The 123,773-nt window shown below is 45.8% G+C and overlaps 3 protein-coding genes and 2 long non-coding RNA genes across 5 annotated transcripts; 2 read left to right on the plus strand and 3 right to left on the minus strand.

Moving 5' to 3' along the window:
* The first annotated feature begins 8,257 nt into the window (after positions 1–8,257).
* LOC126531512 (F-box/LRR-repeat protein 7-like) lies at positions 8,258–48,266 on the plus strand. The gene is made up of 7 exons (XM_050179057.2): positions 8,258–9,157; positions 17,635–17,719; positions 19,800–20,186; positions 20,840–21,073; positions 30,833–31,122; positions 32,970–33,200; positions 38,143–48,266. The coding sequence occupies exons 3-7, from the start codon at positions 19,856–19,858 to the stop codon at positions 38,377–38,379; spliced, it is 1,323 nt and encodes a 440-aa protein (XP_050035014.1). The 5' UTR covers positions 8,258–9,157; positions 17,635–17,719; positions 19,800–19,855; the 3' UTR covers positions 38,380–48,266.
* Positions 48,267–55,536: 7,270 nt separating this feature from the next.
* Positions 55,537–83,060, minus strand: LOC126531507 (uncharacterized). Its single transcript, XM_050179052.3, has 4 exons — positions 82,454–83,060; positions 60,403–60,758; positions 58,529–58,734; positions 55,537–56,536 (listed from the first exon to the last, which is right to left on the minus strand). The coding sequence occupies exons 1-4, from the start codon at positions 82,604–82,606 to the stop codon at positions 55,791–55,793; spliced, it is 1,461 nt and encodes a 486-aa protein (XP_050035009.1). The 5' UTR covers positions 82,607–83,060; the 3' UTR covers positions 55,537–55,790.
* Positions 83,061–83,576: 516 nt separating this feature from the next.
* On the plus strand, positions 83,577–106,938 carry LOC129385126 (uncharacterized). The gene is made up of 3 exons (XR_008612707.2): positions 83,577–84,059; positions 97,691–97,863; positions 106,631–106,938. It is a non-coding gene; the product is annotated as an uncharacterized lncRNA (long non-coding RNA).
* LOC140218623 (uncharacterized) lies at positions 97,047–99,895 on the minus strand. Its single transcript, XR_011894830.1, has 2 exons — positions 99,832–99,895; positions 97,047–97,195 (listed from the first exon to the last, which is right to left on the minus strand). It is a non-coding gene; the product is annotated as an uncharacterized lncRNA (long non-coding RNA).
* Positions 103,683–119,605, minus strand: LOC126531515 (uncharacterized). Its single transcript, XM_050179058.3, has 2 exons — positions 116,234–119,605; positions 103,683–112,611 (listed from the first exon to the last, which is right to left on the minus strand). Exons 1-2 carry the CDS (start codon positions 117,568–117,570, stop codon positions 111,657–111,659), a joined length of 2,292 nt encoding a protein of 763 aa, XP_050035015.1. The 5' UTR covers positions 117,571–119,605; the 3' UTR covers positions 103,683–111,656.
* Positions 119,606–123,773: the final 4,168 nt, after the last annotated feature.

The following is a 123,773-nucleotide window of genomic DNA, read 5'->3' on the forward strand; positions in this document are numbered from 1 at the left end:
GCTTTGTATGTGTGCAACGTTGAAAAAGCTACTACTGGCGTCGACACAATGAAGTAGTAAGGACGGGAGGAAGGCGGTTGGCCTTTTAACCCCCCGACCTCTTCAGGCTTCGCGAGGACAGAGGTGAAGACAGATAGTCGGCGATGCAGTTTATTATCAAGTAAGTGACCCCAGAATTTTCCGGCGCCAGGTTTTTCCTCTTGCTGTGAGACACCAGTGGCAATCACAGCGTCATGTGGAACTGAAACGTGGCGTCTTGCAAGATGTCTTCAAGAATTTTACGCGATAAAACTTAGCACTCTTGAAGTATGTGTCATCGAACTCTGCAACAAAATTAAGGAATGGAGTTTGAAGATATATATGTAGACGGAATAAGCACATTGAATGTGCATGTACCGTGTTAAAGCGCATATAGAGCTATTTTCGTTATAACTGCGGCGATAATATATATGTCAGCTGAATGTATAATACGCTGTTGAAGGAAACACAAATTAGTATTTCGTTTTGACACAATTAAATGACTCGCCAATAATTTTTTTACCAATACATAGGGCGTCATACACCACACTTTGGTTTGAATGCTACTTAGATAATAGGCGCCTTCTACGGAGGGGGGGGGGGGGGGGGGGGGGCGCTCGGTGGCCGGAGCTCCCTCCGATGTTACCGGGGGTGAGGCAGAGCCTCTCCCTCCCCCCCCCCCCCAAAGTGTCAACCAGAGTTCTATTACCCACATCATTTGGGGTTTCTTTTGAGTTGCCTCTACTTTTTCAGCTAAAACTTTATTGTGGCTGAAAGGTTACTGCATCATGGTTGGCGCGGACGTGCACGGCTTTCAATTCATACTTTCGCTTTATTTCTGCAAATCCTGGCAATAGGGCAAGCGCATTAAAAGCACCATCGGTGGATACCTCTTCGGTATATTACAGCGAAGCTATGTGCCTCTAGTTGGCCCGAATTTTTCGTGGCGTGCTCACCTAAAGACAAACGGCAGCTGGAAGGCCTTGTTTTTTAGTTTCCGCCTAACAGAATTATGTTCTCTCGTATATATTCGAAATAAAATCTGATGCTGTCATCTCTGCAGGTTGTGTGTAATTCGTACTTTACGAATTTTCTGACGCATCTCACTTTGAGAAATTCATTTAGTTCAATAACGCAGTTGCGCTAGGCGGAGGGCCTACAAGAATGAGGATTTATTGATTGATGGATGCTATGAACGTCGCCTTTGAAACAGGACGGTGGGTTACGCCACCAGCTCGTGTTATTATTTTTCCTAATGTCCTACCTATGTTTAAAAAAACCCAAAGAATTCTGCTGTGCTAACGGTATCGTTACCCAGCGGCCGTGGCCATTCAGACAGACCTCAAAATGCAGCTGGAAAATGGTTTTGTCTTTCAGTTTCCGCGTAACACATTTATGCTTTCTCGCATATTCGAATAACAATCCGAAGCTATCATGTCTGCAGCTTGTGTGTAAGTCGTACTTCACGCGTTTTCTGAGACAATTTACTTTTAAACATTCTTTTAGTTGAATAATGCACTTGCGCTTGGCGGAGGACCTAGAAGAATGATGATGTATGCTGCACCTCCGCACACGTGCGTAAGCGCGTGACATACGTCGCTTGTGGTGGTGGTACCGTGGGTGGTGGCGCTTGCGTAACGACGGCAACAGCTTCGCTATATTCCGCTTTCACAGACAGGAATGGAGGTGGATTTTCTTTAGAGGGCGCCGGCGTCCCTTGATGTAACCGAGCGAACGAACATAGGGTTGAAGAGCGAACGCGGGTCGCCAGCAGGGGTGGACGGTGATAGCGAAGAGAGCGCGAGAAGGAAAGCGTAGGAGGAGAATACAATGAAAGCATGAGGAGGAAAGCGAAGGAGGAGAGTATGGCGAAAGGGTGAGACGGAAAGCAGAGTGCCGCACGAGACTACAAGATGGCGCCATAGTATTAGAGCGCAGTAACCATAGTAACCGCGCGAACGCGCTCGTGCCACTGCCCGCGCGTTGGTCGTCGTCGTCTTGCACGGCTGGCTCCGATGCCGCCCATCATGCGAGCGTTCTATATTGCCCCTCCCTCTGCGAAGGTGCTGACGGCACTGGACCACTGCCAGTCGGTGCGGTGATTTCGGTCTCAAATTCTTTGCCTCAATATATCGAGAAATAAAAGCACAGCTGCACTCAAATTTCGCATTATATGAGTATCGTAAACGTCGGAATGGGCGCCTACGGACTGGAGTCGTTACGAGAGGTGGAGCTCCGGGACTGTGTGTACGGCTCCGAATAGCAGTTGCCGTGGGGTTGCAGGCTCCAGCACCTCCACCAGTGTCGCAACGTCAAAAACAGGAGTCATAGAGCACTATTCAGGAGGCAGAGCGGCAGGTCGCCTTGTTGTTGTTGTTGCCTCAAAACATGGCTCGTACCCACGAGGGGGGACTGGCCACACTTCTAATACTGAGCGCAACCGCGACTACTTCTTCACTGCGTCTTGATAAAAATTGGCAGTGGCTTAGCTCGGCTATGCCAGGATATACGTAGCGAAAGCTAAGGCATAGCATGGTTAGCCTTGGTTAATCTTGATTGCAAGTCCAGCAGGTTAGTCTGGTTATCTAGCTATGTTGCGGCGTTTAGCCAGTCGTTCGGCGCGCTGTTCGTCTATTTCCTGGGCGATTCGTTTCCTCTTCATCTCGTTCCGATGTCGATTCCAGGCCTCCTCCTGCTTATCAGAATTGTCGCCGTCCATACTGCCGCCTCAACTGTGGTTGCGGCGCACGCGAGCTCTCCTTTTCAATCCTCCGACATGTTATCAGGCATGCGACGCAGCTGGCGAGGCGAGCGGAGGCGAGCGCAACGACGAGGAGCGCGGTGTTACGTCATACCAAACGGCGGCAGCGAAAAGGCGCGGCGCTGAGCAGCGGCGGGACACCTGTGGCTCGGTGCTACTAGTGGCGCATGCGCAGTAGTGACAACGGAGCGAGAGAGAAAGAGAGAGAAATATCCGCGGCGAGGCGCGCGTTGTGACGGCATGTGCCTCCTCGGAGCACCGCCACGGCGAAATCGCAAGTTCGTGGCCAGTAAAGCTTTCGCTTTAAAAAGCTCATGCCTAGGGCAGGATAGGATATCCTTCCTCGATGGCGTGTACCCACTGCGCGGGATTGGCCAAGATTTGGATAGTATTAAGAAGGTGTTGCTATTAAATAAATGGTAAATGTGCCATGTTGAAACAGGTAAAAATAACGTATGAAGAACTTAAGAGAATCGTCTTGAAACAACTGTGAATTCCTTCACGGCTGAGCAGACATCCCTGTGGTAGTTTCCAAGAGAGGAGGCTCCTATAGAGAAAGGATATTTAGAATGGAAAATTTCAAGCCAAGTTGCGTGAATGTTGGTTCTAAAATCTATTTTCCTTAAAGAAGAAAAACGGCGGCAGAATAAGAAAAAATGACATATGGTCTCATCTACTGCACAGAATGGGCACAGAGGGGATGGTGCCAGACCAGCCCTGTGGCGATAAAAGTTTAATAATGCATATTCGCGTTGTCCTTTTATTCATCGGAGTACAGGCACGCCAATATGTAAAGTACTGGCAGTGCCAAGCAAAAATGCTAGTTGCTTTGTGAACGCCGCCAGTTCCGCAGCCTGAACATCATTCCACAACCTATTTCGAACAATGATGTAGCTCGAGGTGTAGTTTTTCATGAATTTTATACCTCCTGCATAGAAATTGACACAACCGATTTAATATCAATCGCAATAAAGTAATCAATGAAAGGCTCACACACACAAAAAAAGACACATATGCGTATATCCGAATCTATTCCTGGAGTGTTGTTTATTAGACGAGTCGTACGCACATAAACTTGTTTATTGTGACGTCAGAAAATAAGAAATATATATGTGTGTGTGTGCGTGTGCGTGTGTGCGTGCGTGTGTGTGTGTGTGTGTGTGTGTGTGTGTGTGTGTGTGTGTGTGTGTGTGTGTGTGTGTGCGCGCCGGGGAGGGAGAGAGGATGTTGGAAAAACTCGTCGGATCCCAGCCTCCTACGGAAAATGAAACCTCTCCCCCTGTGCACTAATGTACCTAATATAGCATTAACTTAAGGAAGTATTTCACAAATGTTGACTAGGGACTGGCACGCACGCACGCACGCACGCACGCACACACGCACGCACACGCACGCACACACACACACACACACACACACACACACACACACACACACACACACACACACACACAAGAAGAAACTATAACAACATATTAATGTCAATTGAGATTTACTGACTTTCGAGAGCAGACCAATAAGTTAGCAAGTTTGCAGTATGTATGCAGATGTATTCGCATGCATATTTACATGTACTATAGCTGTAAATACCGGGGACTTCAGGGTGGTTATTAAAAAGAACCGACATGTAAAACGCAATACAAAGCGCGAACGCACAAAACGCAATAATAATAATAATAATAATAATAATAATAATAATAATAATAATAATAATAAAGGAAGTTTTAGTACCCCGTCTGGCAGCCTTTCGTGTGAAGTTGCAGCAATACATGTTCTCCTTAAAATGTATAACAACATCCGTTCATCCTGCTTTTGTTACACGTGCCGGTTGTTAGTGAATATTATTTTTTAATGCTGTAATGCATTGATGCTTGCGTTTCTTCTTTTTTGTCTCGTTTGTTTCGCCTTGTTCAGTGTGTACTGTGTTGTCTTGATGCTCCAGTACTGTTATAGTATTGTAAATCTCCTTACTCGATGCTCCCCCCGCGATACGGGTAAGGTACTATAAAACGAAACAAACAAACAAGCTCTGCGCAACACTTCGCGCACGTTATATGTGTTCGCGATGGAAATCCCGAAACACAAACAAAGAACTCCGCTTCGCTTAGAACGTTGCTTACCCATTGCCGGCACGGCGGCATGAGCTTACAATCGCGCTCCAGCGGACGAGCGAGCGAACCAGCGAGTAATCACGTTTCGTGACCACATCGGCCCCGATCTTCGGCGATAGGCCGCGTCGAGTAGTGGAGTCTCTCCTCCGGCGGCCCCTTTTCCCTTCCGGTCGCGGTGGAGCGAGACGAAGGCACGCGCATGTTGGTCGTTCCGAGCGGCCGCCGCAGAGATCACTGTTGATGTAATTCGCTTCACGCGAGCCGATTTTGCACGCCACGACGCATGTAACATTAGAGGGACAATGAAATGGAAGGTGTGTTTAGCTGTATTAGTAAACGCGCTTCTACCGTGCCACACAAAAATGAATAATTATAATGCCGCGCGGTGAGAAGAGATGAGTAAGCCAGAAAAGAGGCGCAAGCACGAAACGCGGGCGGCGACGCCACCTCGAGGTTCCCGCACCAGCCCGCCGTGACGTCGTGAATTTCGACGCGTCTGCTCAAGCCCTATAGTTTACTTTTTATTGGTGGCGGTGGGCTTCATTGTAACCTGAAAGAGACCGAGTACTGAACTGAGAAATTTCAACTGCACCGTGCTCGACACACCAAATACGGAAAAAAATTATATTAACGCGACAGTCGTTAAGGGCCCCGCGTCGCAACAAATCCGGCGTCGGACGTCGTCGCGTGAAAAATCATTCCGGACCACAACCGCGCAGGCCCTCCGCGTGGCGCAGAGGCATTACTGAACTAATTGAATTTCTCAAAATAAAATGCGTCAGAAAAATTGTAAAGTTCTACCTAAACACCACCTACGGACATGATAGCGTCGGATTGTAATTTGAATGTGCCAGAAAACATAATTCTGTTCCGCGGAAACTCAAACACAAACCCTTTTTTTCCAGCGTTTCTACCATTCATGGAGTGGCGCGGCCCGCTCGGTTCCTTGCAACAACGCCATCTAGATGGCGCTCGCCTCCGCGCATCCGCAAGAAAGCTGCGGTTGCCGGGAAGCGCGACAAGTCGGAGATCTTTGAATGCCATCGCGTTCCACTCTTAAAGCGAAGCTTGAGCGTCCTCCAGATTTTCTTTTGATATCCGTGCACGCCACGTCATCGTGACAATTGGCCTGCCTCTTCGATAATCTGTGCCTGACCGCTCCCGGACTGCCGGAGGCGGTGCTTTCAGCCAATGAGCGTAACACATGCCGCTTCTCGGATAGCTCCTGGCTCAGGACAGTGCGGTACGACAAATTGAAGAGGCCCGCCTGAGGCTGTGGATTCGGCGCTAAATTCGAAAAATGGAAGTTTGGCCTTCTCTTCCAGCGATCAGCCCCGTTCCCAGAAAGGAATGAAACTAAAGCTTCTGACGAATACTTCATCAATATAAGCTGACTTTGTGTTCCTCTGTAGTGTCCCTTTAACGACCGCGGCTAGAGCGTTTGCAGAAGGGCCCGGTCAAAGGAGTATCTGAACATTTCATTGCTTCTTCGATCTCGGTCGCCCAAACGAGGAAAAAAAGAAAGTGACGCTGGCGATCTCAAGGACGTCGAAGGCTGACTAAAACACACTTTGAGGACGCGCTCATGTTCACACTCATGCAAACGTGATCCCACACTCCACCGCATTCGACAGTTCAGTACATTATGGCTTCTTGATGGGCTAGTCCTGGGTCATGGTGAATGTTTAAAGGTCATGACGTGCGTGTCGCCTTCTTGTACTTCGTCCGGATAGTACAACATAAGAGTTCTTAACACGGGGCGTCCTTGCTCGCGACCGATTTGCGTAAATTAGCTTGCTTTCAGCTAGGCGTGCATCTCATGAACATGGAGCGAGAAAGAGCGAAAGCAGACAAAAGGGCATGGAAGAGGGAAGGAGCAGCAGGGGCTGCACTTCCGGCGCAGGTGCGGAAAACTCCGTACGAGCGTGTCCTCCCAGCGTTACATTAGTGGTCATAGCGAACTGCAGTAATTACTTAACTGCTCATACTTTTTTTTTAAATTTATGTATACCCTCCCGCTTTTTTTTTCCTAATTTTAGTTCTAGGATTTTGTAATGTTACTTTGTGCGCTTAGAATCTGAAGCAGTGCCTCAGTTGCCGAATAAGCGAATGTGCCGGACTTTCTTAATTTTATTATAGGCAAGTCTGCTGGTATCTGCACGGGAGTGCACCTGAGTGCACCTGACAAGACCTGCGACCTTTTGTAGGGCGCGCTGCGGGCACGGACGTCGTAGGACGTCGTAGGGACGAAGTATCCGCTGACTGGTTTGATATGGTGCTGTACACGTTGCCATTAAAGGGAGGGCGACGTACACTCGGCTCTGTTGGCCTCTGCGGTGGTATTCGACATTATACCGTAACGACCGCACTGAGGATGTTTTCGCCGGCCGAGTATACCACGAGTTGCAAAAGGAAGGAGGGGGGGGGGGGCGCAGGACTTCCGGAGTGGTGCGCTTCTCTGGCCGCCAAGCCGGCCAGCCCGTCGGCATGCCGGCATATCCCATAGAGTTCGCACTGAGACGTGGCCTTGCGTCATCGCCGCTACGGCTGCTTCGCCGCTCTTTTAGCTATACAACAGGCTCACTGAGCCCCGCTTATCTCTCTCCAGACCCCGCTCGCCTTCTCCGTCCCAAGATAAATGCTAGTCTGCCTGCACGGGCCGCTGCAATTTGCCGCCGCGCCTCACCCGAAGGTAATCAGTGAGGTGGGCGGAATGCGAGTTCGCCGCGCTGCCACAGCGCGCATACAACCGCGGTCGCGCCGTAGTGTACGTTCGTGCCCTTTTAAAAGTGTGTGTGTGCGAGCGCGCTGATTTATGCGCACGCGAGTGCATCCCGGGCCGTGTGTGTCGGTGTGCATGGCTCAGCCATGTGGGGGTGGGGAGTAGGGTTGTGGCTGAGGTTAACCTTAGCGTGTGCCGTCCCTTTTGTCTGCAACGCTTTTTTTTTTTTTTTGCTTATCTCAGTGCGCGTGCGCACGAACTTTTGTTCCTCCCTCTAGCTTTTCGAACGTCACACGCTGGTAGCTTTGGTGGTACTCGAGTCCTTACGTCCGCGCTGCGCGAAGTGTGACGCCGATAATGCCATTTACGCTGACGGCTGCACGCCATAGCTGCTCTATTTGTAGCAGATTTCTCCTGATCAGCTGGCTGCCTGTAGACTGTTTCACAATGCCATTTCGCATGCGTCCGACAACCCCCTCCCTCTTTTCTTCGTCCCCCTTCTGAGGTTGAGATCGCGCGTAGAACGCGGTCGGCGCTGCCCCAAAGCACGACTCTGCAAGAGGTTGTGAGTAAAAAAAAAAAAAAAAGCATTAATAAAAAGTTGGAGCCAAGGCTGTGGCAACCTCGTTTTTCGGTGACTGAACAGGCGGGGCGTCAACGCGGCGCCGGACAGACGCTAGCGCGCACATGCGCGCGTCTCTAGTGGAAGTCGTCTGCTACTGGATGAAGCAGACGACGCACGAGACGCGCTGCTGTTGCTTCGATGCAGCGCGACAGCTTGTGAAATGGCGATGAGACCGCGGTTCTCTTTGCGAGGTGGCAGTACGATTGGTCCTGTTTTGTGCCTACATTCCGATCTCGTGGAGTGTTCCTTAATAATTTCTCCGTTAAGGAAAAGATGCCGGAGTACGCGTACGGCGCTTGGGGGCATGCCTGAAACCGGTAGTGCCGAAACGCAGGCCGCTCGCTCTTGCGCATGGGGAAGGAGGCGAGGAGGTTTCACCGCTAGCAACCTTGCGGGGAGCAGCAGTGCTTCTGAGCGGTGTGCTTCCGCTCGCCAATGTACCGTTGGATTGAAATACACTGACATGTTGCTGCTAATCTGCCGGAGCTTCACATGCATGCGTGTTGTGTGTGTACACTTGCGTAATTCATAACACAAGCAGATAACACTAGATGCAAACAAGTAACATCTTCCAACATGCGTCAAATTAGAACTGTTTGTTTATATGTTGATTTATACTTGCGATTATGGCTTATGTATTTCGTTCTCGTCGTACTTTATGAGAAGTATGTCACTGAAGCGGCTATGTGCGGATGATATGACTGCCACCCTGCCGAGCGGTATGCTCCTCAACTTCAGAGCGGGGAGAGGGTAGAGAGGGCGCCACCGCTGTGTCGGTGCGCCAGCGGAATGTTTTGCATCTGAAGTTTGTTGTGGCTGTGTGGGGCTGCGGGCGCATTTCTCTGCGTGTGTGTGTGTGAATCGCGAGTGCTCTTTGGGATGTGAGCAACAAGTTACTTCGGAACCGCTCATTGTCTGGGGTGAGTAAGCTTTTATATTTGGTGAGCGGAACGACCGTACGGTATCTTCTCGGGCTGCCGCCGCCGCTTGCCGAGCATTGGCCGAGAAATGTCTCGCATTCTTCGGAGAACCTGCCAAGGAGGAGAAGGGGAGGTCTAGGCCTAATAACCTGTCGCTTTGGAAGTGGTTCGTGCTCTTGACGTTGACATTTTTGTGGTGTTCAGCGAAACATCGTTGCCTGAGTCTTGGATACAACGTGTCTTTTATGTTTAAGTGGAAATCAAACTTTACCCAACGCGGTACGTGCCCTGTGTTGTGCGGTGTCGCGGACGAGCTGTCAAACTGTGACATCATTGCAAATCCGAGGGAGCATTACCTGTTTCTGACTGGCCGTTCGTGCTTTTCGCCCCCCGAATCGCTTGTTTGATATTTATGCACACACACGCTTAGTTGCAGTACTTTTGCGATAGGCGTTATTACGTCTTTTGATACGTTCTATCTGATACAACAAAAACTCGGTTGCAGCCTTTACAACTGCGGGCCAGAATACATTGTAGTACAAGACCCAACCTTGTTTGCAATGCGAAGTATCCTGTACGAGTTCTAATTTCCTGAATACATATGTACAGCATTTCTTTCTTTATGCCACAAGGCATTGTTGAACGTGCGTGTTGCACTGTGTTACGTTGCATGAGGTACGAACTTGGAACGGGAGTACGACTGCCGCTGTCGACCTAATGACGAGGACGGTTTCAGGTGCTTTACGCTGTTGTGGAAGCCTGCCATTTCCTGCCCTTTCGATATACGCAGTTTTTCTAACCCCATTAGTGACGCATTATCAGATTCATAGCTTTGTTTAGAATATTGCAGCCGTGTACTAGTTGCCTAAGTGCGCTTCGTGTTTGTTTTGCCGATAGAAATGAAGATATTTGGACATACAGTAGTCGGCGACATCCTAAGAATTACAAAAACAAGCTCCATCCACCAAAATGTTGTGCATCTGTCGTTTACATATGAAAGAGAGCCGAGTCAGCTGGAGTCCACTCACTGCTTAGTGACTTCGCTTTTCTAATGTAAATGCTGGGCTGATGGGATAATAAAAGCCCGTTGTTTCAAGCTAAAATAATAACTATGGTGATGATAATTACGGGGGATATCAGGATCACCCATAAAATTTGCCCTAGATATTCGTTTCCCCCTGAAGCCAGTGAAAGACCGACTGTACGGGGAGAGAAATAAAAATAATTATGAAGCTGTTTAAACATGCAATATCGCTTAACACTAGGGAACTAGGCAAACCTTTTTGGCTGTATACAGGGTGTTTCAGCGAACACTTTCAAATTTTTTTTATAGGTTGCCTGTGGCAGATAGCTCAATTCTAGTTTATGAGCCAGTCTACTCGAAGTGGCAACTTTTAAAGATTTTTGAAAGTGTTCGCTGAAACACGCTGTATAATTTGTATATAATTGTGAATGGACCCCAGTAATCTTGGCTCTCTCTGAGGGGAAGGGCAAGTGCACTGTGCTTTTGCGATTGGAGCTTGTTTGTAATTCTTAGGTTGTCACCAACTATAGACGAATTTCTTGTAAAATGAAAATGAAGACCTCTTCTTATGTTTGCGTTGGACTCTTCTATAAAGTATTTGTTTTATTGTAGTTCTGGTTTCTTATAAGCAAGCAAACATTTTCACAGCTCTTGAACTGTACTGCAGCTTGCAGTGTTTCAACATTTGCAGTATGATCAGAAGGAACAGTTCTTGCATGACAACTTGGGGCGACTTGTTGCTTTTGCGTGCAGTGTCAGTCTCCTCTCTTGCATGTAATCATACCTAGCTTGGAGTTAGGTTCATTCTCCAGTTGACAATAAGTTTTCGTCAACCTTCTGCATAATGATATAGTCACAGTCAATTCTTTAATTCATTGACTTTTTACTCTCTACACATTTTATATGGGGTGTAGCTGAATGTGTTCACCTTTCTGTTCATTGGCAGCAGCGACATAAACCAGCTTCGGTTGCTGGTTTATTGTATGGGCACTTCCTGTCAGCTTAACAAAATAAGTTTAAAAGCAGAAGAACGTGTGGAGGACTGATAAATAGAAGTGGAATAAACTATAAATGGTGACCCGTGTAAAACTAATGCTACCAGGTCGAAAGAGAACGGCTTTTCTTGTTCAGTTTACTACTCAAAGCTAGTTTCTGTGTTTGAGACAGGCACTGAGAACCAGGCAAAGCAAATTGTAGTTTTTATCAGTGTTTTGATGACCTTTTTCTAGCCATGAAAATTTCATAAGGTAGCTGAATATAGCGTCTAAGTTGCTGCTATGCTATGTGCCATCATGTAGAAACCATAAAGCATCTATCAGGACGGTAACATGTGCCTGTTCATACAAGCTTTCCCTACTGCATTGTTATAGAAGGCAGCATACAAAGTTGAGCGCTTTAGATTGAAAAGCACTAGAAGTGCAGTAATTGTGAAGAATATTCATTTACTATTTATAATGACCAAACATAGTAGAGCATGTCTTGTTCTTTAGAAGACTTAGTTACTGAAATATGTGAAAAATTCATCTGATGCAGCTGTTACTGTAAGTTCCAAATGAATTGAAATAGCCGCAATAAATGCTGTAGTGATTTCGGCTATAAAGACCTGTGCTTGTTGAAGTTTCATTCACTCTCCTACTATGATACTGCAATCGAAAGAAAAAAAAAACATAGCTATGTGTAATTACCTGCTCTAACCAATGGCTAGTGCCTTTGAAGTGATGTGGTGCTGCATCGTGGCTGCTTTGAGTAGCAAGTTTATGACCAGAAAGGGAAAGAGAGTTTGTAGGTCTATGCTTTTACTTTTGCCTCCTCTTTCATGATGTTACTGATAGTGATAATTAGCGAACTGCTTCGCTATTCAAACACCCCCAAGTTTAACCAGATTTCATTTGGTTAAACCTGCATGCTTACGTAATGCTATGGCCTCATTTACTTATCAATGATAGCCAAGTTACTCACACTAGTACAACTTAAGTTGTCCAGGTATTTTTCTTGAGGTTTTGGAATGAACGGTAAGGTTGCTGTGTCATTCAAATAGATCTCTGAATCCTTCTTGTACAAGGGATAACTCAGTTGCAGTGCACTTACCCAAAGCTCTCTCTCTCTCTCAAACACACACAAAAACATACACTTCTTATTTATTTTATTTATTTTTTGTGTAGTACCCACCAACACCACTATTTATTTTATTTATTTATTTTTTGTGTAATACCCACCAACACTAGTGTTCAGTGGCAAAGAGTCTCATTTCTTATACGCTGCAATGATTGAAATGAAGCTGCTGTGATTCACCAATTGTGAGGTAAAAGCAGAAGCATTCTGTTGTCGAGGGATTTCCAAACTTCTGGCCTTGTGGAGCCCCACCTATATTCCCAGTGTGTGGTGAGACCCCTGCACACCCCCTTCTTTCTCCCACCAATGTGCTAATCCACTGCCTCACAATGGTTGTTGTGATGAATCACTCTTTCTCACCAAGACTATCGAAGTGCAGATCTGGTGGTTTAATTGTTAAATGCAAGCTCTAATGTAAAAATCCATCCAAGGAGGGTGGGGTTGCATTCGTTTTGGTCGCTTACATATTCCTAAAATGCCATTCATGGAACTCCAGTTTTCTGTTGAACCCAGTTTGGGACTCTCTGCTCTAGCACATGCATGTTTGTTGATCATCTATGCAGACAAGGGCTAGTGGGTGCTTTTGTCCCTGTGTATGATAATGTGAGTGTGTCTGCATAGCTGGCATGCTTCAATCTTTTTTGATGATGACATCTGTGTTTGCTTGCTAGGTTCCATGCATAAACATTTGAGTGGCAGGGATATGGTTGCAGCAGCTTGGAATGTACCATGATCATGGCTGATTTAAGCAGTGGGACAGGACGAGGACAAAGAAGGAAACAGACAGGACATGTGGTGTGCATCCATTTCCTTTGTTATTGTCCTGTTTAGCTGCCTCAATTAGCTTCCTTTTGTATTATAATCAACACCAGTCTGGCAGCAGTCAGTGACCTTGAAATTTCATCACAGTTTTCTAGGGGTGTGCGGATATTAAAAATTCGAGTACAACTGGGATAGTCTCTGCTATTGGATTCGATTTGAGAATTCATTGTTTGAAATGGCTGAATGTTTGTTTCATTAGAATTAAAGGGATAAGAGCACTTATTGGAGTCTCAGGGAAGAAACAAAAAATGGAATTGAGCACTGTTCCAAATTACTCTGCTCCATAGAGGCACCATAACATAGGTGAACGCACATGGCAAAACAACTTCTGCCTATTAAATTCTAGTCATTCAGAAACAATTGCCCGCTTTTAGGCATCCTTTTCTAATTTGTTGCCGTTAAATCAATTTAAAAAAAAGAAATTAAGATGTGGAGTTATGCGTGCCAGAACCATGATCTTATTGAGGCACACTGTAATGGGGGACTTAAAATTCATTTTGACGCCTGTGGTTCCTTCACGTGCACCAAATGCGCAATACACAAACGTTCTTGCATTTCACCCCCATCGAAATGCAGCAGCTGGGGCCAGGATTCGATCCTGTCACCTTGTGCTTAGCAGCACGATGCCATAGCTGCTAAGCCACCATGGTGGGTATTTGGTTTCACCACGTTTGCATGCTTTTAAAACACAGCCTACTTTTTCTCCTTTAATGAACACAACAGTCTAGGTGCATTTGGTGACATGCTGTTTCCTTGTTTCATTACTGCCATTTCTATGGTGCTCTAGATAACTTAAAGCACTTTTTCTCATTTACAAACTCCTTAATTGTCTAGACGTCCAATTGCAAATGCTATTACACACATTGTCAATGTATATAATCCAAATTTTTTTTACAAGATGGAATCTGGTTAATCCATTTCATTTTGTTTAGAAATGATATGTTCTATATTTCGTTGAATATTCGTAGATCATTTTTCTCGAATATTCACATTCAATTCTAATAGGACCTTTCACTATTTGGATATCCCTTATTTACTTATCTGCAGCTTGACTCGTGCTCTTATTTTTACTTACTTTGTCTCCATGTGGTCCAGTTGATGTACTGAATGTGACAGCAGAAGTTTTCATTACTTGAAAGCTGTGGAAAGCTGTGTATCCCAGCAGTTTGAACATAAGCTTGAAATTGATAGGTCAGTAGGAGACAGTCACATGTGCACTGCAATCCTTGAGGTTACTGTGAGCATCAAATTTCATATTTTTTTACTTCATCCATCTTGTGGAATTCCGCAGAACTGATTTGCCATATCCATATTCATTGTCCTTGTGGTTCGAATGGTCAATTAATTCGTCCTTGCTCTGCGATCAGCTAGCCTTCTAGTTAGCTCAGATGGTAGAGTGACTGCCATGGAAAGGTGTGGGTTTTTCTTCAACTACGAAGCTTTGTTTCTGAGAAACCTGTGTGGGTTTTCTTTGTAGCTTCGTGCTACACTCGAACAGATTTCAATTTTTGCTTTAATCAAATTTTTAATGTTCTCTGTTACTACTGTGCATACCTACTTATTATTTGAAACAAGTCTCTTGGCCAAAATGCTTGCGGCAAGATCACATATAAACCTCCAAGGTGACTGTGGGGATTTTTATTGGTGCGCTGATTTGATAGTAACAGGTGTTTATGGTTTTATGGGCCAAAAAGTATACACACAAAAGAGGCACAGCCTCTGCAGCCCAGAGTCGGCAGACATTTTTAGCAGAGCATTTACGAACCGCTTATCTCAGACTGGCATATTCTAACAGTTTGCACCAAGATGCTCAGCGGAAGCACTAGTTCATGTGCACACAGTGCTCATACTGGCAGCGGAACATAGAAGGCTGCTCGTATTCCGCTATGAAGCCAATTAAGCTGAACACGAGGGTGCATCGATTAGGTTTCCTTGTCATTTTAGAGATAAGCTGACTGCGCATAGTGTTTCTGGGAGATGCGCTCATTAAGAAAAGGGTAATCAATGTAGCTCTCTGCAGCCACCTGTGCACGTGGAATGTCTACGGAGTGAAATGTTAAGCTGCTCTAGTGGCAGCAACCAAACTGCATGAAGTGCCAACATCAGTGGTGAGAGCCTACTCATAGATGTGGAAGATGCTTGGATATCATTCTTGTTGGACTCGTCCTGCATGCTGCAACAGATATGGCCTTTGCTTCACTTTTGATAAGCACGAGTATAGTTCAGCGCAGCTATTCAGTGAGACTTCTTTCTCGGCCTCCATCAAGTGATGCAATTGCCTAGGCTGTTTGTCTTGAAACCTAGGCTTAAAAGCTGGCATACGTGTTCTTGCTTACAAGGTATGGCATTTACCCACAACTGGTGGGATTAGCCAGGAAGTAGCCTTGAGCATGCCATCGTAAAATCTTCAGGGCCCAAGAAATTACCTCTGATATGAGCTTGCATTAACGGCAGTCAGAGGGCATTTTGTTGTTGTAACAGTGCATTTGAGGGTGATGTAAATTTAGGAAATGAAATAAATTGCTGCTGTTAATGACACGGTTTAGGAGCAATGGCATTTACCCACTACAGCAAATGAATTAAACACAACGCACCTTTGAGCGCTTACTTGGATAATTTTAATCTTTAATTTTGATCACAAAATGATGAATTTTGAATCCCCAGTCTCCATATTTAATGTGACCTGTTAAAGCAATTTTAGGAACTCTGGGAGGAAGCCTGTAAATCAACTTTAGCCAATTGCACATGTAATGCAGTTGTGGATTTGAATTGGACAAACTTTAATAAAGGTCCTGCAGGACGCACGTCAGCGCGCAGTGGGTGTCTCCCGCACAGGGACCGACAGGGAGTACCTGGCAGCCGCTGCGCGAGCCTGCTGGACGGCCCATTGCTGGTCTTGTAGGAGCAAGCTTCGTAGGGTCTTCTCCCACTTGTCGGAGGTAGAGTCGGGCGGAGTGTTTCTGCACACCCAGAGCACGTGTGCGAGTGTCGCCGTGACCCCACACGATGGGCACACATCGTCGGGGTAGACGTCCGGGTAGATGATGTGTAAGGTGGAGTTGTGGAGTTGAGGAGTCTGAATTCTTTCCAATATCTGATACCATACAGTGACATACCGTTTGATAAATTTTTGCTAACAGGGCTGCATAGCTTGTGAAAAACTTATGCAAGACAAAAATGCAGGAAGAATAGCTGCTTCAGAAGTAATTTCAGTCGAACGATTATGCACCTGTAAGACAAATAGGATCAAGATGATTGTCATCGAGATTAGTGTGCACTTTACTTAGCTGTTTAACTTCTCCTTTCTAGTTTTTAGTGTGCTAGAGGGTTTCTTTGTGAAATGTTAGCTTTCTTTGCATGCACTGCTTGCTTTCCTCTCTGGTTATGATGTTAAAAAAAACACGTTGAGCAGATGGGTAAGTGCATAGATGTTAGATTGAGAGAACTCGCTAACTATATCATCAAAGAAGCCAGAAGCCACTTGGCTGATCATTGTGTGAGCTGTGGCTACTTTCCTTTGTTTAACAATGCAAGTATATCTTGTTCCAGCACAGTGTTTAGATTATGTGAAGTTATGGAGGCATACCATATCTTGAAGAATGCAGATGATTGTGTCAGCGGCTCTTTGGTTGCACTGTCCAGCTTTGTTGTCTGCATCTTCTTCATTTCTTGCCTGAGCTTTTGTGCATGTGTGAATTGGGTGAGGGTTGTTTATAAGTATTTGTGTGGTTTTAATGAAGTACTTCATTTGCAACTACTACAATTCTGTCCTCTTCTTCTTGCGTTCTACTTGGTGCCTAAGACACTGCGTACTTCTAGCTTACTGTTCTGGGCGTGGGATGACTACTTGGCGACTTCTTTAAGGTGGAATGGTCGCTGTTTTGTCTGTGCCTCATTTATGGTGCTAAAGCAGATAAAATAATTTCATTCTTTCACAGTGCTGCCTAACTAGCTCCTAGTGGAAGTTTTGCCTTTTGCAAGAGAACTGCTGGCGAGATATGGTAGTCATAAGCATAATGTATAAACCCTGCTGCATATTGGTTTTGGGTAATTTTTTTTCTAGTTTGTTAATGTTTGTGCATGTGGGTCCGCAACGGCAGGCACAGCAGGTGTTGTTCTAGTTAGTTTCATAGGCAATGACTCCGTGCACAGCTTTTCCCATTGTTATTCCAAGTGTCCAATTTTTCTAATCTTTTGATAACTTCATCACCGCCACAGTATGTGCAATATGCTCATCTTGTCTCAAATCAGGCTCTAATTAGATTCAAGTTTTGTTTCACCCAGTGAACATTAGAACTTTAAAAATATAGCCAATGTATCAGCAAGTATTAGAATGATTTCTGCTTTGGTTTTGTTTTGTTTGAAATATTGCATGTAGCCATGAATGGATGTACACCTTCATTTATAAAACTGTAGTACACTGGAGATCTATTTGTTGTAGTGTGAAATCATGTTCTTCTTGTAGCGTCTATTAACAGATCCTTGTCAGGTGTATTCACATGCTTTCCTTATCTTGCAGATGGGCATGTTGAGGAGTTTAAGCCATGACAGAACCATTGCTGCAATGGGCAGCCATGGCAAAGTGCAGTTCTCCTCTAGTCTGTGTAAGTCGGAAATATTTTCTTCACATTTAACCTCTTCTCTCCTGCTGTCATGATTTTGTGACCGTTACTTTCTAAGCTTCTAAATCGGGATAGAACACGTTTAAAGGGCCTCTTGCCAGGCCCCATTGGAAATTTTTGTTGTACTCTAGAACTTCTGAAGGGCTGTTCATAGAGCATTCTACTGCAATATTTGTAAAGAAGGAGTTTGGTAGCTGAGATAGAAGCAAAAAAAAAACAATGCCATAAAGCAGTGATGCCAGGAGGCAAGGTACCTTTCCTGCACAGAGACTCTCTCCTGTTGCCTTGACCAGGGCCTGCAAGTGACATCCTCTCCTGCCTTCTCTCATATAGGAGCTGAGGGCCCATGTTCTATTAAAATGAATAGCTTTCTTTAGCTCTTTTGCCTGTTATTGGGGTTGTCGGTGGTGGCCGGACTTTCATCGCCAATACAAAGGCACCGATGCAAAATGCGTGTACTCGATCAACTCAATTCCTGTGGCATCGGGGCAGAAAAAATAGCATTCGAAATATGTTGGGGTCTGTGTTGGCATCTTAGCGACAAGGCTGCTAAATTTAGCAAGCTTTTAGTCGCCTTAACAACAAGTTTACCTTTTTGGAGTCTCAGTAAACTTTAGTAGCGACATGAATAAAAAACAGCCAGTAAATTTGTGCCCAGGTAAAATTTCTCCAGAAACTTTGACCAAGTTCAATGTCTCACGCCGATTTTAATGTAAGAGGTATATATGCACCTTCATTTGTCACTGCTTCTAAAGACATACCAAAGAGCTTATTAACCACTTCTGTGCCATGGACGATCTGGGCTTTTCTGCAAATTTCTGGCAAAACTACCAATGATGAGCTCAGCTCATTTGCAATACTTTTCTTTCTTGCAATTATTTTGTATAATGCTCTTAAGCTTCAGTTTTACAATAAATAATTCAGATTTTGTGTAACTATACGCTTATCTTGACTAAATTGTTTTTCATCAATAAGAAAATGGCCATTTTTGGTCAGAATTCAGGATAATAGCATGGTACAGCAGGGATTAATAAGTGAGCCGTCTGGATACATGAAAGCTGCCTTTCTAGACAAAGTACAATCTTTAGATTTGTTGCTGTTTCAGAAAATTGGGGGTTGCTTTCTTTCTTTCACATTCCAAGCATTGACTTGTCACTGAGAAAGGCAGTTTAAAGCTGTAGTTTATAAAAAAATGAAAGACAACATAAAACAATTAAAACATAAAAAGGCTAAAATTTTAAGCAAATCATTAACATTGTCACTTATGTACTTTTCACAATAATTTATTCTTTGGGGCTGCAACCTGGCAATATTGTTTAAAAAGGTTACCAACACTGATTGCTACATTGTTTGATATGAGAGAGAGTGGTTGGAATGTTGACCCAAAATGACGGTCTTGGGAGATGGTTACAGAATACCATTGCTTTTCATCACATGCCAACTACTCTGTGCATCAAACAGGACAGCTCTGGGGCCACCAGACAAGTTGAAAGGGGAAATAAAACATGAAGTTTGTACATCATTCAAAGTTCTGGTTGACATCACTTATTTTATGTGAAGCAGTCTGGGCTCCTTCACAGAATGACCTTGTTTCTGATTCACTCTCTATCTGCGTTTAAATGTTTAGCTTATGCACCCAACTTCCAATCAGGAAATTGTGAACTGCAAGTTCTCCAAACCACTAACTAGAATCTGCCATCACTAGTTGCTAAAATAAATGTGCCAGCACTTCAGGATTAAACATTCCACTGCATATGGCAGGTTCCGGACTTAAAATAGATGGTAAAACATTTAAGTGAGCAGATTAGTTGTGCAGAAATGCACAAAGCGAAATGTGCTTCATGAGAGGGAATGTTGGCATTTACTGGAAAAGTAGCATCAAGAATATGCTATTTGTCTTCCTCGTTTACTAAACTAATTAAGAGAAATTCTTGATTGAACAAGTTGTAAAAGACAAATTGGTTATTATTAGTTTGTCTAGCAGATATGTCGTAGAGGAGCTTTATAATTTGAAATTTATATTAAAGTGCGGCGTTATATCTCGCTAATGTTGTCGCAACAGGGGTTCCTGGAGCATCCTGGGGACCCCTCTGCAGCAGTTGTCGGGGCAGCTGAGCCATGGAGTGCGTGGCAGGAGGGTCAGGTCTTGGCGGTGCCCTCCCCAAGGTTCGTAGCAGCTCACCTGGCGACTTGGGCTACCACACCCTGTTGCCCGCACCGGGATGGCCGACCACAGCCACAAGCAACAGTCACCACCAGCGACCATCGGCAAAGAGCTGCCTCTTTGACCGACTGCCAGATGACCTGCTGCTTCGTGTGCTCGCCTGCCTTTCGAGCGACGAGCTGTGTCGGTGCGCACGCGTCTGTCGGCGATGGTACTTCCTTGCCTGGGAGCCTCGCTTGTGGACCAGCATTGTGTTGGCATCTGAGCACCTGCCCGTCGACCAGGGTCAGTGTCGTCTGATGGAGACTGAGAGCCCTTTTGTCCTGTGCCATCTTGCTGAGTGCTGCTGAGGACATATTCATGGGTTCGATTCCCAGCTGAAGTGGCGGCATTCAGAAGGGTGCAGAACGTAAAAACACACATGTACTTAACCTTAAGGGCACATTAAGAACCGCAAGTGGTCAAAAATAATTTGGAGCCACTTTCCTCACGTTATGGCATTTTTCAAAGCTCATGTGGTCGCTTATGCATGTTAAGCTTATAATATGATTTAATAATGATAATATATAATATAATATGATATGATTTTGAATGCTTGACCTAGCAGCTTGAGCATTGTGTAATGTATAACGAACATGCTGACTCGTGGAAGTGCCGTGCTGAACGGGCAATTAGACAATTGGGGCACTGCTTCATTGGGCAATGAAAGGGCAATTAGGCAATGTTTTATTTAATGACATTGCCTTATCAGCTAGCTCAGATTCAGACCTTAGTGGTAATTGGGAGTATGTTCTATAGTCGTTGGCACTCTTAAGCGCCATGAGGGCTGAGGGTCTCCTGTCAGATTCTAGTGATGCTTTGTCTGATGTTTGTTTCATAAGAACCTCCCTTGAGTTACCACAAGATACTTTGTTTCATTGTACATTTTGCCACTGCAGGCTTGCGCACCATTTTCCGGTTGCTGAGCCGGGATACTCCTGGTGTGTGTTCTGCTGTAGAGCGCATCTGCCTGAGTGGCTGCCTGTGCCTAACCGACAGTGGCCTAAGTGCGGCGGCTCGGAGGTGTCCCCAGCTGCGGACGCTAGAAGTGCGCGGTTGTTCCCAAGTCACGGATGTGGGTGTTTCAGAAGTGGTCACACGCTGCCTCAACTTGTCACGCCTCGATGTCACTGGTGAGCTGTAGGCTGATGCTGCCTTATGTTACAATTCACTGAGAAAAACACAAAAATAATATCAGTAATTCGAGGCAGAATCAAAATTGCCCAATAGACTGACGTGCTTCATATATTCTTTGGCCTTCATGAAAAAGCTGCTTGCAGATGCTGCTGCCTGCAGGGAAATGTCAGGTGAAGACAGTCGAAAACTTTTGCCCCTTCTGAATAGGTAATATTTGTTACCAGACACCAGTGAAATCAAAGAAGCTTGTTCTTTGAATTCTCAGTGTTTCTATATACATATATAAGCAGCTATCGTTTCACAGGGATAGGAGAAAAGCATCATATTGCCAACAGAAACACATTGAAGAACTTGTCAGTGACAGCCTAGACTAAAAGAGGCGCCCATTCACAAATTTTGAGGGGGAAGAGAGTGTTTGGCAGGGAGCAGCAACTTGTTTACATAGATCCAACAAGTAGCTGCAAATATCATGTACAGTCGCCGACCGTTTATTCGGACCTCACGGGGACTGCGAAAATGTCCGAATAAACAGCTGTCCGACAAAGAAGATTAAGAAAAAAAAATTAAAACCTTTATTTCCACGCACTTATTCGGGCTCGGCAGTAAGCTTGAAGAAATCATGAATGCGCCGTTGCATGCTGCTCCGTTTACGCGCAATCAGATACTGAATCTCGGAGAGGGTCGTACGGTTGAAAGCACAGTCACTGCTTGTACACGCTCCGCGTGCGACGGCAGTGTAGCACATGGTGCATCATCTTCCGACTCGGTCATCGTCCGGCGGTGCAGCAGAAACCTGACGAATGATCTCGCCGTCGTCGAGTTCTGCGCATGTCAGTACAGCAGTGTCAGCACCTGTGAAACTGTCAAATGAGACGGTGTCCAGAATAGCAATGCAACCACTGCACAGGTCTCGGCAAAACATTTTCCGCGTCAGTAGGGAGCACATCAGAAGGCGACAAATCTTAGGCCTCCCGGCACCTGCTTGCCGGCATTCCCCAGCGCAGTCTGCGTGGGCACTGTCGGCGCCATTAGACACTTGACGCGATATTTCCGTACGCCGCGTTGGATCACCGGAATCTCGACACAGCACACAAAGCAAACACCACCATGCCGACACCAGTCGCACAAACGAAAAACGTGGCCTACTCGCCGTGTCGTGCGCGAAGAAACAAAACGGCTGCTGGATTGTCTTGACATGGCTTACTAAGCTCTATCGAACCAGGGAGAAATCATGATGATGAGCGGGGATTTGCAGTAGCGCCACTTCGTGGGGCAGCAAGGAGGCTCCGTTCAAAACAAAAACGGCGTTCAGCAAGTCGAACCATGCACCGGTCAGAGTCGGAGCATGGTGCTCTCGATAGTTGGCTCAAGGAGCGTTCGAAAAATCAGACGAGAGGTTGCAAGGTGTCCGAACTTTCAGCAGTTATACATTATGGTCTATGGGGAGAATGGCAGTGCCGTGAAGCAGACCGAATAATTGAGCATGTCCGAATTTTTGGAGTCCAGAAAATCAGTCGGCGACTGTAGTTTGTGTTGATCTAAGTTTTTGAAAGAAAAGGGCCTTCTGAAGAAAGACCTTTGTAGTGATCAGCCGGGCCACAGACACCGTGAATATTAGTTTGACGGTCCATGGCTTCTGTGGTGGCGGACAGATGTAACCCGATAACTGCTAGCATCTGGTCTCCAGAATGCTAGCTGGATGCTAGTTTCTGGCTAGCCTCCAGTGGCGGCTCCTCTTCCTGAGAGGGGGACCCTTTGACTTCTAAAGTTTCCTTTCAAACCTTGAACAGTAAAGAAGTTTTCTTTCCTGCCAGCAGAGTGAATATATGACAAAAGTGGCAACTCTTGCGCTTTCTACTGAGCAGCAGCCATGACTGACTCAAAAGAGACTGTCAGCTCACTGAGTGTGGTTTAGTCAACTTGAGGCCAGATTTCAAATGCGACGCATCACATCCAAGGCATCAAAGTACCTCCACATTGTAGCCATGCTGACCCCCAACATCACTGATGCCATAGAAGACGTGCTGTCGTCTGCCCCATTGGAAAATGTGTTCGGTGAGCTGAGGAGCACTGTCCTCAAACGATTTGAGGTGTAAGAGCATAGCTGACTCCAGCTACTCCTTTACAGGAAAGAGCTCAAAGATCACTGGCCATTGCAATTGCTTCAACAAATGTGTCAGCTGCTGGGAGAGCAAGCTTCCGAAGAGTGCCAGCTCCCATTGCTTTGCAAGCTGTTCCTTTAGTGACTGCCACAGTCAACACAAATTATCCTCGCTGGCTCTGATGACGTGGCTCTCGGAACGCCATGGCTCAGCTCGTTGACCGCATCGCACACTGCTGTGCTCCATCACATTTGCCCATTGGCGGTGCAGGAACATCGAAAAAGGCAGACTGCTCGTCTCGCTTGGAGGCGAAAGTGGATCAACTTGCTATGGCCATGGAGAAGCTTGCCTTATCCGCTAACCCCACCCAAATTCTATGTGCACCCATTCTTCGTTCCATGGTGGAAACCTGCAATCCTGCAGCCATTCAAGTGAAGCAGACAAAGTTGTTTGCTGGTGTCACCGCCGTTTCTGCCAGCAAATTACACGCTGCACACAACCTTTCTCGTGGGTGGGGAACACTCTGGCCAGTCGTTAACGGTGCCAAGCCGCCTTTTGGTTTTCGACTGTATCGCCAGCACCCGCCTAGTAGTTGACGATTGAGCCAAGTTGTCGATCATCCCTGCAATGGATAGAGATCGCCAGCACACGTCTGTTTCAAGATTGCTTGCAGTTAATAATACTGCTATTACAACATACAGTGGAACCTCATTCATACGTATTGGGAAAAAACTGCGGGAAAAATGTACTAACTCAGAAAACGTACGACCCAAAGTAACTAAGAAAAATCTGACTCAACTATTGTTCTCATCTATGTAATGCGAAGCGGTGCGTGGATCGTTGCGGCACAAGATGCCGACGTGTGTGTAGCTGGTGGTGCTCTGGCGGCCCAAGAAGCGTTTTGTTGTTCTCCTTTACAACGGTGTTTTAAGAAGGCGGCGGTAAACCGAAACGAAATCGAGCTGGTGAACGATGCGCCGGATGCCACCGAATCAAAACATGATTGCTACATCACACCGCCTGCAGCAGGGTATGGCGGTGCATTTGGATTATCACCTTCCAAAAGTGTGCAGTACATTACCAATGGAACTGCGCACCACGCACTGTAAAACAGATAGGTGAAGATGCTTATCGCAATAGGTTTGGCGGCGATAGCTGTGAATGTGGCATGCGGTGACCTGTGCGGAGATTTGCTGGTACCGAAATGAGAGACGTGAGTGCGCGTCAGCGTTTTCACGTGAGACGGGCGGGTGAGTATCGCAGTGAAGCTACCGCAGCGGCCAGCTATATACTGTTGTCGATCACATGCATCTCTTTTTTGCTTACATGGGATCTTGCAGCTGGCAAACTTATCATACGATCACAGTTTGGCGATGTGCTGAACGTTGGTGCCGAAAAATCCGAGAACGTATGAAGCAGTAAAAAATGAGCGAAACTCTTTTGGGTCACTTCTTGTGTTCTCGATTGTGAATGTTGGCACCAGGAAAACGTGTGTAACGGCAATGTATCAACGAGGTTATACTGTATCTACTTCGGTCAGTGATGATTGATGTTGAACTCTGGAGCCTGTTCAGATGGACATTCATCGAGGCTAATGCATACCTGCCAAACCTCCAGATTCACCCTGGAGACTCCAGATTTTTTACTGAACTTTACGATTGTACGATCACTGTCTTACATCTCCCGAAAAGTGGTCTCTGTTCGCGCAATAATGGTTTTTGCGAAACCGTTACCACGGAATCTACAGCCATATCGTAATCGTCAGCATCACCAACAATGGCTCCACTAGCGCCATCGGTATCATCGACTAAGAAGCTGACTACGGTGCCTAGTAAGCCAACCAAAGCCAGAGACAATGTAGCTCTTGCATTTCATGCATGCCTTCTTCCTTAGTGCGTTGTTACTGCTGCTTGTGTGTATGATTAGTGTTGGCTAGGCCGTGTGTGTGCGGTGCACCATGTAAAGTTAGAAACCTCGTGTGCTTGATGCCATGGCGCTATCAAAGCCCAAGAAAAGGCATTTGCAGAAGTTTTTGCGATCTTACACTTCTGAATTTTCGTGCTTTTTTACATCAAGAAAAGGAGACCATTTTGCATTTTGCACAACGTGTGGATGCGACGTCAACGTGCCTCACGGTGGCAAAGGCGACTTCAAACTGCACATTTCTACGGCGAAGCATCAAAGCTATGTTGGCACCGCTGAGCAGCAAGACAACATAGTAAACTTTTTCCGGAACAGCTGCGACAGCAGTGTCATACGTGTGAAGTGCCTGTTTACGGGATTCCTCTCCGAACACAACCTACTCCTTAGTGTCAGCGACTACGGTGGGCCTTTTCTGCGGAAAATGTTTCCGAAATGCGATGAGGCGAAGCGTTATAAATGTGGACGCAACTCTAAAGAATGCGTAGGTGGCCAACTTGAAATTTATTTCACAGGCATCGCTTTCGAGTCTTCGTTTCTTTATTCAGAGTTTCCCTCAGCTGCTGCCCTGAGATTCCTAGTGAATCTCCTGAAGACACTTTAGATTCTCTCAAAGCTGAGTTTGCCACTCTACAGGCATACAGTCTTCCAGAGGACATTCTGAATGAAGAAAGGTGGGATGTGCAGTGGTCTATGGTTGGAAAAATGAAAAACACTGATGGAAAATATGTTTCACCGAGTTGCTAAGGGGATGCTGGATTTACTCGTGATACCGCATAGCTACGCAGTGTGTGAGAGTATTTTTTGCACGGCGCGAGAAACTAGGACTGAATTCCGCTCATTGGTGTGCAACACAACCCTCCAACACCTGCTGTTAGTGAAGGGCCGTCAGTCTGGACCATGTTTTGAGCAAAGCTGCTCCGACAAATTTTTGAAGTGAGCAAAGTCTGCTACTGCAAGGTCCCTGTAAAATAACTCGCTGAACGCTGCCTGAAAGTTTGAACGAGCCCCCCCCACCCCCCCCCCCCCACCCCCCCTCCTCTTTGGCGCGGATAAAAGGTCTCCCGAATTTTTATCTCGCCAGGTTGGCAGGTATGCCAATGTCACTTTTGTCATCCTGGGAGTGGACTTCTTGAGCCACTTCAATCCTTATGTAAGCGTTCGTGGCCGCCGTTTTAAGGACGTCACGTCGCTTGTTGTCCTGGTATTGAAATCCTACCTGTCCTCTTCTGGCATCTGCACTTTCCATCCCGAGTCAACTTTTCCGCTGCCATGCACCACGACTGTGATGACAAGTAGCATTAAAAAAAAAAAAAAATCCTCAACCCTTCGATTCTCTCTCGTTCCAACGTGTGGTGTTTGACAGCCTCCACAGCTTCAACCAGCCAGGAATCTGCATGACTCGTCACTGGCTGCTTTTTATGGCCTGGAGTTAAGGAGGGTGTTCAAAAATGGGTGAAAACCTGCCAAACATATCAAGCCGTCGAAGTGACTCGCCATCATGTGCACAGAACTTCAGCCATTTAGCCACCAGAGTATCGTTTCACTCACGTTCACTCATTCCTGGTAGGACCTTTTCCTCCATGACAGGGATACAATTACTTTCTCACATGTGTCAATCAATACTCAAGGTGGCCCGAGACAATTTCCCTTCAGCACAGGTGTTTGTGTCTGTCTGACATCCACACATGTTTCTGCACAGGACGAATTTGACTCCTGCCTTTAATGAACCTTATCGTGTGCTCTTGTGATCGGACAAAATGCCAACCATGTTTATTCATGACAAAGAGAAAGATATTTCTCTTGATCACATGAATCTGGCTCGCTTTGAAATCTAGCCTCCCCGTTTTTCGTTCTTGTCACGTTTTTCTTTTTTTTTTAATGTATACTTGCTCTATGGTCTAGTGGGGACGAGCCCTTTTAGCGATAGGCCTTGCGCTGACCACAGAGGCCGCACATGTTGGTTAGACTGTCTCTGGCTTTGAAGAACTCTTGCGGTGATGACACCTGCAGGTGTAGCGTGATACCGCTAGCATCAGCCTCTTGTCTCTGCCATGGCTCAGGCGTCTAGGCATGCAACCAGCGTTCTTGTCTCCGCAAGAGGGGAGACCCTTTCTCTTCTGAAATAGTCTGCCTTCAAGCCTCGTATAGTTTAGACGTTTTCTTTCCTCCCAAGGGAGCCATTGCTCTCAGTGTCCGATTTTTCGGACTCGCTAGGGTCCGCAAAAACATCCGAAAAATTGGGATGTCTGAAAAAATGAATGTGTGCCTTCTACTGCCCCCAAGGGCTCAAATTGCCGCAGGTACGTCCTAAATAGCTCTAAAGCCCTGCCAGTACACTTATTAGGCTTATCGCTTCTTGTATTGTGATGGAAGACGGTGGGTGCACGCGTGTATAATTAAGAAATACCACGACCACTTGATAGAAAAGAAAGAAAAAAGGTGTGGCCTGCCGCGTGTATTGAAAACGATGTCCTCCGCCACGGCGCCACCATTCGGGACTGTTTGTCTGAGATCTGCATAGAAAGTGCGTCGGGAACGTGCTTGGAACGTCGTTGCCCGACACGTCCTGTCCTCCGCAGCTAGTGCCATTCGGCCCAGCCAAGCGGCCGAGAATGCAACTACGGCTGTCATGTTCGCTTCCATTGCAGCCTGCCTGGTGCGACAGGCCGCACTTTTTTTTTATCTAGCAGCCGTGGGAATACAAACTGTGTCGCTTCGAACTGTATCGCTTCGAAGCCGTTGGCGAGGATTACAAAGGGGGAGCCGGCGCTATTTCTAACAGCGGCGAATTTTGTCAATGAAAAACGCTGCACTGAACAGCAAGAAGCTTGGTAGCGAACATCGAAGTCGCTAGGCTTAGTCATTGCCGCAGTGATGGCTACAGCTGCCAGTGGATCTGCATGCGAAGAGGACCAGTTAGAGGCGGCGAGATGATCAAAATTGTGGCAGCGTTAGCTTCGATTAATGCCGTTTCAGTCCTGCGGCCATGGTAAAAAGTCCGAAAAATCAGATGGCGAAGGTTTTTGCGTCCGAAATTGCAGAAATTTCCAGGATCGTGGGAATCCATAGCAAAAAATATGAACTTTGTTTTTGAGAAAGTGTTCAGTGTGCACTGTTGCGCAGAAGGCTCAACCTCCTGTTGGCGCAGTTGGTCGTAAATGACAGTGCCAGCCTCAGAAAGCAAGTAATCAGTTTTTATATTACGGCGAAGCTTTTTATGGATAGGTTCTGGCAGATCTAGTTTCCGTGGACATAGACCAAGTATTTTTCATGCGTCAGCCGATCCCGAAGATAGTGCAATACCGGGCCAACCCACGGTGGAGATGAAGCAGGTTTTAAGCACTCCCCATACATGAGCTGATCCCGAAGATTGCGCAATGCCGGGCATACCCAGGGCGGATGTGAAGCAGATGTTAAGCACTCCCCATACATGGGCCGATCCCAAAGATAGTGCAATGCCAGGCTGACCTGCTGCCCACATTCACAGCTTTGCTGATCCTCCTTCTTCATGGAGTGGAATGGCACCAAATTTTTTTTTCGATAGGACTCGTGTATTGCATCCATATTAAATGTAGTGTCTTTTAAAGGCCTAAATGTAGTCTGACGTAGCGTGAACACGTGCACAAGTTAAATCACGCTGGCGAGAACAACAGCGTCTATAGGTTCGAGGCACTGGCGGACATGGCCAACGCACTCCAACTTGCCCGGCTTCTAACGACGCTTGCTTGCTCGTGTACGTAGGCATTTCCTAGTAATAAAAGCCCTGATGTGACACGCTTGCTTGCTCATGTACGTAGGCATTTCCTAGTAATAAAAGCCCTGATGTGACACGCATTGCTACGTTCCCAAAGCGGTTGCATGCAGCATACATATTGTCATGGCGCAATACTAAAACTTTAATTGACTGTGGTGTATGTGGCAGTGCCGCAAGGGCGTCCAAATTATCGGGCATGCATGAAAAATCGGCCGTCCGGAAAATCGGTCGTTGACTGTGTGCAAGTTAATCGAGCATTCATCACACCAGTCGTATTTCTTGTATAGTAGGTCAGTGTTCATAATTGCAAAAGCTGTGGTCATGGCCACATTCCTATATGGACAGAATGCAAAAATTTTCATGTTCTGAGGTTTTGGGTGCAGGTTAAAGAAACTCCAGACAATTGGAATGAACCCATAGCCTCTCTTTATGGCATTTCTCATGCCTTTAGGCATCTTTAGATATTACGGTTTCTTGTTGACATCTGTTTTGGGCTTCCATGTTTGCATAAAGGACGATGCACAAGGCAGTCTTCTTAATCATGTATGGGCAACAGCTTGAGATGACAGTACTGTAACAGGTGTTTCACTGTATGAAATGAGGCTGAGAGAGGATGACATTTCATGTTCTTTTTTTTTTAAGCGCTACTACAGAGAAAACTGGTTTCACCTGTATTGGTAAATTGCCCTTCTATAACGCTAATAAAGCCATTCTTACCATGAGAAGCTTGGTAAGCTGGGAAAGCCGCATGAACGAAAGACAGGTGGCAACACCACCTTCAAGTTCTTGCACCAGTTTGCTGCGACAGTCGCAGATCTGGACACTGTCTGCTAAGACCTCGTCAATTGTTTATCAGTAAAAAATGGACTACATTGCATCACAAAGGCCATAAAGATTGAACTTGTCAAGTTTCACGAACCTTTACCGAGGCGACGAGGTGTATATACGAAACTTCGAAATCTGTGGTCACAATGACATACCGTTGCAGAGGTTTTGACAAAAAATGCAAAAACGTGAACACTGACCTTCATTTTTTTCTCCTAATAATAAACATCGCAAAATGAGTGAAAATAGTTATCAAAGAATGCTTTGTCAGTCTGAACTGATTTAGTGCTTTTCTTTAGTGCCCACTTAAAGGAACGTTCGAACTCTCAAACACCTTGTGTGAAATACTGGCAAGTGTCAGAGCTTCCTGAATAATTTAATGTAATGATTATTAATAATACAATATAATAAATCAATGTAATAATATATTGTAATAATACAATCTAATAATCAGTATTGCTTTTGGTGCCCAGGTGGTGTATGCATCATGATGGCACGATACGTTGGCTTGCTTTATTCCGGAAATTGCTGCGGCTGCTGCATGCACACAAGTGCAGCCAGAAGAAATATGTACCGCAGAAAATAATGTTGCTGAGCAAGATTTCAAGCACATTTTTATTCTCTTTCTTTATTGGAAAAAATTTATTTTGCAGGTTGGATATTGCTGTTCTAGAAAATCAGAGGTTTTCAGGCACAGTTGGGGAGTGCGTACGTAAAACTTGACATATGAAGTCCAAATAACAGGGCCCATTGCTTTGCATGGCCCCGAGAAATTGGTCTTTGTTAGTTATTATAGCTGGAGTTCGGTGTTTTTGTATCTTAATAAAATCTGGAAAGCACTATCTGCTAAATAAATTTGAAGATGTTGACTTATCCGAAACAACTTCGAATTTCAGCACCTTGAGGGCGATCATGCTAAAAAAGGCCAAGAAACTCGATTTTTGTGTGAAAATTAAACTACAAGAGCACAGAATCTTACTAATAGCACGGTGGTACTATAGTGCTGGCCATCCCAGATTATGTTGAGATTGTTTACGCGGAGCTTTAACTCTGTGGCACAATGAGGAATTCAGCAGCCCAAACTCGAACAGAAATTTTCCTGTGTAGGCCACATGAATTCTATCATACCGTTGGCCTTGCTGCGTGTGCAGGCTGCTACCAGGTGACAAGTATACGTCCGAGGCATGGGGCGAACTTGGAAATGAATGAGTCCCTCGGTGGCCTGGCTCCCTCGGGCGGAAACCAATTGTACCTGCAGTACATCGACCTTACTGACTGTCAAGCCTTGGAGGACTCTGGGCTGAAAGCCCTCGCCAGAGCATGCCCGCAGCTCACACATCTCTTCCTGCGGCGCTGTGTGCGGCTGACTGATGCTGCACTAAAGTGTGTGGCCAGCTACTGTGTTGTGCTGAGGGAGCTCAGCATCAGTGACTGCGTCCAGGCAAGGCACACATTCTGTGTTGCACTCTCTAGTGTTTTATCTGGTGCAGAGAAACTAACACGAGTTTTTTTTTTTTTTTTTTTTTGCATAACATGTGCCATAAATTTCAATTTCAACTGAAAAGGGGGAGTGCAAATTATACATGAACTGTACCTTTCAGTAGGACTTTACGGCATTACCATTCAGCTTATGTGGCAGCAGGTCACCCATGAAAAAACAACATAGATACAGGCTGCTTTCTCTTGCTTTATTTACGATAATCTTAATGTTGGTTGTTCAACTTCACATTACAAGGGACCTTCGTTAATTTGACCTTGGCGGGATATTGTGTTATTTGGTACATACAGTAGAACCCTGCTGATGAGTTTTTTAAAGGACCTTGGGAAAAAAGCAACAGCTGGGAAAATGTAACAGTGTCATCATCATCATCATCAGCCTGGTTACGCCCACTGCAATGCAAAGGCCTCTCCCATACTTTTCCAACAACCCTGGTCGTTTACTAATTGTGGCCATGTCGTCCCTGCAAACTTCTTAATCTCATCCGCCCACCTAACTTTCTACAGCCCCCTGGTACGCTTCCCTTCTTCTGAAATCCAGTCCGTTACCCTTAATGACCATTGGTTATCTTCCCTCCTCATTACATGCCCTGTCCATGCCCATTTATTTTTCTTAATTTCAACTGAGATGTCATTAACTCGCGTTTGTTCCCTCTCCCAATCTGCTCTTTTCTTAACCCTTAACGTTACACCCATAATTCTTTCCATAGCTCGTTGCGTCGTCCTCAATTTAAGTAGAACCCTCTTAGTTAGCCTCCGGGTTTCTGCCCCGTACGTGAGTACTGGTAAGACGCAGCTGTTATACACTTTTCTCTTGAGGGATAATGGCATCCTGCTGTTCATGATCTGAAAATGCCTGCCAAACGCACCCCAGCCCATTCTTATTCTTCTGATTATTTCAGTCTCATGATCCGGATCTGCGGTCACAGTGTGGAAGGCCCCGAAGTGCTAACAGCACCAGCAGAAACAGTTGTGAATGGTTGCCAGTACAGTTACTACATATCTTAGTGCTCGTGCTGTGACTGGAGGCAGCGCTTAGGCATGGGTATAATTTTTCATTTACTACAGCCGTTTTTATACAGCCCCACGGAGTGCAAGCAGTACTGTGCTGCATGTCCAACACAGGCTCCGCTGGACGGTTGTACCATTTTCACGGTCCCGAAATGTGTCGCCAAGCTGCCTGAACAGTGTGATACTGGTTTGGCGAAGCTTCATAAGCATTCCTGGCAACCACATATGTCGGTGTTCATTTTCGAGAACAATAAATCGCAGCCGGTGCACCTGTCGCCGTAGCAACAGCCAGTCGTAAGGCACTTCTCTGCATGCCAGCCCACTGAGCCAACAGGAGAGCTGCACATTGGGAACTTCGTCAAACCAGCCCCCAAATTTTTTATTTTCGCTTCTCCTATGTGATTATCATAGTAGAGGAGGGTGGGAACGGAAAGGCAATACATTGAACTTTGTCTGTTTGCTGTATAAGGTGTTTTCAAGTGAACTCGGGTGGAAGTCTTTGTCAGCGTGTTTTCTTTGTGTCCCAGTTATCAACTCTGTTAGCCATCAACTCTATTGTCACATATATTTGAGGGAATGAACAGCATATATATATTTTTATCTTCACTCTTTGTGTTTCTATTTCTACTTTCAAAAACGGCAGAAATATGCTGTATACAATTCGGTAATTTTCGATCCTATCAAATATTTTTACTTTTTAAACACGCCATGACTGTTCGGTGATTGCTGAGGGGCTGTGCTGCAAATATATATATTTTTTTTGTCAATCATTCATTCTAGGTAACAGACTTTGGCCTGTACGAGCTTGCCAAATTGGGTCCGCACCTACGCTATCTGAGCGTGGCCAAGTGTGAGAGGGTGTCAGATGCTGGGCTGAAGCAGGTGTGCCGGCACTGCTACCGGTTACGCTACCTCAATGCTCGAGGCTGTGAGGCAGTCTCGGATGCCACTCTGGAAGTCCTGGCTCGCTCGTGTCCAAGGCTTCGAGCCCTTGATGTTGGCAAATGCGAGGTGAGCTGAACAGCCTTAGGTCAAGGAAAGAGTTGAAGTGCCTACATTATTAGGATTATTTAAGCTTTAACATTCGACGTTGATAATACATTAATTGATATACTTTTTGTTTGGTGGTGGGGCATTAAGAAGGTGCCAAATAATGCCCAAAAGCATTATTTCTTACTTGAAATGATTATTTTTTCTTCTCTGAAAGCTTCTCTGTAGTCTGTAATGTTATTCAGTCGAACCCGGTTATGTCGAACTTGCAAAAAAACGCCTATTAGTTCAATACAGGGCATAATTCGATATAAGCCTGCTATAGAATTGGACGTCATAAAAGCACATACCATTTATAAAAGCACTTTATTGATGAAACTAGCTTAGTTTCGTGTGAAATAGTCTTTTGTCTTCTTCTGCTTGGGCAACTGTGTGGCTTGCGACAGCACACACTTCTCTACATTGTCTAAACAGTCGGAGCAGCTGAGGCCGCAACCTCCCACTTTCACACATAAGCGCCGGACTAGTGCGAGTGTACCAATCACCTTAGAGGATGTGGGCGAAAAATTGTCATTGCTTTCCTCATTGTGCCCACTTTCACTTGGGCACGGTACGGTGTCGGCAATGTAGTCTTTGTTTTCGGGCTCTCCCGTGGTCGCGACACCATCATCCGCACTCACAAACTCGTCGACCATTGGTCTGTCAATGGCTTCCGGAAATTCTGACACCTCGCACCAAACTTTGGCAACCCTGGCAATGGCTTTGTCAAAACAGAATTTTCAGAGTTGTCACCAGGCATGCAGAAGCCGGCACGTCTGAAGCAGTTTCGGATGAACCACTTGTACATGACTACTTCGAAGTCTTATGCACGGCCATGCATATGCATCGGGCACCACGGGCACTGAGTCGTTTGTCCGCTTTAGTCCTGAGCTCCCCCTTGTTCTTCAAAATCATGCTGAGTGTGCACATTGGAATTTTGTATGCTGCAGCGACATCCGACTTCTTACCGTGTTAGACTCGATTTATGATTTCGAGCTTCACAGCGAAAGGGAAATTCTGCCGCTTCACGCTAGCCATCACGGCAGCAATGCGGGAGAAGGACCACAAGGCACAAACACGCGGGAGAAGGCCCACAAGGCACAAACACAATGAATGAAAAAGCAGCGAGGCAACTCGGACTTGCACCATCTTGCACGACGAGGGCACAAGAGCCTCTGATTGGCTGTCCGAGCAAGCACTGCAGGCAGGCCAGGATCATTTTTTGCAGGAGGGTGTCAGCCGTTCACCCGACGCGGCACGGTCACTGTAGGGAGAGCGGATGGATGGAGCTGCGCCGCGCTGCCGTGCTCAACCACTTTTGGGATGCCATGGCAGGTTTACCCGCTGCTGTGAGGAAAAGCGAACTTATGGGGGCACTTTTGCTCAGGGTTCGTGCGGGTCCTTGAAACCCTTGAAAACCCTTGAATTTGAAAACATCGTTTTCAAGGCCTTGAAAGTCCTAAAATTTTCAGCGATCCTTGAAAATCCTTGAATTTCCTAGATTTTTATTTTTAATAAACTTCCAGTGATTGTATTCGAGAAAATTTCAACCCTCCTGAATTCCCGCTGCGATTTTGTTAAAAAAAAAGGGAATTCTCAGTCATTTTGAATTGTCTTGTAAAACTCGGGGAAAACGCAGGGAATTTGGGCTTCAATCAGGGAAAATTGGTTGTCATTTTATTGAAAGGGAACGAAAGTCGCGACCTACTGCTGGCTCGAGTAAAAGAGAGGACTCGTTACGAATTGTCTTTGACGCCGTGTCGTTGGTTGGAGGAGTTGCTTGTGTACTGTCAACAAACGATTTTTCGGACGCCCGATTTTAGTGAATTGCCCGATAGCGCGGACGGCTTTGAGGCTCCACCACGCGTCCCATGGAGTCGATGTATAAGAACATCTGCAATTTCAGACACAAGAACCCTTCGCTGTGCGATTTTTTGTCGTTTTTGCCGCTACCGCAGGTCCCAAATGGCATTAATCAAAGCCATCACCGCCGTTTTGATTATCTCGCCGCCTCGAATTAACCAGCGCTCTTGCACGCCGATCCGCTGGCAGCCGTAGCTACCACCGCGGAAACACTAGGCTTCGCTGCTTCGACGTTCGCTATTTAGGTTCTTGCCGTTCGGTGCCGTGTTTTTCATTGAAAGAATTCACTGCTGTCAGTAATCGCACCAACTCCGCATCTGTAATCCTCGCGTATAGCTTCAAAGCTTAGAAAGCATGGTGCGTTGCATGATGCTGGTTCCCGAAAGGCAGCTGCGCCTCAGCACAGCGATGTTACGCGGTGAAGCGCACGTGAGGTATTGCGGTGAAGCTTAACAAGCGTGGGAAGGGGCAATTGTCACGGGACACAGTACGTATTCCATAATTATACACGCATGTATAATTATGGCCCTGCATGTGGTCCTTGAAAATCCACACACAGGACCTTGAAAGTCCTTACAAACCCTTGAATTTTTGTCATACACACCAGCATGAACCCTGTTAGCTCTTTTGCACTTTGTTCGATATATCAGGAGTCGCTATTTTTGTTTTATGATTTTTGCTATATGTACAGTAGAACCTTGATGATACATTCCTGTTACGTACGTTTTCCCGGTGCCAACGTTTGCAATCAAGAACACAAAAAGGGACCCAACAGAGTTACGCTCATTTTTTACAAGTTCATACGTTCCCAGAAAACACAATTTTTCGGGAGCAACGGTGAGTATGTTGTCAAACTGTAACTCTTTGATATGTTTCCCGGCTGCTAGATCCCTCGTAAACAAGAAAATGCGCGAGGCGTGCGTGATTGAGAACAGTACATAGCTGCCCGCCACGGCAGCTTCACCGCATTGCTCGCCCGGCCATCTCACGTGAAAACGCTGGTGCGCATTCAATTTCTCGTTTCGGTACCAGCAAATCTTCTCCAGGGTTGTTGCACGCCGCATTCACAGCTATCACCGCCAATTCTGTTGCAATAAGCATCTTCGCCCATCTGCTTCACAGAGCGTGGTGCCGTCAAAAGCGTAGCGCATGCTTTTAATAGGCTATAACCGAAACGCGCTGCCGTCCCCTGCTGCAGACTGCGATTGTATATCTTTTCCGGCTGCTAGATCCCACGTGAACAAGAAAAAGTCGCAGCTTCGCCCAAAAGCCGAAGCACCGATTGCAATAGCAAATTACGACATAGGTATATGAAGTAAGAATACTAGTTTTATTGGCCTTATAAACTTGTAGACATTCGCTAACTAACTACATGAACAATGATGTAATGTGTATATGCGACTGAACAAGGACACAGAAAGAAACACGCAGAAACAGTGATGTCTCTGTGTTTCTTTTTAAGTCCTCGTTCAGTCACGCTTACACATTATATCATAGATTCAAACCAACTAGCCAGCCAACGTGTTTTAACTAAAATAACAAGCACGGTGTCACGAGCGCACAGGTAAACATGAACACATCTCACTCTATGAGCACGGAAACTCGCTGTCAAAGTGCTGGAGTGCGGAATCGCAGCAGCAGCAGCGATCGAATTGACCTTTGTGCATCTCTCGCTTCAACGTGAACGAAGCGTCGAAAGCACTGCGCATACATAGTTACCGGCACTACGCACACTCTGCACATATCACAGGTTGCTTTGAAGATGTCTGCGTGGGCGCTCACTTTGGCCACGTCGCAGATTGCTTTTAAGATACGGCGCCCACACAGCTGTGGTGAGAGCAGCAGCTACTGGAGAAGAACACCGTCTCCCTTGCCTCACCTCCGTTCCTCGCTTGCGACAGGAGAGGGCGTGCTTCCAGCCCACCTTTGTCACTTGCGCACACGAGATTGAGCCTATTGAGCCACGTTCGCCAGCTCACCCTCACACACTTTTGCTTGGACTTTATACAGAATCTCCTGGCGACGTCGACGCTGGCAGCTGAAATGTGCCTGGAGTGTCCATATAATTGCTATCGGAATAAAAGGCATGAGGCACATGGGATCAAGAGCAGTACATGGCCGCTCGTCTCGCGTTGAAATGATGGCGCCCACAGTTTCTTATTCTGGTACCAGCAAATCTCCACCCGGGTCGTAGCACGCTGTATTCACAGCTATCGCTGCCAAACCTATTGTGATAAGCATCTTCACCTATCTGTTTTACAGCGCAAGGTACGTAGTGCCATTGGTAGTGTACTGGACTCTTTTAGTAAGCGATAATCCAAACGCGCCGCTGTTCCCTGCATCAGGTGGCGCTATGTGGGCATCACGTTCCGTTTCGAGGGCATCCGGCGTCGCCCACCAACTCTATTTCTCTTCGGTTTCCCGTCGGCCTTTTAAAACACCACGCAATAGAAAAACAACAAAACGTGTCTTGGGCTGCTGGAGCACCACCAGCTCGATGCGCGTCGATGTCTTATATCACAACGATCCAAGCGACAATTTGCATTACATCGATGTCAACAGTAGTTGAGTCTCAAATTTTTTTAGTTAGTTTGAATCGTACGTTTTCCTGGTTAATATGCTTCGTCTCGCCTCTTTTTTTTTTTCATAAAGTATGAACGAGGTTGTGCTGTACTTTTTGTAACTATACTGTGTTCAGAAATTCAATGTACAGAATAATTTGATGTAAATGGGTTCGATATAGTCAGGTACGACCGTACCTGCCAAGGTGGCTCAGTGGCTATGGCCTACTGCTGCTGCTTAACATAAGGTCACAGCTACGATTCCCGGCCCCAGCTGCTGCATCTCGGTGTGGACAAAATTCAAACACATCCATGCACTTATATTTAAGTGCGCAACAAAAGGCCACACCTGGCCAAAATAATCTTTAGCCCTCCACTACAAGGTCTCTCATAGCCCCAGTGTTACTTTAGGATGTTAAGCCCCCATGAATCAATCAGTTTCTAATGTTGCCTTCATCACCAATGCACAACTTTGATGTGACATTCATAAACTGTGGCAGGTTGGAGACCGAGGCCTGGCGTTCTTAGCCCGCCACTGCCTGAACTTGCGCAAGCTGAGCCTCAAGTCATGTGACCTGGTCACCGACCGAGGCCTGCAGGCCCTGGCCTACTTCTGCCGGGGCCTGCAGCAGCTCAGCCTGCAGGACTGCGCGGGGGTGACCGTGGACGGCTACCGCATTGTGCGCAAGTACTGCCGTCGCTGCATCATCGAGCACACCAACCCGGGCTTCCACTGAACAGCACTTCTTGGCCAGGTAGTGAGAATGGATGGAAGGAGGGCTGGAGAGCCATACCTTGGCACGACGAAGTAGTAGCACTGGCACTCGGAACATCGGAAGCAGGTTCACCCGATGAATTCTGGCAATTGAGTTGTTACAACTTGCTACGTGAATTCAATTCCAAAATTGGAATTTTGGCCTGCATTTCCTCTTCTAGCAAACAACCTCTTACCATGAAATCAACAAGAACAGAGTTTTGAAAGAATATTTTAGCACTCTGAAACGGCGTGGTGTCCAAAACACGACTGCTGTTTGAACACACATGCTGGGGCCAGCAGGGAGCCTTTCCTTCCGTCCATTCTCTTTGCCCTCGGCCAATGACAAGTGTTGTCTCGTGCTTGTGCTTGGACACTCGTCACTGGGCTTCCAAGAACTTCATCTAAAGCCTGCCTCGTGTGGAGCATTTACTGCACGTGAAATTGCACTGTGTGTGCCATGGACACTGCGTCATAGTCATATGCAACACCTGCGTGCAACAAATGGTGCCAAGGCTGATTTAGTAATCAAAAGTAATCTTGACAAAAGAAAAGCACTTTAATGATCAAGGTAGCTTATCTCTTCAAGAATACCACCTGAGCTTATTGCTCAGGTTTCAGTTAAAGGGGCACTGCAACACTTTTTGAATATTGTAAGAAAATGTTTGCCATCTGTAGACAATGCTTCCACCAACATGCGAACCAAATGTTATGCTGCATGTATCAGGGAGCACTCATTTGCCCTTTTATGCAGATAAGTACAGTTACTGATGAATTTTTCATGGAAGGGGCCGCAAGATTTTCCAAGTTACCGGGCAATCGGAAGCAAATCGGAATGAGAAAAATATATATTTTGTTGAATTTGTGGGTCGATGACGAGAAAGATACGGCTTCATGCCTTGTCGATAATATCCTCGCATCAGTGGTACGAAACACAGCCAGCCAGACATTTGCATCCACTGCGTCCCTCCAGGCGATAGTGTAGCCAGCAGTGAGATGACACTGTTATGAAAAGCGCTGGCAGCAGGGAGCAAATGCTTCGTCTGCCTCTTGCTTCAACGCGCATCTGAAAGTTGACGTTATGCAACCTCCAGTATTAAACTCCTGGGATGACAGCGCACATGATACCACACCATCTCGGCATGTCCACTCCTTGCCCACGTGACACATTATCTCTGAGCAGGGCGTGCGGGCTGCGTATGTGCTCAGCTCCACTGACAGCCACTGCGCAGCCATGGCCCCACTAGAAAAGGAGACGCGTGCCTACGTGCCCCTCTCCTTTTTTACGGGAAGACTGCGCTCATCAAGACGCATCAAAATTCTCAGCTCACCCTGGCACGCTTGTACTTGCACCTGAAGCATGCAATATGCAAGGTGCGACAGGATTTTATCATACTTGGACTTTATCCGGAACATGACGCTGCTCCGCTTTGGCGGTCACTCTCGGTCACACGTTGAGGGGTGCGTTTGCAAGCAGCCGCTTGTAATTCAGCCATTTGGATTTGTTATCTCGGTATTTATTATTGCAGCGAAATATCATTATATGAGAATGGAGTATAAACACGCTTCGTTACGTTGAGGTTCTAAATACATGGTGTTCTATGGACAGGTTATAGAAACCTAAATATGTTATTAAATCAAGAATTTTGTTATATTGGAGTTTGCTGTATCGAGGTTTAACTGTAGATCGATTGCTCTCTCCTGCAGCTTTCGAGGCTCTGTTTTGCCACTGCCAGTGATGTAGAACACCCGCACAACAGCCCATAGATGCCAACCATTGGGCAACTGTTCATGAATTACTCCTGAGCCAACACTCGCACATGCATGCACAGCCTTCCTCTCTTCAGTCAAGCGAGCTGGGGAATGATGGCTGTTGATGCGTCCCACCCACCCTGCCACCACCCATTTGTCATTCTCGAATAACTTTGTCAGATGCTAACCATAAAGGGTCATCTTATGTATACTGCGAAATGAAGAAAAAGGACGAAGCAATAGGCACAGCATTGTTGTTGCTGCCACCACAGCTGAGAGAAAACGCATTGAAAGGGAATATGAAAACTAAACATTTCTCTCTTTATGTGTTTGTTCTTATTAGGTCCTTTTGAAGATTTCTACACAAATAGTATATTCAGTGAAGGGCATTGGACTTATTTCATTGTGTTGTCAAATCAAGAAAAAATCTGTTGCAGGGCCCCTTTGAAAGGTACCACAGATTATTTGCCTCCATGCTATGCCTAACCATGTTGCACTCGGGTGGTCTCGCTGTGGCATACCTTGCTTTAGATTGATTTGTTCGAGTGATCCGCATGCAGCATAGATTCATGATAGCTTCAATGCACATAGTTAGCGCGGTGTTTTTTGGCTTGGCGAGAATCCATGAAAACGTCTTGGTTGGCATGTCAAATCTCTCCTGACTAGCACTTATGCAGTCTCTTCACGTGCAAAATGTGCCATGCTGGTCATCCTTATTAAGGCCAGGCAAGAGACTATGCTGGGAACAACCATCTTCCATATTGGAAGAGTGAGCTTTGGAACAAAGGTTACGGCACTAAGCAGACGACTCTGCTTAGTGCCATAACCTTTGTTTTTAAGTCATGAACCAACTAGCTCAGCCACAAGTTTTGTTAAATCGTTTGAGCTTGGGAGTTGGGCTGTCACGGATGAAGCTCCTTTCAGTCATTTATTTACCAATTGTGAGCCACCTTGTAAGATAAGAAAAGGAACACACTCGGTTCTATTTTTGTACAGTTACCCTGCGGGACTTGTAAAAAGGTTCTACTGATGATCACGGTTGCATTTTTTGCTGCCGGTTTGTAGAGATATATGGCTAACTGTGGTTGAGTACAGCGTACGTTTGCATGTAAATTGTACACAGGTTTCTAATGTGTAGCGTACACCAGAAAGCGGGTAGGGCTTAAAAGTATCCCTGCAATGAAGTGCGGGTCCGTCATGCACATTTCATCCTTTCTGTACTCAGTGTGAAGAAATTCACTGCCAAATGTAGTAACTAGATGGATTACATTTTAATCAATGTGACACTGCCTTGATTCTCGTGTACATTCACACTTGAAGAATTTCAGGACAGAGACCTGTTCTTGGTTGTAATGTGTGCATTTACTGTCATTGGCAAGAGGAAATCAAGGCCCTTTCCTCATTGAACTTAATCCCTTTAGGTGCTTTACTCTGTGTTAATATGCACTGACACGTGCAAAATGTGTGTTTTACTTGACAGGAAGGCATGACACGAGGGGCTCAGAAGAGTGCCTCGTCTTTCTATTTTTTATATTTGATTTTTCACTTTGTGATTCTTCATGGAAACCGAGTGCAATATGTGTGCCTTGTAAAAAAGGCTTAGTTGCCATGAACGAATGTACCTGTGCAGATGGAGAAGTGATTAGGTGGTTTACTAACCAAAACATAGTGATTGTGAGGCCTTAACTAATGGAGAATGTCTTCCTTCAAGCACTGTTGTGCTGTGGTGTAATCTTGACCCCTGTGAAGGCAGTGACAAATATTCAGAGAAAGGCTGAAATTGTAGTGGTGGAAACAGTTTCATGAGCTGAAGCTCTGTTTTTACGTTTTGTATGTAACAAGAACTGACGGTCGCTGCAGATGTATCTGACATCATTGTGGCTAGAAGTCGATTTGCTTTTCATTTTGTGTTAGTGGTTTTCAAATGCTAGACATATCAAGCCTTCTATTTCATTCATTATTTCTTCACATATTTTTAAACCTTACGTGGTAGTTTACAACAACATTCAAGGCAAGCATAGGCATGCCTAGCTGTTTGTTTGATTGCTGTCAAGCTTGACAATGGGCCTGGTGCTGAACTCGAACAGGTGTGTTTTGTCTGCTGCATGGTTCTTCTTAGCCCCTGCCCCTTATTCTTACTTTGATATAAGAAATGTGTTCATGTACAGAGAAATACAAACTTTCACAACTTTCAGCTTCCTTCAGAGTGTAGAATGAAAAAATGCAAGTGCATGTTATCTGCAAGTAATCAAAATTAATCAAGGTCCTTCACTACAGCAGCTCTTGAGTGCCACTGTGCGCATAAACTTAGTAATTGCTGTGTTTATGGAAATGCACTCCAGCTGTTTTGTCAGCACTACCATACAGCATTGCTACAGCAACGGGAAGGACACAGCATGCAACGACGGTGCTTACTTTGCAAATGCTATAGAAGATGCAGCATGAGTGGAGCAGTAGACGAAGGCAAGCAAGAAATTGCCACTTGAAAACACTCTTGTATGTATGTCTAAGTGATGAACAATGCAATATTTTCTGCATTTCGGGTTTACTCTGACATGACCAGTGCATACTTTCCAACTATCCTGAATTTTCCTTAACATTTACGAAGGGGGGGAGGGGGGTCTAAGATTTTATTAATTTTGTGTCAGAAGTTTGCCAAAACATTAATTCTGTCTACAAAAAAAATTACGCGTGGCTCTGCTATCGCAAACACCAGATACTAGTGGAGCTGGGTGAAGGCCAGTAAAGTAGTGCCAAACCACATGCACAAGACACACAAGCACCGGTGGACGCCAGCGCTGGCGTCCGCAGCTCGCGTGGCCAATGCCGTCGTAGACACCGCAGTTGTCTCCACTCTGTACAGAGCAATGGGTGAGGAGGGCATCGAGGCACCCTAGCAGCCACCAGAGAACGCCCTTCCTCTCTCACCTGACCCCCCCCCCCCCCCCCCCCCGTACCTCATGTGCCGCTTCTTCTCCCCCACTAGGCTTCACCCATCTTCGCCTCGTCGCTATGCTGCGCGATGCTGTTATTATACTCTGCTTTCACTCTCAGCTCTCTCTCCGCCAGCATGGTGAAGCTGCGTATGTCAAGAGAAACCTGGCAAGCTTCTAACAGCTCCGCTGTAAAAATTTTCACTCATTGGTTCCTGTCTATGCACTTTGAAGTCGGTGAAAAAACATTGCTGCTTTAAGCAAGTTTTTTCAGACAAGTTCTTGAAGCAGGCCAAATCTGCAACAGAAAAGCAGCTGAAAAATGCACTGTGATCTAAAAACAGCACATTGCTATTGAGTCTTTGATGTTCTAAGTTTGCTGCTGCTTGTGTGTTGCTTCTAAAGGTAAATCGCTGTTAAAAAGCGCATCTGTATCCCCCAGAAGTTGGGTATGCGAACAAAACTGATAACATATGTGCTGACCCCCCCTCCCCCCCTCCCCCCCATTTTCGTTGTCGTGTCTGCAAAATGTTTACATATTTTGACGTTCATATGTTGGCAGGTATACCAGTATGTCTTTTTTTTTTAATGGTATTTGCACTCGCCTGACTTGTCCTTTGCTCTGCCAAATTCTTCCAGATCAAGAATATTTTATACCATTCACTAAGTATGAAGGCCTGCTGTGGCCAGGACTGAATGGCTTATCAAAATTTCTGAGTCAAAAAGTGTCAAATTAACAACCCTGTGTTGTATTTGGTGATTACTTATTATTGTTTTAATTGTGGTGGCAGTACACCGACTGAGCACGCTTAGACTGGTACCAAGCCATAATCTTATTATGAAACTTAGAGCTACCCTGTTCTCAAACTCTCATTTTCAATGTGCTGCTTTATTTATTACATTGATATGCTTAGTGGGAGTTGTTGTGGTTTGTTCTTGTGATGCCTTATTACGGCAATATGTTTTTTTTTTTGCATGCTGGTCATGTACTTTGAGGTGACAAATGCATTTGCGTGCTCGATCAATTGCATGCCAGAGTAATTTCGGAAGCTGTCGGGCCGAGCAGAGATACGGGCAGCTGTCTGGCAGGAATTCTCATTTCATCAAATGTCCCCAGTAATAAAAAAAGGTTCAATTGTGACATAAGCTACAATTTCCTAACTGATAATTGAGGAGAAAGAGTATCCGTACCCAACACATGAGCATATATGTGCACTCTTTTTGTAGTGCACAAAGTCTGGAATGCATATTGTCACAACCCCCTTCTACATTATTGGCAAAAGAGTTTAGGAAATAAATACTAGTGGTTAAAGCTGGTGAAACATGCTAAGAATGGAATGGCCATTTCTGAGAAATAAAGCAGATAACTATCTGCGCTAGCCTGAACCACTCTTGATTCTAAACTATTGCAAGTAGGGCGGCAATTGGGCCTGGTTATTATACATTGTCTTGAATAAACGCACTGTTTATATAAACGCAACTTTAAAACTGGATGGAACACACGCCATACAGAGTTCACGCTCTATATCTTGTTGCCTTTCTTAACTGCTGCTCGGGAATGAACTTAGAAATACTTATTATTATTTATTCTGCTGCTAGCATTCTCCTCGTGCTGGTCGTGAGGAGCTATTGAATTCTCATTGCATGGCATGCTCAGATTTCTGTTTCTTATTGTACCTGTGTTATACGTGCTGCTTCAGAACTTTGCTATCAAGTTGTTTCGCATGAAGGCATTTGCATTGCAGTGGTTTTTCTCAGTGGCACTCTTGCCTATGATGTCATCTTACTCGGACATGTTAAGACTTGTTTTGTTATAGAAATTATCTCTGCGCTGGCTCAGCTCATTTTAAAGCAAATAGCTTTCTTTGGCTCTTTCAGACGTTTCTGCGGTTGGTTGATGGTCGGATTCTGCAAGGAATACATGTTTTTTTTTTTGTGTGGCCTGTTTGCTTGCTTTGGACATTGTTGATGGTTTCTCGTTTTTTTTTTTTTTTACTTTTTAGTGAACCTTTAATGTTTGCCTAACAGTACAGGCCACACTTTTGCTTTACAATATAAGTGTAGGTCAAGTGGAAGATCCATTTAAATTGTTGTGTGCCCAGTGGGAACAACTGATATATTTAGACTCCAAAACCATATAAGAAAGCCTGGAGGCTAATCTTTCATCACTCGACATTCACCTAACCCATCGCTGACAATTACATTGAAGTGAGGAAATCTTAAACCTTATGTCAGCTTGAGTACCAATGAAGTGTTTACTGTAGGAGTGGATACTGCTGCACATTTCCTACCATTCCATGCATTTGAGGTTTAGTTGTTACAAGTATCTGTGCTGTTGACACTGATTCAGGCTGAGATTTTTTTTTTTTCTCCCTCTTGTAGTCTTACGCATGTGCATTTATTTTCTTGAAGGACCATTCAAATAAGGCTTTTCATGGGGTAGAAATGAACTTGGACGCAAGTTTCATGGTAGCTTGGGCTTAAAAAAGATTATGCGATTACTTTGTAGGCCTACGTCTCCACATGGTCCAGAACTACTCATTCATCATCACTTCAATATGCCTAATACATTGTTACTGGTGCTTCCAAGCACTGAATGATTTATGATGTACTGGGATCCATCTGTTTACAAAATAGGTAACGTCACTAGTAGCAGAGAGTTGTTACTTGTGTTGTTTGATACTTGTGAGCTGTAATGTCTTCATTCCAGAAGTGCGCAGACCGTTTCTAAAGATCTTCTAATGGACAGAGCTGTATGCTGCTTGAACTCTTGCCTACCTCTTCTTTTTCTTACGTATTATGTGGTGTGTTGCTGGAACGAGGAAGGAATGAAAATGTCAATAATATAGTTGAATGTCTGGCAAGCTGTTTCCGTCATGCAGAATGTCAATAGACACTTTGAAGGTTAAAGAAAGAAAAAAAACGAAACACTTGGCCAGTTGACTTTTTTGCACAATGAAAACTTCACGTCAGTGGTGTGTGAACCAGCTGCAAGGGATGAATTAGGTTCTATGCTGGCTTCTAGTGCAGGGCAGGTAGTGTTGGTATCTATGTGAGCCTGTTAGTGGCATGCCAGTAGTGGAACGACCACGTGACTCCTGCCCAAAACATGCCAAAACGAGATCACAGGAAGCATATTTCATTGAGGAGTCTATTTTTACTTTGTTTCAGTCATCTGTGATTTTGATGCAATTGTTTTGAACACTGAAGGAAACAGACCAGGATGTGCTCGTCGTCATCAACTTCAACATTATTTTGCACTGAGCAGCGGTGGTTGCGTTTCAGAGTGAATATAATGTGCAATCATTGTCAAATATTGACTGTGCAAAAAATTCAAGCAGAAGCCCTTCTGGGAGTTATCTAAGTATGTGTAAGCACTGCGCCACTTGCTCATCTCCATGCAGCCAGTTGTCATCATCAATGTTATGAAACTGAATCCGACCAGTATAAACCCTTATCAGTCTGTGTCAACCTTAGCAGACTTGATCCAACCCTTATCGGTGCTTATTGACCTTATCAGAATTGTTTTGACCTTTATAAGCCCTTATCGCTCTTTAGCACCTTATCCATCCCCATTAAACCATTATCAACCTTGATGACACCCATATAACCCCTCATCACTCCTTATCATTCTTATCAACTCATTGACTGCTTATGTCTGCATAGCCCCAGGTGAAGTGAATGAGCCCTTAGATTGGTGGCTTTTTGGACGGTGAAGGAATGCCACAACGAAAGGCGTACCCTGCGACCACCGAAACTCATTGGGAATATGGCATGTTTGGCATTAAATTTTTGCAAAATCAGAATTTTCCTGATGTCTACAGTGCTCCAAGTCAGCTCTACATGTGGGCCTAGAGATGACTTTTATTCTATGATCACCAAATCTTTTGACACAGCCTTCATAGAAACTGTTCTCATTTGACATTTGTTTTGTACCACTGATACAACACATTCATATGGCTCAAATATATTAACCTTATGCAAGCATGGGTGTTTAGCCCACTGGTGGGGTAAGACACTCGGCTTCTGATCGTGGGGTTGTAGCTTCGAAACTCACCACCACCAGTGTTCTTCCTTTCGAATTTATTTTGTTTTATACATTAATTATATATAGCGATTCGTCTTACATGACGGACAGAAGGATAGGTTTCGTCGTTGGGTAGGCACAGAAATGCTTACGCATTTCAGAAAGAATTGTGAAGGAGTAGTAATATCCCATGCAGTTTTTTTAAAACAGAAAGCCACGAATGCCCGGCATTCTCCTTGCACTTTACTGTCTCACCATGCATGTTAAAAAGCACTGGCGGTGCATGTAGGGACCACATTCATGTCTGTCGTGATCTTGAAGGCACCAATGCTGAGGATTTGGCCTCAAGATCTCCTACCACAATGTCTCTGCATGAGCTTACGTTTTTCATTTCTGCATGGATGCGATTCATTACTCTTGCATCATTTTTCAAATGTATAATTAAGTAAAGGTACTGAATTATGAGAATGCATGTGGAAATTTGTTGGCTGTGACAAGTCTAAATTGCCATAGCAAAGGAGTTCATTGTCAGTTAAGCAGGGTTGATGGTTCTATGCAGTAAGCTACAACAGTTATCGAAGTGTTATATAGACACCTATGCATTTTTCTAGCACTATTTCTCAAGACATTGCCACTTTGACTACGATTTTCTCAAGCCACGTGCCAGTTACTTTAAGTGCAGTTACAGTATTTCTCAATAGTGTGCCATTTTGACTGCGATTTCTCCTAACCCACAGCACCAGTTTCTGCCCATCTACTTTTATATGCAGTGGTGAAGCATGTTAATCTTAAAGCATGTTATGATGGCAGGTGACGCAAGACTGCTTCTTGTGCTATTTTGAAATTTTTTTGTGAGATATACAATGTTGGAGTAATGTTTCTGTGAGATGAAAGGTGCTATTGCTGTAATTTATAGGAGTTTGGTGTTTGTATCCAGTGACAATGCTTCTATCGTGAAGACTAGGAAGAAGCCTTTTTTTTTCTTTAATTCTTACATGAGGCAGGAAAGATAAGTAGATTTTCTATATCTCAAAGAGAACCTGCATCGGAATTCTGTTCTTTCATTCACATAGAAGTGTGCCTTATTGCAGAACTTGTGCAAGTGCCTTCGAGCAGTCATCGCTATGGTCAAAGGAAATAAAATTGTTACAAAGTGTGTGCTCTGCTTGCACCCTACTGATTCTATTCTTGCACCAACTTCAACATGTGTGGAAACTGGACTTGCTGTTCCATCGTGGTTTTAACCCATTAGTGCCCAGCGTACTTTCAAAAGTACAGCAGCATTTCCATTTGTAAATAATTGAAGACAAAACACAGTGTTCCTTGTTAGGCCATTTTGCTAAGAAGGGTCCTGCGAAGACTACCACATTGTAGTTTTTTTTTTTCAGCTGCATGATGTGTTCGATCTATCCATCGCCAAACTTGGAAAAGTGCTGGACATAGCAGGTGCTGCTCTACATACAGCTCCTTTATTTTTATTGCGAAAGCAATACTGCTCGCACTTTCGGCCCATCGGTGGTCGTGGCGCCTCCTTACACAGCTGCGAGTCACGTGACCGTGTGACGTCACGCCAGACCGAGAGACGGGACCCCAGCTCGGCGGCATCGATGGTGCAGGCGAAGCCTTGCGCGCCGCTGCTGCGGCGCTACCAAGAGAGGGCGCTCGCTGGTGTGACGTCACGCTAGGAGGATAAATGGGGCTACAGCTCGGCTACTCGCAGTGGTCGGCGCACTGCCTTGCGCTATGTCGGATGATGTATAGCCATAAGTTTAACAAAGGGCAACCATGTTCACACCATCAGCCAAACCAAGGCGCAGCCAAGGGTATTGCTTTCGCAATCTTCCAGGCTTAACCAAGCTAAGCCTTCAGCCAATTTTTTGTAAAGCATAGCGTATGCTTCTCGAAGCTGAAGTTTTTGGGTAAGCTTTAGAAAAGAAGGGTGTAAGCGAACACATGACATTCCATATACAATACATATTTGTACCGTCGCAAGAAAATGAATGCAGGTTTACTTTGTCAAGTACGCTGGGCCTGTGCATGCTGTAGGGGTGTGCTTGATGAAAGAATAAAGCGCCACTCACAAATATATTTACAGTATGAGAAGATCTTCCAACATGAAAAATCAACAAAGTGCAACTGGTAGATTCTTTTCGGCCTTAATGGGTTAAAAACCAGCAGGACTGGGCGCCGCCCGCAGTGCCAAAGTACTGTAGGTTGTAGCACCCAAAACGATTTTGTTTAAGAAGTTTTTGTTGAGTTAATAATATGATTGAGTCTTCAATGAATTGAAGTGCTACCTCTATAAGTACTAATTGCGGGATTATTAAAGATGTTATTACGTATCTGCCATATTTTTCGCGCTACCGAGTTCCTAGTAATCACAAAAAGACATAACTTCATAGAATTTCGATCGGAAAATATCCTTACAAAATTCACCTTTCTTTTTTATAAAATTCTGTGCAGCTGATCCAGACACTGTACTTATGACATGAAGTCACACAAGTTTTCTGAAACTTTCGAGGGTAAGAAGGAAAGCGTGAAACATAACGGCAGGTTTCGCAGCGGCTTCTCGGAGCGAGCGGGAGAGGGGAAGTAAAAGCGAGCCGGACATCGCGGCGGGCCCGCGACTACAGCCTGTCGAATCATACGCCGCCAAACTCTTCGGCCGAACCGAGTCTGAAGACTATCCAGAGAATCCCATTTGCGACTTTTGACGGCCCCACTTATGCAACGTCGCTCTCAACAAACGCTTCGCCGTAAACGCGTGCGCCGGGCGCGCTGGTTGAACGCCCTCTTACTGCTGTCTTTGTTCGTCTTCGCTGCGCGTTCTGAACGGAAGAGGGAGGGTCCCAAGAGCCCCAACGCCTTACAACGCCTCACTGTATGTTTAGCGACTCCTGCTCCCAGCATGAACGCACGGCACGAGCGCACCCCACGTGAAACATTCCGCTAAGGCGAGTAGTTTAGCGACCATTTCGCGAATTAAATTTTTTAGCCCGCACATTCGCGCAATTATTTCGTGGGTGCTGATAGAGCTGCAGCCGACAATTCTGCGGCGCAACGCATCGGGTGCATGAGCTCGGGCTACTGGATACCGGAGCATTCTTTGCAATTTGCGCCCAGTCAAGCCGGCGGAAAGAGGGGTGTCTTATATGACACGCCCCCCCCCCCCCCCCCCCACCCTCCACTGGTCCCTTGCACCCGGGGCCCACGGCCCCCCGCCCCCTGTTGCTACGCCACTGCTAATGTCTTGCCCACTGTGGCCTTGCCTATGGATGGATGGATGGAAGGTAGGAGCGTCCCCTTTGAAACGGGGCGATGGCAGTTGCCACCGTGCTCAGATTTTTGTTTTGCCTTTTATTTTTATCTTTATCTGTGTTGTGTGTTATTGAATTTCTCGATTTTCTTTAAATACGTCTTCCTACCCTTTTAACCTCATGTCACCTCTCTGCTTTTGAGCCACCAATCCTCCAATCGCCTTTTGCTAATTTCCACCGCATGTTTATTTACATGACTATTATTATCTCTGAACCCTAGGGCCTCAGGAAGGGTGACTGTGGCCGCATCGACATCGGGCTTGATACCATCACATTTTAGTATGAGGTGTTCCATTGTTTCTGCATATTTACCACACACAGTACATGTGTCTTCTTCTTCGTTAAATTTCTTTTTATAGCTCCGCGTTCTAAGACATCCTGATCTAGCTTCAAAGAGTAGGGCACTATCTCTTGAGTTATCATAAAACGCTTCCTTCCTAATCTGCTGTTTCCAGTATCGATATAGTTCCACACTATGCTTCTTTTCCATTGAATTTATCCAATTTTTACCTTCCGCGTTTTTAACCTGTCGTTTAATGCTCTGTCTTTCTTCGTCCTCGTGTCTGGCATACTTGCTGGTTAGCTTCCTAGTTCTTTTCCGCCATTGTGAGTCAACGCTCTTTCTGTTTAGGTATTTAAACACCTTAGCTGCCCACCTGTTATCGTCCAATTTCCTCAGATGTTTTTCGTATAGGATTTTACTCTGAGCTTCCCGTGCTTCGAACGATGCCCAGCCCATATCCCCCTGTACTGCTTCGTTTGTGGTTTTCTCGTGGGCACCTAGTGCTATCTTCCAACAGCTCTCTGATTTACTTCTAGTCTCGACTGAACCTCTGCCCTTAAACAGAGGACCGCACTCTCGAAAGTAAGCCCCGGCCACCATATTACTCCCTTCCAAATACCTCTCAGTACCTCATACCTGTTGTACCCCCACAATGCCCTATGTTTCATTATCCCGGCATCTCTTCGCCCTTTTGCTATGAGAGACTGTTCGTGCTTTTCCGCGTACATCTGCCCTTTGTTTATCCATATCCCGAGATATTTGTATTCGGCCACTCGGGGTATTTCATGGCCTTGTATTGTAAGCTCCTGATCAGTGGTATCGTTGAAAACATCCCACCGGACTTACCCCTGTCAAGCGGGCAAGTTAAGTGCACTTACGGGGAGCGCACTTCGGGACCTTGAGTCACACTTTAGGCAACGCGCTTCTTAACGGGAAAACAGAGTGCACTCGCAGTAAAAAAAAGATTGCGACAGACTAAGAGCGCGTTCTTAAAGATGTAAATTAACTAGAGAAAGCTGCTAAAAAGCGATTGTTTTAAGTAGAATTACATATAAAAACAAACTTCATCTATTTGTCTCAACAAAAAACGCAGATGTTTTATTATAATGTGTTGCAAGTAAATGCCGGCCAAGACGAATGCCTAGCCAATCCAAAACAACACGGCGGCGTACGGCAGTTGATCCTGCTCATGATCCTGCTAGAACAGAATATGAGCGAGAGCAAAGACGGCGAGTTCAATATTTAGCTACACTGCAAAATGCCACGCACACGGCTCAAAGCACGAGTAGCGTGGTCAGCACGATTTCACACCAAAATAAACACGAACTGAATGAACATGGCGGCGCCGCAGTGCCGCATCATTCTGGCGCCGTTAGTTGTGTACATGATAAATTCGTTTCCTTATTGTGCTGTTTCGCTTCCCGCTAAACACAAATTATATTGTTAAAAGCTGTTCAATAACTTCAATGAACTTTTGTGTCCTTTTTCTATGCATTACATTTTGCGTCGTTGAAAGCGTTGGTGGCGAGGCTAGGCACTCCTTCAAACCGTTGGCGGCGAGGCTACGCACTCGGCCAGCAAAGTGCGTTCCGTGAACGTACTCCGACTTGAGTGCACTCATCTGAGAGTACACTCCGCTGCGACGTTAAGATTTGGGAAAGTGCACTTAAAAACCGAGTGCACTCGCCGTAAGTGCACTTAACTTGCCCGCTTGACAGGGGTATTAGCTGCATTAAAACGGAAACCTAAACTGTCTCCTTCGTCTCCACAGTAATTAACCATACTTTGCAAATCTTCCTGGTTATCTGCTAACAGTACAATATCGTCCGCATACATTAAACCCGGTAGTCGTTGCTCAACAACCTTTTCGCCTAATCTGTACGACAGATCATACCTTAGATTGCTTCGTTGTAATCTTCTTTCCATGCTTATCATATAAAGCATGAACAGCAGCGCTGATAGAGGACAACCTTGCCTTAATCCTTTGTGAACCTCGACAGTTGTCGTACTCTTAGTTCCTTCCCATGTTATCTCAACATTATTTTCTCGATATAGTTCCTGTAGAAGATCAATTACCTCATGACCGATACCTTCAGCTTTTAATATGTTCCACAGGAGTGCCATCTGGCGTGTACTCGTCGAATGACTGCAGTTGCCTCCGAGTTTTCGGTGCACACTTTGGAGTCTCCCCCTCCTTCTTTTGTAAATTATTTTTCATGATTAAAGACATGACCCACGAGAAGCTTCAGATACGGTGCCGTAGTCCATTAATTTGTGCATGCTGTGTGTAACTTGCTATCCCAATAAAAAGCAATATTGAGTGCATTTGTCCCTCGGAGATCAGCCGCGCCCATCGCCACCTATGCTATTAATGTCTCTACAGTGCTGATAAATGTCTGCAGGAACTCTCCGTATTTTGCCAGAGACTCTATTGTCGACACGCATGGCGGCTGCACGGCCGCCCACACGGAGGAAGGAAACTAAGGAGAGGCCCTACCCCCTCCGCGCGCTAGGAGAAAAATGTGGCGGAAATGACGTAGAAGGTTCTCATTTTTTTTGCTGCTTTTTTATTTTATTTTTTTGTTGTATGGCCACGCCTTTTGGGCCACAATGGCGGCGTTGTTATGGTTTTGAGCGCTCACGCGTGTTGCTCTGGTAGGTTTCGGGCCGTGGCAAAGGCGCTGAGTGGGCGGGTTTGCGTTAGTCACTGTGTCTTGTTGCGCTGTGTTACTTGCACCGTGCTCTGCCAGATGTTGCGCGAGCGCGCGCGCGACACCGCGCGCAGCGCGGCGTGGTTTCGCGAAAGATGTAAACAAGAGAGGAGGGTGGCCCAAAAGGCGGAGCATCGCCATGAGCAACGCCAAATTCCGGCTTCACTTTTGCTTCACAAAGAGTGACGTCAGGGCCTCTCCTTAGTTTCCTTCCTCCGTGGCCGCCCATATGAAACTGTGGCCGCCATTGTCCGCCATGTTGACTCTGATTGGCTGTCGAGAACTCACGTGCCTTGAAATTTGTGCCCGGAAACGGAAGTTTTGCAAAATGCAATTTTGCGTTTTCATCAAGATGACTAAACGTGACGTGGGCCTGCAAATTTTATCGACTAATGCGTATTTTTGGTCCTTTGGAGCTATATGGTGACGTTAGCGCTTCAGAAAGAAAGTGGTAGCGTACAGAAGCCAATGCAATGCACCTACAATTTCGTGAATACAGAAGCCAATGCAATGCACCTACAATTTCGCGAATATGTGGTAGCGATCCAAGATAGGCACCATGTCAGCTTGCTATTTGGCTGAAGGATTATGCCGTGGCGAGCGTCACAGGAAGGGCCGTTTCGTAAACGTCAATCAGACGTTGCGTGACGTTGCGCTGGGCCGCCATTACAGAGATCTTCCGCCATAATTTGTGGTGCGACGAGCCGAGCCGCACGAATTATGCTAATGAGCAGCCGTATGTAATGGCGGCCGAGAGGAATGCGTATCGCCACATTTTCCCCGTCGTTTGGGGCAATGAAAATCTTTTGTTCATAACGCGTGCTCATAGTATTTGCATCGCTCTTGGGTGGTGTTAGTATTTGTGTTTTGGGCCATCATATTTTGAAAGAACACGTTTATATGAAATAATGTTGGTTGAACATAGCAAACTTTCTGCAGCGTTGTCCACTTTTCACTGCTGCGTTTGTATTGTAATCAAGATTGATGCCTTTTCACACAGAAGTTATGACAACGGCGTCGTTTTAATTTATAAAAAGGAATGTGAATGTACGTAATGCGGCGCCCTGAAGTTTCCAGGCCGTTTCTCAGTCAGCCGAGTCGGGCTGAGTCACTTGCGTTTCGCGAGATATCGATAACACGGCCTAGAACGTGCGCTCATCACCACTGGTAGGTCGCGTATGTTGTCTCAAGGTAGAAAACAAGCGCGTTGGCACAAACGTACGATGACTCATTCCGTTTTCCGGGTACACGCATCCTAGCTAAAGAAGCAGACGACGACTTGTGCGCAGCAGACGACGGAATTAAGCGAGAAGCATTTTCGACGGAGTAATCTAAGGATTTGAGCTAGCTGCTTTATTTTTTACCGAGGAGGAAAACTATTTTGATGTACCAATAACGTTAGGTTCGGTACCGTCATTTCGGTTTCTCAGGCAAAAAGTTAAGTTCGCGTCACGTTACGAAAGCAAAACGGGGTCATCTGCGCCATATAATTGTACGCGGCGCGCCTACGTCACGCATTGAAGAAAATGGCGGGATGTCCAGAATAGAACCCCAGATTTCGGAAGTTTTGAAAGTGGTGCTGAGCATACAATTTCTGGTGAATGGATACGACTTAATTATAGTTCGTCTTTAAATTCTGCAGTTGAGATTACATGTGCCCATTAGTTAACTACTGGTTAACTAGCTAACATCACACTACAATTAGTTGTGCAAGTAGTGTCTGCCTCTTCAATGTATTCAGGTAGATGCGAATGATTCGCACTGTTACAAAAAAAAAATGGTAATAAAAGAAATCTCATATCTGTACAACATAAATTATGGTACATGCTTTCAGTCCATTTAAATGAATCTTTACATTATGTTCGTTCAACCAAACTCCTCTCTCAGGGGTATTAGAGGAAGAGCGAAGGTCATCTTGCAGGTTTCCTCTTGTGTCATTGAGTACTAGTAATGAAGTGGTCGTATTTTCTCCACAAAGGAGCCATCCCCTCAATGTGCTCCATTGCTTGAGCGAGGTTATTAAGAGAATTCACAAAGTATACTGTTTTGAATGCACGAGCACCTAAACATATTTATGAATCATTTTACAAATAATTTGATCTGCCATGTCACTGGTATCGGATGTAAAAGCAAAGCGCGACAGTTTTATTTATATGTCACTCTAATGCAGAAAGAGCAGTTCATTTTGAACACTGATTGCCATCAGGTATGCAGTGCCTTAAAACAGGCGCACGTCACACTCACACACACACGCACACACTTGCAGTCTATTTGCTGCGTTGGGCGCTTTCAACGCGCACTTTAGAGGGCGTAAATCTTGTGCGCAGTCTTTCGAAATGCATCGCCGTCGTCTCGCTCATGGACTAGTCCGTCACTTGACCAACTTGAGCATGCGTATCTTCTCCATGTCGCGCGCGATGTCGCTCGTGTCCGGCAGGATGCGGATGGCCTTGCAGAAGTCGAAGTAGATGCCGTACTTGTTGGCGTTCTCCTCGCGTATGTGCTGCAGCACCACGAGGTCCGTCTTCTCGGGCTTGCAGCAGACGTACAGAGCGATGAAGAACACCCCGGACGCCGTGAGGCCCAGCAGCAGGGCCGACACGACGATCCGGTAGTTGTGCGGCGTTGTGTGGCTGCCCCACAGCTGCCAAGCGCCGAAGCACAGCAGGTTCTCGACGATGAAGACGAACGTGAAGAGGAAGACCCTGCGCTTGAGCTTGAATTCGAACATGATGGGCCAGAAGACGAGCGAGGGCAGCCCGAAGAGCGCGAAGACGATGATGGTGGTGACGCAGGGGCTGCGCAGAGGAGCCTGCGAGGAGGAGTCGCTGACGGCGCCGCCGCTGGAGTCCCGCCGCACGCTGTCCTGGCGCCGGTGGGTGTCCCGTACGAAGCTGGATATCCAGGCGGTCATGGCGGCGGCGTGCGCGAGGCAGGCGACCACGACCCATCCGTGGATGACGGCGGTGAGCAGAGACAACGCGAGACCCCGGGCGGCCGTGACGGACATCCATCCCAGGAAGGAGAGCGTGCCCGTCAGCAGGCCGTCGTCCTTGCGCTGTACGGCCTTGATGAGGGACCACAGGCTGAGCGCGGAGCCCACCAGCTGGCCGATCACTGCGAAGACGAAAGCGGTTGTTCGTTGCATCGCACTGCGTGTGAAGGAGCCTGTTGCTGACGATGCATTGGATAGAATAGCAAGTTATGTTAGGAAGACGAGGGGTGCCGGCTGTGCCAGAGTGAAAGTGGAACAACAGAGTGCCAGAGTGAAAGTGGAACAAATAATTTTTACCCATATTTTTTAGTCATGATTTACAAGAAAGAGGTAGTTAGGTTGTCTTTAACACAGCTACTAATACAGGTATAGGTACTGGGAACAGTTAGGGTCTTCAACAGAACTAGAACCATGCAAAGAACGAAACCGCCTTGATGTTTAATTATGACTATGCAACAGGACGCACAGAAATGGGCGAATGAGCTGTCGGGCATTTTAAAAAGAAAATCAGATTTATTTATTGTTATCCAGTAGCAAAAAAAAAAAAATGCAAGAGGCCGGACATTTGGCCGTCCCTACTGGGTCAAGTTGGGACATGGAACATTTACTCAATAGTCTGGACTGTCCCGCTAAATTCGGGACGGCTGGCCGCCCTAGTGAGGACAAAGGCGCGGAAGCCGGTCGGCCGAATGGAGCTCGTCGGGACACCCGAGGGTCGTCCGAACTCCGAAGCCATTTATAGTGTCGCTTTACTGAAGCTTCTTTGCAGGAACGTAAATTGTGTAAAACGAAAACAAAAGCAAGTGAAATTGACTGTGCGCCATTGTTGTGAACGTCTGTTGAACAAGGGTGTTCGGTCTGCTAATGCTAATCACGATCACAGTGTGTGGATGCATCGTAGTTGTCCTGAATGATTGTGGCGCACACCCACCCAAAGGAAGGGGAGGAGGTGCATCGAATATTGAAATCTCGTAGACTCGTTTTCATCTGCTCGACTTTCGTCATTGCTCGTCTCTGGTATTAGCGAGGTAGAGATATTTGTGCTCAACCTGCGAGCCCTTGCGTCCTGCAGAGAAGTGACCTTGCTGCTCTGGGGCGGACTCGGTCGAACGTTGGAATAAGCGCTGCATAATCGTTATTTATGTCTGCGCCAGAGTGGAGAATTACACAACAGTTTTCTACTTCAGGCCTCAGGCAGGCCTGTGAGAAGTTGGGTCATGTTGCGCGCTGCAATCTATTTACATATAGTTTACCCTCAATATCACGAGCGCACCATAAGTAAACGAACACGATTCCAAGTCGTGCAATATAGTGTGGAATCACGTTATTATATTTTTTCTCAAAAAGATACTACTGTGTGGCGCACCAGTACCATACAGACTCAGCGCACCGTAATGGAATGCCAGTCTTTTCACTCAGCGAGACCCGTAAGGCACGTACACCTTCCAGAAGCGCTGGGATTCAATACGGGTGGAAGCATAAACAGGTCAGCCGTCGAGATTGATAGAGCATTGATAGAACCGGAGTATTCATAGAACCGGGATCGTTACTGCATTGTAGAGATAGAGGTTTTAATGAAAGAAAAGTTGAGAGATAGTCAAAATGCTAGACTGCGATAGATGTATTAAAGCTTGACTAGATGCAGCAGGATTAGCATAGTGTTCCTGTATGCGCTTCGAAGCACCCGCAGGAACATCAGTTGACAGAGCATATGGTGCCTCTAGTGCACTTTCCGTGCCAGGGAACACGTCAATGCACACTAATAGAGCAGCATATTTTAACAATTTTTGCTACGTGCACACAGGTACTTCAATCTAAATTGTAAATGCGCGCAGTGTAGCGTTAATTCATTTTACACCTGACAGCCTTCCTTGGTGTGTGTGTGTGTGTGGGGGGGGGGGGGCTCCCTTATCTCGCCCGCGATTCTGAAATGGCTCAAGAGCACTAAGCACGCATATGCCGGTCAACACGTCGTAAATCCTTCATACGCGAAAGAACAGCCTCGTACAATCGGAGGTGTTCGAGCAGGCCAGTTAACAGTGCTTTTCCGGTAAGCGCCCCCGTATGCTCTCTCTTCTACTGTGCACCACGTATCACGTGGGAATCCCACTCACGTGCTTGTGAGGTGTGATCCGAGTTGAGGAAGAGCACGATGAGATACAGCTGCAGCAGGATCTGTATGAATCCCGCGTAGAAGTCCTCGAAGAACTCGAGCACGAAGGTCTCTCGCTTCAGGGTGCGCAGCCGCACCATCTCGCCTTTGGTGGGCGATATGCAGCTGCACACCCGCTGCGCTGCGAAGTGTAGCACCTCGACGTGCCTGCGAGGGGTAAATGGGGCCGGGTAAACGCTCCACCATCTTTTTGGGGCTACTGCTACAACGTTGTGCTCTTCTTTGAGCTGCTGAATGATGCACGTCCATTCGTCAACACCGTGTTACGCTGCTCACCAAAGCAGGCCAGAAGGTCACATTCCAGGCGATCAGTACAGAAAAATTTCGATTTGTCTCCCTACAGGTTGGGCCCATGCATTGACAGACCATCGCGGTTTATGTCTCCCATCACATGAGCTGCACGAGTTCGTTTCTCCCTTTTAATATCTATTCGATTGTCATGTAGCGGTTGATGCCTAATCCACAGTGTCTTAATTCTTGCTATTCATAATTTTCCCATGGACCCGCCGTGGTTGCTCAGTGACTATGGTGTTGGGCTGCTGAGCACGAGGTCGCGGGATCGAATCCCGGCCACGGCGGCCGCATTTCGATGGGGGCGAAATGCGAAAACACCCGTGTGCTTAGATTTAGGTGCACGTTAAAGAACTCCAAGTGGTCGAAATTTCCGGAGTCCTCCACTACGGCGTGCCTCATAATCAGAAAGTGGTTTTGGCACGTAAAACCCCACAATTTAATTTAATTTTTAATTTTCCTATCGCTCGTTGCGCCGTATTCTACGTTCAGGTCCGTCGTTTCGCACCGGTGCAGTACATACGTTTCGAGCATATATATCGGAAAGATGTCATTTAATACATGCGCACTTCTGCTAATTTCGATGTGACGGTTCTGGACCCCGTGACTACATATATACTTTGCTTCGATAGATGCACGTAATTTACTGCTTTAAGAAGCTGGCTACCTACATTAAACTTTTACCTCTCTGGGTTACTGAATGACGCAGAGGGAAGGGAGACGCGTTTGCAAAGGGGACAGGTGATCAGCTGCAGTGTCGAGATTACGAATTTTGCTGGTACATAGGGTGCGCTGGGGTGGCGCATGGTAAGGTAGCTTGGCGTTCACCAGTAAGTTTAATCAGGCTGATGATGACGTCATACGTGCCGTGGCGTCGGTAGTTGGGTCAACAACTCGTCAACGGCGCGATCTCCGTTGGAGCATATATGCTCCAACGGAGATAGGCGGATGTGTTCGCATACTGCATTGTTCGGTCTGTTGAACATTGTTCGGTCTGTTTCGCAGATAAAGATTCTTGGACCCGTGCGTTGCAGGGTCATGAAGCAATTCATGGGCGTTCTGTTTATGGCATCGACTAGCCTCAGTGACCGATTGCATGCAGGCGTGATGGGCAGGCCCATGTTTTCGTGCTGCTATTGATTCCTTCCCTCTCCGTTCTTTCTCCTCTCTTTACCACGTTCTCCCGTGTAGGGTAGCAAACCGGGCGCGCATCTAATTGACCTCCCAGCATTCTCTCTCTCTCTCTCTTCGTCGTCATCATCTGCAAATTGCAGTTTACGTTATTTGCCGACGCAGCCGAATCGTCGTGCCAAATGCGCGTGCATTATGTGAAGTATACTGAAGCTTTTCAGGGTTCATTTGAGACTCGCCAGTTGACGTAACTTTTGACTGAACACGGCGGGTGGCTTAAGGTACCTTCAGCTGTGTACTAATAGCTGCTTGCCAGACTATCAGACGCGACGTCAAATTTCGGTTGGCACAGGACGCGCTACCGAACACCCGGTGCTATGTGAAACCGCGTACCCTTTGATCTGCCACGGGACAAGCAGCAGCCCATTGACGAGCTTCGTGCAGATGTCCGAGGCGGGCGTGGAGCGGTCCAGTATGCTGTCGGCCACCAGGTACGCCGAGTAGACGAGCGACGGCACGAACAGGCAGAGCACTGAGATGACGCAGTAGTAGACCTGCTGCTCCTGGTAGTAGGTGGACACCGAGTAGGCGTCCTGCGTCAGTTTGTGGATGTAGATGCCCAGGTGGATGAGCGCCTGCACCAGCAGGTAGGGAAAGCTGCAGCCGCGGCACGTGGGCGCCGACACGGCCTCTTCCTCGTGGTCGTCCCCTTCGCGCTCCAGCCGCTGCTGCTTGTCGGCGAGGCCGCCCTGCAAGCAGGGAGAAAAGCGAGGGAGCTCAGTTGACACTTGATTAAGGAAAAAGTCACGGCATGCTCACTAGTTTGGGAGGGAATAACTTCTCACTCTTGGTTAAGCCCAATTTTCGACTTAGTTTACTCCCAAATGGGAGTGTGTTCGCAGTAGCACGTTTCTGCGCTTGCGCCGAAGCGGAGTGAACGTACTCAAGACTGTGCGAGAGGAGTTGGAAATGCGTGACAGGCAGTCACCCCCCGCAAACTGAGTTGATGTACCAATGCCTTAGCTTTTATCGTGTGACCTTCGTCACATGCTGTAAATGAAATCTTGAAAGACTAATTGCCGCAGGTGGAAGCCGAATTCACATCTAGCGCATAATGAGGTGCGTTGCTTTGTGGTTGAGCTACCGCGGCGGTCGTATATATATGCCGTCAGCTTTGGCGCGCGCGTGTGCGCTGAATACGTGGAAGTATTCCGGTGGGGGCGGAATGGGGAAAAAAAGAAAAGAAAAAATCGCTCGTGTATCGAACTCGGGGCGCATGTTGAAGAGTAGTCGCATATAATCGGGTGTCCTCCACAATACGAAGTCTCGCAATTCATGTGTTACTGTTGCACGTTGAACTCCACGAATCAGCCAGTGAACATTGATTAAAAAAGATCGATCTTCACGCCTGCGCAGCTGTTTTTTTTTTTTTCTTTTTTTTTCCGCTTAAGGTGGCGCAATAATTTCTATTTCGATAAATAACATTTCGCCATGCACCATCACACCACTGGCGTATATCTGAAAACGCGTCGTGCTTCACACTCGTTTCGCGCGAGGTTGCGACGCGTGTCTTGGTCTAAGTACCCGACCAACCATGTCTCCTCACTATCCTGCCCTCCCCTCCTCTCATAAAGGCAAGTGCCTCTATATTCAGCAGCTATCCTGCCCTCCCTTTCTCTCATAAAGGCAACAAGTGCCTCTCTATTCAGCAGGCCAGCGTCCCTCTCTTCGACCACATCACTACTAAGGTACAGCAGCAGTACCTTGCCCTTTCCTCGAATAGAGCGGAAGATGGCGCGTTTTGGTGTTTACTATTTTCATCGCTTCCGCTCTCGTTGGAAAGTCATTTTACGAGAACTCCGCGGGCTTTCGAGACGCGCACCGTGGACTCTGTCCGGAGGATGTGTCGGAAGAAAGAAAAAGAAAAGGGGGGGGGGGGGGGGTAAAGGTGCTCACTGGATGACACGCTTGTCTCGTCCTTTAAAAGTCTGCAACCAGCCCCGTGCGCTATGCCGTGACACCCCAATTCTTCGCCGTTTCCTCTCCCGTTATTCTCTCGCGCTGGCCGGACGTCCGCCGTGTTGTCCGCGGGGTCGCGCGCCTTTCAGCTAGTCGCCGTCTCGCCTTTGGCGACCACCCAGCCCTGTCTGGAGTCGAGAAAGAAATTGCGCTCATGCGAAGCGCGAGCTCGCATCGTTTGACAAGAACTCGCATATAATGACAATGTAACATGCATGCGAGTGTCGCATATTGTACTGCAGAATGCTGCCGAGCCGCGTTGGCATCTTGGCATCACAGCAGTCTCCGCGAAAACGGGCGGGGAAAGGGCGGAGGCGCGTGGAAGGGACGTCAAGGAGCGACACTGAATCAGATTAAGCTGAAAAGGATTGATTATTAGCGCAGCAAATGAAGGCCAAACCTCTCCTTTCTTGAATTTTACGCCGGAACAGCAGTGCCGTGGAGACGTCACGGATTTCGTGCTACTTTCGTCTGTTCAGAAATTATCTAATGTAGCTACGGAGCGATGCCTGTTGTTGCTTTGAATGTATAACGTAACCCCTTTGAATAATTAGTTGAGAAGCGCTGCAAGAACTAGTGATGTCATGGGCGCTGATGCAGGAACATCAATGTGGCGGTGTCACCCGCCCGTCATGAGTATTTGCCTTCTTTCTGTCTTGCTTAGTAACTCAGGGGACCAATTGCAATGCATGCTCACTGACCTGGAGAGGCAAAGCAGAAGAGTGGGTCTAAAAATTAATCTGCAGAAAACTAAAGTAATGTTTAACAGTCTCGGAAGAGAACAGCAATTTACAATAGGCAGCGAGGCACTGGAAGTCGTAAGGGAATACATCTACTTAGGGCAGGTAGTGACGGCGGATCCGGATCATGAGACGGAAATAATCAGAAGAATAAGAATGGGCTGGGGTGCGTTTGGCAGGCATTCTCAGATCATGAACAGCAGGTTGCCATTATCCCTCAAGAGAAAAGTGTATAATAGCTGTGTCTTACCAGTACTCACCTACGGGGCAGAAACCTGGAGGCTTACGAAAAGGGTTCTACTCAAATTGAGGACGACGCAACGAGCTATGGAAAGAAGAATGATAGGTGTAACGTTAAGGGATAAGAAAAGAGCAGATTGGGTGAGGGAACAAACGCGAGTTAATGACATCTTAGTTGAAATCAAGAAAAAGAAATGGGCATGGGCAGGACATGTAATGAGGAGGGAAGATAACCGATGGTCATTAAGGGTTACGGACTGGATCCCAAGGGAAGGGAAGCGTAGCAGGGGGCGGCAGAAAGTTAGGTGGGCGGATGAGATTAAGAAGTTTGCAGGGACGGCATGGCCGCAATTAGTACATGACCGGGGTTGTTGGAGAAGTATGGGAGAGGCCTTTGCCCTGCAGTGGGCGTAACCAGGCTGATGATGATGATGATGATGTCTTACCGAAAATTCCACTCATTGTAATACTGATTTGCTTCTCTCTCGCCCCCCCTTTTTTGCCTTTTATGTTTGCGTTTAGGTTTTGTATTCCAGCAGTGTAATTCATTTCTCTTTACTGTACCTTGAATGCCATGGCATCAAGTGGCTTTGCGGTGATATGGCGAGCTGTGCTTGCTCTTCCGTAATGCAATAATGTTCCAGAAACACAGTTGAAGAGCCAGGGTACAAACAAAACCTGGCGCAAATAACTAGTGCACGCAACTTTATCCGAAATGCCGCTGCTTTTCCTGGCGGCAATGCTGTAATCTTGTGCGACTGGGGGCATGCGCGTTCTCGACCCTCGCATTGCTTGAGCACGCGGGGGTCTTGGTAGAGTGTGGGCGCAGTGTAGCCCCTGGTAAGGAGGAGGGTGGCGCAGTGGGGATGCAGGAGGGGGGGGGGGGGTGAGTTCTGGGGCGTTGCCTGCTCACGACGACCATCGCCGCCCGCCACACAAAATTGGGGGCGCCCCGGGGGCAGCCATGCCGACGAGGAACACCGTATTAACCCGAATTTAAGCGTCCGTTCATTTCGGAGTCCTGGGCCTCTGAACTAGGGAGGCTCGTCATAAGCGAAGCGCGCATTAAGTAACGTCTCTCTCTCTCTCTTAATACGAATTATCTCCTGTTCTCCTGTCTCTCCTGTTCCACGGTGTGAGCACCGTGGAACAGGAGAGAGACCTTATTTATTTATTTATTTATTTATTTATTTATTTATTTATTTATTTATTTATTTAAAGAATCCTTACAGGCCCCTAGTGGCATTGTGTAAGGGGGGAGAGTACACTCAAAGATTATAACATGCAGTAATTAGAATTATGTTAGAATTAGAATTAGAATATATGTGAATACACATACAAAGAATACAGTGCAATAAATGCGCTAACATACAGTAATATATGGTGTCACAATCGTACAATGGACAAACCGAATGCTTTTGAACGCGACAGGTAATTGAACAATAAACTTTCACACAGTAGCCAATAGCATTACGGAGCGATCGGGACATAATTAGGCTATAACAAAACAGTATTTAACAGATAGTTGCATATTAATAACGGGAAATGCAAGAAAAATAACACGTTAGGTTACGTAGAGTTTGAAAAATGTGTTGTTAGAAGAATCCGGATATTTTCTTGGTCACTTTAATAAGCGATGGCGTTAGGAAGGTCCTTCCAAAGGCGAATGGCTCTTGGAACAGCGGGGTGCTTAAATGAATTAGTATTTCCGTAGATGCGCATCAAACTGAACTGATTATACAACCGTTTTGACCTGTAATGAGGAGTTTCAAGAGGCAGAGCTGATGGCGCTGTATTATGGACGTATTTATGAAATAATAATAGGCTATATCACGACGATCATGCAAGGGCTGTAGTGAGAGGTAGAGCTTAATATGTGTTGTGCTTTTGTTATAGCCACAACAACGTGAAATAAAACGCGCAGCCCTATTCTGAATAGATTCGACTTTTTCGATCAAGTATTTGTGATGGGGAGACCAGACGGATGCGGCGTATTCATGTTGAGGTCGAACAAATGTTAGATAAGCTAGTTTACCAATGTCTTTAGTGGAATTATGTAACTTGCGTCTAATGTGCCCTAATGATCTCGAAGCATTGGTGCAAATGTATGAAATGTGCGTTGACCACGAAAGAGTCGAAGTTAGGTTAACACCAAGATATTTATATTGAGTATCATGCAAAATAGTGATGTTATTTATGTGGCAAAGAAACACAGAATTAGTATGCTTGCGGCTAAAAGAGATAATTTTACACTTCGAAACGTTAAACTTCATTAGCCAAGTATTCCTCCCAAGAGAAATAAGTTCTAGATCTTTTTGGAGGATTGTATGCTCATCGGCACACTTAATGGAACGATAAAGAATGCAGTAGTTCGCAAAAATGTGCACGTGTGAGGAAATGTTATTCGGTAAGTCATTCGTGTACATTAGAAATATTAACGGCCCAAGAACGCTGCCTTGTGGTACACTTGAAGTAACGTGTGAAAGAAGAGAGGAAAAGTTAATTGTGCCGAGAAATTATCGCATGCGTCGAGATTCAGTTTCTCTTTTTTTTTCTTATCCTTTTTTACAATTTATCAATACGCACGTGCGCCTGTGTAAATTCGCTGGTTGGTTACCGCTATTATCAGCCACATATTTTTTCCCCCTGAATATCCGATGTCCACAAGAAGAAAAAAAAATAAGGGATAACAATATTTAAGAAAAGCGGGGAGGTTCAAGAACTTAATTAAAGAATATAGGGTGTGGCTAGAGGAGTACTGATCAGAACTGCCGTATGCTTAAGTACGAATCAGTACGGTATACGGACTGACCAAGCGAGCCGCCCTCCCCCGCGATATTCGGCCGGCGGCACACCCCAGAGACAGGGCGTGCTCATCTTTTTCGAGGCACGAGGAGGGATGTGGGAGGCGTTGTTCTTAACCTGGGCGTCTTGCCGTGCGATACCTGTCTGTTGCTTTTAAACGCTGTGGCACATTTGTTATTAATACGTTCTTGTGACCGCGATGTAACCCCCGAGCTCAGCAGACGCACCTAATTACTTCATGCCTGCGCACGCACGGTCGAAGAATCGCGGACTCCCTCCACAGCCCAGTGCACAACTCCGTTATATAGTGACTCCGCACAGTGTGACGGTATACGGTGTGACGCACCGCATACCGCAAACGCAGGCACCACTCCCCGTATTCCCACACGCTCTCTGCAGTTGTGCGGGCACTATTTTAGACACGCGATCCCAACAAGACTCTTTACAGTAAACACCGAAGACTTTGACGGTGACGTTGTCACAAACGCACCGCATGTATAGTCTCGGAGCGACCACGGTACCGAACATACCGAGGAAATATTTAAGCGTATAATGGTCGGAGCGTCCGACCTGGACCTCCGCGATGTGGGTTTAATTCTCGCTGACGTCGGTCAGTATAGATTTTTTTTTTTCTTTGTACCGGTAATTTTGTGAGCAGACACTCGACAAATTCTCCGTGCAAAGAGTCGTTGAAGTTAAAGGGACGCTAAATAGAAAAATAAATTGTGCTGTATTAGTAAATTAGCCTTCTATAATAGCGAAAAAGCCACGCTTACCGGGAGAAGGGCACTGATAACCTAAAAAAGTTGCAAAAAAAACGAAAAACGGGTTATTAAAGAGCCCCGTGGCCGAAGTTAATCCGGTGCCCCTAACTACGGCCTGCCTCATAATCAGATCGTGGTCTCATCTCATCTTTAACATCTTAACGAATGTGTGTGTATATATATATATATATATATATATATATATATATATATATATATATATATATATATATATATATATATATATAGAGAGAGAGAGAGAGAGAGAGAGAGAGAGAGCTTTTAACGACCACGTGAGTCTGTACTGGTTATTTATAGTGTTTCTCCTTATAGTGCCCCTTTAACTGATATCGCAGATATATATACAAAGAAGTAGATGGAAATACACTGCGCCGGTGGCTTTTCTCTCGAGTTCGGATTGGTCTTTTCCGCGACAGGATTTTCGCAACGAGTTCGTGCGTCTCTACGCAAGGTCTCTTGAAAGAAAGAAGCTCGAAGCGGAAACTGGGAATGGTCCCTTATCTTCAAGGTCGCCTCACGTTTATATATGTCTCCCAGCCTCTCAGAGGCCTTCGCGGGGTGACAGGGTTTACAACAGATACTCGTCTTCCTTTTTAGTTCTTTTCTTTTTCTTTCTCCTTTTTTTTTTTTTTTTTTTTTTTTGCGTGTGGCGGTGCAATGCGTTCGGCCCCGAAGTTTCTGCGCTAACTTTAGAAAATGGAAGTTCGGCCGTTATTTTCTCCAGTAATAATCGACGTTTTACCCGCCGAATGAAATAGAAAATAATACTTTGTGTAGAAACTGATTTAGTGCTGCTCCTTATGTGTATATAGCTTTATATAGCCCCTCCTCTTTCTTTAAGGAGGTACCCCCCCTTCCCCCCTCCTCTCCTCGGCAGGTCAACTTTATGACTGCGGCACCCATTCGACAAGCGCTGGAGGTGATTTTATTACCAGTAGTTCCTTGTGCGGGGCAATTCTAACTCTCCAATTTTTCGACTAACTATATAATTCTGATTAATCGGTTGATGTGGTCGGACTGAAGGCCGTTCCCCGGCCGAAATATCAGCAGAATGCTGGCATTTTTCCTACATGCTTCTCTGGGTGAGTGCCATTGCGCGCCCCGAGATACTGTGTCCGTTGCAGACAGAGGCAACACAGCGCAAGCGAGTATGGTCGAGGGCGCAATCCCTGCCCGCCACCGCGCTCCGGCGGGTGTAGTACATCATCCGGCAGTGCGCGTATATATCTGCGCGGCGTCGCCGTCTTATAACAGGGTCGAAACGCTGCGGCAGTCGTCTCGGACCATCGGGCGCCCTTGGTAATGGGGCGGGAGGGCGGAGTGGCAGCAGCCGCGCTCCCCGGCAGCGCCGCTGAAGAGATCGCACGCGTACATGCGGTCTCCTCCGGGCAAACCGGATTGATAGGCACAATAGCGAAGCTTCCCTCTTGCCCTCTGCCTCCCCCACATCTCTCTCGTCTTTTCTTTCGGCGCGCGCGCAATCGTTCTTTTTCCTAGCTAATTTAGCGTGGCCAGAGTGGACCTCGCGCGCGCGCCCGAGGAAGTAAGCAAATGGCCGTCGTTCTGCCTGCAGCGTGGCGGGCTTGCCGCGGCGGCACGGGAGACGGGTAATTTGCGGCACTTCCGTCAAGCGCGAGTCGCCCCCCCCCCCCCCCCCCTCCCTATTCTCCGATGCTCTCCTGTAGCATATACCTCCGGCCGGCGGTCACCGATTCCTAAATTTCCTTCTCTCCAATAGATCCGCCGCGGGCGATGGAGGCTGCACCGCAAGTTGTGCCTCGAATCTTCGTCCCCGATCAATCCGGCTCATCTCGCCGCGAGGCGCACGGAGGCAAAACACCGAAGGCGACCACCTCCTCGGTCTCGCATCAATCAGGCCCCGGGGCTCGTTCTCCCTATTATTCGTTCGTTACCTGTTCTTTCGTGGCTTCGCAGCCGGTCTTGTACGCGCTCTTCGAGTCGATGCGTGCATCGTCTGCCAACTCTCGAAGGAAGGCTGTCTGGTGAGTTATGAGAGCTACGCTGGCCAGGTGCCATATAGTAAACATGAATGGCGCTGTGGCTTTGTTGCGCCCAGATCGTTTTGGAGGCGCTTAGGAGATACTGGCTCACGCTGGCTATTTATGCGGCGCGCTCCGCAAATGAAACTGAAGCGTGCTTCGTTGTGCAGTACTATATACCACCGATTTGTCCAACAGGCGCACTGTTGCAGTGGCAACATGGTAACTCTCATTGCGTATTCCTCCGTGTGGAGGCATCGCGCGCTACACCGGCGGAGGCACTAGATCTAAGGAAGGCACGTTGCGAAAGAATGATTCAGAATGTGGCCGTGCAGTGCAACCAGGCGTGATGCATTTCTAAAAAAGAAAGAAAGAAAGAAAGAAGAACGAGAAAAAACACGGCAAGGAAAGGCGAACTGCGCAATTCAAAACATGCTTTCCTCCCGAGATGGTCGTTGCAGAGGCGTCTTGCGTGACCGGGGTGTTGTGGAAAGCAAACAGCGTTCTCTTTACGCTCATTTGGAATACATTATCTAGCCATTAAATCACTTCGCGTTGCGTTCTTTTCAGTCTACTATGAAGAACACATAATTTTGGCTTTAGTTCATAATGTGCTTTTAATTCGCCTTCCCTTCCTTAACACACACACGCACACACACAAAAAAAGAAGGTATGTTCACCTCTGCATTTTATTTTTCTTCCTGTTGTTCGGTCATCATCTTTGTGGCAAGTATATTTTTTGCGTGTATCTGTCTATGCTAGTGTTCTGCTTCTTGGTTACTTTGTGCAGCTGTTCTGTTCTACCAAAAATTTATGAACAGCTTACAAACGTTCCCTGCTGAATTCAAGACCTGTTTGGGTAACAGCTGACTTGTGGCCTGCAGCATGTCAGTTTCAATGTGCGCATCATAGACGCCATCACAGCCTTCACGGAAAAGCAGCACGAAGCAACATTAATGTAACGCCGGTAAAGTTATTTTCTTTTCTCCCTTTGTTTCTTTTTCGTCGAATTATACGCTAGAATACAGACAATTTTGAATTTCCAATACGAGCGCGCTGTAACGTAACGAGAGTTTATCGCGGAACGTCCGGGCGAAATTTATTGCCTCTTCCGCGCGCGACCAGTGAACCCGCATTTATATATAATGTCTCCCTCTTTGTTTTTTTTTTTTTTCTTATCAACTTTCCATTCGACCCCACCGCATCTGATAAGAAGGCTCACGTGAGGAGACGAAGGTCCGAGCTTATTTCGACTGGGTCTTTGCCGCAACCCGTGGAATGTCGTCCGGTCAGTTCGACAAACGGCTCTTGTGCAGTAGAAGTTTTGATGGGGAGCGACCTCGCCTGTCTCTGGCTTTCATTCGGAGACGCCCTTGGGTGCGCCTCGTTGTACAAGAGATCTTCCTCCTTCTAGAGACAAGTCAAGTGACACTTACTACGCTTCTCACGCGTAGGCACACGCAATTGAATTTGCAGTTGCGATACACACCATCAAAGCTTTTCATAACGCGGAATACTATACCGAAATACGTCCCTCCCTCTACTTCCCCCCTATCTCTATCTCTCTTCTAGCAGCACACACGCAAAGTCTGGAACTGTAAATGTTGTAAGTATAGCCCCTGTTTAATTTTCTTCTTCTTGCTAGTTTCTCTGTCTCCTATTTTGTTTCCCTTTCTTTATTTTTCTCCATACATCTCTCTCTTTCTGTCTCCCTTTTACTCTTTCTGTAGTCTTTCCTATTCTGTCCACATTTTACCCCGTTACTACTGCCTCTTCCTTTACCCCCTCACTGCTCCTCGTGTCAGCCGTCGGCTAGACAGTTCTTTCTTCTAACCATAATAAATACAAAAAGAAAATGGGCAGTTTTGCCTGAAGGGCGAAGCACTGAATGCGATAGGAAGATTTAGCGTTGCTTTGAACTTTCCGGACGGTGCGCTAACTATGCGCGGGTGCGACTATTTATGCGGGTGCGACATACGCCGGTGCGGCAAAATTTCTGGCACTTTTAAAAGCTTCAACACGCCGTGTAGGGCCTGTAATCTCACTGCACAGGCGCCTGCACTGTCCTAAAGAGCGGCGCCAGTGAAATCACAATTTTCTGATTGTGAGTACCATTTGTTTTCTTTTTTTTACTTTTTAATGATCAGAACATTCAGGATAAAATGCATGCGCTGTGAATGAAATGCCTAGGTCATTTTGCTTGCACATAGCAATCCTCAAAAATTCTGAGGAATAATTTGGTAAGGAATATACACCTTGCATATATGGCTTAGGCTAAAATTTAGAATACACACATAAATATATACGGAACATCGTGGCGTCGGCGATAATTCGCCTGGAGTGTCCGTGTGATTGTTATCGCAATAAAAGCGGTAGCATGCCGTTTCTTCAGAATGCACGTTGACGAAATAAGGGAGCTGCTCAAGTTTAGTCTGTGTCACTGTGCCGGGCTTCGCTGTCTCTCAAATCTTACGAATTCTGTGCGTAAGCCACGTGCTCTAACGGAATATAAATCAGTTGTGAGTTGGCCGCATATTACCTTATCTTGTTACCCTAACGTATTCTTTGTTATACGCAAAGAAGCAACGCGTATATAGACGTGGTGTTTCACCAGCTACACAGCCCCTAAAACAAAAGTCCACGAAGAGGCAAGACTCGCCATGGCGCTACTAGTCACCAGTGCGTCGAGGAACGCGCGTCACATCGGCCATCTTTTTGAGTGTCAAGGCCAAGCTCTCCGGCATTTCTCGCACGCAAATCAGAAGGCTATAAATACATGTTGCTGGTCTTTTGTATAGCTTTCAAGATGACACGTCCTACAGGGACAGTATACGCGAGGAGAAAAGCACGAACTGTGGCCACTTCACGTCACTGTTTCGGCGCCGAGCGGGTCTTGTGAGAGGGGCCGCTCGAACCGAAGTGAGGGAAGCTTCGCGTGAAGGGATAACGCGCGTGCTCATTAACGCGCGTCCTTGACGATGCAGCCGCCGCCGTTAGCGCGCGCGCACGACCTATACGCCGGCACGCTGCGTCGCACGCCGCGTCAGAAGCCGGCGTTTTCCTCCAGGACAAACGGTTATTCCTGAGCGGCGGACGTCAAGCGAGTGCTAAAACAAAAATAAATCGACGGGAACACCATCAAAGGAAAGCTTAACGTCTACAACGCTGCGTTCGCAAGCTCTTCGTAAAAGGGAGCAGAGAGGAGAGAATGTTGGGCTACTCATTCCTCTTCCCTGAATAAGCCTTGAAGCATCATGCTCAATAAACATCTAGTGAATCAATGAAGCCCAAAGGGTTGGTGTTGCTCTTCTGATTCCGAAAAAAAAAATGTAGCTGGTCGAACGACGATGACGATGGCATGACGACGACGGCATAACGTTGACAGTGACGGCATGATGGCCCACATGTCGCGGACCTATAGGGTTGAGTCGTGAGCGAAACAAATAAAGGACTTCTTAAGCCAAGGAAACGCGATGGTCAAGGCCAACTGCAACACAATTTTGGACCGCGTAGAAAGCCTACTTTTAAACAGTGTCAATACACAGCAGCCTCTGTGCATGTTCTTACGTTTGAAATACAACAAGATGCGTCACGAAAAACCTGCAAGGATAGACGCTTTTAATAAAAATGCAAGAAAATGCCATCATGATTATTCGCCGGAAATTACGAAGGACCTGCGAACTGAAGCGATTCTGAAACGTTTCACGCACAAGATGTCCTGAAAATACAGGTCTGGCGTCGCACGAGCGCAGTGACTTTCTCAATTGTTAGCGACAACTATTTAGATTAATGTTTCAAATTTTGCGGCACCCACTAACAAAAGTGCCTGATAGACTGGGCGTACGAAGAACGCTGTTCCCTCTAGAATGAGCAGTGTCAACGTTTCTTCATTTTTTACATGGTCGTAAATGCGAACGTAGACGTGGTTTTGAATAAGTATACGCATGCGTAACGATGCCCGTTCGTCGAGGTTGGCTTCTCCACCATAAGAGACCTCTTGGGGGGAAGCCCGCTTCAGAAATACGCTTCGTTCCAAATACAACAGACATTTACACGTACGGTTAACCGAGGACGCGGACGTAGCAACTGGTAAGCGTCTCTATAAATAAACGGACAATGAACCAAGGGAAAACAGCCGGTGTTGAACCTGGGTCCGTCCTATATCTTCCGAGACTGACTACTCACCGATTGCATCATCACGAGGTCGGGTCCCCGCATGCTATAAATGTACTCGGGTGTACTATATATACGGGTTTCTCTGGTACGTATGCATAAATTAAGTTTTCTAACGAACAAAAGTCATCCTGCAGTGTTTTAAATATCAAATTCGCTCTTATTGCCTCAGAGGGTATAGCTAGGTCCTCTCTCATATTGGCTCAAAACGCAATCATGGCGAAATTTGACAATATGTTAGACTTCTTTTTCATTTTTTTTTTCTGTGCTGGATTTTGCCCTTGCATATCACATGTGTGACGTGAAAACACTTGAAACACTCCATGTCATGTTGATTGAGTTTATATATCAACTATCGCGCTTATATATACTTCTTCATTTTTTTTTCATTTCTTTTTCTGAAATGATTGTATTTATAGCACACGCTTGTAGGCCCGCCTTGTGCAGTTCCAAATTAAATTCTGCAGCGTCCAGCGTAGCGCCCCTGGGCTGAATCCCTGACCATACCCGACACTGCTTGGCTCGGAGCTTGCTCTTGGCTCGAACGCCTGCCCGCCGTTGCTGCGCAGGCGTTCGCGGCCGGCGAGTCACACGAACCGAGCATTCGCCGTCACGAATTTCCGGGATGCGCTTTGTCAAAACGGCGGGGGTGCGCAGGAAAGTGCAGCAGAGCAGTCGCCTGCGGTGGGCCGTTGTGTTGTCTCAGCTTGTGCTACCGCTGGCTGCTTTCAACGGCGAGGCAGAGCGAAATGAAAAAATGGCGGGTCGCCGACACCTATATACAGGGGCCGCCCAGTTCGAGTTATGAGGCGGTGTCACGCAGCATCCGCGCTACTACAGATTTGCTAGAGTTGGAAGAATTACTGTAGTCCGGTACCAGTGTAAACTGATATGTATGTGAATCATCCAGCAATTTTGTGTAAAAGATAGTCTATGCGCGCCATAGTCGCCACAGTGAAGAACTATGCCTTAACTTGATGCACACTAACTACGCCGAGTTTTCCTTTAAAAATGCTCATCAAGCGTTGTACTGCAGTTAGCGGCGTTCTTTCGGCCTCTTCGCGATGACCTGTGAAAACAGAGGAAGAAGAATTCCTCTGGATTGGCCCGGTGCAATGCCTACGAAAGAAGTCATTAGGAAATGCTAGAGTAACCCATCAAGAAATAATACGCATCATGATAAACAGGCGCACCCAATCGATGACACACACATTCCTACTGGAAGACAAATCGCTCGAAGTAACTGTGACCCAAATGAACTGTGCTCTCAACGAGCATACGCACAGTATGCTACGAAATTTCATTACCGTATAACGAGCGTATTACCGTATCGTTGAAGTATAGTCAAGATCCCCAACACTTGTCCATTCAGAGCCACCGCACCTTGTCTAACGCCGCTTTTCTTCATCTGTTACAAACAGTTACGAAGAGAGCCGCGCGGATTCTTTCGTAGCATGTTTTTCAACGTGTGCCTGTTTGCCTACGCATCCCCTGCCACAGTGGTTAACGGCAGTAACTAACGGGTGTCCCCACCCTGCTGTATATGGCTTGCACGGTGTGAGGCCGACGTGCGCCGCGGCTCCTCTTTGCAGAGGGCCGAAAGAAAAATAAGGACCTTGGCGCCGCGCTCAACGGCGACGACGACGACGACCCACTTTTCTCAGCACCGCACGCGTGCGCGTGCCACGGCACCATCTGGCCGCGTCCCTCTCCTCAATGGAGAGCGCTCGAAGAGTGTAGCCGGCTGGGCGTCCGTCGCTCCACAGAGTGAGTGTACAGAAAGGGTGTGCGCACATAACGCGGAGCTGTGCCCCCTGCTTGCAAGGTGCGCGAGCACCCACGCGCGCACTGAACTCGGACGCACTCGACCACCGCCTCGACACGTACTCGGGGCTGCGCCGACCCGCAAGCAAGCAGCACACACACACGCACAGGTCTCGCGCGGCGGGACTCCCACACGATCGCGTGGGCTGACGAAAAGTGGCGCACGCGACGGCCGCAGTGCTTGCCCACGGCGAGGACAGTAGAATATCGAAGCTGCTGTCGTTGAGAAACATTAAACGTGAAAATAGGAGAGTTACACATATGCCAGGCGGAACGGACGGAAGGGACTCGGGTACGTGCCGTTAATGTGGCAGCTGCCTGCCATTAATCTGCACTACATTGTCTGCAGGGTTCTGCATTGTCTTTTCAGAGTGCTCTCACAATCGAAGGCCGTTTCCGACGCCCGAGGCAGGTATACGTGTCCGAGCGCAGACAGTGTCAGCCTTGTTTCAGATTTGTTAGCTCTCTATGGGTAAGCCTAAGAGATAATTTCTTTGCAATGGGTCACCGTCATTAGCCGTGTTCTCTAAACGGCCTGGCAACAAGCCGTTACGAGAAAAGGGTGCCAAAATACACTGTCAAAGTGGTGGTAGTTGTCACCTATTCAGCTTACAGCCCCTCGATACACGTTTCCGCCGACCAGGCCACCGAAGCGGCGGTGGCGCGTGGATGGAGGGGCTTTAATTCAGCTGTGGGGCGTTCATCTGACAATGAAAGCCTTGGAATGGTCGGAATATGGAATGCGTTTTCGGACAGTAAACGAACCGGAGCACTCAGAACTAATTATTACCCTAATTATTCGTGCGGTAAACCCGCGCCTAGCTGCGTCGTTCTCACAGATGGTACAGGTTTCAATGTACAGCTAGTTTAGTTTCTGTATAGGGTAAAACAACCTCTTAAAACGGGGAAAGAAAACAGTCGTGAAAACATCGTAACACCGTAACAGTGCACTGTTACGGTGTTCTGAAGACAGCCATCAGTAGTGGCGTAGGCTTGGGGTGAAAGGGGAAGGGCACACCGGGCATTCCCCCTGCCCCCCCCCCCCCCCCCTCCGAAATTTCTGCTTAGTACGTGGCCTGCCCAGCGGTAGTGTAGTGCTGCTGTACAAGGTGTTGGTTTTAGTTTTTGGTCTTCCTGCTTTGGTGCTTCAACGTTGTATACTATATTGTCCACGTGTGTGCATTACAGTTTCAGTTGATAGACAGTGCCTGCGATCGCCCTTCTTTTTCATCCGTGTCTAGTTGTTGCGCTGACAGATCGTGATCAACACCTTACAACTCACCCAGTTCTCGCTACTTGTGCAGCACCCCCTCCCCCACCGTCACCTTCCCCGTCCCCGGTGTGCACCCCGCCGAATAAAAATTTCTGGCTACGCCACTGGTCACCATACAGTCAGCTGCAGTGTCAGCTGACCTCGCACCAGGGGCAGCGCCTCTGACGAAGGCTTCCAAACGCTCTATACGAACACCCCTCGCGACACTCCGTGTACGCAGCGGAGTAGACTCCCACGACACTCCGTGCGGGAACCACGACGCTGGCGTCATCGGTCATGCACGCACAGCCGGATGCGGAGGCGACAACGCCAGGGTGGAACGCGAAGCGGCCCTTCGGCGCAGAGGGCGGCGCCCGTTATATGTTACATAGGTGGAACCCTGCCGCTCGCTTGCAGCAACCTCTGTCGTCGCCTGCTATGCTGAGAACAACAAAGCCACTTTTAATCTTTCCGAAAGACGCTGGTCCACAGAATACATTTTAAGTAGTTTGTACGCTGCGTTGTGTGTTGTGCTTTGTGTGCGTTGTATGCCTCGGCGTCTGTGACGCGCACTGCGCGTATCATTTCGTTTCTCACCATCACCGTCTGGAGTATATAGCAGCGCGTGCCGACATTCAAGCCTCTCCAGGATTCACTACTGAGAGCTCGTCTCTCGCTCTGTACATTAATGGTCGGTACTGGTAAAATTGGAGTGTACTTGCAAGTGAAAATACCTTTAAAAGTCTGGTGCTGACAATTTTCTGATGCCCCGTCAGAACGTCATTTTCAATTATAATTGAAGTCGATCTGCGTTTGAATTCGTCAAGCGCAGTGGAAGCGTGAAAAGTGCAGGATCGAAGTCAGGCGGGCTTGAAAAAGAAATTATAATAATAACAAACAAAAGAAGACGCCCAGCTCAGCACTCTAAGTGCTTTAACTGCTTTAACTAAAGCACGCTCAAAACTGTCTGTGTGGCACCGGTATTAGACAAAACGGAAATGTCGCTTCAAATAAAGCACGATGCGTAACTTAATGTTGCCGAACCCATAGCCTACCTTTTTTGCGGTGATTATATTTGCTGACTCGTTCTCATTTGGACAGCTAGAGCTTGTTTAATGCGTTCACATGTGTCATAACCTTTAAACGCAACAAGATTTCTTAGCTGAGTGGTTTCAGCTTGTCGAAGCCGAGCACTAAGCGAGACATCAAGTGCAAGTGATGGCAATTAATTGCGTTAATTATATGCCATTACAACAAGCAGGGGCATGATGTATACGTATTTCCTCCCCCTACCTATACTGCAGCATTGTCTGTCCTGGCTCACATTTCCTTTTGTCCCGCTTTTGCGCGTTTCTGTGGTACATGCATAGTTATAGTATGTTCACGCGTCTTCGTTTAAGATTCTTATCAGTGTTGTGTTTACGTGCGTGTGCCCTGCTGTGCGCGTATACGTACTGTTCTGTGTGTGTGACAGCCATTTTCTCTCTCTCTTTCTTTTCTTCTTCATAACTCTATTACAGCGATAGCTGCTTCAGTTACCCATCCGCCAAATTTTACGACGCCCGTTGCAGGTATACCATCACCGCGTTTATTTTAGCCTCATCATCATGTCTTTCTATCAGAACAAATCGCCTGAAAACAGCACACTTATCGTGCGCACACAGGATTATATCCTTGTTCTGGGACATGTTAGCTCGCGGTACCTATATAGTTGCCCAAAACTCACTAACCACGTTTCACAGATATCTTAGAGGGGGCAATTTTTGTGCGCGTACTGAGATGTCCGTACGACCTCACTTCCGAACAGACGCAGTTGCGTTTTGACACTCCCTGCTTCAAAAGCGTTCGCAAGGTTACGCATCTCTCATACGGCTACACCTTAGACTTAATTTAGAGCATCTAACAAAGTATTGTTTCTACTCTTGGCAACCAGGGCTAAATTTATATATAGTCTGAAGAGCGGACAGATACGACAAGCATCTCAAAACAACATCCTGCTACATGTATCCCGCTTCATGCGTCTTCTCGGATATGACTGTATTGTACACTTAACACGCTGTATATTAAGGACAGCCATTTTCACAATACAGGCTGTTAGTGTACATGCTGCACCTTGACAACTAATATAGCCACCTCAAAAGAACGAGCTGTCACTTCATTGCTTCTGCACGGATACAACCGCATCGTACATGAAATAGGCTGCCACTAATCATATCATGAGAAGCCAACAAACAAAGACACCAAGGAAAACACAGGGGAAATTACTTATACACTTACTAATTGAATTAAATAAATTATAAATTAATGGCAATGAAAGTGGATGAAAAACAACTTGCCACAGGTGGGGAACGATCCCACGTCTATTGAACTACAGCGGCGCGGTTTCCCCATCCACTTTCTTGAGTATTTGTGTATTACTACTAGAACTAACCTTGGGAGCGTTCGCCAACGCCACCACTCACAAACCTTGGCGGTGGATGTGGAACGTACATCCTTTCTGCCTCAGGCTTTACGAGTACGTGATCTTTCTGGGTGAAGGCAACTGGTCAATAAACACACACGTGCTACCTGAAGGCATCTATGCTGCCGGATTCGAGACCCTCGTTATGTAAGAACGAGAAGAAAGGGGGTAACCGAGGGGCCTGAACAAACAAAGGCACCAAGGAAAACACAGGTGAAGTTACTTGTACTTACTGATTGAATTAAATAAATGATGAATTAATGGCAACGAAAGTGGATGAAAAAAGAACTTGCCGCAGGTGGGGAACGATCCCACGTCTTTGCGCCACGCGCGCGATGCTCTAACCAATTGAGCTACCGCGGCGCGGTTTTTACACGCACGCCACCGCATATTAAGCGAAAAAGGCTACCTCTACCAATATGCAGATTCTACAACGTCGTATACACGAACGGCCTCTTACTATGTTGCGTATCGCACGATATACCTCGACTCGGCAACTCTCCTCCGCAAATGGTCCGTGTGGACGCTTAGCCACGCGTTCGGGACGAAGAGAAAGGAAAGCCGCCGCAATGACCTTGGCCACCAGCGTCGCGGGGCAGCATGTTTGTTCACATGGCATCGAGGAGCGTCAAAAGTGGCGAACACGCATGGCGCCCGTCTGCACGAACGTATAACGGGCAACTCTCGTCCCATCTGAACCAGAAGGTGTGTCGTCCGTACTTTGCCAACATCCACGATTAATTACGCATGCCTCCTGTAGGGTCGCCTGCCTATAACCCGTTCCCGCAGCTTGCGGCGGCCCGCAAGTGTCACTTTGTTGCTGTCGGCTTTTCGTTCGAGCATCCTCCCCCCCCCTCCCCCCACCCCTATCTTTTTTTTTAACTTAGGCGAACCGGCCGCTTCCGTCTTTTCCTCTTTCTTTCTTTCTTTCTTTTAAAGTGTTTCGCAAGCATTTTATTCCTCACTTACTCCGCCGGAGGTCGTTAATTAACCGTATAACCCGCGATCAGTGGCTAATTCCAGCATAAACCCGTCTCGCTGCTTCTTCGCGCCATTAGTTAATGAAAGCAGCAATTTATTCGGCAGTGCTCCGTCTAACGGCTCGTTGGCAGACACGTAAGCGCGAAGTAAGCCAATAAGACCGTCACGTCTTAGAGGAACACCTGAGCTACGTGAGAAGCAGACTAGATGGACTCCGGTGTAATTTTGACCACCTATGGCTTTATTAACGTGCGCCGAAGCGCAAGTACACTAGGGGCTTTTGTTATTATTATTATTATTATTATTATTATTATTATTATTATTATTATTATTATTATTATTATTATTATTATTATTATCGCACCCCCTTGGAAACACACTCGACGCCAGCATGTCGTACTGCATGTCTTCAGTTACGTGCATTAATTGTGCTCGTTTAAAATATCGCGCTGATAGCTGGGAAAAAGTAGTTTGGGTTGCTCAAACATGATTAGCAACTTTTTATTACGCCATACTAGCATGCAAAATGCAGCGTGTGTTTATTTATTTATTTATTTATTTATTTATTTATTTATTGCCTCTTTTTCTGCTGCCTTTTCACGTTGAACAATCACGTGACTTCAGTATACGCACACACGCATACATACGCGATATTATTTTCCAAAATATTTGCTTTAAGTTAAGGAAACCGAGAACATGTGTTTCATAGCATGCAACATAATTAGCCAAGGAGACCAAAATTAGGGCAGTAGAAACCGGATTGTATACTCAATGGAGCTCTTGCCCTCACCATTTGCCTCCCCTACGGCGCCGTCTCGATTCGCGCGAGGAGAAGGGAGAGAGAGCAAGCAACACGATCACTTGGCGCAAGCAGAAACTTTTCCGCCATTGTTCAAGGCCAGGAAAAGAGAGGAGAACAGGCCACGCAGATGGGAGACAACGCAAGTGTGAGATCGCGCCTTCGACCATGCAAGCTCTGAATGCTAACGGTCTGAAAGACGACGTTATAAGCCACGAATGGCCTTGTACAACATTTATGTCGGTCGCTCCGCTCCCTGCTCGGGCACTTGAAGGGCTCCGCCGATTCCTGTCTCATTCATAGAAGCCCTGATGCTTGCCGATGCCTCCACATCGCCTTGTTGTAGGTTTTTGCTGGCTTCCGAGTAGCGGCGGGGGTGCTGGTGGTAGTATAGTATATAGTATCAGTAGTAGGAGCAATTGTCATGGTCATCTCAGTAGTAGTAGTAGTAGTAGTAGTAGTAGTAGTAGTAGCAGTAGTAGTAGTAGTAGTGACAGTAAAGTGGTTGTATGTCAAAATTCATTCTACTATAAGCGCTTTCCAAGATCACACCATTCAAACTTCGGAACGCTGGCTTGCTTGACGAACAACGTGCTTCGTCAAAGTGAGAAAAACTTTACGTCGCTTCGTCCCCCCTCCCTTTTTTTCCTTTGTTAAAATTTATTTCGTTCTCTCTTTAGTTCTCTTGATCCAGTAGAACCGTATACCGTTCTCTGTGCCCTTCCCGACGCAGATATAGTGTGCGTGGCAGGCAGTTAAATACACGAAATCCTTGCTTTACAGGTAATATGCCTTCCCTCTCTCAGCGTAGATTTCGGAAGGGAGCACAATGGGCACTGGCGTACTTCGCGAATGTGGCGTCAGTACGTTCTGCAAAAGCAGCCTTGTTTCGCCACCGCGATGAGCGCCGATCGAGTGTGCCCGTCAGCTGTTTATTCCGCGGCAGGCGCTTTCAGAGCTCTTGTTACACAGGCGTCGTGATAAGACTGCGCGCACTGCATCTAACGGAGGTGAGGAGTATGTGGAGGAGCCTCCTTCGCTCATGCACGGTGCATCTACAGAACGCGCCAAGAAAGCTCGCGCATCCAATTCGAACAACGCAGGCAGCCAGGGTATACCCCCTGAAAAGGCTTTATAGATGCAACTTTCCTCGCGTCCGTAGGTATACATTATGAAGCGGTTCCTTCCTGTTTCTTATTTCTATTTATGTAAATGAAAAAGGGGAGGTTGTCACTTGTTGTTGTTGTTGTTGTTGTTGTTAAAAGAATCGCAAGTACAATTCAAGCGGTCCCTACAAGCTCTCCAGCCTGTTGAGTCCTCTAGATATTTCAGTGGAGGACACTTACGCCCAGTCGTGTATTCGGAGCAACGATTTTGCCATGGGGCAAATAATCTCTTCTGTCTAACTGATAGTAACGTCTGTGTTCCTGCACTTCATTAAGACTTGTCTGCTGCGCCGTAAAACTTTACCTAACCCGTTCATGGGCCAGATGTGGCTTGGCAGTTGCTTCCAGTGGAATCTGGCGAGAACGAAGCATATATGTAAACGCAAAAAAAAAGCGAGATAGAAAAGAAGAAAGAAGGAAAAAAGAAAGAAAACAAGCGCAGCATCCGTGCGGGTGGAACAATGCTACCCATGACCGCTGCTGTCGGAGTTTGGTGGGGTGTGCCGCGATCGTACACGCTGCGCCTTTCTTTTCGCTCACGCGCGCGTGCGTTCATCCGTGAAGGTCGCCCTGGCTGGCGTCCAGCACCCAGAGGACTGCGGCATGCGCACAGGTGTACGTCGTGTACGCTGCCGCGGCTACTGTGTGCGTTACGCGCAATGTACCCGCTGGATCTAGCGCTCGCGTCACTGCACCCCTTTTCAGCTCCCTCGTCCCAGTAACGCGTATCCCTTTCGACAGCAGCCACGCCTGGAGGCCGTAACCATGGGGTCTCACTTCGGTGAAGGTTAATTGTAACCTCTCAAGTGCGTGTCCATGGCCAGACAGGTCGTGCCTTTTTTCATTGTCAGTCGTTACAGTTTCCGCGAAAAGAAGTAATTTCAACCGACGTTTACTAGCGACACGTATAGTTAGCGAACACTGTAGTTAGCATGGGGGCCGTTCTAAATGACATGTCCCCTACTGATCATCTGTTGTAACATGTCAGCCATTTCGCTGGGCTAACATCTCCAGTTCACATTAACGTTATCTTTATTTTTCTTTTAGAGGAGACCTAAGTCCTCGCTTTCATTTATAAAATACTGTACGAAATAACGGTACGATAACACCTTATAACTTAGAGCGCGCATTTAGCCGCAGGCTGAAGGGGGCCCAGCGCGTAACTAAACGGTGAAGTCCTTATTACGACAGTTACTCACATCCTCCGGGCACACGGTGTCGTCGGCCGTCCTGCCTGCAAGTGTCGTTGCGTGGACGCTGTTACGATGCGGCGTATGGTTGCCGGTGCCGTTTGTGGCGGCGGCGGCGGCGGTGTTGTTGTTCCTGGACGTACCCGCTTCCTGGTCGTCCATGCTCGTCCGTCCCAGTCGACGTCGCCGCTACACGCTTACACCAGCCGGGCGTCGCGGCGTCAGGACGACGTCGTCGTCTCCAGGCTCATTCGCACGAGGAGGCGGCTGCGGCAAGAGCCCGCAGCCACAGCTGCACCGGCGTCGCACGCGCAATGGTCTAGCGAAGCACTCGCGGAGGTCCCGAAAACAACGCTCGCTCTTGCTGACTCGGACCTGTTGCGCTTCTCGTGCCGAGAGAGCTCCTTGGAGCCGCGCGGCGCTGGGTGGGCGCGGCGCGCAGTCGTGTGTGCGCGCGTGTGCGGCTGCTAAAACCCCGTTGCCGTCGGAGTGGTTGCTACGCGCGCTCTCCGCCCGACGGCTTCGGCGGGCTCGTGCGCGGTCCTCTGCCGCGCCAGTGAGTGGGCGCCCACGTCGAGTTTCCTCTTCCGTTCCCCTCCTCGCCGTCTCCCTCGCGCGCCGCCCTCCATGCATCAACGACGCGGCCCGACGTATTTTATCGCCGCCGCTGCCGCTGCAGCCGTCGAAGACGCGAGTTACCGCGCCGTCGGATGACGCATAGATGTTCCCCCTCTATCTTCCCAAGCGCCGCTGCCTGCGGTCTTAGAGGCACGGCGTTCGTTGTTGCTTTCTTCCTCTCTGTTGGACAAGCAGAAATGTCGTCCTCTCTCTCTCTCTCTCTCCTATTGACAGAATACCTTAGTCCGGCAACATGGCGCTACAAATTTACGTCGTGGTCACGGATGAAGCTGTGTATGTTAGACTGACATGCTACTCCATGTTGGGTGCAAGATGCGATGGCACACCACTGGCACTGACACGTATTTATTAGATGAAATATAAACGTACTCTGTGGTCCACTGTTCATATATATATATATATATATATATATATATATATATATATATATATATATATGTGTGTGTGTGTGTGTGTGTGTGTGTGTGTGTGTGTGTGTGTGTGTGTGTGTGTGTGTGTGTGTGTTTAAATTAAATGATGACAAGGCATGGCTTAGCCAGCTATCGCAAATATACTACTCGGGAATTGAAAAATAAAAAGAAACCAAGAAGAAAAGCACACACACTACACACTAATACAAGCCACTAGCGTGCGAGCTGTGCGTAGGAAGAGACTGCACGCTTCGGTTTCTGCAGTAGCAACCACCTCCGGGAGACAAGGCGCATTCGTCTCCTGTTCATCGAGGAATCGAAGGGCGCGCCGCGGCGAAAGCCGCAGATAACGGTTTTCGCTCGCGCACGCAGATATCGTTGCGTCTGCATCTCGGACTGCACTCATAACACCCATAAATCTTCCCGGCTATCTTGTCGTCGCTGACACGTTTACAGTGCCTCGGGATATCCCTACAGCATACACACTCGATGCTGTCAAACTTGGAATGTGGATACCACGGAAGAACCAGCCAGCAGCAGTAGCAGCAGCAGCAGGGCTTCAGAATGTAAGTACGCAGATGTACACGCTGCAGCTGCAGCCTCATGCGAGACTCCCGGCCAGAGATCACTGCAGCCCACGTGTGCCGTGTGCGTCTCGATCACCGCGTGCACCGCACGGGCTTCCTGTTTCGTCTGCGCCCTCAAGGTCGCGCTCGGAATACGTGGGAATAACGCGCCGACCGAGCCTGGACAGTTAGAAATTGGCACTGCGAAAGAAACGGAACTGGCTATGCCTACGCGCGTGTTCTAGCTGGCGGCATCAGTGGCAACAGCAGGTTTATAAGAACGTTTCGTGGGAAGCGAGATGGCGCCCGTGCGCAGAATTTATTAGCGTGTGCACGGCGTAAGAAAAATAGCCCACGATTTAAGCAGACAAACGAAACGTATGATGTACCGCTGAACATTCTCCTCTACATATCATGCGCTATATTCAATCGCTTCTCAACAGAAAGTCAGTCGAAGGCAATAGTATGCCATTAAAATTGAACATAAGTTATCTGTTCTGTAATGGTTATGGTATCTTCACACAAATATCATGGTGTTTCAGTACAACAAATAAGATATCGTCGTGTACACTAAAAGAAAAAGGGGGGGGGGGGAGCGCTAGCGACTTTATTTTGCGGGATTACATGCTTCTCCAACGGTTAACTTCGAGACAACGTTTAATTTCTAGAGTTCCTATGAAGTATAAGTTAAGTTACCTGAACGCAAACTGAGTGTTCGTATCACATTGGAAGATGAAGTGGCGCTGACTTTAACGACAAGCTGCAGATGATAGCCTACAACTGATGGACATGGCATGGTACTCCATGTGTTGGATAATTACGGTATACACAGTCATAACATATAAACACAAGCAACTCGCACACCCACAGGCATGGACATTCACAATGAAGCTATTCGCAATGTTGTTCACACAGAGTATAAAAAAAAAAAAAAAAAAAAAAAACAGCAGCTCTTCCGTAGCTCGCAACGTGCGACTGGTGCTTCCCCTCCGGCCGAGCATGCCTCGCAGCTAAGCACAAGTCGGGCTGCAAGTGCATGCAGTGTGGCATTCATAGATTGTCTCCCTGAGGAAAGAAAGGTCAATTAATGAAAATAAAGTAAAAATTAATTAATTGACTAATTAATTATTTAGCTAAATTATTGCTTCATTAGGTAGCCAAAGTTCAAATACGAAGCGGGCGCTTAAATTCGCAGACAGTACCGAGGAAAAGCAAAGCGGTCACGATAAAATGGATCTTGTTTAGAAAAGAGAAAGAGGGAGGGAAATATAGTACTCGCAGTAGCCGTACCCCATCGCTAATTCCTTTTGATTCCTCTCAGTAGCGCCCGCTACGGACTCAAAAGAAGCACACACTCAACAAATTTCCTCTCATGCCATCAAAGAATTGGGGAGAGGCAGAGAGATAGAGAGAGAGAGAAAGCTCTATTGAAATTGAAGACTGTTTAGGCAGCGTATTTTCGCCTACATGCGACTCTGCAGGGAAAGGGACGAAGGAGAGGAAAGGCCCTAAAAGAAGGTGTGCGGAAGAAAAAAAGAAAAAAATACAGGTGGTGTGATTTTATCAGCAGTGGGGTAAGTGTCCGATGCGACGAACGTAGAAGGTAAATGCAAAATAAAATAGACAACGAGATCGAGGCAGGAGATGAAGTGTGTTCGCAAAACATGACCACCAGATTTCCAAAATAGTGACCCTGCTGTACAATTAACCGCTCATTTGCGAAGGCTCCGATGCTGTGCATCCCGCGCAGGGGCTAGTTTTTCTTGTCCGTGCCAACGGGGTGCCCGCGGAAGAGATAAGTATGCCAAGTGCCTCCGCACCGGCACCCTCGCTGCGGTGTATCACGCTCTCTTTCTCTGCACACGCAATGCCGCCCGTTGCTCGAGGGGGTCACCACGTGGTCCCACAGCATCGTCGCAGACGACCTCGCCCTGTCCGGTCACCTGTCGCGAGTCTGTCGCGTAGTCACTTGCCGAGTGAATGGGAGGACTGTCTCGTGTTTGGCAGCCCCGTACATGACCGATCACGTTCGGGACCCGCCGCAAGAAACAGCTGTGGGGGCCGTGCCGTGCCTGGCGAATTCGACCGTGCACGCATATACGAATGCGTGGGCGATGTACGATACGGGTGTACTTCGTAGTCTGCGTCTTGCCCAGGGAAGCGCTTCGCGCCGACAGTGCGTGATGGGCTGTGTCTTAGCTGGAACGGACGTGTGCCGGTTTTGTACCTTCTCCGCTTTTGTTTTGCTTTAGGCGAGTGCCATGACCTGAAGGAACTGACGCTTTCCACACGATATATGACACTTATTCGCACCTGAGACAGCCCTCGCAATCTTGCAAGTCTGTTCTATCGATTTTTGAAGCAAACTTATTCTTCAAAACAGGAACATATCACCCGGGTAGAAAGCGCAGCTTATAGTTAACGACGTCAACTCCAACACAACATCTACACGGGATGACCGATCGATCAATTGATTGATTGATTGATTGATTGATTGATTGATTGATTGATTGATTGATTGATTGATTGATTGATTGATTGATTGATTGAGTGAGTGAGTGTGTGAGTGAGCGAGTGAGTGAGTGAGTGAGTGAGTGAGTGAGTGAGTGAGTGAGTGAGTGAGTGAGTGAGTGAGTGAGTGAGTGAGTGAGTGATCGTTTTTAACATCCCAAAGCAACAGAGGGGTTAGAGAGACATGGTACGAGAAGATGGGCGTACAAAACGCGCAGACAACGCCGGCGTTTGTGTTGTCCTTCCGATCTTTTTCTGCGTGATGAATCGCTACAAACTTGCTCAGTTTGCTTTTATAGTTGAGGATTCCGGATCAGTTTTGGCCGCATTTCTTTAATGAGCACACAATGCATGGTAGACGATCGTTTTACATTCCATGCCCGTCAGTATGGGGCTTCCGCGGCCGGGAATCGAACCCGTGATCTCGTTCTCGGCGGCAGAACGCCACAGCCTGCGCGGCGCGGTACCTCAACCCTACGCAGGAAAAGGAAGGTATGGAAACGAAAGACAGAACAGAGAGGCAAGATTAATCCACATGCACTAAAAGGAGCACTCACTGGGAGTCCGTCGATTTCCAGAATCTTGGCTCGTGTATAGCTCATGCAGCATTTTTTCGCCCCCCCCCCCCCCCCGACTCAGTCTGGTTAACCTCCATGCATTTTCTTCCTTCCTTCGCTCTCTCTGAGCTAGCGAGGCAACGGCTCGCACAATATGTTCCCTCTCGTGAGAAGCCAGGCATTCAAGCGAGAAAACACCCGTGTTCGCCGCGATGCGATACAGACATTTCCGTCATCGTTTACCATAATCAGTCGAGCGTGAAGTCTTTCACGTACACTAACCACGGCGACATAAACGAACAATTTATTCGGTATGTACAAACAGTGCATGATTCGGTATTATTATTGCAAGAGTGGTCCTTAATCCGTTCAGTAAGATTTGTTCTTTCCCCTTGAAGTTGATCAAGTGTCTTCAAGGTGATAATCGGCAGTGAAGAAGCAGGAGGCAGGTTGGAGGTAACCATACTTGGATAGATATTACAGCGTAAATATTCATACAGTCAAATGCAGAGGTTGCAGAAGAACACTGATGGTAAACACAGAGGTAAACAGCGCCTCACTCTTCTACTTTTCGAAAGTTAGAGCCTAGGACAACTGTCCCTGTATACAAACAACAAACTGAGTCTCACTGTTTGACCACCGAGTAGTTACAGCGCAGGCTAGCGTTGCATCGTACGGAGTCTTACTGAGCTATCAGTTTAGTGATTACAGCCTAGACTGACACGAATAGGTTCCATACAGCCTATCCAATGAGGTTACAACTGAATTTAGGCCACCACCTACTGGGTTGTACCTGTCTCTTTAGCGGAGTTGTTAGACTTTAGCATCCGGCACTTTTTCCCATCATTGCTCTCTCTCTCTCTCTCTCTCTCCTATTACCACGCCCTTAGCTGTTCCTTGCCGCATGAGTGCCTGTAATTTCTGTCGTCACGTTTCTGCGGAATTTGACCGCAGGCCCGCTCTATAGAATACCAGAAGTGACACGCACTCCGTCAAAGGAGCGTTTATTTTTTCGAATTCTACGTTGGTAACTAAGCTGGCTACGAGCTTCCGACGACTTGGCTGTTCTCGTCTCCGGCATGTCAAAGACCGCGTGAAAAATCCTTGTCATTACGGGTCCTTTGCCGCAGGCATTTAGACCTGACAAAAGGGCGTGCGAAATCATCGCCTGCCCCCATAGAAAGTCATGTGAGCTCGCCTCGCGCATTCACGTACTCATGCCACTGCTCGCGCGTTCATCGTCGTCTTCTTCCACAGCTGGCTCCGATGCCGCTCATCATGCCAAAAAAAAAAAGGCAAAATTTATTAAGATAGACTCAGTTCAGGCACTCAAACCCACGACTTTCGGTGGGAGTCAAACCCTCCAGCTTATGTGCAAGTCGAACCCACGACCTTTGGTGTCAAGGTGAAGTTAATTGAGGCCCATTTAATCAAGATGGAGTTAATTAAGGCACTCAAACTCACGACCTTTGGTGGGAGTCGAACCCATGACATTTGGTGTTAATTAGGGCGAAGTTTATAAAGGCACAGCTAATCAAGGTAGCGTCAATTAAGGCATCCGGGACCACGACCTTTGGTGGGAGAAAAGAAGTAATAAGAAGTAACGGTCCATTGGAATGAGAATGTCAAGTCATTTAATAAATGTCTCTTGACCGCGCAGACTTTCGCCTTCACCCTCTCTGGCGTATACTAATGTGACCGTCAATTTTTATTCCTTTGTATAAATGCAATGTAATCTTTCCGCAATAGGCCGAAATAAACAGCTTTGTCATCGATTTTTGTCCATACACTGTAACTTCGATGTACCTCATATTATGCAGGCTGCTGCTGCTGCTGCCGATGATGCTGCTGCTGTTAATGATCCCTCTTGCCCTCAGAAGCCGACCGCTACAGAATTCAGTGACGAATTGTGGTGTCGATGTGCGCGCCCGGATGAAGCGGTGTCCTCAGTGCTATCTCTTTTTCTTATCCCTTAACCCTTTTTCTCATATAGGGTAGCGAACCGGACACGCGTAAGGCTGACCTCCCTGCTTTCTCTCTCTCTCTCTCTCCCTGTTGTATTGAACAGTATGTAGACATTAAATGGCCAAAAGGAAAAGCCTACAAGAAAGCGAGACAGACTGCAATAAGTCTACAGACAACCTAACAGGTTGTCTGAATTCGCTTTGGCAAGAGTCGCTGCAGAGACGTCTGCTCCAGGTGACGTCGTAGTAAATGCGTTGCGCTTTCACCTCTGGGCCGTGCGAGGCCATGGGCGATGGCGCTCGTCGGAATGGGCGAAGGAAACAAGAACGGGAAGCGAGGGCCGCAAGTGGTCGACCGACGACGTCCGGGCGTGGGCGGACGAGACCCGAGGCGGTGGCGGGCTCCCTCGACGCCGACGCTTCGAAACAGCCGCGCCCCGCGGAAGAAGACACCAGACAGGCTGGGCATATCCTCCCTCACCTATGTGACCCCTCACCCAACTTTCAAACGACAGCTGTTTTGCCGACGTTGCGTTGCTCCGCCGCTTCTCCTACAGCGGCGAAGCTCTGAGGGTCGATATACCGTTGTCCAAGCAAACGTTAGCCAAGCTGTTTAACGAAAAAGAAATTAATAATAACACGGTATAAGATACAATCTTGAGATTGTTTGCACCGTTTTCTTTTTTTTTTTTTTTTGAACAGCTTGGCTAACGTAAGCTGGGGCGCCCTATATACGAGGGCGAATCAGAAGGACTTTGCCCCTATATTTTACTAGCCAATATAAGGTACATATAGGCAGTTACAAATATACGTACTATTCTACGTACCTTACACTATTTTCCCACATGGTCCCCACACCGGTTCATACGTTTATGCCAGCGCAGCACTAAATTTGAGACTCCTCTGCTGTAGAATTCGTCCGGCTGACTGTGGAATCGTTCCTACTATCCTCGTTCGTACAGCAGGACGATCGTATCGACGTGACAAGTGCGGCTTATCTAGTACGGGAAAGCATAAAGTCGTGCGAGTTCAGTCCCATTAATCGCCGGGAGGTGTTATATAGAAAATTAAGAGAGGCACATACAAAGGAAATTCGCATTTTATTGCGATTTCGGGCGAATTATCGCCGTCGCCGTCGTCGAGATGTTCCGCATGAAGTCCAAGTGCGATAAGAAATATTGAGCGGCCTGCGCGCCGTACTGTGTGGGTGCGAGGTCACGCGCGCGGGGGCCGCTTTTAAACATAGCGGCCTGATGCACGCCCAGTGTTGGAGGTTACGTGATCGAGCGCGTGCTATAGGAGATGAGAGCCAGGGAGAGCGCGCGTCTCATATACGCCTGACCGTGGCTGCGCATGGATGCGCGCAGCTGAGCGAGTCGGAATGTCTGGTGTTATGATCGACCTAAGTTTTCCAAGAAGCCATCGACTACCGCATCTGGTGACGGAGGGACGGTCCACCAGCAACACGCAGCTGTCACGGTAGTTGTTCACGCCTCATCATTCACTTCTTTTCAGGACAGCAACGGCGTCCTCCTGAACGTCACAAAGTGGCCACTTATCGGTGAAAGGGCCCTCGTCGAGAACTTCCGGGGAAAGCATCGATGACAGGCGGTTGCCTCCTATTTTGCCACGTTGGAGACAGGTGCGACACGTTGAAGCACAACGAGCAGCGCATAGAAGACAGGAGTACAACGAGCAGCGCATATAGAAGATGGGAGCACAACGAGCAGCACACTGATGACAGCACCACGAGCAACACAGTGGAGACCATGGTGAGGGGCGACAGAGGTGGTGAACGATTCGGCGTTTGTGCCTGCCCAGTGGATTACCTCAACGAGGGAAAGATGGGTTATTTAAGGCCGTCCTGGCCCCAGTGTTAAATCATAACCGCTCGAGACTAGGATAGAAGTCACAAACATGTACCAATGAAGTGAATACAATCTTTCTTTTTTTTCTTTTTTCATCATCACGATGCCCGACTTCGTCGTCGTTTCCCGATTCTTGCAATGAAGACCCACCTCACCCGGTCGAGATAGTATTACTGGTGGTTTCGTGGGCTTCGTGCGCGCTGGAGTCCTAGTATAGTGTTCTAGAAGGTTGCCCTTTGTAGGACACTATATAGTTCTATGACTCTAATACGCGCTGTCTTCCCGCACGCTTAGTGAATTGGAGGTCGCGTACTCCGATGTTTCTGAGCGCAATCTCGGAGGCCATGGTTTTGCAGACGCGGCGCAGTTGAAACAGTGAAGCTAAAGCCCCTTCATCACGTCGACGAGAGATGTGTAGAGGGGCTTTAGGTGAATGAGCGACATCACGAAGCTTTTTCTCCGCGCTGCCGGCTCACGCACCATTGCGACAGGGATTGCGTGCGCTCGTCGAGTGCGATCTCGCTGTTCATGCTTACTTGTGCTAGCGTGACTACTGTGCTACTTTAGTTAAGTAATCAAATGTCTGTTGTAATTTATACGGTCTATAAAACAGCGAGCCCTATTTCTTGCAATTGACCAATACTTTGCTATGGCTATGCTTCGCCTTCCTGCAAAACCGTAATTCTTTACCGTATTTTTTTTGTACAAGCCATCAACGCACGTAAACTAATCCTGAAAAATCTGATTAAGAACAAAGCGAGGGTAAGCGCTAGCTCATCATCATCATTATTATTATTATCATTATTATTATTATTATCATTATTACCATCATCATCAAGGAAAAACACAGGTAACCGTATATTTAAAAAATACATTTCACTAAAGTGCCTCACCAGGACACATGGCAAATTTTGGTTATACGCTGGAAGTTGTTAGGTGCCCTCTAAAGAGTTTTCTGCCGCAAGAATTTTTCAAGTTAGTTCACTAATAGCAGAGGTAGAAATATTTGAAGCGAGCGTCACGGCCAAAGAGACGCCCTCTCCACTTGCCCCGTCTAGCCTCCGCAAGCGAAATTCCTTCGCTGCGTTCTGCCATACCAGAACCGTAGAATCGCTCTACGAATACGTCACGGGCCCCGCCTTATATTCCTTAGAGCGTCCGTCCTTCGTTGAGGGTCGCTGTGCCTCGGCATCGCACCTCGCAACCGAGCACAGCGAAAGATGAAAGCGAACGCGGAGCGCAGCGGGAGATGAAAGAAAGAGAGCGCGAGCAGGAAAGTACGTTACTCTATGGTCCTAGACTATGGTCGAGTGGGTCGAACGGCGCTCTCCCGCTGAGGCGCAGCGTGTGGAATTTTGCGAGGGCGCTGCGAGCGAACTGGATTGGTGTGGAGACGCGCTTCGCGGCATATTCAACGTAATTTCACTGCGGACGCTGAGACCGATTGCGCGCGTACGCTCTTATAATGGCGCTTTATTTTAACTGCAAACTTATATTGACACATTTCTGCTACGTATGCATATTTGACGCATGGGTCATACAACATGACGTCTTCAATTTTGCTGTCGTTGTCAAGTGCATCGTCTGCCAGCGAGCGCGCGTCCGTTCCGCGGACGCTGGCGGACGCCCGGTTTTTCTCGCAGAAAGTCTGTGCAGTAAAATGTTTTATGGCATTACTCGCTTTGGTGCGCCCGCGACTCTTGTAGTAGGCCGGTACCAATTGTAGTTTTAACCAGGTGAATTGCTATTTTTAACACTGTTTTCTAAAGGTAACACATAATTTTTTTGTCACAGGAGCCGCCTGTCTACTACATAAAGCTACGCAAGAAAATTTTATTGATATCGCGCCATTTTACGCGCGCTTCTTGTTCGTGGAATATTGATCAGGGCAAATGATCAAAGAAAGCAATATTATAGTGACATAAACCAGGTTTATTTACTGCGTGGAGCGAAGAGATGCACATGACTAATGCACTTCTAGGTAAATCTAAGGGTACATAGACATACATATCAAATACATAAATGTAAGAGAAAAATTATCAAATGTTCCAAATGCACTGATTGAAAAAGTGAAAACTCCCGACCGGAATAAACGTGCTTCTTTTAAAAGCTGCTCCAGCTCCAGCGCAACCAATCGACTTTCCAAGAAAAGGAATCAAGGCAATTATTGGACTTTAATACGAACAACAGTGTTAGAGAAAATGTATTGCATATGTACTCAGACTGAATCGGGGAGACCGGGAAGTCTCATATTATCTACGTGCCTTGTCTGGCGATCTCCTTCAACGTGCCAACAGGCGAAATGAAGTAGACACATATAGTCTAATCGAATAGTATTTGCTATTCAGATCATATTCGACTTCAGAATCCACTATTAAAAATTATCGAATAGGCGTTTCCGTTCGAATATAACGCATAACAGCACCTTAGAAGTCTCGAAGGTTAGTGGCCGATGTAAGTGAGGACTCTTATTCCGAATGATTGTGCTGCTGCAGAGTCGTGACTGTTGCGCAGACGAGCAACCGTCACGAGTTCCTGAGAGAATTAATGCACGGGTATTAATCAGTTCTGCTGAACAAGTTCGCAGCTGTCATTCAATATAAGCGCCCCGTTTTGGGGTAGCCTGTAAATGTGCTAACTTCATTCAGGCAAGGAAAACATTTTTTGTTCACAGTGTAGCCATCTCTGCAACCCATTAAAACTGGGTGCCCAATGTGGCACCACACTTCTTCAACGAAAACAGAAGATATACAAATATCTCTACGAGTATGTGAGGCATGCTACGAGTATGTGAGGCATGCCCTTCCTTTAATTGCTTCATTATTGCCCTTATGATAGTGGACCAGATAACTGAAAGCAGCTGTTTATACACAGAAGCTGCTTAGTTGAGCGGAAGTACAATTGGGAACGGCATTACGTTTATGCATGAAATATAAGATATGCGAAACATGTTTTTCTCAGAAATCAGACTCGATAATAATTTTTTTCGTTTACACCCCTGAAAAAAGGCGAAGGACACAGCTACCTCTTTATTCTTTTGTATTTTTTAAATTAAGCGAATTCTGGCGTATTACGTCTGGGGATATAATTGTGAGGCACCCTGTTCAGTTCTTACTACCTGGGGTTCTTTAACGTGCACCTATACAAAAGTACACGAGTGTTTTTCCATTTCGTTCCCATCGAATTCCGCGACCTGGTTTGAACCCGTGAGCTCGTGTTTAGCAGCGCAACATCATATCCTCTATGTAGCCACTAATTAGGCTACCAAGCCCCCCCCCCCCCCCCACCTTTTTTTTTCCATTGTTGTTGTTAGGCATGTACTGGATCGAGAAAGAAAGGGTGGCGTGAGGTGGGAAGTGCTACGCTCGTGCGCGGCGTCAGCTACTGAGTCAGTCCGCGGTACCAGCGCGTGTGGCGGGGGTTGCCGATCCTGCAAGGGGCGATAGCGAGCGGCTCGATGTGAGGCTCCCTTGAGTGCTGTCGCCGCTGACACTGTTAGCACGATTTCCCTGCGACGAAGGGCCGCTCTCGTCGTTGCTGGAACGAAATCGTGAGAAGAAAAGCGTAGTACCGCGAAGACAGGCTGTGTGGCGACGATGGCTACGATTTGACGCCAGAGTAGCGCGCGTCGTCTGTATATATGGAAACAAAGCGCTGCATGAGCAGAGATCTGTCTGCGGCGGCTGCTGTTAATCGGGCTTACGCGTCACTTACGTGCTGCCTCATGCAATCTCCCGATTAGCGAGGCAGTCGCGCCACACTTCGCTCCGTTTGCAATGTGCCGCACGGGACAGTTTGTTCGCGCCAGCCATGCTACTCGCAGCGTTCTCTTCGTAATATAAACCGTGTGCCTGTATAATCATAATACAACATATTGACGCGAAATAAGAACATGTATAGAGCTGCACTCAAATTTCGCATTAGGGAGCATCATAATCATCGGTGAATGCTTCTTTCTCCCGCGTTCTTGGTGAATGACGCACTTCCGGTGACGCTCTCGCGCAGCGAACGATTTTGCGCGCCCTGCAATAGAACACCTGATCAGTGCCACGATAACGAGCAATGAGGCAGGCGTGAGAGGATGAGAGAGCATGATTGCGGCGCTGGAACACGGTAGAAAGTGACGTTTCGTTCTCTGCGCGCACGACTACACGACGTGGGAACAAGCAGACGAAACGGATCCATACATTTTACTTCGCAAGGTGCGAAGTAAAACAAGAACACGCAGATATTCGGTTTGTTTTATTTATTTCTCTAAACTTTAATTCGTGTATAGAAGCAGCAGATTAAACAAAGAACTGACGTAGCCTTGAATAATTCTCGAAGTCACATGTCACTATGAGCGACGTCACAGCACTACGTAGGCGCACTTGCGCGATGTACGTCGACGAAGAGCAAACGACATTTGGTAGATGTGCAATACTTACCAGACACGATCTTTAGCGCTCATTGTATGCACTGCGCTTGTGAGCTCAAAGTGACCAGACCTGGTGAGGGGCCATTTAAAGGGACACTAAAGCAGAATATTAAGTCACTAAGAATGTGTTATTCGTAGCGAGAACAGAACCTTTCTATAAGTGAGAAAATGACGACAATGGGACATTGAAGTGGCGCTACCTGATGTGGACAATGGTACCCGTAAGCACGAATGAACGTTGGTCAGCGCTGGCTGACTGACAGAGCGCGGCATGTAAGGAGGTCACGTGGTTACGCCAACTCGTCCGTTTTAGAATGGATGGTTCGAATTCATTGACAAGCAGCAGCACGTGTACCTTAGGCGGCAATATTTTCTACGCAACACAGTGGTATATTGGCACGCGGAAAACGATTATAGACATTTAGACGAATAATCTATATCGATCTAGCTCGACTTAAGAGGAAGCTTTAGCTCGGGTGCTCCTATCTAAATACATGTAAAAGCAGAATTCGTTTTTCTCGGCAACCACTGCACCAAATTTGACGAGGTTTGTTGCATTTAAAAGACAAACTTAAAGTCTAGTGACTGTTCGTTTCGAATTTTTAAGTTAGGTCGTCAATTTTTTATTAAAAATTGGCAAAAATCGAAAATTTTCAAAAACGAAACTATCAAGTTTACAACTCTGTAACTCAACCACTAAAAATGATAATACAATTCTGTGAATTGCATCTAGTAGTACATCTAAAGCGGACAAAATTGATATGTTACACATGAATATAAAAAAATTTAATCACAGGGAAATACAACTTTTGCAAAACCGTTGTAACCAACGTAACAAATTCACGTAAGATGTAAAATGACATATTGAATTTGTCCGCTTTGAATGATCTAATGGATGCCGTTTACAGAACCACGATATCAGTTCTTGATGCAGAGCTATGAATTTGTAAACTTCGTGCTTCTATTTTTTTCAAACGGTGAAATATTTGAAAATCGTTTTAAGAAAATTCAAGCCCTAAATCGAAATTCCGCTTCCAACAGTCACTAGAATTTAACTTTCTCTTTCAAATGCCACAAATTTCATCAAAATCGGTCCAGGGGTTATCTCATAAAAACGTTTTTGCGTTTTACATGTATTTGAATAGGCCGCGTCGGAGTTGGGCCCGAGCTAAAGCTTCCTCTTAGCCTGCTCAATATTTACATACGCGAAAATAATTGTACTATCAGAGTGCAATGGATTGTTGGGCACGCTATCGGAAAAGAGAATTCGTCTTGATTTTCTGTCTTAAAATCAATACTTTTTTGCTTGTTGACAAACACGGCTGGAGCTCGAAAATATGTCAGTCTCGAGCGCTTCGCCATTTTGTTCCCTCTTCTTTCCTGTGCGTTTATGCTTCATTTTAATAGGGTCCCTAGAAATACTAGAAATACAAGTATTTCTAGGGGCCCTAATTTTAAAGAGGAAATGTTCCGCAGCCTTCTTAGATGCAGCACTCTTTTTTTCCGTGACACTCATTCAATAACTGCAATTTGCGCACCAGACCGGTGCGCTTCCTCCAACCAAACTTTAATCTGCATCAGTCGCCTTCACCGCTTTGCAAGAACGGCCGCCCGTAGCAGCCTGAAGATCGACAGCGCCCAAAAGTTTTGTTTTTTTCAAACATCTTGACTTTTTTTTTCGTTTGCATTTTTATTTCTCCCCCCTTCCCTCCTTTTCCTTTTTCTTTTTTTAATTCGTGGACATTTTCGTAGGTTTTTTTCCGTTGAAACCACCGGACGCCCGGATCTTCATGCGCAAATGCTTGGTGCGAGGCAAAATCTACAAAACAGCGTTGAATAGGCATTAAAACAATAACTTCACATTGCACATTTTTGTACTAACAGCCGACAGCACCGGGGAAGGGCAGCACACGATATTTAAACCAAGATAGCGCGAGCATTTTATGTCCCCGTGCTGTCGGCTCAACCACTAGGCAAGTCAGTTGCGAAAAGAAGCCAACAATTGCATCGAATTTTTTTTGTAAGCGGACTTCCCCACCTAACTTAAGCTCATGGCGGCGCAGTATTAGGCGATGACGGTAACAGGGGAAGCTAAATGAAGGCTACGTCCAGTGTTGTGTGTCATCCTGAAATGGAAGTTATTCCAGAATCATTCCGGCTTTTTTCGAGGCCCGCGGATTGAATGTTAATCACCAACATGGAGGAGACCCTGAGCTCCTGCATGTGGAAGCAAAGAAGCAAAGTTACACCTCCCAATTCTTCATTGAAAGCGAATTCTTGTGTTGTTTTGCACTTTGCCCTTCTGAACGTGCAGTGCCCAGCTGACCACTTCATGACTTCATCACGACAGTGACTGGTCTACTGCGTCTGCCCTCTACTGGCCAATTTCCAACATATAAGCAAGCATCGTTGGCACTGTCTCTAACTTTTGGCAGCAGTGGTTGCGGTCATGAGAAAGTCGCTAATCTACTCCTACTTTTGCCACAGGTTCGTCTTTTTTTTCCTTTGCTTTCCAAACATACTTTTCTCTGTGTATACCACTGTCGCTGCTGCCAAATCACGTACTGTACACGTACTGTTTAAGAAATGGACGCATTACGCACTGATGTTGCTTAGATGCGTGACAGCCTTAACATGTTCAATTAACTTTTCGAGACGGTTGAGAAGCACAATACTGAGCTGTTGAAAACAGGGCTCTGACTGATGAAAATGGCCTCTTGGCACGCAGTGTTTCTGAACTGGAACTGTACTCCGGCTAAATAACGTAGAAGTAAAAGGTGTCCCTGCAACCAAAGGTGAAAGATGTCTTGCAGTTGTTCAGTCTACGAGTGATGCTATAGGATGCAAAATCGCGCCTGAGGATGTCGATAGTGCACATCGTGTACTAGCAAAAAAAATAAACAAATATTATTGCATGCTTTTGCTCCCGAGAGAAAAAAAAAAACTGAGTTCGTGAAAAAGGCACGCAAGGCTCGCTTTACCACTGCGACCCTTGGGTTTCCACAGAAGGATCAGAAGCCCTTATATGTAAATGAACATTTCACGCAAGAAAGGAAACGGCTGTTTGCACAAGCTCTTGAACTGAAAAAAGCATCAGGTTGGAAATACCTCTGGACAGACCACTGCATAATAAAAGCCAGAAGGACAGATAACAACCATGTCTACCGTATCTCTCGTACGGATGATCTTGCTGTTTTCACCTAGCTTACTAGTGTTTACGGCTGCATATCTTAAACTTGCCCAAGAATGTTTTCTTGTCAGGATCTTAAAAAAATATTTCACTGATGAAAGTCTCAAGTTATTACTGATACATATTAATATTCGTAGTCTACGAAAAAACTATGACAGCCTCATTGCATTCCTTTCTGTAATTAATCACAACTTCTCTTTTATCTGTCTATCTGAAACGTGGTTGTCACTGGACGATAGAAATTTATATGCGCTACCGGAGAAGAATGCAGAGTACTGCTATCATGCTACGCCAGGTGGCGGCAGATCTGCAATATTAATTAAATTGTCATTGCCATACAAACGCAGCAATGATCTTGCTTTTCTAATTTGCTCTGAGAGTTTATATAGTTAGAATTTGATCAGTGTTTTTTCAATTGATGGGCGGAACACATTGTTAGCATGCATTTATCGTTCACCATCATTGTCATACTCCGAGTTCTGTCTACAGTTTCAAAAAATTTTGCACAGTTTTACGAACGAAAGCAAAAATGTCATTATCTGCGGAGACATCAACATAAACATTATTGAGCCTAATATTCCATCATGTTCTGATTATCTCGGGTGTTTCCTTAGCTAAGGCCTTGCTTCTTTAATTACTTCTACTAGATGTGACATGGCAGGATCTAATACGTTAATTGATCACATATTAACAAACTTTACTACAGATTATACAGCAGGAGTCGTTGAGCACAGCATAACTGACCACTACCCTATATTCCTGACTTTAGGTACAGAAAATTCTAAATCGACTGAAAAGAAAGAGAAAGTATATTTGGACTCTCAAAAATTTATCTCTATGATACAGCCAAATGACTGGACCGCCGTACTATGTAAATCTTGCGCTTAAGAGGCTTATCAGCGGTTTTTGGCTGCAGTTACGCACTGCATTCATGAATGCACTACTACATTTATCATAACTTGTTCTTTTTAAGTTCTCCTCGAAAACCTTGGGTCACGTGGGCGCTACTTTAATGTATATTTAAGAAAAATCGGCTCTACAAAAGGGTAATTTGTGAGCCATTTAACTGTGAACTTAAATCTCATTTCAAGAAATAATCCAATACACTTGCAGCCGCACTTAAATGTGCCAAACAAGATTACCTTCAGAACAAGATTTTGAATAACGACAATAATACGAGGTGCAACTGGCAGGTCATCAACGAATTCTTAGATAATAAATGTCGTGAGCATTTAACAAAAATAAAAACTGAAACACAAACATACCGCCATCCAGCTAATATCGCAAATGCCTTCAGTGAGTATTTTAGTAGTACTTGCGATTCTCAAACAGATCCCCCATTACTGACATTGCCTCGTCATCTTCATTCTTTCTACTTGCAACCTACGAATGCAAAGGAAGTTCATGTTATATCTTCGCTTAGGTACTGGACCTAGCCTAGACTCTGTTCACCCATCTCATATAAAGTTAGTTTCTAATTAACTGTCTCCTATTATAGCAGATATTGTGAACAAAATGTTTAAAGCGGGCATATTTCCCAAGTCTCTGAAAGTTGGTAAAATAACACCTTTTACAAAAAAGGCAATCGTGAACTTCTGAATAACTACAGGCCTATTTGTATTCTTTCATGTTTCATTAAAATATTTGAATGACTAGTTCATACACGTTTATCATCCTGCCTAGCAAAATTTAATCTACTGTCACCTAAACAGCATGGCTTTTAGCAGGGTTGCACAACCAAGCTTGTGCTTCTAACCTTCACCGATAAAGTCAAGAAGGCAATCGACCAAGGCTTGCAGGCTGGAAGTGTATTTATAGATTTAACAAAAGCTTTTGACACCATTAATCACAAAATTCTAATACATAAACTTGAATCTTATGGCATAATTGGCCCGCCACTTCAGTTTATTTCTAGCTACCTAACCAATCGTACTCAAGTTCTTCGGATTGATGGCAAACTCTCATCTGCTAAGAGCATATATCAAGGCATTCCTCAGGGCTCGATCCTTGGCCCGCTGCTGTTTCTACTATTTATTAACGACCTACCTAATGTTCTGACCACTACCGACTGCATATTATATGCAGCCGACATGACTATCTTTGCTTGTGCTAATAATGTCGACGAGCTACAGCAAAATGCTAACGTTGATCTGCATAACATAACTTCCTGGTGTCGAAATAACATGTGCATTAATCCGCTAAAAACGGTTCTTATGGTTTTTCATTCCTTCCCAACACTAATTTCGAAATATATATTTGTGGATCTTGACAACAACTTAATACCAATATCTTATAGCTCAAAGTTTCTTGGCACAGTTTTAGACAGGCACCTGAAATGCAATCTTCATGTGCAGTTGCTTGTACGTAAGATTTCTTTTGGAATACGCGCCATAATCAAAACCCACTCACATTTTCAGCCGCATATTATCCACTCCCTTTATCATGCACACATTCACAGCCATTTATCTCACTGCCTATCATCCTGGGGTAAAACATACTTCACACACCTCAGCGAACTTCAATGCCTGCAGAATCAGGTGCTTCGTCTCATTACTTTCAGCCATTTCCTATCCAATGCAACGCCACTTTATTGCAGTTTAAACATTCATCCTCTTCATCAGCTCTGTCAGTTTAAGTTAACAATTGTGTTTTATAAGTTATTTCATAATATTGTACATGTAGATGGCTTTGTCACTGAAACTTCTGTAAATACTAACATTACTAGGTTCTCTGAACTCGATAATAGTCTTTTACCTAAAGTGCGCACAAACTATGGTAAGTTCACTACCACATTTGTGGGAATCAAACTGTGGAATTCTATTCCATATACCATTAAATCATCACCCCCAGAGCATATATTCAAAAACCAAGTTAAGAAATATTTTATGCAACAACTCTCTTCATCGTAACAGCTGACTCATGTGATTGTAATAATAATTGACTTAGCTATAATACTACATGTTATATTACTCCTATTTTTATTGTATTGTAAACTTGCATTGCTTGTTTATTACAGAAGCTTTCTTTTCAATTTTGTGTCATACTAAACAACTTTATGTTTTCTTGCTTTTCGCACTGTTCCTTATTTTTTTTTCAAACTGTCTGTAAAGTCACCATAACCAATGCTTGATTTATATCTCGTTATTTCAGTGACAGTGTTATGCAGTTTCCACAGTACAGCTAGCAAAATTTTATGCCATCATTAAAACACGTTTATTGATCTACAATGCTTGGATAAGTAATTCTCAGCAAAATCCATAATAAATCACAGATTTTGTACTTAAACATCAACCATAACGGGCTCCTTATTTACATGAAATGTTAACAAGGCGATGAGTTTAGTTTGCCGACGACACCACAGGCGCCTCATATAATGCATGGAAATAGGAAGAAAATGAGTGTTCAGAAATTATTTGCAAAGCTCATAACAAGCCAGAAATGCTAAAGTTCCATCACACATTAAACCTAACGTACCCTCCTTGTCACCAAATGTAAACATGATGTTCAGTATAGTTCTCTCGAGATACTGAGATACGTAACAAGTAACAATATATTATGTCATCAAGCACATGCTGAAGGAATTTTTTGCAAAAACTGTAATCCTTTAACACACATCTAACTCAATGTACACATCCATAATCTTTCCCCAGATATTCACTACATTTGATTTTGATGGCAGTTGTAGTTCTCCCAGGTCAGCAAGCTTAACTCTGCGCCATTTGTAAAACACGCCTCTAATGCTCCGAAGCAGTTGCATACATAATTTACTGCAAAGTCTGTAATTAATCCGCACACTTTATACTGTGTCTACACATCACCCATAACCTGCCTTTTATTTTCGCCCTATATGGACAATGCACCTTGTTTACTTCACCGATTACACAGGGAAACCTACTAAGTGCCTTGTGGAACGCAATAGAATACTGAGAGAATACAAAAATTGAGTACTCAGTAATTATTTGAAATAATCATAATTAAGCAAGAAAAGTTAAAACTTCCTCTGCACATCATAACATGGCCCCAATTCTCTGCAAACAAAATTGCTGCCAGTTTGGTTCTCCTAGGGCAGGAGGAAGCTTTGTAGCATTTCAAATAACACCTCTATGCAAGCAGAAAACAAGTGTATAACAATATTCACTTAAGCACACAGATCAAAATTTACCTGCCCATCACTTCCGACAGGCTGCCCTATTCTATAAACTTTGTGAATGATCTAGTTCTTCAGGAAACCACGAAAGCATCAATGTTTTTGAGCACTCCTTGTTGCATTAACTGCTTTGCTGAATAGGCCAGTGCCAACTATTGACTAGCCCCAAAATTTGTTTCACTAATCACAGGCTATCTCGGTCAGACCTAAATATATGAATTGAACCCAATGCAATTTACACCGACTTCTGTGAACAAACATGCTATGTGTACTAAGATAACACAAATGAACAAACATTTTCTCCTCTCTTCCCAGTCACACCATCTTAGACTATTTTTGTATTTCACCTAATTACATAATTACTTATCTTTAACGAACTTCTCAAATAGTATAATAAGAGGAAAATTGTCAATTGGAAAATTATAGGACATCATGGAAAATTTCCGTTCCATTTTTCTGTTGCTATATACGCGCTACATAAAAGATTTTTCCAAGCTTGAAAGAATCCAGCAAAAAGTGCTACACGGCACTTTTTTATGGGCTTTCATTCAGGCTTGAAAAAGAACTCGTGTAGCACATATTGAGCAACAAAAAGTTGGGTCAGGAATTTTTCAGGATGGTCTACAATTTTCTCATTGACACTTTTGCTCTGAATATAATATTTAATGAAGTTTATTACTTATAACTAATGATTTACTTAAGTGAAATACACAAAGCAGTCCAAATTCCTCCATGCAACGGCAAACAACATTACTTTGGTTCTGTCCAGCTATGCTGCACTAGCGTATCCTCAAATTTTAGCACCTGTTACCTGGGCCACCCTGTATAAGCACATGCAAAAGTTGGCACTAAAAAAAAAGTTATTGTTCTTGGCCTATCATCAAACAACTATGTCAACGCTAAACGGCATGTTTCTCATGTCCTCATTTTGTTTAGCATTGTTATTCAGTCATACAAAACACAGTAGGCTCAGTCATGCATAAAAACTTTATTAAGTCACAGTTATAAAAGCAACACTAAACACTGACACATTGTAAGACAATACAGTCACTTTCATGGCACAGGTGACAAATAAAACATCATGCAGGAGCAACAACTTGTCACATTTGTGTCACCTTAATTAAGAAGCTAATGGACATACAATGATCAATACAAAACGAAAAACTACCTGAGGATTTCAGAAGGAACACGGTATCACAATGCAAAGAGATGACTTCTCTCTGAACACCAGAGGCAAACACAACTGGTGATGAGGGCTACGAATAATCTGCGAGTGCAGACATTCAGGCCATTAGGAATAGTGAACCAAAACTTCAGCGCTCGAAAAACAACTCGGCTAGATAGCAGGAGCATCAAAAGGTTGATATGCATGCCTCCACTCCAAGGCAAGGCACTGCTCATTCGTCAATGTTGAGGCAGAATTCAAATTGCATACTGCACTTAGCCTGCCAATGGTATAGCTGGCGCAACGTATGTGGACAAGGGTGATAACAAATACGAACAAATACCACTACCAACTGAAGTTTGTTTTGAGCAGAAAAAGATATTTGCACAAGTGGGCACTTGTGCATCATACATACAATATGCACTAACGAGGACGTGACGTGAAGCAGTGTCCAACGACAGATGTGACTCCAGAAAAGCAAGTTCAGCGGTAACAAAGAAATGGTCATACCAATGACGCATTGAATATTTCTTATTATAGAATGCCTCCAATGTACCTCTTGTGGCAGCATCTTTCCTCCTGCCCAGAATTTTTACATCCTCAAATCACTGGATGCATTTTATGTCAAGAAATATGGTGATAAATGTGTCCGTGATACATCTCCTTCTTTGTATGTCACTGAATTTGCATTCGTAGAGTCATGTTTATTTTATTTATTTATTTATTTACAGGCTACTGCAGGCCAATACAGTAGGCCCAAGCAGTAGTGGAGGACAAAGGTTTAGACACTGAAACAATGTATGGAAAGGCTATATTGGTGATTCGACACTGTCTCGTGTCATGTCCTTGTTAGCACATTCTGTATGCACGATGCATGTTTCTTCACTTCCTGCAGATATTCTTTTCTGCACAAAATGAATTTTAGCTGATAGTGGCATTTGTTCATGTCTGTTTTTCTTTGTTTGCCTGCATTCTTTGCACCGGCTATACCATGGCATATACACTCTGTTTAAGTAGTTCCGCGCAGCAGAGCCAAGGCTACACGACCTGCAAGTGCAGATTATTGCACAGTGATATGTAATACTACTGTTCATAACCCATTGGACGACTGATTGGACATTGGACGATGGCCTTTACAAGTGGTTTTGTTGGCAAGTGTCTACTTGGAAGCATCTTTGCAGGTCACAGTGCGGTTTATCGTGCAATTTTGCTTTGTTCTTTAATAAAATATTTATTGTGGATTTATGATACTGAAAATAGAGTTCTCCACTTGTTCGCATGAAAACATGCAAAGAACGAAAAAATTAACGCAACGCTTTCATATGGGCATTAATTTACATATAAAAAGTATAAACATATAATTGCTTTACAGTGGTTAAATTCATATGGAGGAATGCCTCCTTCGTCCTTCACAAAAATGACATCCGCAGACTCATTTGTGTGGTATCATTCCAAGCTGCTCTGTTATGCAAAAGGAACGAATAAGTTGGCGTTGAACATGCTTGGAAGAGCGCAGAAGGATTTCGGTAAACATGCCCAAATCATAACAAAGGAAATGGCTGCACTTACGAATGGCAACGAGTGCGCTGTGTACAAGTGGACGTTACAAGAGGGATCAAGAGATGGCACCACCATCCCCTGCGACAAGCTGGCCAAGTGGTCCTTTTGAACCCTCCACTTTTGCCATCTTTGTTACCCTCCTCCTCTTCTGTATCTCGAAATATGTTAACGCACAGCCTTTTTTGTGTCAGAGTGAATATGGACCAAATTTTCTACCACTGCTACCACAACAGGTGATGTCGCTACGCAATTGCAGCCTTAGTAGATGCTGCCGCCGCCTGCATTGCAGCGCTCGCCGCTAGAAGATGACAAGGCGTGGAAGGGCATCTTTAGGATATTTTCGGCCCGCTGATTTATCGACGAATCCTATAGCTTCTATAGCGCCGTACGGAACTAGTGAAACATAGTAGAAGCACCAATTCATCCAATAGTAGGCTTAGCTAGGCTGATGCATTGTTTAAGCAAGTCGTAACTTAAAGGCACACATGCAAGACAAACTGATGGAAGCCAAAATAAAGCAAGAACTAGTAAAGTCAAGTCAAAGCTAGTAGTAGCACACACATTGAAATGAGACAAAATGCAAAGAAAAAGGTACAAAGTAAATACAGACACAACAAATAGGTCACAGCAAGTTGCAGCCATTGCAGCAGTTACAGTGCATGTATGAGTATCCACAACAGTGCCCCTTCTGCAATACCAGATGCGCAAGGTATTCGAGGACACAGCTTGAAAACACCATAGACATTAACATTCTTGTTCTATCTGCCTAGGTGCTTATCTTTGACCACACCAACCCCTTCGCCACCTATCTACCTTATTTATTCCATGGTGTGAGCTTCCACTCTCACAAAGGAGATGAAGCCACACATTGTTCTAGTTGCCTTAAATGAACCACAGTGACCTAGCGATCGCCACCTTTCTGAAGGCCACAAAATCCTTTGTTTTTAGTGCGAGATGAGAGTTTATGGTCAATTATCATCTCTGACGTGGACAAATAAGCACTGCCACTTGTCAGACGCTATTCAGGCAGTTGAGTTTCTCCAAAAGGTGGAGGCCATGATGAGTGAGAACCCTGAAAACCTGATTATGCCCATTGCCGAGCAGCTTGAAGTCGCTGAGTCAACAGTCAATCTTTCTGTGCACGATGTGAACATGTGCTGCTCTTAATTGGTGAATTTGCTTGCTCCTTCAGCATATGTGCAACCCAAGAATACCCAACCCAACCTGAACTTCTGTGGCCACGTCACTCAAGCACAGCGGACTAACCTGTATGCTGCTGTGTATGGCAGGCATAAGAGAAGGACTAACAGCCACATAATTATAAAAAGTCGCTACAGGCTGTTATTGTGGAAGCACTTCAAAACGTCAACACACTATCTGAATCAAGTATGTTGCCATTATTGTAACTAAATTCAGTCAGTAATTGAGGCTGAAGATGGTTTTATTTAGCAGTCCTAAAAGAAAGCAGCGAAAGAAACACTGTAAAATATTTCGAATGAATATATAAAATCTTGTCTGAAATAATACTGTTATTCTGGAAGTCGTCACTACATGTCATCAAAACCTTGCACACCCACTATAACATAGGAAATTTTACAGCTACACTAGCTAAAAAAATTTTATTTTTCTGACATTCTACTATCACATAAAACCAACTTACATGCTCTAAAAACCAAAAACAGGTACAAATGTTCACTTACATATAAAATGTACAGCATGATCCACTGTTAAAGGGCACACGCAGTTGGTATTCTGCCATACATTATTGCCAACATATATACAAGCCAAATTTTTATGTATACATGTCGTTACATCAACCACTCCTTTCAGGTAAAAGTGAAGAAATGTTCCAGTTATGGCCTTATCAGTTGCAAGGTGTTCCCTTTAACAGTGCACCATGCTATACAACGGACCTTTCCATAAAGTACGCTGCCACATGGGCTTGGTAGCCACATCCAAAGTGTCGTGAGAGTAAGGCTTGACAGGAGTTCGTGCCTATTGCATTTATGCGGATCACCAAATGCAAACAGCCCCTGCTGGCCTCACGGTCTCATTCATTGTAAGTCAATGATGCCCTATTTCTTTTTTTTTTCCCCATTAATTCTTGTTCGAAACATAGGGCGTGATCGGAGATATTTTGTTGGATATGCGTTCTGTTCAGTTGCTGCAATGTCACAAAATTGCAGTGTGCGAAATTTGTGACAGCGGGGCGGAGAGAGCAGCCAATCAGAAAGCGGTGACCTGCCCGGAAGTTTACTTCCGTCGTTTTTCGTCTGCTTGCAGACAGTATACTACAAAACGAAATGTTTCTCGTCTTCCAAATGAATGAAATTTTTATCTAAAAAAATTTATTTTTTCTTCTCAAGCCCAAACACGTTTTCAAATAGTAGTACGTGTGCCTACTGCAATTTATAACTATTAGTTTCTTTGTGTCGTCTCTAGGTGGTGTCGCACACAGCGAGAAGAAAAAAAAAAAAAAAAAACTACAGGAAGAGTGGCGCACTTTTCAAGAGGCAGCGACAACATTGCAGTGGCTAGCTGGCACCGATGATGGGGTCAATTTCTCTGTACAACCAACGAATTATTTGTTTCGAGAAACAAAAACGACGCCGGAATTCACTTTCTGCCATTTCTTCAAACGCGTTTCGCACTGCCACCCGCTCTTCTCCTTCCTCTAGAAATGCCAGCGCAACAACCTAAATTCCCAACGGAAGCGCCATTTTCTCGAATTAAACTATCGATTGGATCCAAACGTGCCATGCCGCAGCTGCCGGTTGGATCCAATCCAATCCACCAGACGCGCCATCCGAAGCCGTATGATCACTCCAAACTTCCCAGCTCCCGTCAGGTTCGGCGCCTAGCAGACGAAATGCTCGGTGGCAGGATGATTGACAGAAGCGTGTTGTCATTTTGACGTCGCCAAAAATGTGGCTGCGCCCCGCGACTGGCGACGTCGGTGCGGAGTAGGCCAATCGCGCGCGCTGGTAACCGAACGAACGCGCCGAACAACCATCTCCGATCGCACCTGTGGTGTCCTTCCATGCTACTGAAACAGATGCCAGAAGAAAAACCGCCAGTCTTTACCAGCAGCAGAATTGCAATGTTAGTACCACTGTACTAGACTGCCCCAACAGCTACAAGTACAATAAGAGCAAACCACTTCGCCATTTCCCAAATTATGATGTATGTGCTTTTTAAGTCATAATAGCAGCACCTGTGAAGCACAAAAGCTGAAGGTTCACTTTTGAACAAAAAAGAAGTAGACATGAGCAGACAGCCTATAATGGTGTGAGGCTGCCAACTGAATATTAAATGTGCTTGTTAAAGGGACCCTGAAACAATCTTGATGATTTTCTACAAGCATACTGAATCGTTAGAGTAAGTCCTTCTGATCATTAATTGACGCATCTAAGTGCTCCGCATAAAGAGTGTAATTTATTATAAGGTATTAAAATTCAATGGCAAAAATGGCGACGACATGAGTATGAACGGGAGTGAGTGCCAGTTTATGAGAGTACAAATGAGGGTCAGTGGCAATGATGTTGAGTGGACGCGTGAATGACTCAGCGACTGAGTGGTATGAATGTGAGTGAATGCTGGTGAAGTGGGAGTGGGCATGGGTATGAACATTAGTGGGTGCTGGTAAATTTGAATGGAAGTGAGCTGAATGGGCCAGTAGAAATATTAGTGGGTGCCAACAAAGGTTAGTGCACATAAGTGTGAGCGAGTATGAGCCTGCGAAAATACTGGTGAGTGCATATGAGTGATTATCCACTTATTCTACTGACATGATCGTAGCCGAAGGAATGCTCTAGCACTGGCTTATTTGATGCTTTTAGGCCAGGCACATATGCATATAGACCTCATAGCATTGTGCATGAGCATGCACTAGCACCTCGGGTGCTTGTTGTGTGATGATGCAGCATGCTACGAGTTTGGTTCCGTCCACATAGGGGCTCTGGTGTATGCCAGGAAAAAAAAAAAAAAAGAAAGTGTCAATCAAGTGTAGTGTCAAACACAACACTTATAAGGAAACCTTAGCTTTTATTAATTTATTTTTTTTAATTTGCCCTGGGCACATGCCTTTCGTGGGATACATACTAACTTTATTGAAGATGCAGCACAGGCAGCAGCAAGCTTGGAAGAGGAGAAACTGACAAGCAACACAGTGCTCTTAGACCACAATGATGTCTTGCTGTTTGCAATTTCGCCTGTTTCAAGAACTTGTAGAAACAGACTTGCTTGGTGCAGGTACCCTACCTCTATTGTCCTTTCAGCATTAGAAGATTCCCTAGGTTATAGTCAGGGAAGCTTTTACAGCGAAGTTGTTATGGGCTAGTTCCCCCAGGATTATGTCAGTATGCAGACACAAAATCCCGAAGATAGTGCAATGCAGGGCCGACCCGCGGCATAGGTGAAACAGGCGTTAAGCACTCCCCATACGTGGGCCGATCCCAAAGGTAGCGCAATTCCGGGACGACCCGTGGCTGAGGTGAAGGAGGCATTCAGCACTTTACATACGTGGGCCAATCCCAAAGATGGTGCAATACTAGGCTGATCACGGCAGAGGTGAGGCAGGTGTTAAGCCCTCCCCATTCGTGAACCAATCGCAAAGATAGTGCAATGCCGGGCCAACCCACGACGGAGGGGCAGTTCGGCGGAGATGCAGTAAGGGGCCCACATACGCAGTTTTGCTGGTCATCCTTCTTAACAGGGTGGAAGGGCAGTGACTTTCTTTTTGTGTGTGTGTTAACATAATTTATTTTTCAGAGTTTGATGAAACGTTAGTAAAACTGTACTAGAACAAGTCACTTGTAATCTTAACACAATATTCAAGAGTTTGCAGTTGTGAAAACAACCCAAACAACTGGCAAGTAATTTTCAGTGTGTTAGTTAATGGAGGCTAAAGAGCTTGCTATGTCTGTTTTGTTTAGGCAGAACATAACAAAGGTGTTCTAACTTTCCAAATAATTTTATATACTTGAATATATAATTTTACTATAAAAGGAAACAAGACATGCAACATGAGCTGAAGCTGAAAATGTGTCTTTAGAACTTTCATTTAAGCTAAATGTCCTTTATCAACACTGCGTGGTAGAATATAAGACAAATTCAGGAAAGTTCAATTGACTGTACTATTTTGAAATATGCACACATATGAAAAACAGGGAGAAACCCGCAGAAGCAGGTGGTGTAGCAAATTGCAAACCCTACTCCCAGCCTTCCTAGTAACTGCCACTAGTGGACAGGCATGGCTTTTTGGAAAGGTCCGTGGCAAAAGATCAAAGAAAGTTATCACAGTGAGAGTTTGTAAATCACCACACATAGCATACAGTGGCAACAGCACTGCCCCATCTTAAGCTTTGAACACTGTAGTAACGTCACCAGTGTCATGACTACCACTGCACACATTGTTTCAAACAAATGAAAATCAAAGCCACACTGTGTTAAGGCACATTACGCAGTGGGTACACATATGGTAATGGCTGAAAAGTGAAGATAAACGTTATCAATTACTAGTGATCGGTCAGTGTCTCCCTTCACTGTCCTTCAAAAAGCAACACTAATTAATTACACAAATAACATGACCAGTTATTGAGAGACAATCATGAGAGCCATTGTGGCCACAAAATACACATGCAATTTATACAATAATAGATAAGACTAATGAATACTCATAGACCGATCTTACCACAAGTCTCACTGTGCCATCGCTGCTACAGCTACTGCAATTAATGCGTAATTAGGTCATGGTAAAAGGCCCATAAGTCAACATTGTTTCCACTTCTTTTTCACTGTGACAAATAGCCAACTGAGATCTCAAAATCAGGAGGCAGTAAGGCGAGAATAAAATGATTGTACAACAAGATCGAATAGGAGCCCTAAGCACCTCAAAATATTTGCTAGAAAAATCCACGATGACATTCCCCTCAACGTTGTCTTGAACCTGAGAGCAGCGGGGAAAGCAGTGTGAACTGCAGGAATTGTGGTGCTCAAAGCACAGGTGTGCAAGCACTCTAAACATGGCAAGATCGGTCCACTAATTGCTTGAACATAACATGTTGACTTCAAGGACACAACCAACCATAAGGTTCCAATATGCTACAAGCAAAAGCTTAAGATAAACGTATCTTGTACCTTGCCCTTATTGAGGGCATGGGAAATGCGGCACTGTTCACTAAACCTGGCATCAATTATGGTGCACATTGGAAGGAAAATCAAGATATGGGGCAGAGCACGTCGTAAACACTAAGGTAGTCTGCAATTGCACGCCAGCAGTCACTGTTCAGAGCATCTATCTGTGTGCTGTTTGCAGGATGGCATCTAACGGAGTTCTGGACAACTCCTGTGATAACTAAATAGTAGTCCTTCAAAATGTTTGTAGCTGAGACTACAGCCGCAGCTACCTCAGCTTCCGTTTTCCCACTGACTCTTGCTATGTAAGCAAACTGACAGGCACTTCTAGCAAACAACTCAAACCCTTCTGCACATAGTCGGTCTGTCCTGTGCTGAAAAATAAAATCAACTGCACGGTTCAGAACACTCTTGTTCTTTCGTACTGTCTCAAATAAGATAAAGCTCTCATTATCAGTGCACTGCAACTTGGGGGCTATTACGAACTCTACAATGTGATTGTTCCTCCACATTCCTTTTGAAAGCTCCCTCACAAATTCAGCACTGAAACTAGAGTCTGAGTACAAGGCAAGTCCATTTAGTGTCGTGTTGTGCGACAGTAAGTACGAGAGATCTTCAGCGGTTTCGAGCCTGTTGATGGCATGAACAGAGATTGTCGCCACAGTTATGCTTCTGTTTGCCGCCAGGGCATGCATTAGGTCATGGAATTGGCCCCCCTCATCATGCCCCATTCCTATCTCCACTGCTGTGATGTAATCTGTAGTCTTCAGCATTTCACAGACAGCTGCACCCTTAGCATTGGCGGCATCTCCAAGGCATATCTTAAAGGTGTGAATGCGCTCGCTTACACCAATAGCTTGAAGGAGGGGCATCAGACTTGTCTCCGATATGTGTGAAATTGTTGGCAAGATCACTACTTCGGGGCACAATTCAGGGCACACCACAACAGCTGTCAAACCCGGGATATCAGGCTCGCTCCAGGGTAGTTGCACACGGCCATAGCAGCTGTTCGCAGCCAAGCACTCCGCCAAGGATACCCTGAAAAATTGCACTGGCAGGTATTTACAAAGGCAGAACTTCACTGACCAACACAGTGTCGCATGCTTCAAGCTGAGGCCTGAGGACCTGGAAGCATGACATTTGGCATCACAATTACAGTACATGCTAACAGAAATGAGCCAGCTAGCCCACCAATGTTTTAATAGTTACACTGTTGACACCAAATTTTTTCCCCTCTTTATTTTAGTAGCTGTAAACAAAACAGTCTCAAAATGCGTCTTTCTGGAATACCAAGGGCTGTACCAACCAACAGCTGTCGGTAACTGCGAGACCCTCTAGCTTGTCAGCTAACTTGCTGACAAGCTAGCTGAGCCCTCTGAAGTCTTCTTCAGACAAGCACCTGCGGCCCAATAGTCTAGGCTTTCTTGTTTTCTTCCACTTCATACTTACTAGATTCGAAGTTATGCCTTACCGAACTATAAAACAATAGCAGTAGAAATCTTGATAAGTGGCAGTGTGAAATAACAGCAGAATCTTTGCTCGAATTAGTTGGTGGGTCACAATACAAATAAATTCATATCAAGAACTATTCGTGGGCGGCCATCCTGTCACAGCGCCCGCCCTGTCTTTGTGTTCTTTGCCCTTACCTAGTTCACGCCATGAATTTTAAACTGCTGTCAAAAGCACTGCCATTAAATATGAGCGAATCAACTAGAGAGTCCTCACACATGGACACTTGTCTGCTCTAAACAATCTAGAACTGCAGCTTGTGGTGCATGTTGAAAAGCAAACTTGCACTTTATCTATTTTTTACAAGATAACTCATCTCAGTTTTCATCTTGTATTGCAAGGTTTGCTTGTCGTAGCTTCTTGCAATCATGGTCTGACAAGTGGACTCTGGATCTTACTTTTCTGCTTTCAGTAGGTATGATATGCAAAGAACATTTACAACAGATGTCTGTGACTGACAGAACAATGTCCTGACAGAAGAGTCCATGCTATTTTTTTCTTTTTTTGCTAGTATTAATCAGAACCAGGTATACTTGCGGACAACTTCCTGTGGCAAAGAAAAAGCTAGAGGGGCAGAGCTTCTGTACGGCGTTACTGCACCAAGTAGTCAGGCAGCATTTGACGTTTTCACTTTCTTGGAGCAGACAGTGAATGAGCCTAGCTTCCATGTGTGACGTTGCATTTGCCCACATGTATTTTGCCATAGTTTTCTGTTGTAAATAAGTTGCTAAAGCTCTCGCTTCCCCAGCTTAAACTAATGTGGATGTTAATGGGGGACATTACTTCAAAAGTGCTCTTAAAAATCATATCCTAGGGCGTTACATGCCAAAACTACAATATGATTATGCGGCACAACATAGTGGGGGACTCTGAATTTAATTTTGACCACGGTATACAGGTGGTTTTGCATCCCCCACTTCACCCCCTCAAAATGCAGCCACTGCGGCTGGGACTGGATCCTATACCTTTAGGCTTAGCCACGCAATGCCAGAGCCACTATGCTACCAGGACAAGTTAAGAGTGCTCTTACTTGTGTGCACTTCATACCCGTAACTTTCTCTTCATGGCCGCAGAAAGTTGCTTGCAAGTACAGCCAAGCTTTCCACTATTATCTATTTCAGGTTCTAGCAAAGAGGGGTGGTCAAGAAATAATTTTTGAGACCAAATCGAATATGAATCGAACAGTGCTACAACTGACCCAAATCCAACTGAATACCTTAAAGAAAGAAAGAAAGAAAGAAAGAAAGAAAGAAAGAAAGAAAGAAGACATTGTCGCAATTAATACACAATGATGTTCATACTCTATGTATTCACAATGTTCGGAAGTTTCTGTTGGACGTGATGAACCGTGGTTTATTAGAAGTCCAAACGGGGCATTAAAAATAAATGAGCAGTTTAGGAGGAAATGTCTGACCCTGAGGAATGTAACTTCTTACGTTTTTTGTCTACTATAGCTGCTGGTGTGATGTTTATCATGCATTTGCTCCAATTTCACGTTTCAGCACGCATTTGAGGATTAAAACTATTTGAAAACTATTAGGAAAGGTTGCATATTTACAAACTATTTGAAGACCAAATCGAATAAGACATTATTCAATTCATTATTTGAAATTTTCAAATATTCACACACCCCTGAAGATTATATTACGTTGCTCAGCAATTATTATAAATAGTGCTTTAAAGATGCAGGGGAATGTTTGGAGAAGTTGGAGGGCGAGCGCTGGGATGTCCTCCATGAATTTCTTGATATAGTCACAGCCGATTTTCGCTTTCGAACCATTAAGTGCACACAGCTGAATTGAAGGAAGGCTTTGTCCAAACATTCTTGTATGGCCCAATCCAGAAATACAAACTGGGGGCAAGGCTAGCAATGATACTCCACTAGTAATCTTACAGCACTAATCGCCTCACTGCTCGTCTTGCATTTGAATGCACATGAGGGAAGTCACCTTCACTAGGGAAAAGCTTACAAACTTAACTTTGCATACAGAAATGTGCACTTTGCACAAAACACGCACAATGTGCTGTTAAAGCTGTACAATTCAAACTAAAAAGGAACTAGAAACATACATTAATGCCTTGTGTTCAGTATGCTACTCGATACTAAAAAAAAATTATGGGGTTTTATGTGCCAAAACCACTTTCTGATTATGAGGCACGCCGTAGTGGAGGACTCCGGAAATTTAGACCACCTGGAGTTCTTTAACGTGCATCTAAGTACACGGGTGTTTTCGCATTTCGCCCCCATCGAGATGCGGCCACCGTGGCCGGAATTCAATCCCGTGACCTCGTGCTCAGCAGCCCAACACCATAGCCACTGAGCAACCACGGCGGGTTGCTACTCGATACTGAACTCCTACGTATGCGAGTTATAGCACTAATGCAAAGTCCTGTTTACTTGTTAAAAAAATGTATTTGCAATGTCATATTCCCTATGCCCAAGCTGACATAGAAAAATTCCGTGGTATAGGAACACCAAAGAGAAAAGTAAGTTTAGCTGTATAAGTAAATTATGCTGCTACAGTACCAGAAAAGTTACTCCTACAAGAGGAAGCTTGGCAAGACAGGAAAACAGCAAGTACGAAAGACAGGTGGCCAATGCTGCGTTCAAGTTCCTGCACCAGCTCACTGTGACATCACAAATCTTTGACACCTTCTTCAAAATGAATTTCTTATTGGTAGAGATGACTATATTCTAAAGGCTCCTAAGACTGAACTTAACAAGTTTCAAAACCTTTTGCTGCACTAAAATAGCTCAAATATGGGAAATTAATTTGCCATCTGCAGCATTAAATCGATGTATCCATGTGGGGCTTTCGCTGCGAAATTCAATAAATTGAAGTTTAGGCTTCATTTTCCTTCCTGGTAATCGACATCTTACCAAAAAATATTAATGATAACAGAATGTCAAAAGAATATTTTATCAGTCTAAGCGCACTTGGTGTTGCTCTTTAGTATCCCTTTAACTGAACACATTGCGGGTGCATGTTTACACAGTATCTGAACCGGTGAAGCACATAACAATTAAACACATTATTGCATCTTCATACCTGCCTCTGCGTGTCCAATTAAGTTATTACCTCCCAGTGCTAAATGACAAATTTGATCACTCTAAAGAAATAATAAAAGCGAAGAGAAGTAAAGCACATACCTCACTTGCATGCAAGCATCGAAGCTAGCAATAGTCAGCCTTTTTAGAGTCTTGTTTACAGCCAGTGCCTCGCAGAGTTGTCGTACTAGTGCCACACGTAGCTTGAGAGTCATATGAAGCTCTTCCAACGTGGTGTTTATCATCAATGCTCCTGCCCAGTTTGTGGTGCTTTCAAGAAACACACAATCCTCAAATTCCAAGGTACGAAGGCAGGTGTTGTATTGCAGTGCCAATGCCAGAGCTTGTTCGTTTCTTTGAGTAACAACACCTTCTTTAACATGCAGTTTCTTCAAGGTAGTGTTGCTTCCAAGCGCAGAAAATAAAGCGCCCATTGAGCAGCTCGTATTTGCGAACTGCACGGTCAGCTCTGTCAAAGAAGTGCAGGTGTTGATGGCTTCCGCCAGTGGGGTAAGCTGAGCGCGATCTATGATAGAACGAACACTGAGTTTCTTCAGGGTGTTCGTCTTCCACAGAAGTTGTGCCACGGGGTCGGTGGTCGGGAGGCGTCTGTCAATATTTAAAGGTGGGTTAAACGTCAGCGACTCACAGTTGACGAGGTATTGTAACGCATGGTACACATTCCTTGGTAGAGTCGCTTGGACGATCTTGACTCTTTTGAGGGTGCCGGCATTGCGTCGTAGCAGCGCTTCCAGTTCTGATGAAAATTTGAAGTTGATTTCAGGACAATCGATCACGAGCTCTTCCAGACCGGCGACAGCATTGAGGCCCTCGAATACGTATACGTGGCGCTTGGGCACTTCGTCGGGATTCTCTGCGGGGGTATTGGAGAGCACAAGCTTAAGCCTGCGAATGTTGCGGATGGGGCCGTCTCGCAACGCGGCAGCCAAGCGAACGGGGTAGGACTTTTTGTTTGGATTGTCAGTGTAGTCGGCGTTGCTGGGAAGCTTCCGAGAGAACAGCTTAAGCTCGTCAATGCAACAGTGGCGCTCAAGAAGCCGCGTAAGTAGGCACGAAGACTGGACGAAACAAACAGTGGAATGTTTGTTGTAAGCCTCAGCGTAGGGCATTGACTGCAAAATAACCTTGCCAGGTTTGTGCTCGAGAAGTTCGAAACCAAGGTCGTGCAGTACTCTGTTCCATAGACACATTTCGACGCTCAGCCAGCATCTTTGTCCAGATCTTCTCGCAGAGCAAGGACGATCGTAATACATTAGCTGCCCTAGAGTGGGTCTCTCGAAATCTGGCGGATCCACACTAGCATCACTTGAGCTGTTACGACAGTCGGGCGCTGCTTCATCTTCGCCGGCACATTTTTTAGCCAACGGCATAAATGCGACATCGAAATTGTCGCAGGGATCCTTCCTCTTAGTTGCCATTTACAAAGTTGTCAACAAGTGGTCGTGCCACTAGACTACTTCACACACATGTGCACTTCTTGACGTACGATTTGTCAGCACTGCAACGGCGCTCACGCGTTGAAACCTGACATGGAAGTAAGGACGACGTCTGTCAAGGAAGACCACGCTCACTGAACCATCGACCTCCTGCCGCCTCTACGAGTTTTTCAGCAATGGCGTCCAACGCCAACACGTGAAAGCCAAGCACAAAGGTTGCAGGTTGCACCACGGTGAAAACGACGCTGGCAATAGTGCCCCCTAAATCACTGTACTTAAATAAAGGAAGCAGAAGGAGCTAGGGATCAGGGAATTTTCCTTCCCACATATAACTATCGCCACCCGCCATGAATAAAAATAAATAAATAAAAAGTAGCCTTCGAGGCTGATTATTCAAGCAAGCTGTCGCTCAGCGGTGCGATTTGCAATATTGGGTCGCTGACTGCTACACCATATGACTGCTCCATTGGACTTACGGGTGCAAATCTCAAAGGCTTTGCTTTTACGAGCAACAAGTAGACCCCTCACCCCCCCCCCCCAAAAAAAAAAACACACATCATGGCCACCATGTTTTCGACATTATCTATTTATAATCGATTTACTATTGTATTTACTCAGGCACGGACGCCTCTAATACACACAGTAATCTATTCTATCTTAAATACTAAATATATGCATTAATATTAGGAATGAAAGGGGCCTTAAAGAATCTTTAACGGGGTACTTCGGTTAGCGAATCTCGAAGGCCATGCTTCATGGTTTGTCGCAACGAATTAAAACTGAAGCAAATCGCAAAAGAGCACGCGGGACAACAGAGGAGACGAAAACACAGCGCTATAGACGAAATGTAACGCAATACCATGAGTGTCGACTAGATAAAACAACAACAACCACAATAATAATAATAATAATAATAATAATAATAATAATAATAATAATAATAATAATAATAATAATAATAATAATAATAATAATAATAACAATAATTGCCATCACAAACACAAAACAACATAAGCAGACCGGTCTAGGCATCAGTTGGCTTGTAGGACCGTGCCTATGAATATGATACACATGGCGAAAAAGAAAAAAAAAACATAAATTGATGAGACATGGAGAATAAATAAAATGAATGAAAAAATGGAGAAGAACTAGATAACATTTGTTTACATTAGTTAAAACGAATGAAGTTGAAGTAAATATTATGGCGCAAGAAAAGTTCGGGAGGTTAATTTCACCATCGCTGATTTAATATTTCTTTCAGCGTGCTTTTCGATGTCGCATTAAAAATTTCATCTGGTAATTTGTTAAATATGTCCGGCGTCTGGCGGCACCATACCTTGTGGCTGAACGAGGAACTTTTTGTTTGAATGCGGAATTCCAAAAATGCTTGACGATAACTGTTTCTATAAGCAATGAATCAAAATTCGGTAGACCAACAAGTTCACGGAAGATATTTGCAGCTGTAATTACTCTCGTAGGCAATATCTTAATGTTGAATTGTAGGCAACATGTTTAAGACTATTTTTTTATAATCCTGTCTACCCTGCTTCTCCAACGATCCGAACAGAAGCCGAAGACTGTAATACCGTATCTCAACGCACTGTAACGCAGTGCATGTACAATAATCTTTTTTACAGACAAGGGTGCGAAACTTTTGATATTAAACAACAGCCAAGCTGCTGACCTCAGTCTAGAACAAACAAGTGATAGGTGATGTTGCCACGATAAGTTACTATCGAAATAGATTCCGAGATATTTTACACAGTCCACGTATGGGATAGGCACACATTTACAAGACATACAGTCTGACTCATCTAAATAGAGAGTCATGTTAGTTAAAGTAGTCTTGATTGGAGAGCGAAACAAACATTGCAAGTTGTGTTTTTTGGGTATTAACAACAATTCTATTATTAGTGAACCAAGCGTTGCCTTGTACACGTCATTTTGCAACATTTCAGTGGACATTCTGTAAGAAAGATGTTTTGTCAGCTGGCGGAGTGTTACCACGTTCCCGTCCCGACTTGGGCGTCGCCTACGGTTTCGGCCCGAGGAGTTCCCCCCTTGGGATCTCAAACGGCTTAAAACTCCTCAGGACCTCAATAAAGTTCTTGACTGACTAACACCGTGTCGTCCGCATACTGGAACACGGAGCATTTGGAAATTGCCAAAGGAAAGTCATTAATAAATATATTAAACAACAATGGCGATAAAATGGACCCCTGAGGAACTCCAGCTTTCAACGACAGCTTAATTAGAACTAAAGTACCCTTATCATTGGTAGCGACCACTTGAAATCTGTTGCTCACGTAATTGTCGATAATGATACAAAAATGCCCACGAAATCCCCAAAAATGCAGTTTACTTAACAAGATTTTATGAATCAGGGATTGAAACGCTTTCGCTACATCTAAGTACAGCGCACACGTGAAAAGATTCTGATCGAATGCCGAGAACAGTTCATCTAAAAATTCCTCAAGCAGTGCCACGGTACCGCGCTTTGAAACAAAGCTAAACTGTCGATCAGTCAGGATGGAAACTTTGTTAAGAAAAGAAAACATAGTGTGGAAAAGAAATTTTTCTAAGACGTAAGCAATAACCGGCAATATAGAAATTGGCCGATAGTTTTCAATACTATCTTTCTTCCCTGACTTGTGTAGCGGTAAAACCACTGCAGTTTTTAGGCATTCTGGAATTTCGGCGCCTTCCAAATAACCATTCAGTATATGCAAGTTACTATCTGACAGCGCATTGAAGTTCCTTCTGATGGTGTGTAAAGATATTCCATCATATCCAGTGGGCTTGTTAGGACGGAAACTGTAAATAATTTTTTCCTGATCACCCTTCAAAATTATCGGAAGAAAAGCTGACGCAGATAAGGATTGCCCTAACGACCGAGTGTTTGTGGATGGAGAGACAGCTCTTTGGGATGCTCTAACAAAGTGCTTATTGAAAGCATCAGCTACTGCTTTGGGAGGTTGCCCAAAAGCACCGAAAGCTGACCGTTTACTGGAACTCACTCTTCTGAGATAATTTACCAAAGACCAAGTTTTGCTGACATTATTGGAAGATTGTTGGAATTTATTTTAAAAAAAAGTAACAGCGTTTGGCTCCACGCAAAAGCGCAACAACTCTATTTCTTTAATAATAATAATAATAATAATAATAATAATAATAATAATAATAATAATAATAATAACAACAACAACAACAACAACAACAACATGGTGGGGAGCTCGGCAGCTCAAACTCTAACGCCCCCCTTTCCTCTTGAATTTTCGCGGAGCAATTAAACAATGTATATGAGGAATATCAACAAAGTCAACAGTGAAGAATATGCTGTAAACGAACCAAGAATATTGACTGCAAGGGAGGCGATAGCGGCACTGGGCGATCTCAGCGACATATACTGCATATACTCTGGGGTTGCTCGGCTCTCTTGGTTCTTTATTCCATGGCTCTCGCCGAGCAGCGTAGAAGAGCGATAGCCACACTCCCGCTATACTCTGAGGCCTCAGGATTTGAACGCCTGGCGCCTTCCCGCTGGTCCCCCCGACAGGCGGTGCCTCATATTCCAGTAATTACTCCCACTTCTACAGTTCTACAGGACTAAAAAATGGTCGATAATATCCGAACTGATCTTCCCCTTCGTCCCTCCCCTAGCCCTGATGGATTCACTTCCTGGGGGCGGAAACTTTTCATGATTATTTTAATAAACGCTTTAACAACAACAACAACGCCTTACTTTGCGTAGCTCCATACTGTGAACCTCGCTGCAATGAAGTTGACTTCAATCACACATTCTGTCAGATGAAGTGCGCACACAAAAAATTAACGACCTGCATCGCAACATCTCTCTTAAATTCGTGTTAAATAAAGGGTTTCTGTTAACGTGCTTATGCTAGCTGCTATAGATAGAACGTTCATCCACAACACAACGAGGCCCGGCGCGCAGCCAGAGCCCGAGCACTCATCAAGACTGCCCTGCAGAACCCAGAGCTCGCGTCCTTTGTCGACGCGGCGCGGTATCCCGGATCAAACTCCTACGTGGCCACGGTGGTTGACCCCCAGGGCAAGATCCTGAATGCGGCATCAGTCCAACGCTCGACGGCGTCCGTCGCAAAGCAAGTCGCAGTGGCGCTGGCTCTGTGCGAACCCGGGCGCACGCGGATTTTCACGGACTCCAGGTCGGCGGCGATGGCCTTTCTCGCCGGCTCGGTCTCGGCCGAGGCTGCGGCAGTGCTGAGGACCCGCAAGACAGGCACGGCACGTCACGTCATCACTTGGTTCCCGGCTCACATGGGCCGGAACGTCTCCCCAGGCTCGATCAACCCGAATGAGCTGGCCCACGACCAGGCGCGAGGTCTCATCAACCGCGCCGGTCCGAGGGGCCCGGCTTCGCAGGGGATCGACCGAACCACGGACCCGCTGCTTACTTTCCACGAGATAACTGCTCACTATCCGAAGCTCAGACCCCAGTCGTCGGTGCTGAGAATGCTGCAGACGGGCTCCTTTCCGTCTCGCTCAAAGCTGAGTCACTGCACTCCGGGTGTGGATCCCCGCTGCCCAGACTGTGGCGAGGAACGGTCCACCTTGAATCACATGCTGTGGCAATGTTCTGCGTTGCGCCACTCGCCTTTCAACAGGCAAGAAGACTGGGATGAAGCCGTCAAGAGTGACGACCTTCAAGTCCAGCTTCGGGTTGTCCAAAGGGCCTGCGACAGGGCTGAAGATCACGGTCTTCCGCCCCCGGCGCGGGTGCGGCCCGCGACTACGACAACGTAGTCCCTTAGGACCAATTAAAGTTTCTTGTCTGTCTGTCTATATATTGTGAACGGCACAGTGCGCCACCTTTACAACGAAGTGACCTGTATAACGAAGTATTTTGGAGGTCCCAAGCAATTCGTCATAAAGGCGTTTGACTTGCATTTCACCCTTGTCAGTTATGTTTCGCATCGCCCCGAGAGAACTCTACGACACACCGTGTTTAGATAGCAAACAAAGGAGAGAATGGACAATGTAGAACGGTATGTCATACTGTCTGTGAAGGCGTCACGTATTCACATAGAATGTCCTTGTCCCACTGAGATATTGGGGGCGAGCTTGATCACTGGAAAAGCTGGCGTCACCATCAGCGTGACGTACGTGGCATGAGGGATCACGTGGACACAGCGGCCGCGCCGGCTGCTTCGGAAGCACCGAAGAGAACTGAAAACGAAAGTTTAAAGTCCCACCTGCGCTGTGGTGTGATTAAGTGGTGAGGTTTTACCGCCTTGGGTATCTGCTTGGCAGCATTTGAAAGCACTATAATAGGTAGTTGCTGTTTTTGGAGGTGTGCAGCATAGTAAGCTACTGCTCGGTACCGCAGTGCCGGACGTGCGTAACAGAGCCTGGTGTCAGCCTTATTCACACGCAGCCGTAGGACAACAAGCTGCTTGAAGCTTGGCTCGCGAAACTTAGAACCGGCAAACAGCCATCGGCTACAACTCGGGCATGCAGCAAGCACAGACGCGAGGAAGACTCCTGCTACGGCGTCGAGACTGCGATGTTCGGTGAGTAGCACAAAACGCGCACTGAGGCGCTCGTTCGCGCCCGCTGCCCGGCTAATGTCATGACGCTTTATTTGGTCGATGAACTTGTTGATGCTAGATTCTGGCAACTTCATTGGAATTGAAAGGGAGTAGCAAGAAGCACATTAAAAAAGGTCATGGTACATGGTCATGTTTGTGTTATGAAGTAATGTACTGGATTACGAAAAAGAAGCAACGGGAAATCGCACGCTGTGGAGAACGATAAACACATAGTGCGACGTCACTTGAGAAATAATACTGAAAAGTCCAAGAATTTAGAAAAAAAAACAACAACAACAAGAGATTAAATCGTCGCGACGGCACATCACAGTCGCTGTAGGCATCGAAGTCTCTTTAACGAAATTATTTTTGAACAGCTCTGATAGCGTCCACGCACCAATGATTGCTTGTGTGCTGTCAAATGCTCATATTCTGCGCCCTAAAGCTCACGGCACGCAGCGAAAGCAGAACATTGTGCGCGGACATGAATGAAGACGCGCAGTCGGTCGCTGGGAACCCGTGCGATCGCTGATTTGAGGCTGCATTCTGTTATGCTCCATTCGGTTATACAGACAGCCCACTATAATTAAAGACATATTTCACATAGTTTGCTCTCAC

Source organism: Dermacentor andersoni, chromosome 5 (assembly GCF_023375885.2).
Source record: "Dermacentor andersoni chromosome 5, qqDerAnde1_hic_scaffold, whole genome shotgun sequence".
Lineage (NCBI taxonomy): Eukaryota > Metazoa > Arthropoda > Arachnida > Ixodida > Ixodidae > Dermacentor > Dermacentor andersoni.

Coding starts and splice junctions, on each gene's coding strand:
- LOC126531512 (XM_050179057.2), top strand. CDS start 19,856: ATGGAGTGCGTGGCAGGAGGGTCAGGTCTTGGCGGTGCCCTCCCCAAG. Junction 21,074..30,832: donor GTCACGCCTCGATGTCACTG/GTGAGCTGTAGG, acceptor CTGCGTGTGCAG/GCTGCTACCAGGTGACAAGT. Junction 33,201..38,142: donor TTGATGTTGGCAAATGCGAG/GTGAGCTGAACA, acceptor AAACTGTGGCAG/GTTGGAGACCGAGGCCTGGC.
- LOC126531507 (XM_050179052.3), bottom strand. CDS start 82,606: ATGGACGACCAGGAAGCGGGTACGTCCAGGAACAACAACACCGCCGCC. Junction 60,759..82,453: donor ACACCGTGTGCCCGGAGGAT/GTGAGTAACTGT, acceptor CCCTGCTTGCAG/GGCGGCCTCGCCGACAAGCA. Junction 58,735..60,402: donor GTCCCGTGGCAGATCAAAGG/GTACGCGGTTTC, acceptor TACCCCTCGCAG/GCACGTCGAGGTGCTACACT.
- LOC126531515 (XM_050179058.3), bottom strand. CDS start 117,570: ATGGCAACTAAGAGGAAGGATCCCTGCGACAATTTCGATGTCGCATTT. Junction 112,612..116,233: donor GATGCTTGCATGCAAGTGAG/GTATGTGCTTTA, acceptor GCAATTTTTCAG/GGTATCCTTGGCGGAGTGCT.